This window comes from Micromys minutus (assembly GCF_963924665.1).
Source record: "Micromys minutus genome assembly, chromosome: X".
NCBI lineage: Eukaryota > Metazoa > Chordata > Mammalia > Rodentia > Muridae > Micromys > Micromys minutus.
The window spans coordinates 81,261,159-81,386,753 of record NC_137970.1 but is presented as its reverse complement, the minus strand read 5'-3'; the positions used below and the strand labels follow the sequence as shown (position 1 = coordinate 81,386,753).

Sequence of the window (125,595 nt, the reverse complement as noted above, 5' to 3'; positions counted from 1 at the left end):
AATATATTTTTTAGTCAGTACTTGATTTTTTTCAAGGTTTGATAGTATGCCTTGAAAACTTAATAGTTACAATGAGCTAAAGTACATGTAAAACAAAATGTAACATGGAAATAAAGTTTTCTTGTTTTGTAAATTTTTTTTTGTTTTGTTTTCTTTATTTCCTGGACTTCATACAGTCTTTGAGTTGTTTCTGGGGCAGTGCGAGCCTCTGGGGTTAGCATCCCACTATCAGTGACTGCATATTATGTCTGTTCTTTTGTGACTGGGTTATCTCACTCAGGATGATATTCTCTAGATGCAGCCATTTTCTTAAGAATTTGGTTAAGTCATTGCTTCTGATAGCTGAGTAGTACTCCATTGTGTATATGTACCACAATTTTTGTATCCATTCATCTTCTGAAGGACATCTGGGTTCCTTCCAGCTTCTGGCTATTATAAATAGAGCCGCTATGAACATCGTGGTGCATATATCTTTGTTGTGTATTAAAGTGTCTCTGGGGTATATGCCCAGAAGTGGAATAGCTGGGTCAGAAGAAGTAGATTCTAATGCCAGGGAAGGAATGGACTTGTTCGTGTGGCCAGATCAAGCAGGAAAACAGCAGAAGCTTCCTTCTTCCTTGTTTTTATATAGGCTTCTAATAAAAGGCATGGCTCTGGTTAGAGGTAAGTCTTATCACCTTAAAAGTTCTGGATTGATGGTGTCTTCCCACTTCAAATATCTGGACTAGAATTGTATCTTTCCACTTCAAAATCTTTCACAAATGTGTCCCTCTATTTGGGGGTTTTAATTAATTCCAGATGTATTCAAGTTGACAACTAAGAATAGCCATCACAATTACAGTAATTTTTGTAATGTTCAAGTATATTGCTGGCTGGATTTTATGTTTATGCTCAAGTAAGAATGGCAACAAAATGAAGTGATTGCATTGCTCCAAGAAGCTCTTTCCTGTCCTCCCCTAGCACATAAGTTCTAAAAGTGCCTATAATGACTTGTCTGGTTCTAGGTAGGTCTTGACAATTGTTAGTCTTTGTATAAATAGCGTGACATAATATATGTTCTTTGATACTTGTTTTTTAATGTTAATTCAAACTTTTTAATTGACTAATGGGGGTGCAGAGGTGGCTTAGTGGTTAAATGCCATTTGTATACATCACATAATACGTATATAAAACAAATATATCTATGTTTGACATAATTATCATTTGCCAAGAAATTATTTACTATCAATCTTTCATTTACAATCTTGAAATATACTATGGCTTATTAACTACTATCACTTAGGTATACATCAGATCTTGAAGCTTCTCTTATTTTTTCCCCACATTGGGCACTGTTGTGAGATTCATTCTTTTTGTAAATTGGTTGTTTCACATTAATGTGCAGTATTTATATGAATGTACAACAATGTATCTATCCCCTCCTCTCTCCTATCAACTGATCTTTGTATTGTTTTTAGTTTAGAGATGTTTTAAAAAATGGTGTGGATATACACATTTATGTTGTGAAGAGAGCTCATTTACTTTCTGTAAAGAGTTGGAACAGCTAGATTGTAGTGTCAAAATATGATTAGCTCTGTGAGATTCTGGCAGAAATCATTCAAATTGATACATTTACTAATACTCTTTGTTGATTTATTTTTCAAGGTCTGGTTTCTTTGTATAGCCCTGGCTGTCCTGGAACTTGCTCCATAGACCAGGCTAGTCTCAAACTAACAGAGATCCATCTGATTCTGCCTCTTGAATACTGGTATTAAAGGCGGGAGTCACTGCTACTCAGTTTGGTAATTTTTAAAAATTCTACTTACTCTATATTTTTTTCTGTGATTAGTATTGTCAATAAATTTTATTTTGAACTATTTTTGGAGGCTATGTGCTGGTATTTCACAATGGTAGGCAATGAATTATGATAATTATACTTATTGGCTATGTATTTGCTTTTTATAGTGAAAAGCCTACTTGCATATTTTACTAATTTTAAAAAAATCTGCATTTTACTTGGGCGATGGTGGCAAGCCTGGTGGCACAAGCCTCTAACATAGGCAAGAGGATCTCTGAGCTTGAGACCAGCCTGGTCTAGCGAGTGAGTTCCAGAGCAACTAGAGCTACACAGTGAGACCCTGTCTTGAACTGGTTTCTGCTAACTGAATGTAACTTAAGCACCATGAAATACTTAAAAAATATAACATGAACCATCACATGCCAGGCACCATGTATGAGTGAGTGTGTGTGTGTGTGTGTGTGTGTGTGAGAGAGAGAGAGAGAGAGAGAGAGAGAGAGAGAGAGAGAGAGAGAGAGAGAGAGAGAAGAGAGAGAGAGAGAATATGCATGCTATGGCCTATATGTGTGGTAAACTTAATTCCCAAATGCAAAAGAATTGGCAAAATGGTTTGTGTTTTCATATTTTACAGGGGCAGCAAAGGGTAGCAATTTGCCTATATCATTTTCAAATGTTACTGTAACTATGGTTCTCAGATGTTATCTAGCCTGATGGACCCTGACTTTTTTTTTTAATTACTATCCTCAATAGCCTTCCTAAACCAGAGACTTTTTTTTCTTTCTTTTTATGAAACAGGGTGTCACCATTGCCCTAGCTGCCTGGAACTTGCTGTGATGTAGCCCAAGCTTACCTGAGACTTTCCATCTTCCTGCTCCCATCCCCCACTTACTTCTGGAGCTATAGGCATGTGCCACCACACTGGCTTCACGCCAGCCTTTGCACTTTTCATTCTTCCTGACATGCTTTGCCCTCTGCCCCCTACTCATACATCTGGGGATGCCAATATATATCGTGAATATACCCTTGTGCTGCTGGGCAGTGACAGTGAGCTGTTGCTGGACCACAAGGGCAGACAAGTGATACTCTACAGTGGACTGCGACTTGCTAAAGTAAGAAGCATGATAAATGCATTTTTATTTGAAATCTTTTTTTCAACTTATAATGAATTTATTGGAATGTTTTGCATGTATGTAAAAATTGAAATTGCAACACACTTTGAAAGAAATATCTCTAGTCGTATTTCAAGGCTTTAGTCAAGGAATATCTCCTTGGGGTATTGAATAATAATAATAAATCTATTAATTAATATATTATTATTATTATCATTATTTATTACTATTATTTCGTTCTCTCTGAGACAGGGTTTCTCTGTGTAGCCTTTGGCTGTGCTGGAACTCCCTCTGTAGAACAGGCTCCAACACAGACATCCTTCTCCCTCTGCCTCCGGAGGGCTGGGATTAAAGGCACATGCCACCACCACCCGCAAAGTTGAAGATTTTCAGTGTGTTTTGTTTTGTTTTGCTTTTTGAGAGAAGGTTTCACTGTCTGGCCTGCAGTTTACTATAGAAATCCAGACTACTGTAGTACTTGTCCATTTTCATTCATATACTTATGTTTTCTAGCAGATTTAGTGTTTCGGGAATTATATTACATAATTTTGATATATGTAATGTGAAATCACTGACAATGAATAAACATCTTCCACAGAATAGGTAATCAAAACTAATTGTGTATGTACTAGGAATGTCTTTAGATTCATGGCTCTCAGTTTTCTTCTTGCATTGGTATGTTTTGATAAGCAGAAGGTTTTAATTTTGATGAAGTAGAATTTGTTACTTTTCCCTTTCAATATTTATTGTGTTCCACTTTAGAAAAGTATGACTGCCTTGGAGGTCCTTGAGGTATTCTTCTAAACTTAAGAAGTTTGTGCTCTCCATTACGTGGTGTGATTTGAAGTATGGATCATCCTGTGCCCAGGAAACAGCTAACCTTCTGCCTCAACCTCCTAAGTTCTGGGATTATAGATCTTTTGTAACAGACTTGGTAGAAATTTTTAAATTATTTCTAGTTGTTTGACAGTGACTATTAACACATACAAATGACTGTGTTTGCCTAATTCTATACAGCACTTTTTATGTTCACTTAAATATTTTAAATATCTGTAGATTCTTTGGAATGGATTATAGGAACAGTGTTGCAGTAAATATTAAAAATATAAACCTTTTATCCCATGCTAGGCCAACACCCGAGGGACCACATGGCACTGTGGGGTACCTCTATCTCAGTCGCTCTAGGCTGCCTCTAAGAACTCAGTCGTGGTCCATTCCACCCACCCTGCTGTTTCTGTCCTGGGTGGGTACGACCACCCAGGCATGTTGTTTTCAATCACTTTCCTCCACCACCCAGTTTAAACGTGACTCACAGCCATTAAGTTATCAAACAGTTTTATATATTAAATTCTCAATCTACAAACCCTCTACACAATAAGCTTACAACCAATGGATAAAGATATAAACCTCCCCTCTATATGAGATAAATAGACCCATATAAACCCTTAGAAATAGTCATAACAACCTTACTTATGAAGAGATGTACTGAGAGAAACATTCATATCTGCCTCCATCTTCGTTCTTCCGTGAATCTCCTCCTCCTCTTCCTTTTACCTAGTCTTTTCCCCACCTACTTCTCCACTGTCCAATCATTTATCATATCAACCCACAGAACAGTCATGTTATTATTTAGTTTTTGGTGGGCATCCAAGGGAAATAACAAAAGTGTGTGTTGTTTTATGAGCTTCCTGGACAACTTGTGGAGATGTTTCACACCTCTGGCACTTGAAATTTTGTTTAGTATTCCATAGCTTCTAAGAAACGCCTTTTCCAGTCATGAAGGGCACCTATTTTTCATTTCCCCCTTTTAAAATGCATTTACTTACTTACTTACTTATTTATTTAGTTAGTTAGTTAATTTTTCCAGACAGAATTTCTCTTTGTAGCCCTGGCTTTCCGGGAACTTGCTTTGTAGACCAGGTTTTCCTCAATCTCACAGAGATCTGTCTCCTGAGTGTTGGGAATATAGGCATAAGCCACTACTGCCTGGCTTAAATAAATTACATTAAAAAAAAACTTGACAACAATATACTAGAGTTCCCTATGGCTTTTGTATTCCTTTTGCTTTGATTAGCACTCTCAGTGCTCCCTTGTCTTCTCCCATCCCCAGCTCGCCCTCCCTAATTAAGCCTTTTAATCTCCAGTATTCACTCTCCCTATTTTCATATTTCCTACATGCTACCATGCCCTGCCCAGTCCTCTTAAACCAACTCTCTCCCAGTGACCTGTCTAGCTTTCTTGATTCTACAAGATTGATTTCTTGGTTTCTTGAGCTACTCAAATTTTAACACACAGTATTAACATCTCTAATATCATGGGAGGCTGGGGGTGTGTAACTGACTGCTTTCTTTGTGACTGAACAATTATTTTGTTAAGGCCACCCACCCATCTCCAAAATTTTAACCCAAAATTTCTCCTGTCTAAAGTAAATACAGGGACAAAGAGTGGAGAAGATACCAAAGGAAAGGCCATCCAGAGACTGCCCCACCTGGGGGACCCATCTCATACACAGCCTACCAAACACAGTTACTATTGCTGATGCCAAGAAGTAAATACTGATAGGAGCCTAGTATAGCTGTCTCCTGAGAGGCTCTGCCAGCATCTACCAATACAGATGTGAGTGCTCACAGCCAACTATAGGACTGAGCACTGGGACCCCAATGGTGGAGTTAGGGGAAGGAATAAAGGAGTTGAAGGGGTTTGCAACTCCATAGGAAGAATAACACTATCAACTAAACAGACCCCCCAGAGCTCCCAGGGACTAAACCACCAACCAAAGAGCACACACAGAAGGACCCATGGCTCCAGCTGCATATGTAGCAGAGGATAGCATTGTCTGGCATCAATCTGAGTAGAGGCCCTTGTTCCTGTGAAAACTAGATGCCCCAGTGTAGGGGAATGCCAGGGTGGGAGGTGGGAGTAGGTGGGTGGGTGAACACCCTCATAGAAGCAGGGAGAGGGGACACAGGTAGGGGGTATGGAGGGGAAACTGGGAAAGGGGGATAACATTTGAAATGTAAATAAAATATATTCAATAAAAAAGATAGATATCTTACATATCAGTTTATCTATTGACAGCGATTGAGCTGTTATGCTCCTTAAAACTTTTGCAAGTAAAGCTTCGGAGAATATATTCACATGTGTGTATTTTCCCATACATTGTGGTGCTGGATATCATCTCCTTTTACTGTGATGTATCTGATATTCATCAGGATCATAATTGTCTGAATAATTTGGGAAGTGTCTCCACCTCTTCAATATCGTGTGTGTGTATGAGAGAGAGAGAGAGAGAGAGAGAGAGAGAGAGAGAGAGAGAGAGAGAGAGAGAGAGAGAGAGGAGGGGGGAGGAAGGGAGGAAGGGAGGGAGGGAGAAAGAGAGGGAGATGGAGAGAGGGAGAGGTAGAGGGAGGGAGATACTTTTATGGATAAAATGGTATGTTTAGAATTAGCTAGCTGAACGCACTTGAGATGATCCCAGTATTGTTGGCAATATCTAGAGCATGATAACAGGAGCCATCCTAGCACAGACTTCTTCTCTCTATCAGGCCTCATCAGGGTATTGACTTTGGTCACATCAGTGTCACTGAGTTTCTTCCCAGTCAGTGTGATCTGGTGCTTGCTGGCCTTGACATCTACAATGAGTTGTCTTCTATCTTCTTCATAGCTGTCTCAGTGGACAGAGGGAGTTTGATGATGGCATAGTGCCCAGGCTTTTATCTGCTGGCTGTACTATTTTGAGGGTGTTTGTGCTGCTTCATGATATGCAAGGTCTTGGGCCACAGGAAGGTGGGTGACTTGTGGATCTTTGTGTGTGTGTGTGTGTGTGTGTGTGTGTGTGTGTGTGTGTGTGTGTGTGACTGTGGAGATCTTTCAGCACTGACTTCTTACCTTTCAAAGCCTTTGATTTGGCTTCAGCTTTGGGAGGGGCAGGAATATCCTTCTTCTTTGCTTTTGGCACCATCTTGGCAAAAAGACAAGAATTAATATGTTTTATCGAGGCATAATTTGTTATTTTATCATTGTTCATTGTATTCTTTAATATTTTTATTAAAATTGATTTATTTGTGGTGTTCTCTCTCTCTCTCTCTCTCTCTCTCTCACTCTCTCTCTCTCTCTCTCCCTCTCTCCCTCCCTCCCTCCCTCCCTCCCTCTCCCTCTCCCTCTCCCTCACCCTGTCCCTCACCCTGTCCCTCTCCCTCTCTCTCCCTCTCCCTCTCCCTCGCCCTCTCCCTCTCCCTCCCTCCCTCCCTCCCTCCCTCCCTCCCTCCCTCCCTCCCTCTCTCTCTCTCTCTCTCTCTCTCTCACACACACACACACACACACACACACACACACACACAAGCATACACTTGTGCCACAGAGCATGTGTGGAGGGCAGAGGACAACTTGCAGGAATTACTTAACTCCTTCTACCATGAGGATTCCATTACTTTCCTTTCACTTTATGTGTGTCTCAGATTGAACTCAGGTCCCCAGGCTCAGTATCAAGTGCCCTTTTATGCCGAGCTTTCTTGTATTCTTTATATCTCTAAGCTATGTCTTTACTTTATGTTTCATTTTAGTAATTCACCTATTCTTTGCTTTCCTTGTTAATATTGGTCAATGTTTGCCAGTTTGTTAACCATTTCACAAAATTAACTTTGCATCCGGTAATGTTCTGTTACCTTTATTCCCTATTGCTGTGCATGGTAATCTTCATGATTTCTTTCTGCTAGGTGGCTTTAGCCTCTTCCTCCCCCCCAATTCCTTCAGGTGTAAAGTTATTGATTTCAGATGCTTCCTCTTTCTTAAATGTAAACAGTTACTTAAGAAATTGCCCTTTGACCACTGATTTCATAATTTACCACATAGTTTGGTATGCTGAGTTATTAAAAAAAAAACAGAATCTTCCAAAATGTCTCTAATTTCCCTTGTGACTTGATCGATCTATCAACTAAGACCACAATGTTTAATTTCCACATATTTATGGATTTTTCGGTTTTTTTTTTCCTAGCAACTATGTCTGGGTCTATTCTGTGGTACTCAGAGGAAATCACTGCATGGGACATCTTTCTCAATGGATTAAGAGTATTTAGGGGACTTAACATAGGAGCTATTACAGGGAATGATCGGTGTGGGTTTGTGAAAAGTATCTCTACTGGAGGCTGTCAAGTGTTGAATTTGTATTGGGTTTGTTTGGCTTATGTTGTTGTACTGCTTTTGTTTTTTGCTTTTTCTTTCTGATCGTCAGTCAGTTTATGTGTTCTACATACCTTAAATGAGAGGAAAGACACCCTGGTGGTCTATTAATCCTTTCTTTCCATAGCATTGTTTGCCTTTTTGAAAAGACTTTGTTTTTGTTTTATTTTGCTTTCTTTTGTTTTCGGTGGGAGGAATAGGTGAAGCATTCAAAATGCTCTCTTTCATTGAACATAGATTTTTTTTTTTTAAATCACAGAATTATCATGACTATGATTTTCCATCCCTATGCTCTCCCCAGCTACTTCTCAACTCTCCTCCTGCATGTATCCATTGCCTTTCTGTCTCTGGTTAGCAAACAAACAGGCTTCCATGAGATAATAATAAAACACAGCTTAATATAATAAGACAAAACAAAAACTAATATATCAGAATTGGACAAAAGACACAAACAAGAAAGAAGAAGTCCATTTGTTCACTCACTCAGGAGTTCCATCAAAACACTAAACTGGAAGCCGTAGTATATATGTCAAGGACCTATAAGATAAAACAATAGGAAAATATACAAATTAAATAAAATAAAAATTCAAAAAGATAAAACTTAAAAGAGAAGAACCCTGTGGCAAGGAACTTCCAAAGATGCCATGGAGTTCATTTTCTGTTGGCCATCCACTGCTGGATATGCAGCCTACCCTTCAGAGTACTGTCCTCCATATTGGAGAAAATGCAATATTTATTTTCAAGTGGCTGTCAATTGAAGATTGCCTCTGAGTTAGGGGTGGGAGCATGTGCCCGCTTTTTTTCAGTTCTAGGGACCCGTCTGTCACAGAGCCATGCTGTGTTGGGCATGCTTCATCAGTCTCTGTGAATTCATATGTGAATTAATTAATTCATACTGATTTAAAGAACTGTGTTTTCTTTGTGTTCTCCATCCCTGCTGGCTCTTAGAATCTTTCTGCATCCTCTTCTGAGCAGTTCTCTGGTTACTGCAGAAATGGATTTCATGGGAACATCCTGTTTAGGAGGTCTCTTGCTCTCTGGCTGTAGTTCTCAGTATTTGTTCCCATCTGCTTGAGGAAGCATATCATCTCTGATGATGGCTGAGCAACAAGCATAGCAGGATGTTATTAGGAATCAATTTAGTGATACTTTTAAAAACAGCAGTATTTGGTTCTGTCCTTATGACTCTGGGATAGCTAGGCTTAGATTCTTGATCAGTTTCATTTTGTGGAGTGGGCTGTAAGTTAAATCAGACCTTGGTCAGTTACTCCCACAAAGTTTTTGTCACCATTGCATAAGCACATCTTTCAGGCAAGACACCATTGTATATCAAAAGGGCTGTGGCCAAGTTGGTGTTTATATTTCCCCTTTGGTAGCATGAATACCCTCCTGTGCCAAAGATACTAGCATATAGGATTGAAGGCTCTATGTAGGCACAAGCTCTACTTTGTCATATTAAATGACTTGTTTATGTATTGTGTCCAGCAATGGAGCCTTCTTGGCACTTTTTCTATAGCAATATATGGTCTTCTCCACATCATGGGATGCTTGCGAATTCCCATGAGGTCCCGTTGTCCAACAACTCAAATACAAAGTTCCATAAAGTGCTGAGGAAAAGGTATATTCTTCTGTGTTTTGGTGAAATGCTCAGTAAATATCTCTTAGGTCTGTTTGGCTTATGTCTTTTAGGTCCCTAAACAAACATGAGAAACTATGTTAAAGGGTTACAGCATTAGGAAGATTGAGAACCAATGTTCTAAGTGGTGATGTCTGGTCTTGTCTTTGTTGCCTGGGTGATTTGTTCCTTGGTTTCTGTTGCCTTATCTGATGCTTAGGAGAGTGTAGTGGCTGTGTAGAAAATTGTTCGGGAATTCTGATAGGTGTGGTCACTGGAGGTCCCTGATGAGACATGCTTCTAAGTTCTTGGAGCTGACACTTAGGAATGTGCATGGATTAGGGGGTAAGGGGGAGTCCTCACGACTGTGAAAAACAGAATGTTCCACTAGGATCAGTTTAATCCCCTTGGAATATGTGAGAGAGTGAAGAGGACACAACAGGTGGTCTGCTACAGAGCTGGGGGTGGGACTGCAACATTGCATATGAAGGAAAGGAGGTAGGGTGGAACTCTGAAGCTCACACACCTGCTCAGCTGGCCTACTCCCTTCTCTGTCAGGCTTGGCTGGTGGGTTCCCAGAGAAGATGTTCTGAAGTTGGGAGCTGGGACAACAAGATGAATTGGACTAAGGTTGGAGAGTAAATGTAACTCTCAAAATTAATCTGTAAGCCCCACCTGTCTAGGAACCAGATAATTTCCTGGAATGCTGGGAATTGTAGTTCTGGAAAATAACAAAGCCTTATGGAAAAGTACAGTAACAGATATGGTTGTCCTTACAAGCCCCTACAACAAGAGTCCTGAGGACATTCCAGCTGGGAAATTCTAGGAAAATGGTCCTGACCAAAGTCCATTTCTTGGTCAGTGTTTAATATTTAACAGATGTTTGCTTTAAGTTTGGCCCAAAATGATGAATTTTTTTTTCTGGAAAATCTTAGGGTTAACATGATCTGTTAAATCCCCTGGATGGGGCAGAAAGGATGGGAATGTGGCAGCAGGTAGTCTGCTACAGAGAAGGGGTTGAGAAAGGGGGTTACACTGGAGGATAGAAGGGCGTGGTGAAGATCTACAGTTAGGCTACCTGCTTCCCTGGTTGGAGTGGCCTGTGGGTACTCAGGGAGTACCTTCTAGAGTTGGGGGCTGGGATAAAGTAATGAGTATGGGGAGGAAAGTTTGGAGGGGAAGCTCTGTGTAATCCATGAGTGATGGGCCTGGGGAGGTGGGTGGACACGGCAGGTGGTCTGCTAGGAATGAAACCTAGGGAATTGGATTTGAAGGACCGAAAAGAGATGTGAAGACCTGCAGTTAGCTTCCCTGCTTCTTTGTCTGGAGTGGTTTTTGTTCCATTCTTTTCCCTAAACTGTTAAAGTGTCACTTTGTCCCCTATTTTCTTTAATTTTTTATCGAAGAAAAAAATTTTCTTATTATGTGTTTTTATTTTTCCTATTGTAACTACTTTTCGTCTTTACTTTGACTAACTTTTCAAAAGTTTATTTCTAGTATATTCTGTGTTCTACTGCTCAGTTTTTAAAGGGGGTTCCTTTTGTATGTCATTTGTCAGTCTTAGAAAAAAGTTGCTCAGCATTTCTTCACATATTATTTCTGACTACTGATAGTTACTCTGATTCTTATAGTCAGTCTATGGGGCCATTCTCATTGGAAACAACCACAAGTGTGAAACAGAATAATGGAAAATTTTCAGGTTTCCAAACTCTTCTCCAAGAACAAATCTGAAAAAAGAAACACACTTCTAAGAGGCTTAATGTGACTAGTCCTGTCTAATTCCAGTTGCAATAATGGTCAATGGGAATAAAAAGGAAGCTCGACTTTCAGAAGCACTGCCTCAAAGGAGTGATATGTGCTGGATTCGTTTGAAATGCAAAACTGGATTTTGCTGCATCAAACATAGACAGCTGAATTTGTACACCATGAAAACTGGGAGTGTGTTTTACATGGTTGTTTTGAAGTTAAAAATATTATAATACTTGCAAGATATACATGTTTGTAAAATAGTAGTCACTCAATGACAACTTCTATTATTGCTGCTATAATTACTATAATTATTTCCTGATACGCTACCTGACCCCTCTCTAGCCATTCTGTCATGACAGTGTCCTTTGTAGTTTCAGATATGTGAACACTTGGTCCCCACCCAGCTGGAACCTTAGTTCAGGATGGAGAGGAACCTTGTGGAGTTGGAGGCTTGCTGGAGGAAGTATGCCACCGAGGGCGAGCTGGGAGTGTTTATTGTCTTGCCATATTTTCTACTACGGCCAGTGTTGCTGTTGTGATTGGTGGTGTGATGTCTCAGCTTTCTGCTTCTGTCTTCATACCTTCATGTTCACTAATTGCTATTATGTCTCCCTGCCAATATCTTTCTGAAGCCATTAAACTAAAATAAACTCATTTTTTCTTAAATTGCCTTGGACGTGTTATTTATCACAGCAACAGAAATGAAACAAACAGAACAATAGCTCAAGGCAAAAAAAAATGGCTCACACATATCAATGAACCTCTTTGTTATCTTTTTGTTGCCAGTGTTTTTTTTTATTTGTTTATTTATTTTTTGCTTGTTTGGTTTTGCTCTGTTTAGAGAGAGGGTTTCTCTGTTTAGCCCTGGCTTGCCTCAAACACAGAGAACTGTCTGCATCTGCCTATCAAGTGCTGGGATTAAAGACATGTACCATGGCTGCCCCAGAGTAGTGCTATTTTACATAGCATTCACCTGCTCAACTTCCTACAGTACTTCCCAGTAGCTTAAGACAGGGGAGCTGGTAACATTCTCTAAAAGTTCTTAGGTTACTGGGCTATTTATTCCCTGTTGTAACTACTGAATCCTACCATCACATACAAATTGCAGCTATGGGCTGTATGTAATTACACAAGAATGTGTTCCAACAAACCTTTACCCAAAAGTCAGTGGGTAACATGCTCCACTGGATGGTCCCAAACTCATGCACATATGGGCAGCACTAATGGGACTGGGGTAAAGAACAAAGACTTGAAACTAGGATGGAGACTCATTGGGGGCGGGGCATGGCTGGTCCAGGAGCAATTGGAGGGGGATGTAAGATGAATTTGATTAAAAGACATTGTACACATATATGAAATTTTCAAAGAATAACTAAAAAATTCCTAGCCTTTTAGAATTATTATTTTATTAAGGGCATGTTGGCTATCATCATTAGACTCCTGGTCTACAGATTTCAGCCTTGTACTCAGGACCCTACTGCCTGTAACCTTGCTTCATACTGTTCCTAATACGCATCCCATACTTCAGTCAAACCAGATAATGTTCTTTTCTTTTTGTTTACACCAATTTTCCCATTTCCCACTTATAAGCTCTGTCTGCTAAAATCCTATTTCCTGTGGCAGGCATGGTGATCTATCTCTCATGTAACACTGGAAACTAATATTTCTAATTTCTTTTCTTGGCAGACAAGCTTATGGCAAAATATGGGCACATTCCTGAGTTCTGGGCAATGTAATTTGAATAGAAATGCTATGTTCTGTTTCTATAGATTCCCCCCCCCCCCCCCATCATTTAATCCTACCAGGTGGATATAGATGATTCTTAAGGCCTAAAATAGAGCGAGCATAGCCAAAGAATGGAACAAGGTAACTGTGGAACACAGTCTTCCAGATCATTCCTTTTTAATAAAGAAGTTCAGTCTTACATATTTAAGTCACTGGTTTATTACTTATGCAAACTAACATACTTGCTAGTCAAGGAACTAATTTGGAAGAGGATGGGTTAACTTCTACCAGGAAAAATTGACAAATGAGTCTCAGAAAACCGAGAAACCACAACATCTACTAGGTACCACTGGCACTGTGAACGAGCTTATTGTACATTATTTAGCTCAAGTTTCAAACTCCCAAGACAACCCACTTCATTTACATAGGATGTTACACACCCACTCTAGTAGAAAAAAGACAAAGCATGAAGACTGGCAGTCTCTAAATGTATTAGGAAATGGGAGGCGGACAAAGTTTCAAAATAATCATGGGAGGTAGAGGGATGGAGGGACCTAAGAGGAAGAGAGAAGGGGAAGGACAAAAGGGAGACAGGGTCAGTTGTGGGAGGAGACGGGGAGGGGAAGAATTGAATGGATGTGTGTGGCAGTGGGGAATGGGGAACTGGTAGTAGCCACTAGAATGTCCCAGATGCTAGTGAAGCAAGAGGATCCCAGGACCCAATAGAGATGAGATTAGTCGAAATGCTCAAGGAAGGGGAGATAGAAGCTGTAGAGTGGATAGGCACTGCCCCCGGTTGAGGGATGAGGCCACCCACCCTTCTCAACATTTTAATCCAGAATCGCTCCTGTCTAAAAAGAAATGCAGGGACAAAGAGTGGAGCAAAGACTTAAGGAAAGGCCATCCAGATCTGGGGAGCCATCCCATTGGCAGATACCAACCCCAGACACTATTGCAGAAGCCAAGAAGTGCTTGCTGACAGGAGCCTGATATAGCTGTCTCCTGAGAGGCTCTGCCAGAGCTTAAACAATATAGATGAGGATGCTTGCAGCCAACCATCGGAACCAAGTTCGTGGACCCCAATGGAGAAGTTAGGGGAAGGACTGAAGGAGCTGAAGGAGTTTGCGACCCCATAGGAAGAACAACAATATCAACCAACTATACCCCTCATAACTCCCAGGGACTAAACCACCAACCAAAGAGCACACATTGAGGGACCCATGGCTCCAGCAGCCTATGTAGCAAAGGATAGCATTTTCTGGTATCAATGGGAGGGGAGGCCCTTGGTCCCATGGAGATTTGATGCCCCAGTGTAGGGGAATGCTAGGGCGGTGAGACAGGAGTGGGGGGGGGAGGGGGAGGGAGGATGGGTGGGTGGGTGGGGTGTTCCTTCGTAGAAGCAGGGGGAGGGGTTAGAGGGTTTAACTGGGACGGGGAATAACATTTGAAATGTAATTAATAAATTAACCAATTAAAAAAAAAGCTTAAAAAGGGGCAGTATATGTCAGGGCCAATGAGATGATTCTGTGGATAAATGCATGTATCTTAAACCCTCATGACCAGTTTGATACATACATCTCACATTATGTAAACAGAGAACTGACTTTCACAAATTGTCCTCTGGCCTGGGCTAACATGCTGGGTCCTCCCTGTACACAAGCACATGCACACACGTGGACATATACACACATGCACATGGAAAACACAAAACAAATTTTAAAATAAAATTAAAACGCATTCCATTCCAGTCTTAGTTACATAGCAACTTTGAGGCCAATCTAGGCTATACTTGAAAACTTGTATTAAACAAGAACCCCAGAATTTTTACCAATGATGAAAAATTAATAATAAAATTTAAAGTCAAAGCTTTAAAACTGCTCAAAGTCTTTTCTAAATAAAAGATTTATTTTTAGTTTGTGTATATGAGTATTTGCCCAAATAGATGCCTGTATATCATACCTTGTGGAGTTGGAGTTACAGATGGTTGTAAGCTGCCACATGGATGTTGGAAACGGAAGGAAACCTACCCCTATGCAAGAGCATCCAGTGCTCTTTAATGGCTGAACTACCGCTCCAAGCCCCTAAGTTATTTTCTGAAAGCACATTTACCATTACATGTCAGTGTATGTGGGAGAAGACATGGGGCAGGGCCTCCAATTGCAAAAGTGCAGAGGGCTTTTTACCATAGACTTAAAAGTCTTTTGTTGGTAAGAAACAGTATTATTGGCGCTCCTGCCGCATACCAGAGTCATCATCTTCAATCCCCAAAAGCAAACTCAGGATTTAAGGGACTTACACATCTAGTTCCAGTTCGGAAAGTTAAGGGTGGAGATGGTATTTGAAGAGAGGTTCAGTTGTAATGAGAACATGCATGCCATAATATCATAGTTTAAAAATGAACTGCACTGGGCATAATGGTGCCTTTAATCCCAGCAACTAGGGAGTAGAATTAGGCGGGTCTGTGAGTTCCAAACCATCCTGGCATAAAATTTAAACTCAGTGTAGTGTCTCTAAACACAGATCTAGGGAGGCAGAGATGCAAGTATTGGGCCAGTCTGGTGTGTGGAGTGAGACCTTTTCTCAAAAACGTAAATGTACACACAGATGGGACATTTAATATAAACAAAACATTTAAATTATTTTGTACTGTTTTCCATGACAAAATGTTTTCAGCTTCCTTAGAGGAATTTTGTGGTCATGGTGATGCAATAGTGACATCGTGTGGTTCTCTGCAGTCACTACAGTGTTAGTTTTAATGTCAGTTGTCAAACTGACCACTAGAGGTCAGCACTGAGATCTAGTCTGGTCATGTATTTTGGACTAAATAAGATAGCATGAACAATGTTTCACCTATCCAACTGCAGAAAACAAACCCATTACTGATGTCATAGACAAATACATATGCGTACACAGAATAATATATGCATGAAAGTTACTTTCCATTTCCCCCGTGCAGTCTGAAGGAATATAGTGAACTTATTAAGTTCCAGATTCCCAAACCACACTCCCTGTATTCCACTTACGATCCCATCATTTACTAACCGTGTAATATTACTCAAGCTACATAACCTATATAGGATTACTCAGTTTCTACACATGTAAAGTAAGGTTAGGAATTGTCCCCGCGCCTTACAGTGACTAAAAACTAAATTAAATAATACATTTGCAGTGCCTCTTGTGAGGACATGCACAGTAACTGGCAATTATAATATTTCTCCTAACCCCAGAGTAACCTCTCTTTCCTTATCCTTTTCTTTTCTTTCTTTTTTTTTTCATTTATTTTGTTTCTCCATGTAGCTCTGGCTGTCCTGGAACTCACTTAGTAGACCAGGCTGGCCTTAAACTCAGAGATCCACCTACTTCTTCCTTTCAAGTGCCACCACACGTGGCTGAGACTATCTTTTTAAAAAGAGCTAATGTATATCCTGTTGAGCGCAATAAGTAGGAAAAATGTGATCAATGCGAAAAGACCTTTGCTATTAGTACTGAATGCACTTATGGAATGTCAGTGAGGGGGCTCAGCAGTTAAGAGCACTGGCTGCTCTTCCAGTGGACCTGGGCTTTCAATTCCCAGCAGCCACATGGCGGCTGATGAGCATCTGTAATCCCAGCTTCAGGGAATCTGACACCCTCTTTTAGTGTCAGTGGGTATTGCGAGCGTGTTGTGCACAGACATACATGTAGACAAAACTCCCATGCCCATAAAAATATCAAATGACTGTTCAACGCCATTTTTTAAGAAAGAAATTTTGGTGGTAATGGGTCACATGGACCGGGTTTTTAAAGGCTGAAAGTTGCCAATAAGTGCCCTCATGGGAAATGTGTGCTGTCTACCATCTTGTCTAGTAGCTTCCCTCTTCGTTCATACTGATTTTCCCCCAATATTTCCCCAGATTAGCACACCATTTCCTGACTTGCTGAAAGAATTTATCGGAGGCGTCATTCTTAATGATTAACCAGGGGCTTGCCAATATGGACCTATTTTTCTAGCCCATGCTCCAACCTGCATCCCAGTCATGAAAGGAATATGAGTGTTGTGGGCTAACGTTACATAAAGCTTTTGCTACTGATATATGTCTTTGAAGTCCTCTGTAGTGTTTTGTAGAAAAAAAATTATTAAAGGAGAAGAGACTGTATTTTCTTTTGTTTGCAGTCACAATTACAAAGGGAAATAGGGGCCAGCTAGATGTCACAGTAGGTAAAGGAACTTCCTAAGCAACCATAGAAGCCTAGAATTCAGTCACCTGAATTTATCTAAAGAGTGAAGGAAAGAATAGTCTCCTTCTGCAGGCACAACGGGGAATGAATATGCCCAGGACTTCTCTTTGTATATACCCAAGAGAAAAGAAAATACTACTTCCACTTAGTCTTTTTGTTGTTTTGTTTTCAGAGGCAGGGTTTCTCTGTGTAGCCCTGGGTGTCCTGAAACTCACTCTGTAGTCTAGGCTGGCCTCCAAGTCAGAGATCCACCTACCTCTACCTCTTAAGAACTCAGCTGAAAGGTGTGAGCCACCTCTCTGCCCACCTAAAATTACAGCTTCAGAGATGGCTCCATTTATAAAATGTTTGCTGTGCAAGCAGGGACACCTGAGTTTATCTCCTAACACACCCATAAAAAGTGGAGTACTCTGGCATGATTCTGAAAGCCCAGTGATGGTGAGACAGGGACAAGAAGATCCTCTGGGCTTGCTGGCTACCACTCTAGCCAAAGTCCGCTTTAGTGAGAAACCCTGTATTAACAAATAAGGTGGATAGTGATTGGGGAAGCCACCGAACGTCTGGTGTCTGAATATATGTACACACATCTCCACATTTACTTGCAAAGCACACACCTCCCCCACTCCAAATAATTTCACATACAATAAAACATTTCATAATGGCTGAAAAGTGGGAACAGCCAAAATGCCAATCATCTGGATGTAAATTTAGTATGTCCAACATAAGTAAAAGGTGGTATGTCCTGGAGGGTGTAAACCAAATGTGGTATGTTTAAGAGGGTGTAAACACACAAAGTGTGGTGCGTCCAAGATGGTGTGAAGAAACCAAATATGGTATGCCCAAGTGAGTGAAATATTATTTGATCATAAAAAGGAATGGAATACTCATGAATGATAGAACAAACGTAAATCTTGGAAATATAATGCTAAGTGAAACAAGGTGGTTTCAATAGTCCACACACTGCATGCTTCTATCAAAAGACAACATACTTCACACTTCTATTTCTATGTAATCTCCAGGATAGGTAATTCAGAGAGAGTGAAAGAAAACAGATCAGCAGTTACCTAGGCATGGGAAGAAAGGGGAATAAAGAGTTGTTTGTCCTTAAGTGTAGAATTGCCTTGTGGGGAAAGTGAAAATTGTCCTGAAATGAAAGAATGATAATAATTGTACAATCTTGTGGATATGTTATAAACCTTTAATATGTGTCAGGGAAGTAAATATGATTAGTGAATTATAATAAATATTAGACTATTGTAAAATACAAATGATTTTTATTCATTGGTATCTCAACTCTTAAACTCTGGATTCCACAATAGAGCCCCAAATAAATGGTGGTAGGCACCTGGGGAGAGGGAAAAAGCACAGATTTGAAGTCTAAGTGGAAAAGCACAGATCTGAAATCTAAGTGGGAGGGTGGGAGGTCTGCAGTGCAAGGAAATGAAGTGCTGGTCCTTCAGGGGGGAGCTAGAAGAGGGAGAGGATTTTCATCTCCTTTGAATTTCTCAGGACTCTGCCTGGATCATCACTCATATCTCAAACCAGAATCACAGCCGATAAATGCTCTGGCATTTAGAGCTCTCCTGGAGAAAGGGGGCATTGTAGTTATTAGACAGATGTGGGGGGGGGGGGAGGAAGGAGGAACACACAGGCAAAACACAAAGCTATGTGAGCCTAGCTAGAAAGGTGGAAGGCAGTAGTCTGTGGAGGATGCATATGTCTAGAGGATTAGAATTGTTAATCTCTGGGTCAATGCATTTAGGTCAGCTCTAACTCGGCTACAGGTGGGATCAATTTAAAGGATTACAAGTGTCACTCTGAATCCTAATCCAGTCTTGGTGAGGGGATACTGGGATACTGCTGTGATTTTCGAAAGGTTTACAATGCCTCACAATTATTTACTCTTTCAATGGAATTTGTCAACAGACTGGAGCCCTTGGCAGAATTATGACAGCCTAAAAGATGTACAGGAATGGGTGCACTGGAGTGGCTATGCCTGAGATCTGCGTGCTCAGGCTGTCCGATGGAGAAGTTTGAATGGTGATTTACATGGTAAGTAGCTGATAACTCTTGTTTATAGGAAAGCTTGTGATGGGTGTGGAAGAAAAACAGCCCACTTGTGAGCTCAGACATTACCTGAGATATGTTACATTTACTATGATCTGTGGTGGGAAGAAGAAAGGAAAGGAAATTTAGGGAGGGAGGAAGTGAGGAGGGGTGAAGGAATGAGGGAGGGAGGAAGAGAGAGGTGGGTGGTTAGTTCAAGACACATTTAAATCAAGATTCGGATTAAAAATCTCTCTCCTGTGCTTTCATTTACTTTCTCCCACGACTCTACTTTCTTCTTGTTGCTGTCCTAGCCAAGCTGTTAACTTGATTCAGGCTATGACTGTGAAGATCAATCTTCCAGGGAAGTCCCCAGCTTGACAAGCCAGGATAGGGAGTCATTTCCCTCAGTTCCATCCATCCTAGCTTTTCTTTGTGCAGGTTTAGCGAACAGTGTCTGCCCTGTGATGCCAGGATGCCCAGAAGGTTGGGAAAGCTACCTGAAGGGAAATGGTGTGTCCCTACGTGCTGAACATTGTCCGAGGAAGCAGGACCCTAGTGCGGATATTCATGCTCGAGTTACTTACACAATAACCACAGACCTTTGGGTCATTTGTGTTCTAGTTCCAAAATTTCATAACTCCAGATTTCATTTTGGTTGTGTCTGGGCTTCCCATTAAACCCAGGGAACCAGACAGGCTTGTTTTGTAAGCAAAGACTCTGCAACAGGCCTTTTATGTAAGAGCGTTATACTTTGTCTTTAAACATGTGAAGGCATCCTTTCTTACTTCCCCCTCCCCCTTCTTATCTCCACTTCCCCATCTCTATCCCTCCTTTCATTCCTCTATTCATTCCTTTTTTTAAGAATAAGTTTTCCTCCCATAAAATCTTGAATTAGGGAAACAAGGTGCAATAGTATAACACCATAGAAAGTTTTGCTTCTTCAGGGAGACCGAGCAGCATTAGCCAGCCGTGCTTAGCTCATGACATACAGAAAGAGTGTGAGGTTTTTTTTTTTTTTTTTTTTTTTTTTTTTTGCAGTTAATGAAGAAAAGGAGCTGTAGTGACTGGGAGGGATAGGCAAGGAACACTTTGTGACCCATGGCTAGAGGAAGGGCCAATGTTACAAATGCATGTAAACCTTAAAAAAATGCTTCAAGAAAACCAAACTTTAGAAATTGAGATGGGGCAGGCATTAGGAAGGCTCACCTGGATTATATCATTAGAGTGCCAAGCTTATACCAGAGAGGACAGCTGATGACTTTGATCTACAAGCTCAATTTCCCTGTTTAAAATGTGGACGCTCTTCATGTCCCAGAAATGGATTACACATTGACGTTGACAGTGTTGGCCGGACCGTGTCTTTACTACTATTTCAAACACTGTTCACTAGAGAAGACATAAAATGTTTTAATTCTTTCACATATCCATGCAGATTATTTAAAGACAGTTTTCTCTAGAGTTACTTTCTTTTTCTATTAATGGAAAGGCCAGAGAGAACTGAGAACAAATATGGGGGCAAATTGGAGGATCATTTTGCAAAGGTAAATACTGACCTAGTTCTAAAATAGGGCTGTTTCAAGAACACAGTAATGTAAAAACATCTCATTACTGCTGTTTAATCCTCTTTGCTAATTGCTCAGCAAGTATTTATTGAGCACTTACTATGTCCCAGGCACAGTGCTAGGTGCTCCGGTGTGTAAGTGGTGGCTTTAAGAGTCTAGGCTGTCAGCATGGTATAACTCACACTGAAAGGGAAAGTGGGCTTCACATATTAGAGTTTCTATGAAGGATTATAAATCAAAATTAAGAAACCAGATCTGCCAGTTGGCACTCAGTAGAAAACAGTTGGGTGTGAAACATGGGGAAGCAGCTTTTTAGAGGAGGAAAGCCTTTTGCAGGGGGATGTTGACTGGTCTTTAACAGTGGTGTGCTTTGGAATCACTGTCTGGAAGAAGCAGAGAGCCAGGATAAGTATATACCAGAGAAGAAAGATAATTAAAGATCCCAAAGTCCGGTTGTGGCGGCAGGGGGGGGGGTATTTGTTGACAGGTGCATGGTACTGAATCTCTAGCAGAGCTGGATCCAGAGACCTGGCCTCGTGATTGCCAGTGTGACCCACTTAGCAAGCTGCAGAGGAGAAGCCGGTAATGAAAACACAGTTGTGTGCTTAGCAAGGTAGCTTAGGTAGCCAGTCCTCTTCAGAGAATTCTATTGTACTTAGCCACAGCTTGCAGATGAAGAACCTGAACTGTGAGGGATGTGCTTCCAAGACATCCATTCTTGAACACCTATGCAGGCTTGCTATCTAGTGCACAGGTATTAGTGACCCCCACTTTCACCCTGGAAGCACTCTGCTTCAAGTCAGGTTGTTTCAGGGAGAGGATTAAACATAAACTGCGTATTTCTTCTATTTAGGTGGCAATCCCCCCCCCCCAATTTGCTTTGTTTCTTCACCTCTTGGTATAATTAATTCTTTCATGGGGGGGTGGTGGGAGTACTAAGGAAGTCTTAAACCACAAATGAGTCAATAAAACTCAATTTGAGTAGAAGAGAAGGAATAATGAGGTGGTTTCAATTATTTTATAGATTAGGGGATATCCATAAGCCTTCTTTCTCAGTGCTTAATCAACTGGGGTGTAAATCCTCAGTCTACCGTGGTGCACCCTCGGGCAAGTTGTTCTTTCTCAGTACTCTTTCTTCATCTATAATTGATTATGACAGCAGGTGCCTCTAAGAGCTCAAATGAAGTTTTTAAATGAAGTCATTATTAAAATAAGATAATACATGCAAAGGGTATAGCCAACTGTTTCTCATATACTCAGAACTCAGTAAATGTTAGCCTCCGTTATTCAGGGTGCTGATCTATAATTTAAATATACAGGTTATGGAAAAGAACTCATCAGATGGGTGTATTTGGGTTAAAAGAACCAATTGTTGGTCTTGGCAGTCCACTTTGTGTTGCTATGACAACATATTTGAGGTTGAGTACTTCGTAAAGAGAGATGTTTATCAAGCTCACAGCTTTGAAATCAGGAAATTCAAGATCTGGTAGCTGCATGCGCTATGGACTTCATGGTACACTGTAATATTTCAGGTGACATTGAATAATGACACAGATAAGAGACAGCATGGCGTAAAACACTATGGAGAGGTACCAGACCCACTTTATAAGAACACACTCATTTTCTCAAGAACTCATCCACCCCTACATGAAAACTAAATCCTTCTAGAACTCATCAATCCCTCCTAAAGACCCATTCACCTCTTAAAAGTTCCACCACAACACTAGTGGCACATTGGTGATGATGAATCACGTGAAGTTTGTAGTCCACAAGCTCCGAATGAATGACAGCAGCTTCTCTTGCCTTGTGGTTGTGAACGAGGGTTAGTTCACCTCAAGGAATTGCTTTCATTGTTTCTCATTCCTGATGATTGAAAGAGCTAATGTGTAAGCTTAGCTTAATGTGTAAGCTATGAGGTGTATAATCCAGTATCTTTGTCAAAAAAAAACAAAAGACAAACAAACAAACAAAGAAAGAAAAAACACGCTTTAAGCAGGAACCTCTCCTGTAAAATGGAAAACTTGGAATGGGAAGAAGGTGGGAAGAGAACCCTTTGGCTGTTTATCAGATCTCAGCCTGTAGCCCCACCTTTCACTTTAGGTTGTGTCTTACCTGCATGCTTGCACCATAACACACAGACCAGACGTGAGTTTTCTTTTTAATGAAAAAGAGATAAAACCATATTATCTTTCAGGGCCTAGCAATGAATGTGAGATCTTCAGACATATAGTTATCCCAGAAGCACCTTTTCTCTACCCATAAGCAGCTAGGAGCTTCTCTTTCTAACACTCACACCCCTATCTTCAGTGTGTTACTTTCGATCTTTGTAATTTCCCAAGATACTTCCACTGTCCTTTAATGCAACTTTCACTGGTGTATGAATGTTGGCCACACTGGTTTGGTAGCTCTTAAAGATGTATTAGGTATGCCCCAATTAGGGTTTCTTACAAAATTAGGTGTTGGAGCCAGGAAAATAATATCCAACAGGGCTACCCTAAGCAAAACAATTACTACTACTACTACTACTACTACTACTACTACTACTACTACTACTACTATTACTACTACTACTAAACAGTTTGGCCTGATCAGTGCACACCTATGCTGATTATCGACCCAGAGGAGAGCCAAGGCATTATTCTGACATTTGATTCAAGCTAAGTTTTTGCTAATGGTTTTCCTCATTATCATCTATCTTGAGCAATTAATGATTTTGAATGTATATAGTTTTTTAATTAATTTTTTGAGGGTCTTAGTCTGTACACTGGGCTATCCTTAAACTTCAGTCATTTTAACTTAGCTTCCTAAATGCTGTGATTACAGTAAGAAGAAATTAATTTGAGGTACTGAGGATATTCCTGGCATGGGATTAACTTGAATGTGTTTCTTCATTTCATGAGCATTCATCTGCTTTTCTTTGCTGGGCACTTGGCTTCAGGAAGTTCTAGTCAAGTAGGGCCTCTTCATACAGCTGCCCTTGTGGCTTATTTCCTTTGAAGTTAGTGCAGAAAAACAAGTCAGTTTAGTATCCTTATCCATCCAGAAATATAGAAATCTTAGAATGAGAGTAATAATGCCTTGTAGGCCTGTGAGCTGGAGGCCCTCTACAGAGATCTCTGGCCTGGCTAGGTGTGCAGGTTCAGGCAGAGGGGAGAGGACTCGGGTAGGGAGGGGGAACTGCTTTCACCTCTTCCACTGATATGGGGCCAGGGTTAACCCAGCAGGACTGACTAGTAGGAGAGGGGTGCAGGAGAGCCTCTGGCGGTGATTTCAGGAGAGCAGATCTCTTCCCTAAGCGGTGGTGTTACAGCTTTTATGACAGAAGCTTTCAGATGGAGTAATTCCTGAACATCTTTAATCCTTCTGGATAGAATTCTTATATACAGTTTTGGGATGGGTTAGGGTCTTACAGCAGGTTCTTACTATTGATTTGGCCTGAGAGCTTGGAAATATCTCGTCTACATATTTGGGAGCGTGGTCCTGCTGACTTGTGGTCACATCCTCACCTGTGGAGGAGGTGCTTGGGGCGTTGCCCTATGTGACTGATCTGTCACAAACCTCTCTACAGGGGACTGTGGGGGGGGGGGGCTGTAGCTATGTGAGAGGGGTTTGGTCTCCTGGGAGATTAGAAAGGTCCTACTGTCCCTTTGGGTCTCCTGAGCTTCAACTTATCTCGATCATAAATCAAGATATCTTTCACAGCCTGTCACCTTACAATACCTTCTGTCAAAGTTATGAACATGGGTGCAATGAATTTAACCTGGGAGGGTTACTTAAAGTAGCACACAGTGGGAAACACTTCACTTGGTTCTTGAAGTGAGAGCTCATCAGAAGAGCCTGGAAGGAGACTGTGGAAGAGAGAAGAGGGAATTCCACACAGAAGGCATGGGATTTCCTAAATCTTAGTTCTGTCAGGTTATGTGACATGTGTCAGAAGAACTACACAACTTTTCTCAGAGAATGAAGAAAGAAGAGCAGAAGACTGGGTGGTAGAGGCAAGGACTGAAGCTTTGGCATGTGTTATCTTGAATTCTCCATCCTTGCTGACTTTATGTCATTCATTCATTCATCCATTCATTCATTCATTCTTCTTTATTTATTTTCTCATTGTGGTCCTTAAATTTGCATCCTTAGTCTCTGAGCAGAAGTCTACCAGGCCCCTAACTATCTTTCACTTACTTGATTTTACCAAGGTGTGATACTGATACTCTGTGCCCTCAAAGTTTCATCATCCTTGGAGTATACAATAAGCTTTTATTTTTTTCTTAGGAGCTTGTAAGTCATTATGACTTATTTCCTTTCTGATTGCCTTATAAGTGTTGTGGAGCCTCAGAAAATTTCCTTGATACTTTTCATCCTGGAGAAATTCATCTTAATCCTTCGAAATCATCACTACTATGCTCTTGGTCTGTTAGGACTCTTTTATTCATTTTCTTTCTTTTTATAAAAGATTTATTTATTCTTCTGCACATTGGTATTTTTTCTTGCATGTGTGTCTGTGTGAGGGTGCCAGATTCCTTGGAACTAGAGTTACAGACAGTTAATGTGGGTGCTGGGAATTGAACCCAGGTCCTGTGGAAGAGCAACCAATGCTCTTAACCACTGAGCCATCTCTCCAGCTCCCTTGTTATTTCTTATATGGGTGTTTTCAAACTTGTGTTTTAGTCTTGCCAGCCTCCCAGACCATTCTCCTCACTGCTGATAGCAGGCATATCTGACCTATAAGACATGGCTATGCACAGCTGGGATGACTATGAGGTTGGCCCAAGTATAAAACAAGTCCTAAACATATTAAACCGTTGTAAGATTATTGTGTGATTTAAGGGGTGGGTAACAGGATCACACGTTTCTCAAGCACGAACTCTAGATGACAATGTTGGATACAATGTCAGAAACTAGAAAACTCACAATATATACATCTTAGTGATCTGGCATTTGCTTTCATTGAGACCACAGAAGGAACAGTTTGAAATTCTGGGATTTTGGAATCTAATGTTTATTATCTTTTTTTGGCTTTATTTTCAGACAATTTTTTAACAGCCCAGGCTGGCCTTGAACTCTCAGAGATCCTCCTGACTCTGCTTCTTTAGTGCTGGGATTAAAGGTATGCACGACCACATTCAGCTAAATTCACATACTTTCAACTCTGATTCACACACTGTAAGAAAATGAAACTCTCTGAAAGCCTTCTAGCCTTTTTCCTCTTTTGCCCTCTCACTTCTTGTGGTTGAAAGTAGGAAGTACTATGCAGAGTGCAGAGATCTCAAAGTGGGAGGTTTCGTTATCACACCCAGAAGTGCACTGCTATGATCTGTTTTCACCTCTGTTTCCAAGTAGGCAATATGGGGGTAAACGGACATCCTGTAAACCACCATGTCTGTAATAGTCCACCAAATGTAATCCTGATGATTATTCAAGCCATGTTATAAGCACTTCCCATATGATACCCACTGTAATCGTTACAAAATTGTGAGGTGGACAGTTCTTATTAGTGTGATTCCACTGGATTTGGTGACGGATTGAATGTGGAGGGGTAGCAAATGAGGAATCTCCATAATTCTACAGTTTTTGACAGCAAGTGAATGAACAGTGGATGGAGACGATGTCATCTACTATGAGGTAAGGAGGACCAGATGAGGAAACGTTTTGGTTGGGGTGGGGAACGGAAAGTTTCACCTTGGGAGACTGCATCATTTCAAAAGTGATTCCCCCCCCCTAGAAACTTCAGAAACAGTGTAACATATATTCCCCTTTGCTTGACAGGCGCTCGGAAACACCACTGTCCGTCTCCAGAGGGCAGAGTGATCCTCCAGTATCTCATCACTAGCTCGCTGGAAGTCAGCCAGGCTATGTTCTTCGGACCTTGGCCTTTTTCTCGCCTTCTGTCCTGGTTTGCCATTTCTAGCAGACTGTCAGGACAGCATGGCCTCACTTCCTCCAAGTTCCCGAAGTGCTTGTGCCTCCTGGCTCTGTTGCCTCTCATATGGTGGGGGCAAGCACTCCCCTACAAGATAGGGGTCATAGGCCCCTGGACATGTGACCCATTCTTCTCCAAGGCCCTGCCCGAGGTTGCTGCCGCTTTAGCAATTGAACGAATCAGCCGGGACGAGTCATTTGACAGGAGTTACTCCTTTGAATATGTGATTCTTAACGAGGACTGCCAGACTTCAAAGGCCCTCACCAGTTTCATTTCCCACCAGCAGATGGCCTCAGGCTTTGTTGGGCCTGCCAACCCTGGCTACTGTGAGGCAGCCTCACTCCTAGGAAACAGCTGGGACAAAGGGATTTTCTCTTGGGCTTGTGTGAATCATGAATTAGATAACAAACATAACTACCCGACCTTTTCTCGGACACTTCCTTCTCCTATCCGGGTGCTTGTAACCGTCATGAAGTATTTCCAGTGGGCTCATGCTGGGGTCATTTCCTCAGATGAAGACATTTGGGTGCATACAGCCAATCGAGTCTCAAGTGCTCTTCGGAGCCACGGCCTACCTGTAGGGGTCGTCCTGACCTCGGGACAGGACAGCCAAAGCATTCAGAAAGCTCTCCAGCAGATTCGCCAGGCAGACAGAATTCGCAGTGAGTGCTTGCTTGTTCCTGGCTAAGGTTTAAATGTGGTTTTGGTGAAAAGCATGACAGATCTCTAATAGGTTTTCTGCCTCCATCCCCTAAGCCAACACGTTATTCCTTTGTTCTTTATGCACACGCCTTTTTTTTCCACCCATAACCAGACCCCAAAATTGTCGCTTCAACAGAGCCAATCTTAGGGACTTAATAGAGATTTCAAGAACTCTATGTCAAATGTGCCAGCACTTGATTGCAGCACCTGGTATAGAAGAGTGACATCAGGAGTCCCGCTGGCGCATTGTGTATTTGCCCCGAGGACCACAGCAGTTTCCGACTAACCACAACAATGTCCTCTGATGGTTTTGTCTCGTTTTTTGTTTTGTTGTTTTACGATTTTTTTTTTTTTTTAAATCATGGAGTGGAGATGCACTTTTGACTCCCTTCTGAGTAGTTTCTTCATGGGTGCCCATCATGGGTGCCCAGTACCATTTTGTCATCACATTGGTCCTTCTCTCTTCCTAATGACGCAGGCACTTCTCCCGGCGGAATGCTGCTCATTGGTACGGAGGGCACTTCGGTGGCAAATGCAAGCATAGCAAAGCGTGCTTTGTGTAACACGCCTCTTATTTCAAGGGACTATTTATGCGTGGAAATTATTCTCGCAGAGGCAATAGGCAGGCAAAATGTACCACAGGGGACTTGACTCACGGAAGCTTCAATTATCAACAGGGTTTGAGTTAATTTAGAGAGCGAACCCTCCTAGTTCTCTAGAATCAGATTCCCCCCCCTTACAATTCTGACACATGGTTTTGATTTTTTTTCTTTTATATCCTCTCTATTTGATTTTTATAAAATAAATTTTCTTTTTACCTTCCTCTGTAAGTGGCAGTGACATATGGGAAAAATGCTCATGTCAAACTGCAACCACTTCATCACCATAGAACCTGTAGCTCAGTACCCACTTGTCAAACTGGTGGCTTCTAGGATTAGTCCTAGTCCCAGTCATTTCCTTAACATAACAATGATCTTGCTAGAAACTGGTCCATCTTAGACCTGGCCTATAACCAGAATCCATTTAACATTTTGAGTGTCTCCAGTATTGCACCTTAATTATGGTCACTGAGGGGAGGTGAAAGCCAGAGGTTCAAGTTCCAGGAGCTATAGTACTCCTCTAGTCTGCAAGCTCCAGTCTGTAAAACCTCCAGTCTTAGGCAATCAACATGGCTCTGATTATTTCAGAACAAAATTTAGCACCCGCTGAGCACAGAATTATTATTTTTTAAATATATATTAAAAAACATTTTCAGAGAGGAGCTATGCTAGAAACAAAACAACATACTTAGTGCCAGTATTTAATGCAGGAATTCATGAAGACCTGTGTTTCTTATAAGTTCAGATCCCACTCATTCTAAATACTATACTTTCAGCTGATATTTTGGTCCCTGTTATAGAATGTTAAATAAAATTCAGGCCCTGGGCCTCTTTTGTCATCAGAGGGAGAGGGATTAGGACTGAGTGTTCACCACCTCCCATTCCTTTAAGGAAGAACGGTAGCAATCAGGTGGTTATTTTCCTATTATTTGAAGCTTATCTTTGCATTTTATTCTTGCTTTAGCTGACCACTAGAATTACCTGGGCATCTTTTCAAAAACTGACTGAAGCTACCTGCAGAGACTTGAGTTGGCCTGTGGTGAGGCCCTAAGGGAGGGTTTTTTAATCAGCTTCCTAGGTACTTCTAAAGCACTGGGTTCAGAGCTGTTGTCTTTAAGTTTTTCAGAATGCAAATAAGTGTTCTTTATTTGAAGTGACTAGTCATCTTCATCTCAATAAGACGTTGTTCCTGTGCTTCAGAGTGTGTCTTTTGATGACCTTAGGCATCAGCCCACTAATGGGATGGGAATTTTGAGAATGAGGAGGGAACCCAACAGAGATAGTTTAAGAAGCAATGGAAGCCTCTGTATAAGGGTGGCAGAAACAGGGGGAGGAGGAAGACTCTGGAAGAGACAGTGTTGGTGGTGACAAATCTCTATGTCTCTCTTTCTGACAAACATAAGCCAACTCAAGTGAGTCCCAATATGATGAGGTATGAAAACAGAGAAATTGGGTTGTAGGTGGGGTTGTATACTGGGCTGTAGACTGCTTATGAGGTCATGTTATTTCTGTGTAGAGTGAGCAAAGGAGCATGGGCTTCCTGCAACTGGTACCATTAAGGGTTCAGATTTTAGTCTGTGCCAACCAGTGGGTCAGATATGGCAGTTGGAATTGGAAAAGAGAAGTGAGAGTTCAAGAAAATAGGTCTTTGGGTCAATGAAAAGAGGTCTTGGTTTCATGAAACCATGAGCTCCCAACACTGTAGCCTTAGGTTCTTCTTGGGATGATGAAGGAAGGAACTCAATGGTAAGGAATCTTTCATAGGAGGATACTTTGAAGCTGTGAATGCAGTGAGAAGGGACCCATTTCTTTGAAGAGATCTGGTGATAGTTGTAAGGTTGTGTCACAGTAACAGTGATGACATTCCTATATGACAGTGGTATCCGGTGGTGAGAACTGGGGGCAATAGGGACATAAGGGCGAGAAGATCTGGCCCGGCTCCATATGACACCTCTGTTTCTTATAAATTAATGTTTCCAGTTACGTCATATTATTGGCCCTTCATTGGAGTTAGAGGGAGTTTTTTTTTTTTTTTTTTTTTTTTTTGTTTTGTTTTGTTTTGTTTTGTTTTTTTTCTGAGAAACAAATCTGAATCATGTTTACACAGTACAAAGGCAATGATTGATTAAACAATAGCGTAATAATAATACAGCTAAATACTTCTGGAAGGGAAAAACGACAGAAGCTTCATTAGAGGTTGGGTCACAGAGACAATAAAAGCAACTATAATTTATTCTGCCTTACATTTAAGCAGCATTCTACAGTTTACAAGGTATGTACACACTGACCAACTCATTTGTCAGTATTTTCCTGGAGATAGTTGTTTTCATATTTGAAGTTTACAGTATCTGTGAAGCTCATAAGAAGAAGTAGATAAGTGTAGGCATATTAGTATCGAATAATAGGGGCAACCTCAGAGAAGGGGATTCAGCCTTCCTAAGGTTAGAGACACATTTCTTTGAAGTTTTGGAAGTGATTGCCAATTATCTTTATTTCCTACAAAGTCAAGTGGAGGTATTGATCAAAGACAAAGACCCCAATTTGCAGTCAGAAATCCAGTGTGGAATTAGGTAGGTTTTGCCCAGTGCCTGGGAACCTAACTGAAGGGCTGCAATTCCACCCACTCTCTGCTCCTCCACCCATGAACCCTGCTGGAGGCTTTTGTCCCTTGATACAAAGGAGCATTCACTCCCCAAGGCAAAGTACCTGAGGGTTTGCATCCACCCTGGAGGGGTTCCCTTTCCCATTCCTACAAAGGCCAGCAGGATGCCTTACCTCTTGCTCTTCAGAGGTCTTTTCAAAGGACCATTTCAATTCCTCCCATCTTCTTGTTTTGAAATCCTTTCAACTTGAGCTTACCTGGTTGTCCACCAATTGGAGTTTCCTTTAAATCCTCCTTCTAAATCGGAATTGCTTTATTGCACCAGTCAAAATGCCCTTCCCTTGTTCTCCCCAAATTAGATACAGTTTTCTTTCTTTATAGCCAGGGCCTGAATGTCTTCGATTACATTCCTCCACATGAAAGAATAATTGATAATACCTAATATTTATTGAGAGTTTATTATATTCCAGGCATTTGGAAAGGACCTTTCATTCAGTTCTTTCAAGGTCCCTATAAAATAAGGCCAATTACTGTTTCCCAGTTTTATGGGTTAGATTTCAGAGGCAGCAAGGTTAAATAACTTGCCGGACATCATACAGCTAGTGAATGGGAAAGCTAAGAGATATGCCTTCAGGTTTATCTGATTTAGTGGCTCTCAGATTTAAGTGAACATCAGAATTACCTGGAGGGCTTCTTCAAACATTTATTGAGTTTCTTCTCCAAAGTATCTGATTCAGAGAGGCTGAGGTGAGGTTCAGAATATGCCTTTCTAGTAAGTTCCTAAGTGATGCTCATCTGGCTTGCCCACGAACTATATACCTTGATAACTGACCTATGAAAGGACTTTTCTGCTTTATCTCTGCTTGAGATATGCTCCTAAAGCACACATCCCGGAGAGGCTGTGTTTTCTCGATCATGTATAATTCAGCCCTTCTGATTTTCTTTCTTAATTCAAAGGCCCACTGATGAAATTATTTAAAGTGTGCAATGTTTAAGCCCCATTTCCAACACTAATAAAAGTGATACTGGTAATACTATGGTGAATGGTGTTAGTCCTGGTAGGGATTTTGATATAAAATTTGCTATAGATAAATGTAAATGTACATAAATATAACAAGAAGATTGCCACATTTACGAGCATCATATCTATGTCTTCTATATCTTTTTTCCCCTACAGCCTTCCCTCCGTTTAGTCAGTCTTAACAAATAATTAACCTGAAATAAGCTAAAATGAATGTCAGTGGAAGAAAATGGCACAAAAAGAGTCAAAAATGCAGGTGGATGAAAAAGATAAGTTTTTTTTTGTTTTTTGTTTTTTTTTTTTTTTTTGTTTTTTTTAGACAATGAATTCCTGTGGCTGAGTTGAATTTGTTATAGTCCAGGCTGGCTGTGCACTGGAATACTCCATCATGGTCATCCTGCCCACTTCTTACTAGTGCTGGCATCACAAGAGTGCAGAATAGTGTCTGACAAGTTTTGTCCTTTGAAGAATATAAATTATCTGTCTCAAGGAAATAGTGGGCAGAAAATCTCAGTGTAGGAAGAAAGAAAGAAGAGTAGAGAACCCAGGCTTTCATTCATGATATTCTTTTCTAGTAATACTGAAGGTGAGACAGGTTCCTACAGAGCTTATCATGGGTAGCCCCACAGTCTGAAGACATAGTTGTCAGGCAACTCAAATGGAGTGTGCATATGCCAGAGAAAGTGCTTGATTCATCCTTGTAAGATATGATCTCCAGAGGATATATTTTCTGGTCCTTGTTTTGTCTATAAAATGTCTTGACTGTTAACAATCAAGATGGAAACTCACAAATTAATATTATTTGATGGCCACCTGTTGACCTAAACCTTGTCAAGGATCTAAGTTTTCTGTATACTAATCCTTTCCTGACAACAACTTTGAGGTCAAATCCCATTTTAATGAATGTAATTTTGAGATAATAAAAGCTATTTAGTAAAAACCATCTCGTAGAACAGATGCATCCATAAATCCCTGTGCATGAAGCACTCAATCTATTAAATTAAGATGCTGTTGTTTGAATTCAGTATTTATGCTTTCTACTTTAATTGTGTCCAATGGCAAGATCTTGCCTTGCAAAAATAGAGGCCAGAGATCATTCAATTTCAATGTTCTCCCCCCCCCCTTTTTTTTTAATCTAAAGATGAGAGGGAAAGCTTGGGCTGGATACTTTTAAGTTATCTTTCTAGTTTTGGAAATTTGGACCATTTTAAAAAAATGTCATTCATATGTGCCAACAAGAAAACAATAGAGGTTTAGATTGAGGGGTAAGATAATGGCACTCAGCATTACAGAGAAGCTTGCTAGTATCTACTCATGTGAGAATGTAGCTTCCAGTTGTTCTGCTTTCCCAATAGATCAGATGTGCCCACGTCACTTATACACCTTATGGAACATTTAAAAATGTATGAATGCTGATTCTTTCTTCCTAGGGATTTTCTAGCATGGAGACATCCATCTAAACAGTGTTTTGTGTGTGTGTGTGTGTGTGTGTGTGTGTGTATGTTTGTGTGTTTCTATTCATGTGTTTCAGGATAAAAGGTAAATAGGACACAGTCACTGACCATAAGAAGTCTACAAGATGCTGTCACACACAAATTAGAGCAAGAAATACAGTGGCTACCATGGTAGAAGCCAGTTTAGGGTATAGTTGTTACTTCAAACTGGTGCTAGATGTAACTGTGAGCGCAGAAACTTTATTGGCGATTGTTTTCAAGTATAACACTCATGAGCGAGAGAAAGCCAGAGAAGTAGGCAGAAAGAACAGAACAAAAAGGGCCTTGTCCAATCTGTAAGGGGTCCTCTGGAGCTGGGACAACCAGAATTGAGATAAAGATTCCTCAGCTTTCTACCACTGTGTGTAGACTTCTCATTGTGTGGGCTGACCAAAGAAAGGGTACAATGTGCTAATGATTGTTTTAGCAAGCCCCTTCCTGGGAGTGCGAAAGCCCTGATTTGTAGCTTGCTGATTTCCATAGAGTAAATCACCATCACCACGGCCAATTTCAAGCTAATGACATGTTGTTTACTGGCTTCCAGATGTCCTGAAAATGTAACCATAGATTCAGTGTAAGTCAGCTCCAGCCAGCTTCAGTTCACTGCTAAAGGCATGTGACCTTCTGAGCCGTGGCTCTCTTCGGCTGAGGTTAATCATTGGTGAGGCATTAGCTCTCACATGCTAACATTCTCAGCAGCTAGGGGGAACGCGTGTCAGTCCTAATGGGTGTGTCTGGGTGGCACCGCATAATAGCTCCCTTTGCAAACACTGAAATATTTGGATCTTAAGAAGCACAAAGTACTTTGTTCTATGTGAGGTTTTCCATGCAGCAATTTCAATATCCCTTAAGGGAATTAAATGGAACCGTGCTTGATCCAGTCAGTTTATCACTGCCTTTGCAGGAGAAATGCCAACTGACTTTCTTGCCAAGAATACTGATGACCTAGTCTACTGACTAAATAAAGCATATGGTTTAGTCCATATCCTCCCCACCCCGAGCCCCACCCAACAGACCTGTGGCTTGACTGATTGGGTCAAATGAATTCATGTTTGATGATATAGTCAAGCAGAAAGGGTGATGTTGGTTTTAAGTTTTCTTCCCAAGCCCAACTCTTGCATTGCCAAACATCTCTGGTACCACATTTTCCCATTTCTACAGCGTGTGGCTATCAACAACTGAAGCAGAATTCTTTGTGTTGTTCAAGACACAGCTCCAAAGATATATCTTTGAAGAATTCAAAGGAAGGTCTGAGCATCCAAATATATGTAGATCCTCTTAAGGTGTTTGTTTTGTAGGAAGTAATGGTCATTTAGGAACTCAAATTTGGCTCGGTTGTATGTCTATTGTATGTGTGTCTTTAAAATCTATAATATATGTTACCGGGTGCATTAAAAATCAAGAGGTGGTGGCTCTAGTTTCAAAGCAAAACTCTCCAGAGGTATTTAAAAGGTGTAAAGAAAGCTTTTGAAAACACATGAAGCAATGTGGTAATGCCAAAGATGAGTCATTGGATGTAGTTAAGCACACTTAGTTCCTGAGATTAAAGGTTCCATAGAAGCATGTATAATTAATATTTACCAGCAGTGATAGGACTTTTGCTTTTCTTCAAGGAGCTCAGAGTGCTTGCCAGGCATTATCTAATTAAACTACTCAATGTACCTGTGAAATGCACTGGAATCTGCATTTTAAAGATGTGGGCACTGAAGCACAAGTGGGCTTAAACTAAACTCATTTAGCATGCCAAGGACAAAATTGGATATAAGTCTTTCAGTCTCCTGATCGAGCTGCCATTCTTCAACCGTGGCCTACTCTAATCCAGTCTATTCTAGCATAGCCTTGCCAAACAACATAGTTTCATAAGTCTGGGAAGAATTAAATTTAGTGCAAAATAATTCCAATTATGGGGAAGTAAGATCGAAAATGTTGAACATATCATCATCCACAGTTTGGGTAGCATTTATAGATGAGTATGTATGTGTTAGGGCCATTCATTGTCTATAATGGTTTTGGAAAGAGTGGTGAACATTAGTCAATATATGCTGGAGTGCACATTTGTGATGAGTGTACAGCAAGAAAGAAATAGTGGCTATGGGCCTCTCTCCCAATCTATCCTTACACAAGAGTAGATACTATCCATCTAGTGCTACGAACTCATCTTATGAATTTTCTCCTTGAATTATCACTACCTCTCCATGAATTATTGACATCTGCAAGGCACAGTGAGGACAAGTCATTTACCCAGAAGTACACAGCTAAATACCTCATGCTATTAGGATATAAACTTAATAGCTCTTTCAACCTCAAGGCCTCTGTGTTTGCTGGCCCCAACTTATACTATTATCCCTGTTGAGGATTAGGCTCTGCCGCCTGTAGATGTGTCTTTTTTGCCTTCATACACAACTTAATATAACACAGACTTAACTTAAGGATCTCAGTATCTTGCCCACCCTGTGGGAATAGGAAAGAAATTAACTTCTAAATGATTGGTTAATGATTGGTTAGAGCACACTTCTTTCTCCTGTTTGGTTTCTGATTCTATGTTTTACTACCATAACCCCCCCTCCCCGCCCTGTTTCAGTAATCATCATGTGTATGCATTCAGCCTTGATTGGGGGAGAGACTCAAACACACTTCTTGGAATTGGCTCATGATCTGAAAATGACAGATGGGACTTACGTCTTTGTCCCCTATGATGTACTGCTCTACAGTTTACCTTATAAGCACAGCCCCTACCAGGTCCTGAGGAACAATCAAAAGCTCCGGGAAGCCTATGATGCTGTGTTGACTATTACAGTGGAGTCCCACGAAAAGACCTTCAGTGAAGCCTATGCAGAAGCAGCAGCCAGTGGAGAAATTCCTGAGAAGCTTGACTCACACCAAGTAAGTGCAGACACACAAGTTGTGTCATAAGCTGAGAACATAAAAAAGGAAAACAAATGGCTTTTTTTCCTTTCCCAAATATTCTGAGAATCAATTTCCTGTCAGCTGAATAGCTGCCATCATTTCTCCCAATTCTGCTGGCTTTCTCTTCTCTCTGGTAACTAGAAAGAAGGAAAGAAAAGCATATTTTAGCATATGCTGAGGCTGTTCAAGGGAAGCTAATAAAATAGAGGTCTCTCTTGTGACCCAAGTTTGGAACCAATTCACCAAGACAAGACTTTGGGCTATAACTGTGGGCAACTGAGGAAACTAGGGAGCAGGAGAGATGGTCTTCCCCAGTAAGCACACCAACCCATTACTCAGGGCCAAATATCCCTCCCTGTAAACATACATCCAAACATTATACAGACTAAGCAGGATATATTTAGATGTGTGTGTGTGTGTGTGTGTGTGTGTGTGTGTGTGTGTATGTAGAACTGGAAAAATAAAAAGAGGTGGAAGGGGAAGAAAGCAGAAAAATGGGTAAAGAGCAAAGACAGAAAAAGGCAAGGAGCTGCTTCCATTAGAGAAAGACACACGCAAGCTTCCTCCCTCCCTTCCTCACTCCTTTCTGCCACTTCTCCCTTCTTCCCCCTATTCCTCATTCCCTGTGTCTCTTCACTCCTTCCTACCCTCCTTCCCGCCTGCCTGCTTTCTTTTTTCCTTCCCTTCCCCTCCTCTCTGTCTCTCCTTTGCTTTCCCTCTCTTCCTCATTTTCTTTCTCTCTTCCTTCTTCCTTCCCCCTTTTCTCCTTTTTTCTTTCTTCTTTCCTTTCTTCCTACCTGCCCATCCACCTGCCTGCTTGCTTGCCTGCCTTTCTGTCTTCCTGCCTGCCTCTCCCCACCCTGTTTCTTTTTTTCTTGATGTACCCAATGCTGACCTGAAACTTGAAATCCTCTTGTCTCTACTTCCCAAGTGTCAGAACTCCAATTGTGTATACTCATTCCCAGCTCATATGGTAGTTTCTATAGATTAGTAGTTATATGTAGACAGTAAGCATTTTTTTAGAAGTAGCTAGAATGGCATGTGAATATATTTTAAATTACAAGAATTTAGTAATATTAGTTCTATATTTCTCTATAAATTACAGAGGGCCCCACATACATTGTACTAAATAATTATTATTTTTTTGCAAAATATAAAACATAGAGTTCTGGTGGTGGTCTCCCCAGCAAATCCATAATGTCATCCACAAATCAACCTGTTTTCACGGTTACACTTTTCAAGTCATGTCATGCTAGTTTTTTTTTTTTTTTCACTCATGAACTGGCTCTCCTTCTGGTCCCCAAATGACTGCCACATTTCCGGACATTGTACACAGTATGGATATTCAGAAATGCAAAACATGAATATTCTTTGTATCTGTTCAAGATTGGGAAAATATTCTCAGAAGTTACCCATGTAGAATTTCCCCCATACCTTTTTCACAACTGTGTCTCTTGCCAATGCCCAAATCAATAATCTGGAGAGAGGAATGAGCCCACTGTAATTTAGTCTATAGTTGCTGGCAGAGTATGAACTAAGCTGAAATTCAGCTAGCAAAGAAAAGGGGAGGTTGTGCCTAATCATCACATTCTCCAATGGCATGCTTCCATTCCAGCTTTTAGTTGTCTAGTTGGTTGTTTTTCTATGAATAAGTTATTCAGATCAAATTTAGTATTGCATATGATTTCCTACCTTGATAGCAAAGATTTCTCAAATTGTTTTTCTTTAAAAAAATGACTCACAAAAACACTATTAGTACTGGATTTGTTTTGCATCACTGCTGATATGTCTATTAGAAATCTCTTTTAGCGGATACACACACACACACACACACACACACACACAAACACACACACACACACACACACCTAAAAACAACTGTTCACTATAGTCAGGAATTACAAGTCTCTCAGATTAATAAAAATTGTTGGTCAGACAAGACATTCACAAATAGTCAGGTTGTTAATTTTTATGCTATTTAAGTCAAGGATACAGCATTATATAAATATAGTCTGAAAAATAATTTTTCCTATGATTATTGGATTGAGGGAAGAAGTGTGTGCGCGCGTGCATATGCTATACATATGTCTGAACACACATATTGATATTAAAAACTCAGACCTTGCACTCTAGATATTTGATTCAATCCCTTTGAGCTTGTACAAAACATAAGATAATTAAGGCAAAAAATGAGACACCATTAGCTTGGTTGCTAGGCAGCCTGCATTCTGCTTTAGACAAGGAAATAGAAAGCTCCAACAAAGAATACAGAGCTTATTTTTTAAAAAGGCTTCTTGGATGCATTTCTACTCCCACTTTTCAGGCACCTAGGCTAAACTGTGTAACTAAAGAATGTTAAGAACGATAGGAGGTTAGATAATTAGCCTCATGTCTCTTATAAGCATAACTCCCATTTAACAAATAACTCTTTTGAAAAGGTATTTTTGAAGGTAGCTGGTATAGCAGGAATAGAATATAATGAGAAGCTAAGCAAACTTGGGTCTAAATCCCAGCTTTCTGAGGAAGGTGGATCAATGATGACGTAGTTACAGCTAGATAGAAATATGAAATTACATTAATAGGATGACTACAGATAAGATATTGTAAAAGGTAGAAAAAAGATTTAAAAATATTTTTGTCATTGAATAATATCTTATTTGTGTTAGTTATCTGATAAATGCTACAATGATTAAGATATTATAGAGGTAACCGTGTATTAAAACATCACATGGTGTCCCATGTGCATGTATACTTTTGTGTTTTAATGTGTTAGTTAAAGCAAGCAAAAATAGAAATATGGAAGCCAGATCTCATCCTGACTATCTTGGGAGAGTTGCTTGAAATGGATGGCTCTCAGTTTTCCCATCTGTAAAATGGGGATGCCTATCTTCTGGGATTCTTGTGATGATTAAACAGAGTAGCATGTATAGATTGGGTAGCTGAATGCTTGACTCACTCTTACCTTTCCTATTTTTTCCCTTTGAGGCCAGCATGACATTGTTGATTGATGGTGACCTAGTACCAGGCTGACTTCAGCTACCAATATTTTCTTTGTTTTAAATCTGAAAAGCTTTTACTTTTTAAAAATTTAATGTAAAAGTTTTGTCTGATCAGGTTGCATAAGGTTCTTTACAGGCAAGGATATAATTGCTTTGAGAAATCCTCTATTTTGGTCTTTCTTACTCCCCCCTTTCATTGTTTTTACACCCCCCCAGATAGTTTCACTTCTTCTTTCTTGAGATCTGTAAATAACACGGTTTTATGTATCAGGTGTCCATCAACAGGTGAATGCATAAAGAAACTGTGGCATAGTTACACAATGAAACCTTTTTAGTCACAAAGAACAATGAATTTATGCAGCTTCTCATTCTGATCACTGGCAAAAGGTCTTTCTAGCCTTTGACATCATTTGGTTTTGGGGATTTTAAGTGAGTTTTTTCAGACTAAATAATTGCATTCAATATTGGTCTATCTCTGTACTTACGTTTTTAAAATTATTTTATTTATTTACATTCCAGTCATTGCCCACCCCTTGGTCCTCCCTCCCACAGTTCCTCATCCCATTCTTCCTTCCTCTTGCCTCCGAGAGGGTGCTCCCCCTCCACCACTCCTCCCCCTTCCCTGGGGCCTCAAATCTCTCCAGGATTAAGCATATCATCTCCTCCTGAGGCTAGACCAGGCAGTCCTCTGCTACATGTTTGCCTGAGGCCTCATACTGGCCCGGTATGCTTCTGGTTGGTAGCTCAGTCTCTGGGAGCTCCCCAGGGTCTGGTTTAGTTGGGAATGTTGGTCTTCCTATGAAGTACTTAATTAAACTATAGGCGTCCCTGACTTCAGTCCAATGGTTGGGAATCCACTTCTGTCTCAGTCAGCCACTGGTAGGGCCTCTCAGAGGACAGCTATGGCAGGCTCTCATATGTAAGCATCATAGCATCAGTAATAGTTTCAAGCCTTGGTGTCCCCCCATGAGATGGTTCTCACCTGTTCGAGATTCTTCTGTTGTGAATTCTCTATTTAGCTCTGAATCCTATTTTAAAAATCGGGTTATTTGTTTTTGTTTTGTTTTTTGAGCTATTTATATATTCCAGATATTAGTCCTCTGTCAGATGTAGGGTGAGTGAAAAAATTTCCCCAATCTGTAGGTTGACAATTTTTCCTATTGACTGTGTCCTTTGCCTTACAGAAACTTTGCAATTTTATGAGGTCTCACTTACCAATTGTTGATCTAAGAGCCTAAGACATTGGAGTTCTGCTTAGGAAATCTGCCCTTCCCCTTCCACCCCCAGCACCAATGAGTTTGAGGCTCTTTCCCATTTTCTCTTCTTTTAGATTCAGTGTACCTGGTTTCATGTGGAGGTCCTTGATCCACTTGGACTCCAGCTTTGTGCAAGGTGATAAGAATCGATTTATTTCCATGTTTTCTACCTGCCTACTGACAGACCATCACCATTTATGGAAAATGCTTTTTTTGTTCCACTGTATGTTTTTGGTGTCTTTGTCAAAGATCAGGTGTCATTTCTGGGTTTTCAATTCTATTCCATTGATCTACCTGTCTATCTCTGCACCAATACCATTTTTATCACTATTGGTCTCTAATATAGCTTGAGGTCAGGAATGGTGATTCCCCCAGAAGTTATTTTATTGTTAAGAATTGTTTTGTCTATCCTGGCCATGGGCTTTTTTGTTTGGGAGGTTTTTGATGACTATTTCCTTATCCTTAGGTGTTATGGGACTGTTTAGATAGTTTAATTAACCTTGATTTAACTGTGGTACATTGTATCTGTCTAGAAAATCATCCACTTCATCTAGATTTTCCAGTTTTGCAGAGTATAGGCTTTTGTAATAGTTTCTGATCATTTTTTTTAGTGTCCTCAGGATCTGTGGTTATGTTTCCCCTTTCATTTCTGATTTTGTTAATTTGAATGGTATCCCTGTGCTCTTTAGTTAGTTTGGCTAAGGCTTTCTTTATCTTGTTGATTTTCTCAGAGAACCAGGTCTTTTTTTTTTGTTTGTTTTTATTCTTTGTATTGTTTCTTTGGGTGGCTATCAGCCAGGCTCTGTGTTGTTTTTTTTTTTTTTTTCCTTTTCAATCAATAGGTAAGCTGCTGTTTATTGACTTACCATGTGCTAAACACTGTGATTAAATGCAGAGAGGAAACAGGTAACAAGACAGGGAAAGTTTCTCTCAGTGGTACGGCTGAACCAGTTACCAAAGCCAAGTTGCTGCATCTGCTAGGAATCCAGTGTTTAGTGATATCATTTTAGTAGCTTGAAATTAGGTAAGGAAAGAACATTCACAGAACTTGAAACACTGCAGATGAAGCTTTTGTTGTGTCTGTAGAATCATTGTTGAACACCTACTAGCCTATTGTTATTCCTGCCTGAATGAGGCTTACATTCTAGGAGTAGAGAGAGAAAATACATGAGTCAACAAGTGAGTTCTGGGTTGGTTAATGTCTTAGAGATAGTGTTAGATCCTCAAAGCGAAGACCCCCACACTCCGTCCTAGGAAAGGCGACACCCCAAATCACTCACAAGAAGCAGTGTTGATGCAAACTGCAAGAGGATGTTTATTTCAAGCTCGTTGGGGTCCACAGTCGTACACCACGCAGGGTGCAGGATTGGGACAGCTTTTATAGGGTTCAGAAGGCCCGTGAATTCCAAACCAATCATTTTAAATTATCTAAGCCTGCGCTTTCTAGGCCAATCATTGTAAACCATCTAAGCCCGAGCTCCGGGGACCAATCATGTTAAACTATTTAAGCTGGCGCTCCATGGACCAATCAGTTCCCTATAGTCTCAGAGGTCTGTATTTGTGCGGTCTCCTGGGTTGGGGTGACAATGGCAGTCAGGATAAGTCACTAGTGCGGGGGGGGGGGGGCGGGAGTTCTATGGTGCAAGCAGTTTGCAGAAGACAGATAAGCAGTCAAGTCAGCTTGTCTCCTGTTAACTTACTAGGCCCGGCTCACATATCCAAGGGCCTGTCCTACGCCTTTTCACCCAGTTTCATATAGAAAGCAGTCTCCGAAACAGTAAGGAGTGTGGCCTTAGATCTACCTACTAGCAGAGAGCAGGGACTGAAATTTGAGTTATTTAGGGGTTCTTAGTCGCAGGGGTTAAGGCTCCTTTAGCTTGGGGTCCTTGGAGGGGTCAGGCTATATTTTTTATCCATTCAATAGCTCATACTTAAAATAATGTGATTGATTAAAAAGTAGGGATATAGAGTCTGGAGTGAAGGTTCAGTAGATAAGAGTGTTTGCTATGCTTGCAGAGAACATGGATTCCTTTCTCATGGGAGCTCACAACTATCTATAACTCTGGTTCCATGGAATATGACCCCTTTCAGCCTTTGTGGCTCCTGCACATATGTGACACCTGTTTACTCATGAAGGCTTACTCACATACATCTACGTCAGATAAATATACCCTTACATTTCTTTTGCTAATAAATTTTAATGGAAATGAAATTTCTCTACATAGGCTTCATTACCTACACCAAAGATTTCAAATACACTTACTTAAAAGGTAAAATATAAGAATAAAACTGAGCAAATAAACTATCAAAGTGATGAGTGCACATAAATTTCAAAGTTAGGAAATGCTGAAATATTTACACCAACAACAAAAGCTGTTCTTAAATTTTCATCTGCCCCTTCAGAAGTATTCGCTATCATGTGGCTTAGGTCTTGATTCCTGTATTCCTCTCCTCCCTCTCCCTCTTCCGCTGTGTGTGTGTGTGTGTGTGTGTGTGTGTGTGTCTGTGTGTTTGTGAGTATGAACTTGTAAATACAGAGCAGAGGAATTGGGCCCTCTGAGCTGGAGTTACTGAGTACCTGACATGTGTGTTTGAAACCAAGCTCAGGTGCTCATAAACAGCAGTATGATCTCTTGACTGTGGGGCTGTCTCCCATGCCTGCTTTATTCTCCCATACTGGTATTGGTCTATCTTGATTTCTCAGTGTGGGCCACTCTTTGCATTCCTATCACAGTGGAGGAGGACTGGTAGCCACTTTTACATTTTTCTTTCTTCCGATCCTTAATATGATGCCACATTTTTTTTTTAGTTAAATACAAGTACGTTCTACTCTTTGCCTCTCTCTTTTTTGTAGACAAAATCTCATGAGTCCCAGGCATACCTTAAATTTATCATGTGTTTAAGGAGAATGGCTGTGGACTCCTGATTTTCTTAGTTCTATTTGTGGCCACTACACCCATGAGTGTTCTTTTTTTCTATTACTTTTTATTCTTTTTTCATATATTACATCTAGACAGCAGTTTCCTCCCCACCCCTGGTCTTTCCCCCTTCATCTCCCCTATCCCATAGCTCTAACATTCTCCTACTCCCTTCAGAAAAGAGTAGATCTCCTAGGGACATCAACGCAGCAATAATGCATGTGCAGAGTACCTACGTTAGATCCCTACAGGTTCTCTGATCTCTGCTCAGCACCTGTGAGTTCTGGTCAATTCATTCTGTGGGCCATGTTCTCGTGGTGTCCCTGACCCCTTGTCTCCTCCACAATCCCTTTTCTTCTTCCTCTACAGGACTCCCTGTGCTCCTCCTAACGTTTGCATGTGGGACTCTGCATCTGCTCCCATCAGTTGCAGGGTGAAGTCTCTCTGCTATCTTTGATGATGATTCTGCTAGGCACTGGTCCTAGCATGCAGTGCAGGTAGTATTTTTAATATGGTATCCATTTCAGTATCATTCAATGATGATTATAAAAATCAAAAGTTTATGTGGGGCATATGTTATGATGCCAGCAAAGTTTACCTTGCACACAAAATAAACTTAGTTTAATTTGCATTTCTCAGTCATTCCATGCTGTCTGATAAGACTATAAAATCCTCACAGTTTTATACATGGTAAAGCCCATAAAATCCCTTCTCAACTTTGTTTTTTTTTTTTTTTTTTTTTGAGGCCCTTTGCCTTGCTAGTCTGATCTAAGCCTATGCTTTTTTTTAAAAAAGAGTATCACACGACTATTTGTCTGAACTCCCCATTTTTACATTTAAAAAAATGTCCATTTTCAATCCTCTGTTCTGGATGTACTACATTTCATAACTCTCATTTTTCTTGATTTGATTTCTCATTTATTTTTGTTGAGCATATCTCCCAGGAGCCTCTGAAAAAGCATGATGAGTAAACACTTAAAGTTTTGTGTGTCCAGAAAGTCTTTAGAACATCTTTTGCTATATCAACCTTGGCGAAAACTAATTTCCTTCAGTCCTGTGAAGTGCGCTTTTTCTTTTGGGAGGGGGAGATGGGGGGTGACAGGGGGTGGAATTTAGGTCCTCATACTTGCTTCCTCTGAACTAAATTTTCAGCCTTATTTATGTTTGTTTTTGATGCTATGAACTACGATGGTGTGAATCTTTTTTGTTTTGTTTTTTATTTTTTTATTAGATACTTTCTGTATTTACATTTGAAATGTTATCCCCCTCTCCCACCCCTCTCTCACCCCTCTCCCACCCCTCTCCCACCCCTCTCCCACCCCTCTCCCACCCCTCTCCCACCCCTCTCCCACCCCTCTCCCATATCCCCCCTTTCACTTGTCTTTAGGAAGGTGCCCTGGCTCCTAATCACCCTCTTTACCCCACTGCCTTGGCTTCTCCTACATTGGGAAAACACACCCTCCCTGGTCCAAAGGCCTCTTCTAACATTCAGACACTGCTATCTTCAGCTACATATGAAACTGGAGCCGTGGGTCTCTCAATGTGTCCTCATTGCATACATGAGACCCTGCCTAAAACAAACAAACAAACAAACAAACAAACACAACGATCGATGATCAAATAAACAAATAAGATAAATGGATAGCTTTTAGTTCTATTTTTACTATAATTCTTAATGCATATTTTGAAAATTAATGGAATTCAAATTAGTATTTCCATATGCACATCCATGGTGTGCTCACAGGGTCTATCCAGAGTTCTACCCTCTCTCTCCTGAACACAGTTCCCAGGTCCTAAAAGTCCCTCTTAATTTATATCAGTTCTTTCTCCATTTTATCCTTCCCTTTCTCTGGAGACCCCTGTCCTGTTATGTATGCTTACAAGTTGATTTATTATTTTTCTTAAATGAATAAGAACATATGGTATTTGTATTTCCAGGTTGTCCCACCCAAAGTAAGTTTCTCCATATCGCCACAAATGAGAACATTTTATCTGTAACCAATGAGTGTCTATATACTTCCTTTTCTTTATCTGTTCATCTGCTGAGATGATGCATCTGGGTTGCTTTCTTATTCTGCCTATTTTGAATAATGCTGCAATAGACATGGAGGTGCAGGTATTGGCTTTCACTATATGCTGGGCTGATCTTTTAATTATTTTATTGTTCTCTTATATGTCTCATGTATTTTATTTAGTTTAATTTATTCAAGTGCTCAACTTTGTGTCCTTAGCCTTTTACCAATTAAAAAAATATGTAGTTTCAACATTTTTATTTCTAAAAGCCCATTCTATTTTAGTGATGTCTTGTTTCATCAAGGACAAACTACAATTGTCCTTCAGTATTTATGAAATATTGGTTTCAGAATCTCCTCCAGATATCAAAGTTTATGCTTTCTCAAGTTCTTTATTTCATAATTATCATTATTTAATTAATATCATAGTGATGTTATATTATTCATTTACTCACATGTCATGCACTGACCACAGATAACAACTATAAGTTTTTCACTAAGACATGAACTTAGGAAATAGTAGTTAGAAGACCGGATTCAAGAGAGTTATTCTTCTGGGTTCAAATGCAGAAATACCATTGATTAGTAATATAATATGGAGTCCCATATTTAAGTTTTCCAATTGTTGATTTTTTTGTTTACAAAATAGCAAAACAATAGACTTTCATAGGGCAATTAAATGAGGAAAAATTGAGCAAGTATACACACACACACACACACACACACACACACACACAAAGATAGATTCTGGTCTGACATACTGGAGTACTCAATAAACATTACAGAGCATTGTTAATCCATTATTATTGTACATGTCTAAAGACAATAGAGTACATTCAGTCTTAATTTTGTTACACATCATGAATGCCATGTCTCTTTCATTAATCTGAAAACTTCTTAAGGATCAGCACTCATTTTTTTTTATATTGAATCAATTCCTGTTTTCTTAATATAAAAATATGCTCTCAAAGAACAAGAAAGAATTTGAAATCACATTGTAGGAATTTTCCAATATGACTTAACATGAAATCTAAATATCTATAGAAATTAACAAAAAAGTTTGTTGCTACAATATGTGAAAAGTCCCTTGCATCCCATCCATTCTGTCATAAGGTTATCTGTTATTTTTTATTTTTAATTGGATATTGTATTTTATTATTTGTTTGCAATTGCATATCTTTTTAAATTAATTTATTTTATAAAATATTATTATAGCTAACAAAATTTGTTACATAATAATATATGATGAATACATGTTTTTGTTTTTGTTTTCTTTTTCTAAGAAGGCCTGAGACTTGCAGATTTTAGCCTTCCTTCTTTTTGAGCTTCATATGGTCTGTGAGTTGTTTCTGGGGTATTCAGAGCTTTCTGGGGCTAGTATCCAATTATCTGTGACTGGGTTATCTCACTCAGGATGATATTCTCTAGATGTATCCATTTTCTTAGGAATTTCATAAAGTCATTGTTTCTGATAGCTGAGTAGTATTCCATTGTGTAAATATACCACGATTTTTGTATCCATTCATCTACTGAAGGACATCTGGGTTCTTTCCAGCTTCTAGCTATTATAAATAGGGCTGCTATGAACATTTTGGTGCACGTCTTTGTTGTATGTTGGAGTGTCTCTGGGGTATATGCCCAGAAGTGGAATAGCTGGGTCTTCAGGTAGCACTATGTCCAATTTTCTGAGGAATTGCCAGACTGATTTCCAGAGTGATTGTACCAGTTTACAACTCCACCAACAGTGGAGAAGTGTTCCTCTTTCTCCACATCCTCGCCAGTATCTGCTGTCATCTGAATGTTTGATCTTAGCCATTTTGACTGGTGTGAGGTGGAATTTCAGGGTTGTTTTGGTTTGCATTTCTCTGATGACTAGAGATGTTGAACATTTCTTTAGGTGCTTTTTGGCCATTCAATATTCCTCAATTGAGAATTCTTTGTTTAACTCTGTACCCCATTTTTAAATAGGGTTGTTTGATTCTCTGGTGTCCAACTACTTGAGTTCTTCGTATATATTGGATATTAGACCTCTATCAACTCTATCAGATGTGGGATTGTTAAAGATCCTTTCCCAGTTTGTTGACTGTCGTTTTGTTTACTTGACAGTGTCCTTAGCCTAACAGAAACTTTGCAATTTCATGAGGTCCCTTTTATAGATTCTTGATCTTAAAGTGTAGGCCATTGGTGTTCTGTTCAGGAAAATTTCCCCTGTGCCTATGTGTTCTAAGCTTTTCCCCACTTTCTCTTCTAATAGTTTTAGTGTACCTGGTTTTTATGTGAAGGTCTTTGATCCACTTGCACTTGAGCTTTGTACAAGAGGATACGAAAAGATCTATTTTCATTCTTCTGTATGCTGACTGCCAGTTGAATGAATACCATTTATTGAAGAGGCTGTCCTTTTCCATTGAATGTTTTGAGCTCCTATGTCAAAGATGAAGTGACCATAGGTGCGAGGGTTCATTTCTGGGTCTTCAATTATGTTCCATTGATCTACCTGTCTATCTCTGTACCGATACCATGCGGTTTTTATCATGATTGATCTGTAATATAGCTTGAGGTTAGGGATGGTGATTCCCCGAAGTTATTTTATTGTTGAGTATAGTTTTATGCTATCCTAGGTTTTTTGTTATTCCAAATGAAATTGCAAATTAATCTTTCTAGCTCCATGAAGAACTGAGTTGGAAATTTGATGGCAATTGCATTGCATCTGCAGAATGCTTTTGGCAAGTGCCATTTTTACAATGTTGATCCTTCCAATCCATGTAGGGGTGTTGAATATTACAAATGCTTTCTCAGCATCTAGTGAGATGATCATGTTTGTTTTTTCTTTGAGTTTGTTTATATTGTGGATCATGTTGATAGATTTTCATACACTGAACCATCCCTGCATCCCAGGAATGCAGTCTACTTGATCATGGTGAATGATGGTTTTGATGTGTTCTTGGATTTGGTTTGCAAGAATGTTATTGAGTATTTTTGCATCAATGTTCATGAGAGAGATTGGTCTGAAGTTCTCTTTCTTTGTAGGGTCTTCATGTGGTTTAGGAATGAGAGTAATTGTGGCTTCACAGAATGAGTTGGGTAGTGTTCCCTCTGTCTCTATTTTGGAAATAGTTTGGAGAGTATTGGTATTAGGTCTTCTATGGAAGTCTGATAGAATTCTGCAATGAACCCATCTGGTCCTGAGCTTTTTTTTTTTTTTTTTTTTTTTTTTTTTTGAAAGAATTTGAATACTGCTTTTATTTATTTAGGTGTTTTTTTGAATGTTTAGATGGTTTATCTGATCCTGATTTAACTTTGGTATCCAGTATCTGTCTAGAAATTTGTCCATTTTGTCTATATTTTCCAGTTTTGTTGAGTATAGGCTTTTGTAGTAGGATGTGTTGATTTCTTGAATTTTCTCGGTTTCTGTTGTTATGTCTCCCCTTTCATTTCTGATTTTGTTAATTTGGATACTCTCTCTGTGCCCTCTAGTTAGTATGGCTAAGGGTTTATTGATCTTGTTGACATTTTCAAATAACCAGCTCTTGGTGTTGTTGATTCTTTGTATGGTTCTTTTTGTTTCTACTTGGTTGATTTCTGCTCTGAGTTTGATTATTTCCTGCTGTCTTTTCTTCTTGTGTGTATCTGCTTCTTTTTGTTCTAGAGCTTTCAGGTATTCTGTCAAGATGATAGTGTATGCTCTCTCCAGTTTCTTTTTGGAGACACTCAGAGTTATGTATTTTCCTCTTAGTACTGCTTTTGTTGCATTCCATAGGTTGGGTTATGTTGTGCTTTCATTTTTATTAAATTCTTAAAAATCATTAATTTCCTTTTTTATTTCTTTCTTTACAAATTTATTGTTCAGTAGCACATTGTTCAGCTTCCATGTGTATGTGAGCTTTTTATTGTTTTTGTTGTTAATAAAGACCAATCTTAGTCCATGGTAATATGATAGGATGCATGGGAGTATTTCAACCTTCTTATATCTATTGAGGCTTGTTTTGTGACCGATTATATGGTCAATTTTGGAGAAGGTGCTATGAAGTACTGAGAAGAAGGTATGTTATTCTGTTTTCAGATGAAATGTTCTGTAGATGTCTGTTAATTCCAATTGGTTCACAACGTCTGCTAGTTTCGCTGTGTCTCTGTTGAATTTCTACTTCCGTGATGTGTCCACTGATGAGAGTGGGGGTTTTGAATTCTCCCACTATTTTTCTATGTGGTGCAATATATTCTTTGAGCTTTAGTAGGGTTTCTTTTATGAATGTATTTGGAGCATAGATATTCAGGATTTAGAATTTATCTTGATATATTTTTTCTATAATGAGTAAAATATTTTTAGATACCTTTTGGTTGAAAATATATTTTATTTGATACTGGAATGGCTATTTTAGTTTGTTTCTTGGGATCATTTGCTTGGAAGGTTTATCCCATCCTTTTACTCTGAGGTAGTGTCTGTCTTTGTCTCTGAGATGGGTTTCCTGTATGCAGCAATATGCTGGATCCTGTTTATGTATCCAGTCTGCTAGTCTATGTCTCTTTATTGGGAATTGAGTCCATTGATGTTAACAGATTAAGGAATAGTGATTGTTGTTTCTTGTTATTTTTGTTGTTAGAGGTAGAATTATGTGTGTCTTTCTTCTTTTGGTTCTTGAATAGTTATTTTCTTGCTTTTGCTAGGGTGTAGTTTTCCTCCTTGTGTTGACTTTTCAATCTATTATCCTTTGTAGAGCTGGATTTGTGGACAGATACTATGTATATCTGGTTTAGTTCTAGAATATCTTGGCCTCTCCATCTATGGTGATTGAGAGTTTTGCTGGGTATAGCAGCCTCGGCTGGCATTTATGTTCTCTTAAAGTCTGTATGATGTCTATCCAAGATCTTCTAGCTTTCATAGTCTCTGTCGAGAAATCGGGTGTAATTCTGATTGGTCTGCCTTTATATGTTACATGACCTTTTCCCCTTACTTCTTTTAGTATTCTTTCTTTGTTTTGAACATTTGGGTTTTTTTTTTCTACTATTATGTGTAGGGAAGGATTTCTTTTCTGGTCCAATCTATTTGGAGTTCTGTAGGCTTCTTATATGTGAATAGTCATCTCGTTCTTAAGGGTAGGAATTTTTTCTTCTATGTTTTTGTTGAAGATATTTACTGTATTTAGTTGATATCCTTCACCCTCCTCTACACATATTATTCTTAGTTTTGGTCTTTTCATTGTTTCCTGGATATCCTGGACATTTTTTTGTTAGGAGCTGTTTGATTTTTGCATCTTCTCTGACTGTTTTGTCTATGTTTTCTATGTTGTCTTTGGCCCTTGAGATCCTCTGGTGATGCTTGTATCTATGACTACTGATTTCTTTCTTAGGTTTTCTATCTCCAGGGCTGTCTCATTTTGTGATTTCTTTATTGTATGTAATTCTATTTTTAATTCCTTCACCTGTTTTTTTTTTTTTTTTTTTTTTTTTTTTTTTTTTTTTTTTTTTTTTTTTGTAGTTCTTTGAGTGATTTCTCCTGATTCTCCTATAATTGTTTAAGGGACTTATTCATGTGCTTCTTGAATATCTCTGTCATCAGCATGAAGTATGATTTTAAGTCTAAATCTTGTTTTTCTGGAGTGTTGGGAAATCTACCACTTGCTATTGTGGGAGAACTGGGTTCTGATGTTGCCAGGTTGTCTTGATTTCTGTTGCTTGGGTCTTTGCACTTTCCTCTTGCCATCTTGTTGTCAGTGATTGTAGGTGATATTTTTGTTTCTGACTTGTGCTTATCTCTCCTGTGGGTCTGAAGGACTGTGAGCTCAGGAGGAAGATTGCTCCTGGGAGTTCTGCTCTTTGTGGGCAGGCAGTGAGTTCTGATGGCAGTGACTCAGTTCTGTTTTTCTGGGCTCAGGTGTGAGAGCTCTTTCGAGGCAGTTCTGGGAGCTCAGCCCTCTGCCCACAGGTCCTGAGTCCTAATAGAGGAGAACTGGCTCTTTCTTTTTGCCAAAAAGGACTCTTTTTCCAGAGAGCACCACATTTCTTGCTCTCTGAGAACTCCCAGCGTTCCCTTGCAGGACAGTTGGTGGACTTGTGAATCAGGCTCACCCTTTGTCCAGGTGGAAAAACATCTGTGTAGCTGATCTGGGAGCTCAGCCTCCTGCAGGCAGATCCTGAGTCCTGGTGGTGTAGACCCGGCCCTCTTTGTGTTCTGGAAAGGACCTTTTTTCCAGAGAGCACCAAGCTCCCTGTGCTCTGAGAACTCCTGGCGTGATCCTCCTGGTCTCTGTGCCTCAGGCTCTCCCTTGGTCAAGGTGGAAAGTCCCTGTGCTACTGTTCTAGGATCTCAGCCTTCCTCGGGCAGATCTTGATCAAGTCCTGATGACAGAGACCTGGCTCTCTCTGTGGCTCAGGTTCTTTACATAAAATGGCATAACATTTGTATATATCCTATGCTGATTGATCCTTGCTCATGCTTTGAATCACATTTAGATAATCTATGATGTCTAATGCCATATCTTATACTACATTATATGGGAAATAACAAAGAAAAGCTTCAAATATATGCACATTCTTTTCTAGTGTATATACCTGCAGATATGTGCTTACAATTGTATATGCATGCAAGCATGTGTGTATATTTTCCAATATATATTGTGTGTGCATGCAAGTATGTGTGTATGTATTTTTAGTATATATACATGCAAATATATGCTTACAATTGTGTATGCATGCAAGTATGTGTGTATGTGTTTTATTTTTTTATAGTTGGCATTTGGTTGAAGTCGTAGCTATGGAACTTAAGGACACGAAGAACTTTTATTTCCTTAAAAATACCATAGCTTCTTTGAAACTCACTTCTATTTTTTACCCTTAGTTCTTCATTTTTCATTTTTCTTTGTTCTGATCAGTCTATTTACTGTTAGAAACTTTGCTTAGATATCTAGCAATGGGAATGTCTGCCTGTCGTTAAGAATGAAGTTCTAAACAGAATATCTAAAAGGAGATATGCTGCCTAGTGGGCTTCTGGCCGAGAGAGGTTGGCTTACTACACATTGTTCAACTTTATTTTGTTGTTGGTATATCTGCTAAAATTTGACCCTTTGGTCTAAGAAAGTCTTCAGAGACTTAGAAATCTTCACTGCCAGAATCTAGGCACAAATTTTGGTGAGAGAAACTGAGAGTCCCTCTATCAGTCTGGTACTTCTTCACGATTTTATTTTATTTTTGTCCTCCATCTCAACTCCAAGTTTCTTTGTTTCTGCCATTTTGATTCTGAAGCTTCAGTGAAACAATAGAATGGATTTCTGGGTTTTGTTGTTATTGTTTGTTGTTTTTTTTGTTTGTTTTGTTTTTGCAGGGGTTTGTCTGTTTTCAGTTCATGTCAGGAGAGGGAGATGTCTAAGTATTCCTTTCTCAGGTATTTAAAGACCTTTCTCTTATTAATGCCCAGCCTCAGCCCTACTAGCATAGTGTAGAAGAACTCTAATACTCCTTTCTAGTATTCTAAGAACACACGGCTGCTTGCTGCTTACCAATGCTTCCCTCTGAAGATCCTTAAGTTTGATTGGCCTCCATGCTGAAAGATCAGTTATTGCTCCTACAGCAGCCTTCTCTCGTATGTGTTCTCTGGCTCAGGTTTGCAGTGGTCTTTGATATTACGAATTATGAAACACTGATGTTTCTGTTTCTTCTTCTCCCTGTATTAGGAAGCCTATGGGCAAATAATGTAGGCCAAAAGAAGTTACAAAAGGGTGCATGTGATATTCTTTTTTTTTGTTGTTTGCCACAGCTTTGTAATGTACTCAACATGCATTTATTAAGCTTAAACATAGCACATTGGTTCAATGCTTCAAAGAGATTACCTCAAGTATGCTTAAACTCTGTATCTTCTCTTTATTTTAAATTGCATATAATTTTGGTACCCTCTCACAGAACTTGAAGAACAAAATGAGGGAATATATTAATGAATATGCATGATACCTAGTAACCCCTTCATAAATGTTAGTCATGATTATTAATAAAGTAGCCATTGTTAATATTACCATGACTCAGGGACTCTGCACGGGATGTAATGAGAAGTAAAATATAAATAGGTTTTTGTCCCAATAAGAAAGAATGATTTTACCATTTGGGGACCCTGAGACTATAACTGGTCACAGATTTAAGACTGGAACAAGGGGCAAAAACACCATATTTCTAGGATGATGTTGCTAGAAACAGGAGCTACTCCTCATAAATTCAAACAATAGCAGGTATTGCATAATCATTGTTTTCTCTGTACTAAGTAGTTTTCATAATTATCCCATTGAATCCTCAAGCCAACCCTCAAATTACGTACTAACATTTATATTTTATGAGGAAGGAAATTAAAGCTCAAAGCATTTTCGTCAAGATCAAGGCAAGTGATAGACTTGGCATTGCACCCAAGACTGCTACCAGAACCTGATCATGGGACCCATACCACACTTATGTGCATTATTATACATATTGAGTATCCGATGCTAATTCTTTACTAAAGGATAGTAACAGAATTGAAAGTGTTTATTGGATTCTTTTCCTTGGATATAGGAGGTAGTAAGTCTTTGCAAGGAGCTATGAAAAGAGACAAGTACATCAAAATAGAGAGATGTAGGGATGGAAAACCACTGACAAACTGCCTAATTTGGTCTCAGGAAGATTGAGCAAGAATTATCACTATGTACCTTTATGCTTTGGCACAAAATAGACTTCTGAAATTAGATGTTGATGCCTAAATTCTTCCTTTAAAAAATTGTACTCTGATATTTGTTTTAAATAAAATTCTGCTGGCTACAAGCACACTTTGCTAGAACACACATTTTGGATATTTTCCTCAAGTGTGGTCTTAAAAGGTTAAGCAAAGAGAATCATCCAGGTTTCTTAGGATGCCAATTGTGGAGAGCTTATGTTCCTTATAATTACTGTCTTTCATTACCCTAAATAAGGATGCTTGGCAGGGGGCTGCTAAACTGAAGGGAAGACAGCAGTTTGAACATTTCAAAAAAAAAAAAATCTAGAAGACTTTTAAAAAGTGTGTAAAGAAAGATTCTCCAACGTTCACAACAACCACAGTTGTTTATCCACCTTACTTTATATTAGAATGTTGTGTTCATGACCATCATATCAAACATTGTTTTCACTTGGTCCAGCTTCTCACTAAGTCAAAGGATTCTGATCATAAATTATTGTATTAGTTTAACAACAGCCATTCAATTAACTTAAAGTTCTTAAGTCTCTGCATATGCCTAGTTCTTGTTTGAAAGTGATGCTGCATTTTTTAAATTAGACAACTTTATTTTTAAAAACAGAGATAAATGTACAGATTTTAAAAGCATTTTGGCATAAACTATATGAATATATTTTTGTCAGTACTTGATTTTTTTTAAAGGTTTGATAGTATGCACTGAAATCTTACTAGTTACAATAAGCATAAAGTACATGTAAAACAAAACGTAACATGGAAATAGTTTTCTTGATGTGTATAGATTAAACATAATGATTTTTAAATATCAAGAATTGCTACAAGGCTACATTTTAGCTCCTGAATTATTAATGATTTAAGGTCTAGGTGTACGACTGAGGCCTCCACTTTCTGGCCTTTCTTCTTTTTGAGCTTCACATGGTCTGTGAGTTGTTTCTGGGGGTGTTCAGAGCTTTCTGGGTGCTAGTATCCAATTATCAGTGACTGCATATTATGTCTGTTCTTTTGGGACTAGGTTACCTTACTCAGGATGATATTCTCTAGATCCATTCATTTGTCTAGGAATTTTGTAAAGTCATTGTTTCTAATAGCTGAGTAGTATTCCACTGTGTGAATTTACCACACTTTCTGTATCCATTCCTTTGTTGAAGGACATCTGGATTCTTTCCAGCTTCTGGCTATTATAAATAAGGCTGCTATGAATGTGGTGGAGCATGTGTCCTTATTATATGTTGGAGCATCTTTGGGGTACATGCCCAGGAGTGGAATAGCCCCTCCATGTCCTCTTTCCTACCCAGGTCTCTCCCTCCCTCTGCTTCCTGTGATTGCTGTCTTTTACCTCCCAAGTGGGATTGAGGCATCCTCATTTGGGTCCTTTAGCTTGTTAACCTTATTGAGTTCTATGGATTATATCCTGGGTATTCTGTACATTTTTTTGGCTAATATCCACTTATCAGTGAGTATATACCATGTGTGTTCTCTTGTGACTGGATTACCTCACTCACAATGATATTTTCTAGCTCCATCCTTTTGCCTGGAAAACTTATGATGTCCTTGTTCTTAATAGTTGAATAGTACTCCATTATGTAAATGTACCACATTTTCTGTATTTTTTTTGTTGTGGGACATCTAGGTTCTTTCCAGCTTCTGGATATCACAAATAAGGCTGCTATGGTCAGGGAAACACGATGCTGCAATTTTGTATCCAGATAATGATTGTCTGAAGAAGTAGGTTTTAGTGCACACTTCTGAGGACCAAGTGATGACAACTTTATTCCAGCATAAACTGCTGAAAACTTTCAGATAACACTACTTATTCTGACCTTACTCGAATTTTTAAAGATTCTTAAAAGCTTAGAACAAAGTTATCTAAAGTCATAAAGCAAAAACCAGTGATATGTTTCAATTACCATTTATATTTAATTCAGTTATTCAGATTCAGATTTACACAGTAGGCAAAACCAATAGCATGAATCATTAATGATTCTCCCTTCTGAACTGTGAGGTCCACAAAGTCATCTGTCTGTCAGGTGTTCCTGCCCACTCTGTCTTGCTTCTTGTCTTAGTCAGTTTTCTGTCCCTGTGACAAAACCCTATGAGCAAGGAAGCTTATAGGAGAAAATGTTTAGTGGAGCTTACAGTTTAAGATGGTGAGTTATGACTACCATGGCAGGGATAATGGCACCAGGCAAATGGGCATGGAGCTAGAAGAGTAGCATACATCTGATCCCCAAGGTGGAAAGATAGATGGATGAATAGGTTGGGTCACACCTACTCCACAAGGCCATACCACTTCATTCTTCCCAAACAGTTACACCAACTCAGGACCAAATATTTAAACACTTGAGCCTATGGGAGACATTCTCATTCAAACAACTACACTTTTTAAAAACTCTTTTAGTGAGAAACCAGGACAGAGCCACAGAGCATGTCCAGTTATCCCTTGTTTTATCCTCTACTTCTAATTTTCATTATTTGCTACACATACAACCAGAGAACGTCTGTGATTGATACTAACAGAGCATGCTTTGGGACTTTGAAGTTATGTGAAGGGGAAATTTCCCTTGCTAAGGAGCTGAATGGGTGAAACAGATCCAAACTTCCCTATGGAGAGTAGGCCTGGGTGACAGCTCCTTGTTTGCAATTGAATATGCTAATAAGCTTTTCTCTTAACTTCAGGCCCCTTCTCTATAATACCTTTGTGACTATGAGGGCACTTACAGCAGCCTCCTCTCTCTCTCTCTCTCTCTCTTTCTCTCTCTCTCTCTCTCTGTGTGTGTGTGTGTGTGTGTGTGTGTGTCTGTCTGTCTGTCAAATATAAAAGAGGTAAGAAAATCTCAAACTTCACCTTTCAGTAATCATAGGGAGTTTCTGTCAGCCAATTCTAACAGGGAGTTACATAAGATCACAGAGGGCAGCATAGACCAGCCATCAGAAAACACAGTGCAGTGTGTCATCTCAGAAGTGTTTTTTAAGAGTTTCATTTTTTTTTTTTTTGGCCATAGATAAATAGGTAGATATGGTCCTTTCTCCAGAAGGCCCTATGCCTTTCAAAACAGAATACCAGTGTTCTTTTCTGCTTTCAGGGGGTTGCTTCCCTGTGGGTGTTTAAAAACTAGTTTTTATTTTATATTATTGATTTTGTACTCAGCCTTCTTTCCTTCACCTTTTTTCATAACCTACCAATATCTCAGAAAGTAGTTGGGCTCTTGCAGGAATTCTAAAGGCAAGCACCATACCCGAATGTCAGGACAGGGAATTATTGAAAACTTAAGTGACCCCTGTGTATGGTCATTTACTAAAGGTAGATACCCTGTTTTGATGTATTACTAATCTGTTTCTAAAGAGTGCATGTTGGGGTTGGGTAGTGGAGAGAGTTTGTTGAAACAGAATTCAGGAGGCTGAGACTCAGTAGTCTAAAAAATTAGAAGAATATAATAGCTATTTAGAGAAAGGAGGGACACTTATATATGGAATGAAGGATGGGGTGGAAATCAATTCAAGATATGTTAAAATATAACATTCAAGTAATGTTATTGACATAAGCAATTGACTATTTGAGTCTAGAATAAAGGAGAGAGGTCTGAATTGCAATCGTAAAGTCTGAGTGTTATAGGGTAGATATGTTAATTTAGTTCATAAAATTAGAAGTGGTTATGAAAGGAGAGAGTATAGACAGGTAGCTAAAGATCTGAGTTTGGGGCACTCTAATATGAAGAGAAGAGAAAGCTAACAAGAACCCATACATAGGTGAAAAATGTTTGCTTGCTAATTTTAGTCTCTTGACTTGGCTAAAAGTCAAGAGGAGAGTAGTCACAGGATATCAGAACCTGAAGGGACTGTAGCCAGTATTTGTTCCAATCAAGAAGACTAATCCAAGATACAGGAGCCCTGTATTCTAGTCAACTTGTCAGATCACCTAGCTTCTCTGGATCCCCCTTTTCTACCTATAAAGATGCATAATCAAATGATATAAAAAGTTATGATAACCATAATTCTGTATTATCATTTATGTAAGGTAATGTGAGACTGACCCAAACATTTCTTTCCTTAGTAACTGTCTATTATTTTTACAACTTTTAGATATATTAGAATCTCTCCAAGGCATTTTCATAATCCCCAAATTAGCCTCTCAATTTGTTACTAGGAGTTTAGTGTTGATATATCTTGGTGATGCTAATATGTAGTATTGGTTGACCTAGCATATTCTATGTAAACAAAGCATGGTGCTATTTTGTTAGCCACTGCACCTTTCTGCACATTGGGTTGCATTTCTAATACAAACAATTCAGTTAATTGTGTTTTGTTTTTCCTCACACATGAAGCTTGTCAAAGGAGGTTAGCTCTGTAGACCTTAGGATATAAAACCTGTGAGTAATCAGCTTTCCTCAAAGCTGGATAAAAGAGACATGATCATAAACTTCTTGACTGCCATACTTGATTTGAAATGCTATGGGGAACGACGAGGCCATGGCTGTAGGGGGCTGTAGAGTAGGGGAGCTGTTTGATCTTCCTCTTCATGTTTTATTATAAAAAATCCAAGAGTTATTCCAAAAATAACTTACAAGGTCAATGAACAGTACATCTGGCATGGTATACAATTGTGGAGCAGGTATAGTCATGCAATTTTCTGTAGCCTACCTACTGATTTATGGTGGTTCCTCCAAAAAGCTTTGCCACTTTGCTAGACAATTGGATGTAGGATTTACTCATTTAAACTCAAGTTGTCTCATGCGTGAATATGCATTTAAAACTATCCTAGTGGTCACTTTCTCTGAGGAGTAGATGTCTTATAGACTCGGCATTTTGGACAAAGACAGAGAGACACAGGCATGAATTGTGGTGACCAATTATTTACAATCTTGTCATATATACCTACCACTCTAGTAGTGCAGGGAAGTGATTTTTATCATATACAGTGCACCAATAATTTTCCTGGTAAATTTCTCCGGAACTCCCCTTGTCTAGTTTCATGCTTGGTTTTTAGTGTTCTTTTGAAATCCTAAATCACATTTTTTAGTTGAGTAGCATAAACATATGCTGTGTATGACTTGGTTTGCTCGTAAAAATTGTCATATTTGATATATTTGAAGATGTTAAAGCCTTGGGGGAAAACTGAAAAATCCAGGAGAGAAACCAAGCAAGTCCTCAGAAATATTTCCCCCTCTGGGTCTTCAGAGTTCTGCTCTATTCAGACGTGTGGCACATAATAATGAAGAGGGTTGGAATATACACTAAAATCACTCCAGGGTGAGTCGGGCTCAACATAATTGTAATTTTTAAAAATAGGTTTCACCGTTGTTTGGAACCATCTACAATTCAATTTACTTTATTGCACAAGCCATGAATAATGCTGTGAAAGAAAATGGACGGGCTAGTGCTGCCAACCTGGTTCAGCATTCCGGAAACATGCAGTTCTATGGATTCAACCAGTTGATAAGGACAGATTCAAATGGAAATGGAATTTCTGAATATGTAATCCTAGACACCAATGGGAAAGATTGGGAACTCCGTGGCACCTACACTGTGGACATGGAAACTGAACTGCTAAGGTTCAGAGGGACCCCCATTCATTTCCCTGGTGGCAGGTCTCCTAGCGCAGATGCAAAATGCTGGTTTGCACAAGGGAAGATCTGCCAAGGAGGTAAGGATTGGGAAATCACTGGCCATCCATTTAGTTCAGTGTGGGCTGTAGGGATGCTTCTTTAAGACAAGGTATATTTTAATATTGAATCACTCAGAAAAGGCAGATATTTGTATTTCAGGTCGCACAAACATCTTGGCACTTCTTAACATAAAAAATAATCAGAACATCAAAAGGTGGCACTTTCCAGTCTTAAAGAATCATTCACAGTTTAAAAGCTAACGATCACTGGTTCTGAAAGAGGTTTCGATCTTTCCAAAGACATTACTTTAATAAAAGGAAAACATTTTCTTCCCTTGACTTTCGTTGCCTGTGGCCTGTGGTTGCTATCTGCTACCAGAAAGGTCACCTGCATATCCCACTCCCATCAATCAGATCCTACCAGAAGAAGACCTTATTTACCCCATATCCTCACCAAACTACCATTTCACTAAAATTCCCTACCTTCCATCTCAGCACAAAATCACCGATTAGTTGCTGCTCGTGTAATGGTTGCATCTTCTCACTCTCCAAATATACTGTTCCTTGAGGGTAGGAATCCTAGTTTGTAATTTTGATGTTCTTACCAGTCCAGCAGTTTGATTAGCTAGTAGGCCTCTCCTAGTTTTGGGAGAAGGAAACGTCATCAAATCATTGAGAGCCAAAGCATACCTTTGGAAGTACCCACATTATTCTGACTTAAGTACTTGCCTATACCTTTCCAAAAACAGGTACACCTATTTGAACTAACGTTTGACTCTGATTTTACTTTAACATGACACATCCAACTGCCTCTTCACTCACATTATCAAGTATTTTCCCTTGAAATATTTGTCATCTATTTAAACATTTAGATTTCATAGAGGCCAACTTCTATGCTTATGAAAACACTGTCACAAATTGTCTCTACCTCACTCTCAAAGGCCAAGTATTATGTAATTCATGAGGTCTTTGGACTTAGGTGGATTAAAAAGGACTTTTATTTTAGACAACATCACATTTACCCTTCACAGGTAAGCTACCACACCTATTCTCAAGAATGTTATTGCTATCCTACATGAATAAATACACTCAGGGCTTTCTATTTGTAGACCTTTTCCTCCAATGAAAACACCCTGGTAAGCCTTAATTCAAGTGATTTGTTATTGTCAGAGTGGTGAGTGGGTTTGCTTCAGAACAGTGAAATTGCTTTCTTGTCCATAAAGTCAACAAGACAGACTATGCTGTAGAAAAAATGGAATTAGGTTGGGTACATCTGGCTTGATTTTAGAGTCACCAGAAAGCGTGAGGAATCACTCTGTGATGTGCTTTATTTACTGCCTTTTCTGTTTTAATGCTGTTCTTTTTCTTCTCTCTCCTTCTGAGCAGGTATTGACCCTGCCTTGGCCATGATGGTCTGCTTTGCTTTGCTTCTAGCCTTGCTGCCTATCAGTGGATTTGCTTACTTTATAAGGTACATATTTTTTTGTTCTTTTTGTATAGAAGTCCACAACAGCCTTGTTAATATTGATTTCCAGGAAGTCATGTTTCAGTACAATTGCCTCATTACATGACCCACTGATTTTTTCCCCAGTGTTTTACCATTCCTACTGGCCCCATTTAAGACTAAAATGTTTTCCTGATGCTGAGAAAAACTGTCATAGTTGTTTTACCAGTGGTGATGTCGCCTATGAGTAGATAAGTATGCTGGCGAGATAAGAAAACTAGGATTTTAAGCCTTTCTATTATTGCTTAAACATGCCCTACATTCTCCATGAAATGGTACGGTAGCAGATGGAGTTGGAATGTTGTAGGTAGGCTTTGGCTAGACTCTGATCTCTTTGTATAGTGGTGCTAAGTCATATGTCTGGAATAGCAGGTCCTGCTTGATCATTCAGTGTGTAAGGGAAATTGTTGCTAAGTCTGAAGATTGGAGTTTGAGTCCTATGACCCACAATGGTGAATCAAGAGAATTGACCTCCACAAATTGTCCTCTGACCAACCAATGCATGCTGCGGCACATGTGAGCTCATCTCCCCTTCCCACCATGCATACATGTAGGATCCATACAAATCCTTTAGAAGGTGTACAATAGCTTAGTGGATAAGATTGAGTACTGAGTACTCAGCACCCATGTCAGATAGCTCACTACTGCCTGTAATTCCAGTTCCAGGGAATGTGATACCTTCTTATGGTTTCTGCAGGCACTGCACTCTTGCAGGTACACACACACACACACACACACACACACACACACACTCACAAATAATGAAAAATTAAAAAGTAAAAGTGAATAAAGCACTTACCTCCACATGTGATATAGTAGGCACTCAATAAATGAAGAAACGTAAGCCCTTTGTAGACTTCTCCTGGTAATTGTTGAGAACCCAGGATCTTCATTTGGACAGCTATGCTTTTTTGTCCAGTGTATTGCAATCTGGATTTTTACTGCTCTTCTTCCTTGGATAAAACCACCCTCTTCATTCATCAACATCATAGTTATCATTAAGACTGTCTTCCTCCTTCAAACCCCTTAACAGTTGGTCCACTGATTTGGTGACCTGTTTTCAAGACTGGTTTGAATGTACCATGCTGCCAAATAACTTAATATTCATTCAACATCCTTAGATAGTTAGCAAAAATAAATGGCAGACAATATCCTGCCCCTGGGAGATTTTAGGAGTCACAGGCTCTTTCTACCCACTATTTAACCATTTCCCGTCAAGGTAAAAATGGACTCACAGTCAGCAGCTTATATTCCTAATCAAATGACAATTCTTGCTTGTTCTTTAAACAGAATGAATTGGTACTCTGGGTTTTGAGTGAGTTCAACCCATGAATCATTGGGAAGAGAAGGGGGGAAAAAGTAGGTCCACAAAGGTGGGGGGATTGTTTTGGAGCTCAGGAACTGAAGGGCAAAGAAGACTGAAGAGGGACATGATTGGAGAGGGACATGATTGGAGAGGAAAATGATTGGAGAGGAAAACGAGTTTGAAACAATTGGTACTTCAAGTGGTCACAGAAAATTCAGAGATGAGAGAGTGGCACATCGTTTCCCAGAGTCACTTGGTCCTTGGTTTCTCACCTAACAAAGCATAAAAGATGTGCCCTCTTCTCGGCCTTCCTCCCTCTCTTTCCCCACCATGGCTGCAATCAGAAGAGCCAAGCAGCTGATGAGTTTCTGTAATAGATGATTACTTTAAGGAGAGTGACTCTCTCTTCCTTCCTTTTCTATGTGTTTTGATTGTTTAAGTTTTTTTTTTCCAGAAAGAATGGTGTGCAAAGAACCTACCTATCCCAAAACAAAGGATTCTTTGAACTTCTCTTTTTTTCCTTACTCCTCTGAACCAGATTGCATGGCTTTTCTGTAAAGCTCTCTCTCCTGAGCTTTCTGATACTAATGATGATAATGATGATAATGAGCCCTGGTACTTTCCTAGTGCTTCCTGCTTTTCAGAGCACTTTCACATACATTATCTCATTTGATTTTCAAAACAAATTTCTACTGCCGGGAATGGAAGAAGTGCTATTCAGCTAGACAGGAGACACCTAGGCAGGAAGGGGTTAAATGATTTATCCAAGGTCACCTGCACCTGGCTAATTAATTACAGAAGCAGTACTGCACCCCTCCCTCCCAAATTGGGAGTCCAATTTTCTTTCTGCTAGATTGTATTTCGAAGTACAATAATTTTCACAGGTGTGCCTGTTTTAATGTGTAGACAATTTTCTACACATATGAAACTGATAAGTTAGGGAATGATGTTTTACTTTGCCAAAAGATTTGTGTGCTCTATGGAATAAGTCACTACAGGGCTCTTTTAATTTTCTCTGCTGGGTAGCAGCTCCCACCATGATAAGGGACATATTTGTTTGCAGACAATTAGAACCCATTGTTTCCAAACTAGAGAAGTCACTGAGAACAATTGGCTGAGGTGATGGTACTTAAAGCTACGCTGATGTTATGGAAGTCTCCTTAGACCAGTTTGGCAAAGCATTTTGATTTACTGGTTGTTTCTCTCACCCTGGCTCTTGAAGTGAACACATTGCAGTATTGAATAATGGAAAAAAGAAAGTCATTTGAAATGTAAATACAGAGAGTACCTAATTAAAAAAATTCATGTCACCTTGAAAAAAGATAGGATGGGAAAAAAAAAAAAGGAAAGTCAGTACATAGCCTTTGAGCAGACCAAGAGAGGGGAGAGGGGAAGAGGGGAAAAGCAGGGAGAGAACAAGTGAGGAGAATAAAAGACACAGAGAGAAAAAGAGACAGAGGGAAGGAGAAAGAGAAAGAGGTGAAAGGAGAGAGGGGGGAGGGAGAGAGCAACAGACAGACACACAGACAGACACACAGACGCAGAGGTACCTTCCTGATCTTAAGTTGCCTAAGTTGCCTGGCAGGCCTACCTAACTATGTGAGGTGAACACCATACACTCCTATATCTCTATTGATTTGTATAAAATAATTACATTGCCTGCAAATGAATGGACATGTTTAGAGAGCCGTGTTTAAACTGTGTCTGTGTAATGCTTGGGCAACAAACTAATTCAGTAAAAGGGAAAGAACCCAGTCAGCCCACTTGTTTGGAATCATGTAGAGAAAGCAAACAACTGACTGATTTTTTTTCGACTTTTCAACCTGTTGCTTTGGCAACGAATGGCATGCATGAAACTCAGTGAGACAAGTGGTCTTCTGGGCAGAAATCTGGGCCTTCAGCCAGGGACCAAGGATTTCAGTTCCAGGTCTGCCTAAGGCTAGGGACTCTCGCACAATTTTCATTATTTTCCTTAAAATTATTTTCCTTAATGTGTTTTTGTTTCTAAACTGGGGATCAGTGACTTTTGTCCCTAAGATTATTAGGGTGAGTAGTGTGAATAAGAAGTATACAGAGCTCCTTTAAACACTTTGGAGAAATTTAGAATGTGCCCCCGATGTGAGATCACCGTTTTCTTAGTCTGAGATACTGTCCCTATACATTACCCTCGCCTCTTTTTTGGATACCGCTTTAATAATATTTTCTTGTTTGTGGTTTTTTTGTCTTTGTAAGTTGTGATGACCAAGTTTGGTGTTACTTCCATTTGCTATAGATATTATTGTAAAGATCCATGTAATGTAATGTATATATTTCATTCATAATCTATGCCTATAGATATACATCTAATAGAGCCAAGCATCAGCATCCCTTTCCCACCACCTTTTTTTATATTTGTTTCAGGCGACATATAAATAAAATCCAGTTGATTAAAGGACCCAACAGAATCCTGCTAACTTTGGAAGATGTGACATTTATTAACCCCCATTTTGGCAGTAAGGTAAGCAGCTCCCTTTCTGGCGGTATTGCCTCATATCATAGGCAGAAGCTACACTATAGCTCAAGTGAATGCATGCCATTTATTAGTTTCAATTATGATGTGTTGTAAGAGTAAAATATATGATCTGGTGAGATTAAAGGCTAAACATACAACAAAAATATAAGAGTAAAATACATGCTGTACTTAGAAGACTTACCAGATACAGGAAGATAATCTTACATGATCCTGCTCATATGTAGAATTAAGAGAATGGACTAATGGTCACCAGAAGGTAGAAAGGGTAGAAGATAGGGAAATAGTCAAATATTAGAGAAATGGTACCAAAATAGTTAGACAGGAGGAATAAATTTCAGCATTCTATACAACACTTGACCATATAACTTCTTGCATAATTGACAAAAAAAGAAAGAAGATGAAAAAAAGGTAAAATTTATTTACATAAAAAAAGAAATTATACAGAGCACTAGAGCTATGGCTGAGCAGTCAAAAGCTGTATTGCTTTTGCAGAGGATCTGAATTTATTTGCCCAGCATGCAAGTCCAGTAGTTTACCTATAATTCTAGGTTCAGTGGATACAACACCCTTTCTGAGCCTCCTCAGGGAACTACATGCATGTAGTATGTACATATACACATATACACAAACTCACAAAATAAAAATATATTGTAATAGAAGATCCAGAAATGAGCCCTCACATATATGGTCACCTGATTTTTGACAAAGGAGCTATAAACATTCAATGGAAAAAGGACAGCCTATTCAACAAATGGTGTTGGTCCAACTGGTACTCAGCATGCAGAAGAATGAAAATAGACCCTTTCTTATCTCCTTGTAAAAAGCTCAAGTGCAAGTGAATCAAAGATCTCCACATTAAACCAGGTACACTGAAACTATTAGATGAGAAAGTAGGAAAAACCTTATAACACATAGGCACAGGAGAAAATTTCCTGACCAGAACACCAATGACTCGTGCTCTAAGGTCAAAGATTGACAAATGGGACTTAATGAGACTACAAAGTTTCTGTAAGGTTAAGGACACTGTCAAGAAAACAAAAGGCAGCCAACAGAGTGGGAGAAGATCTTTACCAACCCCACATCAGATAGAGGCCTAATATCCAAGGTATACAAAGAACTCAAAAAGCTAGACACCAGAGAATCAAACAACCCTATTAAAAATGGGGTACAGAGCTAAACAAAAAGTTCTCAATTGAGGAATATTGAATGGCTGAGAAGCATCTAAGGAAGTGCTCGACATCATTAGCCATCAGGGAAATGCAAATCAAAAATAACCCTGAGATTCCACCTCACACCAGTCAGACTGGCCAAGATCAAAAATTCAGATGACAGCAGATGCTGGTGAGGATGTGGAGAAAGAGGAACACTCCTCCACTGTTGGTGGGGTTGTAAACTGGTACAACCAGTCTGGAAGTCAGTCTGGCAATTCCTCAGAAAATTGGACATAGTACTACCTGAAGATCCAGTTATTCCACTTCTGGGCATTTATCCTAGAGAAGCTCCAACATACAACAAAGACACATGCACCACAATGTTCATTGCAGCTCTATTTATAATAGCCAGAAGCTGGAAAGAACCCAGATGTCCTTCAGTAGATGAATGGATACAAAAATTGTGGTACATTTACACAATGGAGTACTACTCAGCTATCAGAAACAGTGACTTAACCAAATTCTTAAGAAAATGGATGCATCTAGAGAATATCATCCTGAGTGAGATAACCCAGTCACAAAAGAACAGATATAATATGCAGTCACTGATAATTGGATACTAACCCCAGAAAGCTCTGAACACCCTAGAAACAACCCACAGACTTTGTGGAGTTCAAGAAAAAAAAAAGAAAGGAAAATTAAAAACCATTATGTTTACTCCTTACACACCAAGAAAACTTTGACTAATTCCAGGTTACATCCTGTTTTACATGTACTTTATGCTCATTGTAACTAGTAAGATCTTAATGCACACTATCAAACCTTAAAAAAGCCAAACAATGACAAAAATATATTTGTATACTTTTATGTAAAAATGCTTAAAATCTGTACATTTATCTTTGTTTTTTTAATAAAAAAACTAAATTGAAAAATGTATTTTAAAAAGGAAATGTTTATATATGTAATTTAAGAATATAAAAATGTTAATTATACTTATTTGTTCAGCATGCATTATGTAATATATCAATTATTCAATTTTATACCCTGATATATGTATGATTATTAATTGTTAATTAAAATTACATATATAGTTTATGGTATATGTCAGTTAGATTATGATGACTTAGAACTGTGTTTTGAATGTGAATACAGTCCATGATGGGCAATAGTTTTGCTTTAACCTCATATAACCCCTTTTAGGTAAATTTTATATTAGCTTCTAACACCCAACATGGTCCTTTCACTATAAAATTTACTAATAAAAGTTTGGAGAAAGATGTTTCACCTTATAAAAGAGGGTTGAGTTGCATGAGAGTCCAGGTTGTATTGTGTAATAGTAGGCGATCTTTGTAAGAATCAGCTACTGTCTCTGGGATGCAATTTGTGAAATTATGTATATCCCTTATGTCCTAGGGCATTACAGTCAAGTTGAAGACAATGAAATCTTGCAAGGAAACCAATACGTGCCAAACTGTACCAGAAATAGAATAGGGCTTTAGAAAAGTCAGATCAATAGAAGGAGCCTTTCAGAGACCCAGATCCAAAGCTGAATCTTGAAAGAATGGACAGTAGAATTTGTCTATGTCACAGATTATAGACTACTTATCAGTCACTTTTCTTTGACCCTTCCCAAGATTAATTAGTAGTAAGCTTTGAAATTGCTAATAAAAAAACTGTACTTATGAGCTTCTGAAAAAGTTGGCTTGTAAGTGTTTCTATTTATTACAGAAGGGTGATTGCAAGCTAATACTATTGTGTCATATACTACAAAATATTTAGAATAGAGGGTTTTGAATATTCTCATCACAATGAATGATAAATGTCTCAGATGACAAGCAACTTAATTACACTGATTTGGACAATGTGCACTGTATGTACTGTAGCATCATACGGTATCCCACAAACCTATTTAAGTATTATCTATCAATATATTTTTAAAAGTTGGAATTGGCAAAAATGTGGTTATCGGTTATTTGTAAATGATAATGATTATTATTTTTATAAACGACACGCTTTCTATGGTTTGATACAGTTTCCATCCTGTTTTCGTATTGTCTTCCCAGCCTTCAGAGATATCCTAGGCGGAGGGAACAGCCTAAACAGAAGCTTAGAAAAGAAAGCATGGGAGCGGGGCAATTTTGTTAAGGGAGCTGGTGTATTTCCTTATGCTAGCCTATTTGGTTGCAATAATGACATCGACCTTTTTATATTTTGTAGAAGAATAATACAAAAGGCATCAGGTTTCAATTTACTGTTGTCACTTTACTACACCATATTTGAGAATTTAGCTATCATGGTGGCAAACTGGTCACTTACTTAAAAATGACATGGAAACTTACATGGAATTAGTTGGCTATGTGAGGAATGGGATTGCCTGGTAATGTCCTGTGTGGTCAGTCAAATGAATTAGTGAGATATTTCCTTCGTTTCCTACTCATAATCATCTGGGTTAAATTCTCAGATGGTTTTGTAAGGTGAATATCACTTTCCTAGAAATATACTGATGAAAGACAAAACTATCACTGTGACTATACTCTACCACCACATCCCAGAAACACACTAAATTGCTTTCTGTTTCTGAAACCACCAGAGGAGACTAGCAGTCACGGTGGGTGAGTCTCTCTGGGTTTTCCACTTGGTATTCTTTGTATGAAACTCCCCAACTGAAGCAGACACTGAAGGCCAAGCTCTGAGACCACCCTAATCTATAACTTGATACCAAGACAAAAGAATTCAGTCCAGTTGTCAGAAATATTTTATCTAGAAATATGATCACTGAAAAAGTCTTGTGAAAATGGAGATAAATGCACTAAAGTCTTGGTCAAAAGATACAAACCTGTTTTCAAACCTCCTATTAATTTAGTATTATCTATATCAACCTGACAGTTCTTGAAAGCTGCCCGGATACTAGGCTCTAAAGTAGCAAACCCAGTAATTCTACTCAATTTTGGACTAAATTGGTCTTTTCAAGGCATAGACCTTGTTTTAGCTTAGTGAGATCTACTAATATATAAACTCACCAGTGTTGCAAAACTGTGACAGCACTTGCAAGATGCCACAAAGGGTACACCAGAGCTACTATCAGACAGACAGATTTCCTAGGGTCTAAGATGGTGCTCATGATGATCGATCGTTTCATTTATGGGTTACCTTTTGACCTGAAAAAAAGGTCATTACAACTTTTTAATGTAAAAGTGAATAGACATCAAATATCAATAGCCCTTTAGGGGATGTTGATGCTTGTTTGCCTGTTTAAGTGTTTTGGTCTAAGTGGAAAAGAATAGCATTGCCTAAGCAGAAGAGCATAGATCTCTGTCCATATTTATCACTTGGCTTCTCTCAGAGATTCTGAGTGGGACAGATAGGGGAAGCATATATTTTGCTTAATTGCTCTGCAGTCACAAACTTGCAGCTGTCTATGTTTAATCAGTCAAGAAAGCAAGCCAAGAATTCCATCCAAAAGGAATGTTTGAAAGTGTAAACTCTTTGAGAATACAGAATTAATTCAGTCTAGAAAAATTGGCAGGTCAGGAGAAGGCAAGTCAGAAAAGGAAGATTTTAGAAGGAAGTGAAGCTGAAATCCAAGTGTATGTGGATTTTGGCAAAATTTATCACTTTCTCCTTTGCCCTTTATACAGGGTGGGCTGTGTCTTAATATACATCTAAGTGCTCCTGCTGAGATGTGAAAATAAAGAAGAGAAGAGAAGTAGATGGCTTCCTGGCCTTGCTCTCTTTGAGGTAGTGCAGTTGATGGAAGGGTTATGTGAAGAGTCAGGTCTTACAAGTTGCCTAAGTCTTGAGCTGTTAAAATTTCACAACATTTTCTTCACACTTGGTGTCGAAAAGAACTTAGCTGAAGACAAAAGCAACCAGTTGTTCAAAGACCATTGTAATCACAGCAACAGAAATTATTTAAGATGAATTCTTATTGTCTTATTGGCAAGCAAGTCTGATCAAAAGCATGATGTGGTAAGAAAGAGCACAGAACAGGGATCTGTAACCTTGGTCCTGTGAAGGCAGAGTTAGGAGGATTGTGTTCTTAAGGTCAAGCTGTTATACGTGATAGAGTCTTTGTGAGACTTTGTCCACAAACAGTGAAAACACTACCATGACTACTAGTAACAAAAGTAATTAATAATGAATGAGTGGAGGATGATATTGGTGTTAGAAGAGGGGCCTCGCTTAGATAATAGCAAGGCTATCTACTTATATTAATTATACTTCTCTTAAAAGACATTTAAAGAAATATAGAGAAGAATATTGAGGTACCTGTTGATTTATTCCATCTTCACATAAAATACACCTACTGGCTTACTTGAGGGTCCAGAGGCTTGTCTTTAAAGGTTAACACAAACTGCAGGGAACTCTCTTAATTTTTTCTTTCAACTAGGAAGCTTGCAGCTACTATGTGTCCAAGTAAAATCAAGGAGTAAAGGATATGGCCTACTTCAGTCTTGAACTTATCATGGGCCTATAACCTATTTACTAGGTTTCTTCTTAATTGCTCCGTAGAAGGTCTTCTGTCAGAAAGAACATTGTTATTTGTCAAAGTAGAATAAAAAGGAGTCAGTATTGGGAGTCAGGGTCTAAAATTATTCCCTACTTCTTTTTTTTTAAAGTTTAGATTTCTCTATACCCACAATTCTCTTAATTAATAATTGAGTAGATAATATTTAGAAATTAATTTCACCTTTTGGGTCTAAATGTCAAGTCTAGAAAACGAGAATTCTATGTCAAATAAATAACAGTAATATTCTTCCTTGTGTAACATGTACATAATTCAAATTTTCTCTGGGAACCAGGAGTGGTATTTTGCACACCTGTACCCCCAGTACTCGAGAAGCTGAGGCATGAAGATGATGAGTTTTAAACCAGCAAGGACCACACAGTGAGACCCTGTCTCAAAACAAACAAAAAAGTGAGCAAACAAAAGAACAAAAACAACTAGCCAACCAACCAATCAAGAAGTAACATTTTACGGACTGGGAGAGTTGTATTTATGTATTGAGGAATATATAGCCACACACACACACACACACACACACACACACACACACACACACACACACACACACACACAATATCTATCTATCTATCTATCTATCTTTCTTTCTTTCTTTCTTTCTTTCTTTCTTTCTTTCTTTCTTTCTTTCTATCTTTCTATCTATCTATCTATAATAGCAACTAAAGCAATAGGGGCCATGAATTTGAAAAGATCAATTGGGGATGCAAGGGAAGAGCTGGAGAAGAAAAAGGAAGGAAAGAAATGATGGAATTTTATTTATTTTCAAAAGATAAAAAGGAGCAAGTTATCTGGGAGTTAAAAATATGTGGGAATGTTAACCTTTCCTTGATGGTCTACAGGATTTAAGTAAGCTTCCATCTGCAGCCTTCAAAGAGTTCTGAATGATAAGAATGAATTAGTTTCAAATAATGACAATTCTGTTCAACCCTTTGCCCCTAATCCTTTCACAGAGAGGAAGCCGTGCCAGTGTAAGCTTCCAGATCATCTCAGAAGTTCAAAGTGGGAGGTCCCCAAGGCTGTCCTTTTCATCAGGTAGTTTAACTCCAGCTACTTATGAGAACTCCAACATAGCAATCTACGAGGTAAGACATCTGGAGTGTTCATTAATCTGCAGCCTTCTCAAAATGAGGCTGCCATTGAAGAGTCTTCTGGTAAAAATGAGGCTTTTCCCCCCACGTTTTTCTGTCTGTGTCCATTTACAAGCTTGTGTGGTGTTTTTGGCAGTGGTTTTCCCCCAAAACTCACCTTCTTACTTGAAACTTCATTAATACTTCAACTTGATACATTTAATAGGTTTGTGGATAAAAGACTTGAGCTGCAAATAGCTAAAATGTGCCAATCCTCTCTCAGCACTATGTACCATAGAAAACACGACTCTCTGAGTTATTTTTTGGTTTGAGATGTCAAGAGACACAGATACATGGGATAGTGTTTGGAGGTAATAGTCAAAGTCGGCTTGCTTTCCCTACACTTTTGTCTGCTGACACTGAACTGTTAAAAATCCTTTCTTTTTAGTCACCTGTACTATCTTTGGGAGTAACAGGTTACTTTCTGCTTTACAAAACAGAAATCCCCTTTGAAGTTTCTGGCTTTCAAGACTGAGGAGGTCACCTCCTCCCTATTGTTCTTAGATATTGGAATTTGGCAACCAGAACAAATCTTGCATCTCTTGTAAAGATGAGCTGTTTTTTTTTTTTTTTTTTTTTTTTTTTTTTTTTTTTTTTTTTTTTTTTTTCCTCAGCAGGCAAGAGTTAAGCAGGCAGTAAAGAGGAAACTACCATTCTTTTGCCCCTCTTAACTGAATCTTTCCCAGTGTGGTTTCCTTGCTGTATTTGAACACACTCCTGAGAAGCCGCAGATAATTTCAATTTGAATAGTAAATGGAAAGAAAAATCTAAAACTGGGAAGACTTTAGTGTTGACTGAAATGAATTTTTCCAAGGGAATATTCTCTTCTATCAGATAAATAATTCACAGGGGGTTTGCTAGGGATTGAACATATTACCCTCCAAACTTTAGGTGTTAAATTTTAATGACCAGCATGATGACATTTAGAAGAGCTTGAGATTTTGAGTGAAAAAGTGAGACCCAGACAAATATGTGTTTTTCTCTCCATTATGTACCCTAGGTTTTTATAAATATATACACCATGTATAGAGGTATTTGACATGAATGCAGAAAAAAGACTTGGAAGGGAGGAGATTATTGGGAGGGATGAGGAGAAGTAGGGTGTGGGGACATGAATGTGGTATGGGTTATTCTCAAAAGAACTTGTTTTTATGAAACCTCCGCTGTGTACAATAGGTATGTGTCAATAAAGTGAGATGAGTTTTTTTAAGGGGTAAATCAGTGTGAGTAAAGCTCTTACAAATAAAACTTCATACAGTGCCTCACTTGCTTTTCTGCCTTCCACGACAACACAAGGTTTCTCCATTTCAAAGGATGTGACAACACTATCTTGGACATAGACAACAGCTCTCATTCAACAACTAAATCTACTGTCCCTTGATTTTGAACTTTTCACTCTCTAGAACTGTGATAAATAAATTCTTGTTTTTTTTTTTTTTTTAAATTGCCCAATTTCACAAGTGGATTACTCAGGCCTACATACCAAATTAGCATAGCATATGGTCTTTCAGTAGACCTGAGGGTTTTATCTTACTTTGAAGCAGAAAAACCTCTGGATTTTACCATGATTTAATGCAAATGCAAAAGGGGATTAGTTTACAAAGTGAGCTTGAAGTTCTAATGAATCTTCTTTTTGAAAATGTAAAGGTAAAAATGATTGGATAGCTTTGGAATGTCAATTGGAATGAATTTTTGAAACAAATATCAAAAATGTTTGTTTTTCATTTACCAAATTAGAAGTTGAAGTGAGTTCTTAATTCTGAGGGCTCATTACAGAAAAAAAAAGAATTATGTTCAGCTTTTCATTCTTACCAATTGATTCTTGTTGATATTCAGCTTGTAGGGACCTGCAACCAGGTATTGATATATTTTTTAAGTTCATTGATGTGTTTTTGATATGTGTAGCCAGGTGTGATGATTGCTAAACAGAGATGCCTCTAACGCCATATCTGGCATTGCTTTGCTATGATTCTCTGACTCAGTGGACAAATTTATGTGTTGAATCATTGTGTGTTTTATTTGGGTGGATTGCAAGGTTACAGTGTAGAATTGAGAAAGGTTTTAAAAAACCTTGTTACTGGCTTTGAAGATCTTGTCAGATACTTCTGTGTTTTGTAAGCTGAAAGGGGAGCTGGTTATATCGCGTTTTATGATTGGCTGCTGGTCAGTCAATTCATGAGTTGGGATCTGTTAAAGTATTTTATTTATTTATTTATTTATTTATTTATTTATTTATTTACTGTAAAGTGTGTTGGGGGGTTTTACCTGTATGTATATCTTTACCACCAGTGTGCATGGCCTAAGAGTATAGATGTGAATGTTGGATTCCCTGGTACTGGAATAGCAAATAGTTGTGAGCTGCCATGTAGGTGCTAGGATTTGAACCTTGGACCTCTGGAAGAGTAGCTTGTGCTTTTAACCTCTGAGTTATCTCTTTAGAGCTAACAATAACACCACACAATGAATTCAATAGTAGCCTAAGAGTAAGGTGTAAAGGAAGAATGACAAGTCTACAAAACTGCCTGGCTAGGGTTCAAGAGATTTTTAAGATTGAGTATAAGTCAATTGAATAATGATAGTGATGGTGATGATGATGATGATGATGATGATAACACCCACTAGCTTCTCAAATGGTCCTCTATTAGAAGTTGTTTGAAGTGTCACCATCAGTAAGTCAGTTTCCCATAAGACTTGTTACTATAGCCAAGCATGATGATACATACTTGTAATCCCAACATTTATGAGACTAAGGAGGATTGTTACAAGGACATGCTGAGCTACGAAATCATTAATAAACAAGATGGAGCTGCAGAATGATATCCTCTTCTGGGGAGATGACTCAGTTAGTCAGTGGCTTCCCACAAATGACTCAGTTAGTCAATTGCTTCCCACAAAAGCACCAAGACCTTTGTTTAATCCTCTAGAACCATTAAAAAAAAACCTAAGTACAACAGTGTGTTTATAATCCCTGCACTAAGGAGGCAGAGACAAGAAGAAATCCCTGGGGCTTCTGGTCAGTGAGTTTAGTCCGAAAACTCTAGATTCAGTGAGAGACCATTTCACACAAAAATAAAGCAGAGAACAATTGTCAAAGACATACAACTTCAACTTCTGGCCTCTACATGCTCAGGAAATTCCCTTACATGAAAACAGACACAGGCACCCACTTAAAGCCAAACAAATAAAAGAAACAATCCCAACCAACCAATCAAATGAGAGAAAGAATTGTTCCCGGGAGTCCTGGAACTTCCAGATAATACACTTATAGATGTTAAATAGCTGAAGATGGGCTTTTCTGGGTAGTTCCATACATTGTGCTACATTGACACATATTTATACTCTACTTCATGTACAGATATGTAGCCTTCCACAGATACTCTTTGAATAGAGACAGGAAGGCCAGATGAGCTGACCAGTGGGGAGACAGCAATAACAGCAGATGATCTGCTCTAATAACCATAGTCTGTAGGACTGGAGAGATGAGGTAGGAAGCAATGTCATCCTGACTCAATCAGGGAGAAGTTCCTGAACTCAATTCATCTTCTGCTTCATTTTTGATACCTTTCAACTCTCAGATTCATGCTATGTGCGCCTGCCTGATTTTCCTTTTTCTATGTACTCGTTTATCGTTCTCCAAGCTCTTCTTTTTCCTCCTTCCTATAAAACTTAACCTCTTTCCTCCCACCAGCCACTGTCTCTGATCACAGAGGTATGTAATCAGTAAAGCTAAAGAGCCTTGATAAATTATCTGGTAAATTTTATTAGAAAGGCAGCGAAGCTGAAGACAAGGCTGGTTAAGTGGATATGTTAAGGCTACTGTTGAGCTTGAAGCAGAGTCATGCTTAAGACCTTGCTCTCTTGTTTAAGTTAATTCACAATGGCCTTACTGAAAAAAACAGATAGGCTTTAAATTACTTCAGAAAACTTCCCCAAATAGAATGTGATGTTTCTTTCTCTTAATTAAAAAGTACGTGATAAGTGAAATATTTTATCATTCTGTTTTAAAAGACTAAAACAAAAGCTATTTAACCTGTGTGTAGTGAAGATAAAACCTGCCCATTTCCTCCTTTCCCCTCATTTTTCAGGAACGAGGACGCACATGGACTCAGTAAAAATTTCCTTACAGAGTGTGTGTGTGTGTGAGAACTAAAAATGAAACAACCAAATCCTCCAAACAACAGGAAGCCTGACAACGAAAAGAGGACTAGGCTGGGCCCAGAAAGACAGTGGTGTTGTTTTAGCTCCCGGGATCTTTATGGACACGTGAGCCTGCATTAGGTGTCCATGAGAGCCTTTCCAGCTCTCAAAGTTAGTAATTTGACAGGAAAAGCTATTGGTAGATACTATGGCGTGAGTTGACCAAATGGAAGGCCAACCTATGTCTCTGATTAAACTCCATTAAAAATGTATCATGTATAATCTATAAGGCAGGCAGAGCTACTAGTAACTGATGTCCCACATGAGGACGTGAGTCACATCTATAGGGGCTCTATTCACATTGACGATATGTTCTAACTTAGATTTGAGTTGTACAGAAGGGGTTGCAGGCAGTCTGGCTTCCCAGACTAGATCTGGGTAGGTAGCCTCACATCTATGACTATACCATCTCTACCACAATTACCGACTTATGCACACTACTCAGTTATTATTTTGACTATACTTCAGAAATTCCTTAAGGTTGTGTTTTTCTTGTATTTAGTATTCATGGAACGCAGAGTGCAGTTTCTTTCTTCCACCCTGATAGGATCACTCTACCCCTCCTAAAAGAGGCTTCCCTTGGCAGGGAGAGCTTGGTGACATGCAGAATGCACATACTACCATTGGGATGTGCTCCCTTGTGACCAGGGTGTTGGGCGAGTGAATGTGAGCACGGAACATACGTGTTTGTAAAAAGCGCATGCATGCATTTATGTTGCTGCCCAAAAACAGAGTGCATAATTATATCCTCCAAAAATTACAAAGGTCTTTTTTCACCCGAGGAAAAACATTATTATCTAATTAGCACTAAGGTGCCATAGCAGCTGGTAGTTACTAAGGGCCAGGTGACAGTTGCCAATAAGTGGAGAAAGCTCTGTTTTCTTTCACCCATCAGTGTATATTTTACATTGTCTCATTTTGAAGAATTCCACTTAGACTTTTGTTCTATCTGCTTAAGGCTTAACCTTTGATGGCGGAAAAGGATAAAAATTCTTTGAAAAAAACAAACCTGTTAAGCTCATGGCAGGTCCTCTTGACTTCTGTGAATGAGTTTTAGATCTCTGCTTGAGAACAGAATTTGATAAGAGAAGCTTAGTGTGAGGTAAATGGAGAGGCCGTGAGTGAAGGGAAACATAGCAGAGATGAGGTAATAGAAAAGGCTGAGCACGAGTTTGCAAGCTTGAACATGGATTAGAAATACAAAGATGACTCTGTAACATTCACACTGCTGGGCCCATCCCTTCACCTTCCAATTACTTAGGTTTTCTTCAGAACTCAATTGATTATTGGTGCCTCTAAACAGTTCCCAGCTGATCCTGATGCAGCTGGTCCAGGGTCACTCTTAGACCATGCTGGTGAGGCCAACCACTAATGCCATGGTGCCTTGTTGAGTTTCATCAGCAAGGAGCTTGTCTGTTATAGACTTGTCCAGCTCTGCAAGGTATCCTAGAGTCATTTCCTAGCTGAGGGGCTTTGAACTCTTTGCCTAGGAGAGGCTTGTAAGAGTGCGGTGGAGTTACCGAGATGCCTGCAGCTGCCGTTAGCCTTTGTCTCTGGCAGCTTTCCTGATGTTCTGGGTACATTCCTTAATAAGAGGGTGGTTACACATTCCCATTTTCACAGTTTGATTGCATGGAGCTCTTCTGCTTTATTATCTTCTACTTCGTGACAAGTAGGTGCAGCTTGAAATGAAATCTCCAGGCTATAGGTAATAGACGTGTGGGCACTTTGAAATCCAGGGAGCACAGTGTAAGACATTATCATTATCACAGAGAAAAATGAATCTATATTTATATTGCTTTTAATTTTTTTGGTTGAACAGAACTAAGTAGGGCTGGATGACTGATGACTCCTCGAGGCTATGCATGCAGAAGAAAATTATCAGGCATCCGCAGTGAAGCAAAGAAAGACAATAAAATAATTGAGTTTGAATTGACAGCGACCATAGAAATTGTAGCTTTGTTGTTTCAAAACTTAAGAATCAATGCTAATTACTTAGATTTGATCTTTACACCTGTATAAAATCATCACACTCTACCCTACGAACATGTAAACTTAGAAAGATAAAATGATTACAAATGGGAAGGTTGGATGTACGAAAGGGTCTAGATGGCCTCTGACTATGGTGGTACATGTATGAATCAAAATAAAAAAATGTTTCATCTACATGTAAATCAATCAGTTCAAGATTAACATGGGCCCCACCTCCATGGCCTGTCACAGGAAAGCAAAATGAATCAAGGTAAGTGATGCAAACATCCGTGCCACTCCATCGCTTGCTTTGCATCTCCCACTACAGGTGCCTCCAGGCAGTGGGAATAGCAATCCCAGACCATTGCCATTAATCTAAGCAAGCCCCGTGCTACATCACTTAGCTCTGAATAACTGAAATGACCTGACACTTTCTGCAGTTAGCTAAGGCAGCCAGTTCATCCATGCATTTCCTGGGCTCTGCATCCCTGTGGGTTGTTTCCCTGGCTGCAGTACTTTGACACTTTTAACTTTAACTTCTTTGTGTGAGTTCATTTCAACACAGAATGCAGCGTTTCCGTGGGGGAGAGGGTGGGGCAGGAGAAAAAAAAAAAAAACATCTGCTCTTATTGGCATTTTGACTCTTAGCCTTTTATGTGGGAGGGACATTGCTCTGGCTGCTGACAACTGGATCTCAACAGCTTTCTTTCCCTTTTCTTTCCAGGGTGACTGGGTGTGGCTGAAAAAGTTCCCTCCTGGAGATTTTGGGGACATTAAGTCTATCGAATCGAGTGCAAGTGATGTGTTTGAAATGGTATGAGAAACCCTCATTTATATACATTCCTATTCAAATAAATTCTTTCTTCCAAGCCCTGCTGTCAGGTAGGAGGCAGTCTTAGAAACCCAGGGCAAGTACAGAGTTGTTATTATGAGACTGGTGAAATCCTGTGACATAGTGGCAAAGTCGTGAAAATGAAAGACACTGCATCTGAATCAAAGAAGGAGCTTCATTAACTTGAGCTCTGAGCCTTCATGTCCCTGTTTGCAAAATGTCTGTTTACTACCTTTCCTTATATGTTGGAAAGACAATTAAGAGACAATGCATACAATACCTCTTGCATATTCCTGGCCCATACCTTCTTTATAAAATGATACCTATTAAGACAATTATCAACTTACCATACCGTAATCATTCATATGCCCATTTTTCAGACCTTGGAGACTCACCTGCCAATTACTGTTTGGAATGTGGTTATTTTACTAACCACACTAGTTCTGTTCAGAGTGTCCTTGGATGGTTTACTTAAGAAAGCGGCTTATAAATAAGTCAGGCATTATCTCTTTTAAGCCATTTAAATTCTTGTCTCCTCCTTGAACTTGGATTGGAGTCCATAAAAGATATGCGGATAGTGTCTTTGGTTCCTTCAAACACTAGCAATAGTAAAATTTTCCACATTTGCTAAGCAGACAAATCATTCCAACAAATCTGAAGGAGGACCAGCTGCATGCACCAGAGTGCAAGTGAGAAAAGAAAGGAAACGATGGGTATGACCTGTGGGGAACAAGGTGTGCCCTAAGGGCTCAGATGAAATATCATGTTATGGTATTTATTTCCCTTACATAGGATTTTGGTGCCTGGAGCTGAAGGGAAATAATTGGAGATAAAAACGGGAGGACTAAAGTCAGCTGAAGCAGCCCATTTCTCAGTGATTTTATAACCTGAGATGCTAACCCCCCCAAACTATATTCAAAATAAAAAGACAAAATGACTCAAACTGGGGGAAGCTGACAAAATATAAGTGTATGAATAAATAGATGAGCCAAAATATGGGTTGTGCATTACATCTTTCTCCCAGTGTATGTGTGTGTGCATGTTTGTATGTTCGTGTGTGTTGACTTTTAATTTTGGCATTAATTCAGTTTTATGGAAAATCCCTCAAAAATCTTTCAGGGGACTTTTTTATACTCTGCTTAGATTTGTCACTTGCTTACAGTTTGCTCAGGTGTTTAGAATACAATTATAATGCAATTTTCTGATGTCACTTTATGCTATATGTTCTCATATTGTAGTCTCTATGTTTCTTTGGGTTCTGTTAATATGATGGCTTCTCAGAGTTCTCTATTTTTTACCTTAGTATTTTTTAAAGAATTCTGGTCAGTTACTGGTAGATCAACCATTCACCTGGGTTTGCCTAATATTTTCATGGTTTGCTTTATGCATGCTAGTCAGATAATTTCAGGAGTAGTAGTCTTTTTTTGTGCACTTTATTGAAAAGGCATCCTATTGCTGGTGATATTAACTTTGAGAACTTTGCCAATGAGTTACTTTTCCTCACAGTAACTAATTCATATTTTTACACAGTTTGAATCTGTAGAAATAGTTTGCTCTGTTTTATGAGATAGGGTCTCACTCTGTAACAAAGTTTGGCCTGTAACTCACTTTGTAGTACAGGCTGGCCTTCAAATCATAGCAATAATCCTACCTTAGCCTTCTAAGAGCTAAGTTTAATGGTGTGAGACACTATGCTCGTGTCTTTTTGATTTTTTATAGCCAAGTCTTATTCACTATTTTACATACCAGTTGATAAGTTATAATTTTATAATACTAAAATTTTCTGTATTATTGGTTGACATTTATTACAAGAAAGAGCCTTCCCTTCTTCTCTATTATTTACATTATCTTATTCTCCAGTCACTAGGCATCCATATAGGCTTCCAATTAGTTAGGGAGGGTCCACATCTTTGCCATATTTCCGGTTCTAAAAGAAAAGGATTTAATGCAGTCCATGTTATCTGTAAGTCTCTCTCTCTCTCTCTCTCTCTCTCTCTCTCTCTCTCTCTCTCTCTCTCTCTCTCTCTCTCTCTCTCTCTCTCTCTCTCCCTCTCTCGCTCTTTTTCTCTCTCTCTCTCACACACATACACACGTGTATATGTGTGTTTGTGTATGAATTTTTATCATGTATGTTTCTTAAAACCATTTCTTCTATCTATTGAAATGGCTGTTGTTTATGCCTTTATTCTGTTAATAAGTATTGGATAAACTTTAATATTGGTGGGATAAATTCCACTTGTTCATTGAACACTATCAAGTACTTCTGGATTCTTTAGAGAATTTTTTTGCAACTTTGTTTATCAGAGAAATTTATTGATAGGATCATTTTTTTATCTTATTTGTCCTTATTGTATTCTTGTCAATATGTTTATATTTACTATTAAAATTTCCCTATAGTTTAATTCTGTGATTTTTTCTTTATATTCCTTGATGTTCCAATGTTAATGTTATACAACTTAGTGAGTTAGTAAATACTTTGCAGTAGTGTCTATGTGAAAAAATAACCAATTTTGAATATTTTCTGATTATGGTTTTGTAAATATTTTCATTATGAGTGTTTTTTCCTTTTTACCTACCTATGTAATATCACCAAAACAGAGTTGAAAGAATTTTGTAATATTTGCTTCCTCAGCTCCAGAACACAGTTACACATGCACGTTTATGACAGCAAGGTCTTACCTTTTATTATTATGAAACGTTCACTTTTAGATTTGGGAACGTGTATGTTCCTAACGTATTCTATTTAAGAATAATACAGCCACTTCAGCTTTCAGATTTGATTTTGTGTAGTCTATTTTCCTGTCATGTTACTTTAACATTTTTTTGTGTTTTAGTGTTCATTTCTTTCAGGGAACATGTATTTGTTTTCTTTTCCCCCTTCTCCACACTATTCTGCAGAAAGAATAGCTTCTAGTCTACTGGGGAACCAACTGAAATCGTCCGAAGTTTGATCTATCTACCCCCTATCTTGTCTATTTCTCTGATTTATTTGGTGTATTCTTATTGCATTTGGACTAAAATAATATGGAGGGACTTCAGTTTGCTTCTTATATTTGCATCTTAGTTATACTCCATTAGACTTTTAAATTAATTCTTCTAGAAATTCTTGAATGCATTTTTAATTTGTTACAATATACTTCCAGTTAATACTATACCACTTTTTCTAAAATGTGGAACTTTGTGAACTTGTTGCTATTTTTACATTGACTACATTATTTGCTTTAATGTTTGAATGTATATTACCTTCATGTATATCATGAATCATATAATACAGTGTCAGTTTTTACTTTAAATGCTCATATATATATTATAGAAATTAAGTCAGTTAAATAAAACATATTCTTTTATATTTATCAACACATTTACTATTTGTAATAATATTTTATATTTCTAACAATGTTAGGAAGATGTAGGGACAAAATGTGGTATAAAAAATTTTAAAGTTAGGGGTGAGGAGATGACTTGCCAGTTCAGAGTAATGGCTTTTCTTCAAGAGGACCCTAATTTAGTTCCTAGCCCCTATACTAGGTGACTCATAATCCTCTGTAACTTCAGTTAAAGGGAATCTGCCACTTTATTCTGGCTTTTATGAGAACACACATATGTGTCATACATTCTTATATATATATATGCATAAACATAAATAAAAGTATATACCTTCTACAAAGTTCAGAAAGTCTTATGGCTCTTGAAGTATTTGGATTGGCAATACTACATCATAAAGTTTCTAGTATAGGGGCTGGGGAGATGATTAAGAGGTAAAGAGTACATTGTGCTTTTCCAGAGAATCCAAGTTTGATTCCCACAGCCACATGAAACTAAAACACCTTTGGACCTAATGTGTGTGAGGCGACCTGCATTCACAAATACATGTGAATACATGCATGCATACGTGAGTACAAGCATGCAAATACATTCAGGATTACAAGATAAAATAAAGGAGAAAATAATCCTGAAAAATTCCATTTCCAGTCCGTAAATAATATATTCTGTATGACTATTCACTTCTGTGTCATAGGCAATAGAGAGTGTAGTGGTATGAACAACACTTTATACAATTACCAAAACAAAAAAATGTGCTTGAAACAGACAGACTTGTGTAGCCAATTAAGCAATTGAGGTAGAAAATTCTTGCTGCTGCAATATGCATCAATGGATAATTTAATAATACCTAGTATGGGAAAAGATGAGTGGGATTAACTCCAATGTTTCTATATTTCAGTAATCTTTTTAATTTGCCAAACAAGTATTTAAGGTTATGTAGGGTAGCATTTGACTCAGTAGCAGGTATTTCTGGTACCTGAATGCTTAAGGTGAATATCAAATACCTGATATAAGGCACATTCAACCCTTGAAATTTTGATGTTAAACAGCTAAGTGAGCATTGTGGTAGAGGTGAAATATATGTCTATCTAGTAAATGTTCATCTTGTGAACCTGTCTCAGACTTTCCATCATATTCATAATCTCTGCAAGACATGCCTGCATGTAGGTATTTATATCATTTCAAAATAGGACCTTCTCTCATGTTTGCAGCTGAGGATGGGTGGTTGTAAAGACCAGGCAGAAATGTAGGTCTGAAATATGCCAGTATTCTCCCAAATATTTAATACCATTTGGTTCTGGAGATTGAACCCAGAAAACATGTATGTGGTCATTCATTCAGCTATGCTTCCAGTCTTGACACATTTTGGTTTTGGGACAGGATTTTATTATGTAGCCTCAGCTGGCCTGAAAATTACTATGTAGCCTTGAACTCACAGAGATCTGCCTGCCTTACCTACTGAGTGCTGAGATTCAAAGCATATGCTACCACACTGGGACCATTTACTGTTTTACATGCTGCAAAATTTAATTTTCAAACAATAACAAAAGATGGTTATTGTTGATTGGCAGGTGATCCTCCTTCAATATGGGGATTTAAGAACCCAGGCTATAATCATCTTATGGCTCTGATATGTCTTATAATCTTATAAACATGTATATTTAACCATGGAATTGGAAAATAATATGCAACTGAGAATATTTGCTTCTTGAAAGCATTAACCTAGAAATGGGACAGATACCTTCTCTTCTATTTCATTGATTAGACTTCAATCATATTGTTATGCTTAGCTTCAGTAGAGGCAAGAGAATGTGAGTTAAGTTATTTTCCTAATCAATTTTTATTATTTCTGGAACACAGTTCCAAAGACTAGTAGTTTTGGTAGTTTGGTTCATAAGAGAATGAAATCTTAGAAGAAGGTGCTTAATTTGTTATATGTAAGCTGAAATTTCATGTCTTCCTTAATTGGTTTAGGTTGAACTGGACTAATAATTGTGATGGGTGTCAGGTTTTTATGCTTAGCAGGCAAAAGTGATAGTCAATAGTTCTCACTCCTATAAGAATTAACATAGCTTTAGCTCAGACTAACTTGTTGAAGGTCATACAGTATTATCCATACCAGTAAATAGATCGCCAACTTCTCCATACTCCATATCTTTGAATTCTCTCTTTTACTTCCTACATCATGACATGAGATTTGTAGCTCCAATATACATCTAAGATCTAATCTGTTTCTAGTCCTTCAGTGCTACTACTATTCTAAGCCTCTGTGTACTTGAGTGTGTGAAGACTCACATATACATAACAATATATGGCCAGAATGTTGTATTTGTTATATTTAGGGGATTGGTTTCAGAAACCCTTCAGATACCAAAATCCACAAATACCCCATTTACAACCTTATAGGAAGAACAACAATATCAACCAACCAGAAGCACCCAGAGCTCCCAGGGACTAAACCCAACCAAAGAGTACACATGGGAGGGGATCTATAGCTTCAGCTGCATATGTAGCAGAGGATAACATTCTCTGGTATCAATAGGAGGAGAAGCCCTTGGTCCTATAAAGGCTAGATTTCCCCAGTGTTGGGGAATGCCAGGGTGTTGAGGTGGGAGTGGGTGGGTGAGAGGGGGAGCATCTTCATAGAAGTATGGGAATTGGGGATGGGAGAGGGGGGAACTAGGAGAGGGGATAACATTTGAAATGTAAATACATAGAGTATTCAATAAAAAATAGAAAAATACTTTGTATCCAACCTGTGCACATCCTACCATATACTTTACATTATGTCTCTTGCTTATTTGGAATGGACATTGCTATTTAAATTTTGTATGCATAAATGTATTGTGTTGGGAGTGACAAGGAAAAACTCTATTAATATTCAGTGTATGTGGTGGATTTAATATGCTTGTTCCAGGGAGTGGCTGTATTAAGAGGTGGAGCCTTGTTGGAGGAAGTGTATCACCACGGGAGTGGGCTTTGGGAGTCTTCTCCTGGCTGCCTTTGGATCAAGATATAGAACTCTAAGAATCTCCAACACTGTGCCTGCCTAGAAACTGCCATGCTTCCTACCTTGATGATAATAGACTGAACCGTTGAACCTATAAGCCACCTATAAGGTGTCTTTTTACAACAGTGAAAACTCTTACTTAAGGCAATTTATATAATTAAAATATTAATAGAGTGTAGTTATGTAAGTTTCATATGAGGGCTCTCTATGAAAATATATAACTCATATGATAATGAAATTGTAATATTCACTCCATGGCTTTTTGGCTCCTGTCTATTTCTATAGCTTGATGTTTCATATTCTTATTGCACTATAGTCTGGGAAGACTAAACCTGTTGTAGTTTCTTCAACTCAGAACTATTCTTCCATCAGGTCTATTGGCCAACCCTTTTATATTTTTCAGTGTTGTAATTATCAGTTCTTTGGAAAGCTTGCTTTGATATCTGCCTCCCTCGCTGCCTGTCTAGATGAGATATTTAACCCCTGAGCTCACTCAGCATATCATGGTCTCATTAAAACCCATTTACATGATAAATATAATTTTCAGATCACTTATCTACTATTTTCTACTGAGTATAAGATCTGGGACAAGTACCTGAGTAGTATTTATTCTTTTCCCATATATTTTACTTAATTTTTTTACAGTTTGTATAAAAACAGTAGTCTTAATCATGGCATTTTGCATATCCTTTCTGTACCTTTTGTGTAGTGCAGTCAACAGGGAGCAGGAACTGCAACAAGACAGCTGTGAGATTGGTCTCTGTCTCCTTTGCAGATGAAGGACCTGCGACATGAAAATGTTAACCCTTTATTGGGCTTCTTTTATGATTCGGGGATGTTTGCCATCGTGTCAGAATTTTGTTCTCGACGGAGCCTAGAAGATATACTCAGAAATGATGATGTGAAACTTGATTGGATGTTCAAATCATCACTGCTGCTTGACCTCATAAAGGTTAATGACAAACCTAAGGGAGTCTTGGCTTTTCCCTATAGATTGGAAATGTACAAAGATTTTTGGCTGTTGTTTATATTGTATTCTTTTTAAGTTAGGAGTTTAAAATACCAAGGAGTTTTCTCTCCTGCGGGTTGTTGGGATCAGTCACCTCCTCTCCTCGTCTCCCAAGTCCCGAGTCCCCACCCTTTCATCACCCTTTTTGTCATGTGCATTTTAGATTATTGATACAGAAAACATCTGCCTGTGTTCACCCTCAACTTGTGGGCCAGATTTCCCTCTCTTCTTATGTGTAATACCAATCTCTCTTCTACTTTTAACCACCTCCTAGTTCTCTGCTTTGTGGATATGGAGAAATAATCATTCCTAGAATCTTCTGTACTGGGCAAAAGCTTGCTTTCATTTTCTAAAAGGCGTCACAGTCTAGAAGTAGATGATGAAACTTTCCATATCTGTTTGGATGTGGAACTCTGCCCCTGGAAAAGGCAAATGTCCACTGATCATATAAGGTGGCACCTCCATTGTATGTGTCATGGACTACTACAATGGAAATTTATGGAAAGGTCCATGGATGAGCTTCTGTAGAGCCGATGAACTCTGTAAGATGACATAAAGCTCTGTGTATGTGTATTTTAATGGAATTGGTGTGAATTATTGATTACTTGTTGAGCTATGTACACAGTAATCACAGCCTTGAGTTTTGAATAGTGACTTAAATATTTTCAAGGAGGTACAGAACAGAAAGATATTATGTAATCCTCACTTTGTAAGATGACCACAACTAAACCCCCAACACACAGAGAGGCCCATAGAGGCTGGCTACCTGAGGCAGTCTTTATTTTGCAACATCTAGCATAGGCCTGTGATGAGTAATAGGCAAGCAACTAGCTGACCTGGAGAAAATCCTGCCCATCCTAGACTGGGCTTGCAAGTAATAGAAACTATAGAGATTCTGAGAGCACAAAATGGAAATCATGGGACTACAAAGGGGTTTCAGGTTTCAAAGCAGAAATAGCTCACTAAAAGGACACTTCATATCAACAATTGTGAGATGACTTTACTAAAATACAGATGTGCAGAAGGATTAAACCCATTTGATGGAGAGTTCTTTTACATCACATTTAAATTCATGTAAAGGCTCACAAGCAACCCTAGAGAGCAGAAATATCTAGCTTTCTTCTTCATCTAGCTATTCTTTTATTTAAAAGTAGCACATTAAATGAACATTTAAAATCAAGTGCTGGGGATGGTTAAGAGCACTGACTGCTCTTCCAGAGGTCCTGATTTCAATTCTCAGCAACCACATGGTAGCTCACAACCATCTGTAATGGCATCTGATGCCCTCTTCTACTGTGTCTGAAGACAGCTACAGTGTACCCACATACATGAAATAAATAAGTAAATCTTTAAAAAAATAAATAAAATAAAAATAAAATAAAGTGCTATAAAAATATGTGGGAAAAATATTGATATTTATCCAACACTTAGTTTTCATCAACCTCTACACTAAGTTAAGCTACTGCTAACAATTTGGAAACTAGACTTGAAATTTATTCCATGCTTATTTACATTATATTATAACAATTTTATCTGTTAAATGTCATCACATAACTTGTCATCACATAACTTGGAAACTCACCATTTGGTACTTACTATTTGGTCTGTAATTGTATCAGTGTCAGTACACCTGGATTGACCTATTCTTTGTAAGTATTGCAGAATATTCTATCTACTCTTTACTGATATTTTGCTTATTTCCAATTATACACCATATAAAAATCAAGCCCTCTCTTTGTATTCTTCTTGCTCTGTTTATATACATTTATATATATGCAGGCATGCATCCTTTTTTTCTGATGAATTAGAAGCCCTATAGTATACATATCTAAAAAAGTTTTGCAGCTCCTATTGAATTGCCAACCTGCAAAGTCCCACCAAGTTTCAACTTCTGCTTATAATGGATGAAAGATACATTAGATCTGTTCTGGGAAATCAGAATCTCCCAGTTCCTGGCAAGTACATGTGAATGGATCCATCTTGTGCTTGAAATGTCAATAGATTTCCTAGTAGCACATACTTTTTAATAAATACAAGCTATGATTCTTAATGAAAGCCAAACATTTTAGAGCTAGAATGCACCTAAACCTCTGTGAAAGGTTTACTTTGCCAACAAATAAGAGAAAAAGCTTGAATTCTGGGTCATAGCTGCCAATGACATTAACAACCTCGAAAAATGGCTCTAAAAGCATCTAATAGTTAAATGAGCGTCTAAATAAGTTTTGTTGTGTCATCTGCAGGGAATGAAATACTTACACCACAGAGAATTTATTCATGGGAGGCTAAAGTCTCGGAACTGTGTGGTAGATGGGCGTTTTGTACTAAAAGTGACAGATTATGGCTTTAACGACATTTTAGAAATGCTAAGACTCTCTGAAGAGGAACTTTCTGAAGAAGGTAAGCAATGGATTTTACCCTCCGATGTACACAAGGTAACTTCAAGGTTCAAATGAAACTATGCACAGAATTAATGCCTTAGAGTGATTTCAACTCCTCACTTTTGTTGAAAATCCAGCCTCATTTCCAAGCCAAGGCACTTGAATGAAGTCTGCATGCTGTAACTTCAGCCTTTCCTTCCAAACAAAGCCATTGCAATAATGTTCAGTCCCTGCTGAGGCAGGATTAGGCTGTATTGTTTAGACACCCCAGCAGTCCCTGGAGAATCTTGCTGAGTGCTAGGCACACAGTAGGCACTCAATAAATACTTGTCAGATTGAATGGAGAGTAATTTAGAAGCTGGACCCCCATGAAGTATATTCTCGAATGGGATGTCACTAGAGCATATCAGTACCATGTCTTTCAGAGAGAAAGAAGCAAAGAGGCAGCCCCCTGCAAATGGGTTATGTGTATGGCTTCAGAGAGAGTGACAGACTTGTAAGTAAGCAGGCATGCTTGTAACATCCATTTTGGGTTTTTGTCTTCTGTCTAGTGTACCAGTAGCAGCACTAAAGAATGCCTGGCAGACTCATAACTCATCAAAGCTAAAAGAAAAATAATCTGAGGTGTGGTAGAACAGACAATCTCCCAAAGAGAGAGGGAAGAAAATGGTCACCTTACATGTGTAAAAACTGCCGACTTCCCTACTTGGGAGGCAAGAACAATAAACGACAGAGAACCATATGCCCAGATAGAGAGCCAGTCTTCGAGGGCATCATATCTGCACTTCCCTAACCTAATGCCTGCAACATTAAACTGTAAGAGTTCATTTAGTCTAACTCTCCCACTTACAGATTAGAGAGCAGAGGCCCCTGAGTTACTCAAAACATACAGCTCCTTCACTGCAATTACATTCGGGTCTTCATCCACTCAATAACCCCTCGTTTTCTCTTTCTCTGTCCATTCATGTTCTGGAGGAGTCGAAAGTCTTGGAAATCACAGTGACAACTGTGATATTTCTCCTTTCCCACTCCCTCTCCCCTGCTCCTGGTCTGACATAGCTGTGTGGTAATTACTTGTCTAATTCTAGTTTGAATGCCTAGTTTGCCATTTGCCTTGGGTGTTGGGATAATAGCTGCAGAGATGGCAAGTACTTAGTGTTCTATAAAAATGAGACATCTAGAAACGGTAAAGCCACAATACTTTACCAGAGTTCCATTTCACAGTTATTTCACAGACTGGCAAAACTTTTAACCTTAGGGACATTTGGTTGTAATGTGGGAAAAGGATTTATTCAGCTGGGTGTGGCTGTGCCTATGTCTGTGTATATGCCTCATGTATATGTGTGTGGGGGTGTGTGCACTGTTTACTGTCTCTGTCTGTATCTTGGTTTCTCACTCTTACTTTGCTTCATTCTCCAAACTGCAGCCTATTCTTCACATACTCTACCCAGGGGGAACTTTCTAGACTGCAAATCTGATTTTGTTATAGGTATTCCTCACTGAATGGCTTTTTATTGCCCTTAGGGTAAAGTTCAGATTCCTCTACATGACATATGAGTCTAATTTGGTATGGGCTTAATACCAATATTTTCTATCACTAATCCAGCCCTGCTGAACTCCTTCAGGTTGTTTATATATACCAAGCTCACCCTTCCTTCCAGCCCTTTTACATTTCCTGTGCTTTCTGCCTGGGATACTCTGCCTTTCTCATCATCATAAGCATTTATTTGAACATACGTAAGTTCTCCTCCTTTAGGACTCAGCTTAAGTATTACCACATAGAGCGGTTTCCTCTGATTCCTTATGCTCAGCTAAGTTGTTCTCTTCAAGATCTTTAAGGTCAACAGCATTCATTGTGGATTTGTATTTTGTTAGTAATAGTCTCTTCAGTTGCTTTTTCCCTACACCCAAATTATAATCTCGATGGAAGTAAGGAGCAGGTTTGAGTTCACAGTTTCTAGTAGAATAAATACTCATTAGATTAGCAACTGAATGAGATGAAATAAAATGCTGGAACTGATCTTCTACCTTAAATGGTGCGACTTATAATACCTTATAATTGGACACTCTTTGAAGTTCATCTGGCTCAACTTTTGCTTTGGGAAAATTGAGGAAAGAAAACTGATTTGTGGTCAAGCTGGGATTTAGAAACTGAGGTCTCCTCACTTCCAGTTCTGTAATTTTTAAAATGCTATATTATCATGGTTCTTCAAAGCTGACTTTGCTAATACAATAAGTTCAGAGTCAGTAGTGGCTGCAGCTGATACAAAAGAAATCAAAATAATTTCTTATAGTTGTTCTGACACTGCATGTCTAATGGTAGCTAGTGGCTGTTATTTGCTTCTGGAGTGGACATGAGGAAGGGGGGATGGGTTGGAAGATGAGGATGAGTGTTCGTTATTGTCCAGTTTCAACTGTATGACTGTATTCCAGATACAAGCTCATTTTAGCCATTAACAACACAGACGATAATGTTCTCTGAAAGTACTATTTGGTAATGATGGTGGTTAATCACCTAGCTTTTTACCAGACAGTTTGTTTCCCGCCCCCCTTGATGCTTTTAAATGTGCAGGGAGAACATGTCAGGAGCAAAGACCATGTTTTTTTTTTTTTTTTTTTTTGCTTTTAAATATCTCCTCAGGCTCTCCTTTCTCAGCCTCTTCTTGAAATCTCACCTTCAGAGAAGGCATTCCTTTGACTAAAGGATTGTTGGGTCATTTCAGTATTTTTAAGAATTTCAGTCCTTCTAGGGAGGGAGGCAGAAGAGCAAAACTGCCAAGAGTATCCCAGAAACATTGATAGAAGTAGGTGTTAGGTAGGATGTCAGAAGTGCTTGTTACTTGAAAGCCAACGTGAGAAAAGACAGATACATAAAGAAGACTGAGTCTAGAAGTTCTTGTTCCAGCCTTTTCAACACAGTTGTCCAAAATTAGGGCTTCTTTTCTCTTCCCGAGATTTTTACTAGCAAGACAAATAATCTCATGTTTTTCCATTCACCTGCTTGCTTCATAGGAACTTGTCTTCTAGGCTCCCATCTTCATACCTCCACATTAAGCATGATGAAAAGTTAGCTGTCCTCAGCCTTAGTACTGGCCCTAGCTTCTGTACTCCTTAGCAGGCATTCTCCAGCCTTCCCAGATTAATTTTGCTAGCTCATAGGTTTGTTAGTTTAAATCTATTCAACTCATGGAAATGGTGATTTTTTTTCCCCCTACAGCTCAACAACAACAATCTTTTAACTTTCCTCTTTATATTACCAAGGCATTTACTCCATCCTTGCCAAAGCTGCAGGGAGGAGGTACCTGACTTTGTCACTTTCATTTCTATTATAACCCCAACTCAAGGATATCTGGTTTTGTGCCACAATATACCCTGACTCAGGTCCCTTTCACTTCTGTGCAAGCTCTTACTGTACTTCCTAGCTGATCGCCCTGACTCCAGCCCTTCCCCTTGCATCCAGCTTGTGCAGGTTGCCAGATTAATCTTCCCAAACAGGGTTTTCATCAAATCCCTCTTCAGCTCCAGCACCCCTACTGCCTTCTGTATTCACTCCAAATGCCTTCATTTGGCTCTCAGGGCCTCTCACCCTCTGCCCCCATTCTTTTAGCCACCGTCCCTACCCCCACTTCATCAAGCCTTTCTCCCTTCTCATTATTCTTTACCAGGGCCCTTCTCTTCAGCCCTTCACTAATCTGCTTACCACCTTCCCACCACCCGCAATTTTGCTCCTTTCTGCCTCTTGTTCTTGTTCTGCACATACTGTTCTTGCTTCCTACAAAGCTCTCACCTCTCAGCTCCAGAAGGTGCACCCTTGACCTTCTTAATGAGCACATTTGAGATTTAACTTTTCCAGGAAGCCTTCCTAGATTAATTTAGCTAGTTCAGATGGTTGTTAGTTTAAATCTGATGAAATTACCCATATTTAAGCATTCTTCAACTCACAGAAATGGTGAGTTTTATATGTAATTCAACAACAACAAACCCAATTCTCTTTTGATTTCCCCCCCTTATATTATAAACGTTGGTTTCTTTATATATTAAGGTGCCTGCTATAAAGTGTTCCAATGTTCTCACTGCTAAAATCAATGAAAGAGAAGATAATTTTAAAAACATGTATTGGTTCTGAAGTCAGCAGAACATAGCCATTATTCAAATTTTGTTTTTAAGCAATGCATTTTTTTGTACTATACAGTAGTTCTCATCACTATCTCTCTATTATTGATTGTAATAAGGGATGTATGTGGCTTTCTTGTTTTCTGGTATGTAAACTCTTCTTTTACAAAGTAAATGTTTAATTCATACTTGGAACTATTTTTCCACATAGCACAGTGCATGGCACATATTAGACACTCAATAAATATTTGCAGAACCAGGTAAGTAGCAACTGTACCATTTTGCTCTGCAAGGAACACAGGAGGCCCGAGGGTGTTCTTTTTTTTTTTTTTTTTTTTTTCAGAGAAGACCTGGAGAAAGCAAATTGTAAATCCCTGAGCTCTGGCACAATCAAATCACCAGACACATATAGATCTTAGCAAGCAGCAAATCCATGGCAACCAGTCTGGCAGTGCCCTTGCCGTTTCATGGAAACCAGCCAACTGCTACTTGCTAGCTCAAGAGAGAGAGAAAGCAAACACTAAATAGTGTTTCTAGTTCTGGTGTCCTGACCTTCCCTACACCTTTATATTGTGTCTTACTGTGTGGTTGTGGAGGGTAGAGAGAGTAGTATGTTTTCTCTCTTTGTGTGTAATCCCTTAGATTAATAGATTTAGACCCTAAGGGACGCTAGCATGCTAGTCTATCTAATAAAAATATAAAGCAGTTAATAAAACAGCACCCTTAGCGCCCTTTAGGGCATTGCAGATATCAGTTAATCCTCCTTCCATTTATTAGACAATTCTTCCTTTGCAGAGCTGCTGTGGACGGCCCCTGAGCTGTTAAGAGCCCCTGGGGGCATCAGGTTAGGTTCATTTTCAGGAGATGTCTATAGCTTTGCTATCATCATGCAAGAAGTGATGGTCCGGGGTGCTCCTTTCTGCATGATGGATTTGTCTGCTAAAGGTAAGCAGGAAGTGAGAAAAGGGCACAAGGGGCCCACTGTGTTCCATATCAGCAGGCCAACCTAGACTGTCATGATTTGCTAGAAGACTGTTAATAGCCTGCTAGTCTGAAAAAAGCTAGTCTGTTTTGTGAACACAGGGCTTGGAGCCAGACAGCTTTAGTCGTGTGGAAGAAATTCTCTCACCTAGAAAGCTGATCATTTTGCAAACATGGATATATATCAGGAGCTTTAGGACCCATATCACTTTTTTTAGTCTGAACTATTCCCACCACACAGTACCTCTGCTCCCCTAAGTTGCTTCTTATCAATTACTTTGTTACTGATCGTGATACTGTATAATGTCACTCTTTTCCTATAACACACCATAGACTTTTAATGCCTGTCTCCCATTGAAATCTACGAATATTAGATAAGATCCATCAATGGGTAACAGGATAGCTGCAAATTCTCAAAGCTTACAAGATGCTTAGTAAATACAAATGGAAAAATAGTAAGTTTGTAAGGCAAAGTTCCTGGGGACATCACCTTAACCAAATGATCACGGTTATCATCACCTATAACAAGACATATCTACATCATATACCCCTGATATGATGCACTAAGATAAGTACCCTACTTTTCTGCTTTTTTGTACTAAGATAGGTATATCATTTTTGTGGTGTGCTGTCCTTGGCAAAAGCAATAACAACAAAAACAAGCAAAATACAAGCTTAGTCTAATCACTAGAGGATTTTAGACAAATCCCTGTTGAAGAATTCTACCAAATAATCAACCAGTACCCAGGCATGGTGGCACAGTCCTGTAATCCTAGTACTCAGGAGAGGGTGAGGCAGAGCCGTGGCAAGTTCCATGCCAGTGTATACAAATAAATGAATAACTGGGCAGTTCTTCTCAAGTGTATCTAAATCATGAAAGACAGACAGGAAAAGAGGACAGTTTGAAAGAGACTAAGACACAATTGTATGCAGAAAAAGATCTGGAATTGGTTTGTGGAATAGGAAACCATCCATTAGAGAAAGCACTGATGAAATCCAAGGAAGGGCTACGGTAATAATGCCAGTGTCTTTAATGTTATTTGTGTTAACACTACAGTAAGCACAGTGACACGTATGCAGGCAATCACTTAGGTACTATGGCAACTTTCCTGGAAGCCTAAATTTATTTCAAAGTAAAAGCATCTTAAAATGCAGGAAATGCTACTAAGTTATATAACTGTCTTTTGCCCCAGTCAGCATTCCATGCACACCTTTGTTTGAAGCCCTCCAACTTTTCTTCATCTCTCTCTAGATGAAGCTCCTCATGTGCCATGATGACCCTTTATATTCCATAGACTTCCTGCTTCTCTGAGTTTATCTCTTGTCACTTCCAGTAGTTAGTGCCTTGAGAGTCCATGGTCCCCCACAACTGTGCTTTTTCAGAAGCCATTGGTAGATAGCTAGATTTCCCCCATTTCCTCTCCAACTGGCCTCATCCAGCTCCTGCCACCAACTCTGGAAATTGTCCTTTGCCTTGTTCAGTATGCATTAGGTATCTGAATCTGTCATTATCTCTATTTGTTCCAGCAAAAGCATCTGTGCTTATCTCCTTGGAAATGTGCCATGCTAAGCCTTAGCAGAGAACTGACCCAGTCAACTGCATGTATCATGACAAAAAGTAGGCTTTCTGGAACAGTCTGATTTTTAAGAGTATATGCTATGTAGTCTATGGCACTGAAATCCTCTTTATGGGCTGCTATGAGTTAAAGGAGGGAAAGAGGGGCTGAAGAAGGAGCTGATAAATCAGACAAGAGCAGAACTCTTTCCATCATGGTTTGCATATGCAACAGCACAATTGAAGAGGTACAGCCAGTGCAGAGGTAGACTGAGCAGTCAAAGTTTGGTTGCCAGTGCAGAAGTTAAAAGTTGGGGGCATTGGTGATGGGGAGACTCGGGATGAGCAGTAATTCTGAAGAAATAGAGGCCACAATAAAGAAATAATATATATTCTAATATATATATATTAGAATGATTTGGAGAAGTCCAGTCTGGAAACAGACAAATTAGTTTGAGGCCCAGTATGAGTTGATGAGGACATTGGGAACTAATGATTTTCTTCTACTTATATAGAATTTTCTGCTTTTGACCAAACAATTCAGTTTGTATAAATAAGCATTTGGCCAATAAAGACTTAGTCTATACCAGGTTCTATGATCTTGCAGTTAAGGCTTGAGGCATTTGAAATCAGAGCAGTGGGATCAGTGGAGATAGATTGCTTGAGTTCTGACCCGAACTCTGTCATTACCCATGTGACCTTCGGCAACTTCTATACTCTGTGTGTTCCAGTTTTAACATCTACAGAAAAAAATCTGAGTGTTTACCTCATCCATTTGTGCTGAGTTTCCAAGAAAACAACACATGCCAAGTGACCATTCCATAGCATGGCATATGATAAGCAACATTCATTGATCAACAATTCCCTTTGTTTAATGATTATGCTGGACCCAATGCATAGAACTTAGGTGGATATAGCCTTACAGAGAAGGCTCAGTGTCTTTTTTCTGGTAATTGTGAGCCTTAGGTGACTTGGGGACATTGAAGCTGCAGTATTTGAATTGGCCTTAGATAAGCCACATTTATAACTTAGTAGAAGCAGGATAACATGGTAACTCAATTATACTAAGATTCCTCACTCCTTTCTAAAAAGTGTGACACAGCCCTTTGGGCGAGGTAGTCAACATTAAAGCTACCTAAGGAGAAATCAAAGGGAAACTCTCTTCATGTTTTCTCCTTACAAAACCCTTTCTTGGCTGAAAGTTATGATTCACAAACTTTTCTCTTCTTTGTGCCTTGTCAGAAATCATAGACAGACTTAAAATGCCTCCTCCTGTGTATAGACCAGTGGTTTCTCCTGAGTATGCCCCTCCAGAGTGTCTCCAGCTGATGAAGCAGTGTTGGGCTGAGGCTGCAGAACATAGACCAACCTTTGATGAAATATTCAACCAGGTAAATCTATTAGCATAATCCCTGCTCAGTAGTTAGCCTCTCTGAGACTAAGCTCATTGGGACCTTATATTATAGAAGGGGCTTCCTTTCACAAGGAAAAAGGTCATTCCACTTTCAAAGCAGCTCAGGACTGGCTTTGAGGTCCTTAAGCCTGGAACATCACCAGCACATCATCTATAAGCCTAAATTGTAGTTCTGGTGCTTTTATGCCTGACTGACTTTTTGGAGCCATCCAAAATCTGCTGTGATTGGCGCGTCAGTGATGGAATCAAAGCCTCGGTCATTTGGAAGAATTATCATTGGAACTGTTGCCATGAGTATCATGGGCACACATGGTATTTACATAGCTATGTCTTTATAAAAGTTTCTAGGGAATTCTGATGGAGAAACTATTTAACATCTAAATTTTAGATGATGACAGGTTATTTTTTAGGTTCAGAAAAAAAAAAAAAGTAGAAGATTTCTTAGGTTCCCCAAGACCTACTGAAAAGAATGGGTGCATGAAAAGCAATAACCCCTCTCCTTAAGATATTGCAATTCTAAAGAGTCTGAGCTAGGAATAGGGTAGAAGACAGAGTTCCTCTATTAGTGCATGCAGTTTAAACTGTGTTCACTTGCCCGATACAGAAATTGCAGGTGTTCCCCATGAGTGCTATGTCAGCTCTGGAACAGAGGCATTTGAGCTTGGCTAGAGTCCAGCCCTGAGCTGCTTTATGACTGGCAGGTATTTGAGGCGGAAAAGAGAAAGACTTTGACTGAAAGCCAGAAAGAGTCCTGCTTTTGAAGTCATCCGTGTCCTTCAGCTAACAATACTTCCATTAGTCTAGCTGGAGTTCTCGAGGACCCTCTAACAGGTATTCAATGGTATGGAAAAAGCAAAGGACCATAAAGGTCACATTTCTAAAAACTCATCATGAGTCAGGAGGAAAAACTATTTGTCCTTGTGTTGATGCTGAAGATGTTATTTCAGAAGGCAGCAGAGAAGGCCCTGATGAACAGGAGGAGAGCCCATCATGCGACTTTCAAAGATAACATTACTGAAGCTCCCTTTACTAAAATGCTTTACTGGAAGTTTATTTTGTCTGATGATGAGAGCAACTTCCTCTCTTAGTGCATCCAATACACCTTAAATGCACTGAGATGAATGAACTTTTCTAAGTGAGGCTGTAGGGACTGCTCAATGTATTCAAACTGGTTGATAGATCTTGATGGACTTACAGATGTGCACAGAATTCAAAAAGTGCCTTCTGTTGTCCACTTTGGGACAAGGAATTCTATGCAGAGCATTTGTGCCCATGTGGTATGAAGTTTATTGGGTAGACCCGTTAACATCTACTCAATAAAGTCACTACCAGCCTTTTCTGGTTATGACCATGGTGACTAACCCACTATGGAGGAACCTACATACACATGAGTCAAATGATTATGTTAATAAGCTCTTTGTAAATGAACAAGGTCCCAAGAGGGTATACTGAACATTCACACCAAGCAGCTACCTCTTAGGAACCAGAAAACAGCACAGGCCAAAGGTAACTGAATGTCTACAGGACCCTGACTGATATAAAAGGAAGGCGCTAGATGGAACCATTTAGTGTTAGATACCATGACAAGTAGAGGAACATCTTTCTATGTTATATTTTGAACACTCTAAGTAGTCAAGAACCTCTTTGACGACACTGTATCATTTGAGGATAAGGGTGATTTCATAGGTTGAAAACTTGAATGATAAAACATCAGTTCCTTTTCTTTCTCACTCTTCCATTACCCACAATTGCCTTGGGCTCTAAACCAGATCTTGTTCTTTTGAAAGTAGCCAAAATTGTGATAGCATTTCAGAACTGAAGGACTACTCAGAACCCTTGTGCTCAGACTTGAACGAACCAGAAAAATTGGGGGATCTCTTCTGGGGCTAGGGGTGGAAAGTACTCTGTAAATGTACCAGCGTGATAACGACATTGGATGTTGACCTTTCCTATTTATATCTGGGCTCATTTCTCCGGGTGCGACACTTAGAGGAAAACGATGGTAGCTCCATCATTACTGAGTTTGGAACCCAAGCAGTCATAGACTCTTCTTTCTCTTTTACTTTCAGTTTAAAACTGTTAACAAAGGGAAAAAGACTAATATTATTGATTCTATGCTTCGGATGTTGGAGCAGTATTCTAGCAACTTGGAAGATTTGATCCGGGAACGGACTGAAGAACTGGAAATTGAAAAACAGAAAACGGAAAAGCTTCTAACACAGATGCTACCACCGTATGTGTGAATGCCCGAGGAGTATGAATGCTTGTCACAGTGTGCTTCATTTTAAAAAAGAAGGAAAAGTTACTCACCAACTAACTGTTCCCTCCCAGTCCTTCGACATCTCTCTTCCCAGTGGCTTTGAGTCACACCTTCAAATCAAAGTAGAATTGGAAAGCAAGGAAGCAGAGCATGCATCCTAATTCCCTTCTTTCTATGGATCAGAATGGTCATTTCAGCTTTGACATTGGACGTGATTTTTCTATATGTCACTGTGTGACAGAGCCAAGAAGGTGGCCAATTTAAAACAAAACTGGCAGCCTTTTGAGTTCCTATAGGAAAGAAACATGCCTGTTACTTCCAGGGGACTTTCTTTCTTATCTGTGGCTAGAATTTATATTTTCTCACCAAGTAGCATGCTCTTTAATGAGATCATTGTTGAACTAGCTCATAGAAAACTTATCACCTTGAACAGTTCCCAAAGAAAGAGGGTAAAGTAGCCCCAGGAGTTGAAGAAATTCCTTGGGGACAGAGATCAGATCTTTCGTTTCTAGTACCCATCTCAGCACCTTACATGTTGTTTGTACACAATATATACTTATTGAGTAAGTGAGCTCTTTAATGCTCTAGATGAAACTCTCATTACCCAGCAGAAAGTGATTTTTAGAGAACTTGTCTTTAGTGTGTGTCACATAAGGATGCCAATATCTTCTTAGAAATAGCTCTTTCTCCTTTTCAGATCAGTTGCTGAATCCCTCAAAAAGGGCTGTACAGTTGAACCTGAGGGATTTGACTTGGTCACCTTGTACTTCAGTGACATTGTGGGCTTTACTACTATCTCAGCCATGAGTGAACCCATTGAAGTGGTGGACCTTCTGAATGACCTGTACACTCTCTTTGATGCCATCATTGGCAGTCATGATGTCTATAAGGTATGTAAATTAGCTGACTGGTGCTTTCTAGCATGAAACCTTTTACACTGGGAGACTTAATGCAGTTTATTGGATGAATCTGAACAATGTAGCAAATATTGTGTGGGTTAATGAAAAGGATGTAGAAATATTGGCAATTTTATCATAGTTGATGGCTGCTACAGAGTACATCTTGGTAAAGTTTGTGTTTATATGACATATGTTGTGAAAAAATTTATCTTCTCCTTAGGCATTGTTTTTAGAAAAGAAGGAACATAGTATTATACCGGGGTACTCTTAAAAATGCAACACTTGGGGATTAATATAGGGTAACCCAAAGTACATTTATTGATCTGAAGTTTGTGGAAGTATCCATTCACCATATCCCTTCACTCCAGCCTAGTTATAGTCTACTTTTAAAAATAATAAAATGTTGCAGAATATGAGATAATATATGACTTCTTTCATTCTTTTTGGTACTATGATTCTTTACTATTGTTCTTTGTAAAAGGTGTGTTTATTGTCTCTAGGTACAAAATAAAAATGTCACAGTAGAGAAATTTCCATGTTGTTAAAAACATGAATACTTGTCATGTTGGAAGAAAAAAATGCCTCAGGTATCTCAAAGTTTAGATAACTCTTATGTCCCAGGAACCATGGAAATGCTGGATTTATTGGGTCCTTCATAATAGTCTCAAATGGTTCAGCTCTCAAATCACATTGGGCAGTGTATTTATCTCGATTAGACAGGTAGAAACCCTTAAGGCTAAACTATGCAATCTAAATATGGCTCAGAAATAGGCATCATAACTTTCAATCAGCAGGAGCTGCAAAGTAATCAAGAGATGACCATGGAAACCACTGTGGAGGAAAAATCTATGGAATCAGGCTACCTGTCTTAACTTGTTGAACTCAAGAAGCCTGAAGAGAAAAACAAATCACTGAAAGCTAATTCAGTTGAAACTAAAATCAAAGATGATTCAGCATGGGCAGTAACACAGCCACTAGTTTAATCAATCCAGCTGATTCTGCTCAGGCAATCATTGGGGGTCCTGGGGATGAGGCCATTAGCTATTTTGGTACTTCTTGACTGCAATACAGAGTTAGCCTTTAAGATGGAACAGGGCTGTCTGAATCCAAAAATGGAATCTAAATTTTCAGGCTTTTTATTAAAAATAACACAGGGCAAAGTAAATAAAAATTGAACCATCAGTGAGTCACCAAACCTGCGTGTATTTTCATTTTCCTTCCCTGTAAAATTGGAATCACCGTCCCTAGAACTTGATAATCTAAAATGGATGTGAGAAACCTACTGCAGAAGTCTGTGATTTGTTTGCACATTCATTCTTTCAACTGCCCCATCACAACCAGATCCTTTTCTATGCCTTTGCTTCCCTTGAACCATAGATGTGTCCCATAATTCCTCATGGTCATCTGCAAACTGATGCTCATTTTGGCCAGATTTTGTGTTCTTTTAATATTTTCAAATCAATAGGGTCTCTGGGGTGACAGCTTATCAAAACTAAATGGTCAACTACCACTCTCTGATAACAGCCAGCCACTAGCATACTGTACCCACATGGCATTTACATTGTAACTGTTCCTTCTTTTGTTCACACTGTCCTGTTTTCTTGACAGTAGGAATCTTCCCTCCAAATCATACCAGTGCTGGTAGACTTAAAGGAAGCACACTGTTCTATGGGCAAATATCCCAAGTTATTAGTTATTTAAAAAGTCATTATGTGAGCTCTGTTGCTGAATCCTAAACTTCATTTTCTGGAACTGATTAATAACCATAGTCCTAAGACAGGCACTTCAAGACATAGTTTTTGTTGGTGATGGAGATGATGATGATAGTAGTGGTGGTCATGGTGATAATGATGGTATTAGTGGTGATTAACTGCACTTAATATTATGTTATCTCCACCTGACCAATTTTAAGTGCTTTCATGTACATTATTTCGTCCTAAACATCCTATGAGGTAAGCATTGACATTATTCTATTTATTTTTATTAGATACTCTCTGTATTTACATTTGAAAAGTTATTCCCTTCCCCCACCTGGCTCCTTTCTCCTCTCCCCTTCCACTTGTCTTCAGGAAGGTGCACTTGCTCCTAATCACCCTCTCTACCCCATTACCTTGGCATTCCCCTACATTGAAAAATGTGCCCTCCCTGGACCAAAGACCTCTTCTCACATTTGTGCCAGACACTGCTATTCTCCGCTGCATATGCAACTGGAGCCATGGGTCTTTCCATGTGTGCTCAATGGTTGGTGTCCAAGGGAGTTTTGGAGTATTTGGCTGGTTGATAATATTGTTCTTCCCATGAGGTTGGAACCACTTTCAGCTCCTTCAGTCCTTTCTTAGGCACCTTTATTGGGGTCCCCATGTCGAATACAATGATTACCTGCAAGCATGTTCAGATGTATCTATATGACTCTGGCAGAGCCCCTTAGGAGGCATCTTTTTCTGGTTCCTGCCAGTAAGTACTTCTTGGCATCAGCCATAGTGCTTGGATTTGGTGGATGCCTATGTGGTGGATCCCCGGGCGAGACAGCCTCTGAATAATTTTTTTTTCAATCCTTTTGTCCTTGTATTTCCTCCTGTGAGTATTTTGTTCTCCCTTCTAAGAAGGACTGAGGCATCCAAATTTTGGCCTTCCTTCTTTTTGAGCTTCATAATGTCTGTGAATTGTTTCTTCGGCATTCAGAGCTTTCTGGGGCTAGTATCCACTTATCAGTGAGTGCATATACTGTGTGTTCTTTTGTGACTGGGTTACCTCAGGAAGATAGCCTCTAGTTCTATCCATTTGTGTAGGAATTTCATGAAGTCATTGTTTCTAATAGCTGAGTAGTACTCCATTGTGTAAATGTACCATAATTTCTGTATTCATTCCTCTGTTGAAGGACATCTGGGTTCTTTCCAGCTTCTGGCTGTTATAAATAAGGCTGCTGTAAACATGGTGGAGCATGTATGTGTCTTTGTTATATGTTGGAGCATCTTTGGAGTATATGCCCAGTAGTGGTATAGTTGGGTCCTCAGGTAGTACTATGACTAATTTTCTGAGGAACCACTAGACTGATTTCCTGAGTGGCTATACCAGCTTACAACCCCAGCAAAGGTGGTGGAGTGTTCCTCTTTGTACACATTCTCTCTAGTATCAGCTCTCATCTGAGTTTTTGATCTTAGCCATTCTGATTGGTATGAGGTGGAATCTCAGGGTTGTTTTGATTTGCATTTCCCTGATGACTAGGGATGTCGAGCATTTCTTTAGGTGCTTCTTGGTCATTCAGTATTCCTCAGTTGAAAATTCTTTGTTTAGCACTGTACCCCATTTTTATATAGAATTTATTGATTCTTTGAAGTCTAAATCCTTGAATTCTTTGTATATATTGGATATTAGCCCTCTATCAGATGTAGGATTGGTAACAATCTTTTCCCATTCTGTTGGCTGCTATTTTGTCTGCTTGACAGTGTCCTTGGCCTTACAGAAACCTTGCAATTTCATAAGGTCTGATTTGTCAATTCTTGGTCTTAGAGCATAAGCCATTGGTGTTCTGTTCAGGAAAATTTCCCCTGTACCTATGTGTTCTAAGCTTTCCCCCACTTTCTCTTATATTAGTTTCAGTGTACCTGGTTTAATGTGGAGATCTTTGATCCACTTGTACTTGAGCTTTGTTCAAGGAGATAAGAAAGGATTAATCAATTTGCGTTCTTTTGCATGCTGACTGCCAGTTGAACCAACACCATTTGTTGAAGCTGCTGTCCTTTTTCCATTGAATGATTTAGCTTCTTTGTCAAAGATCAAGTGACCATAGAAATAAGTGACTTTCCCCATGATTATAAGTGGTAAATTTGAGATTTTACCTAGGGCGGTATGTCTCCAGAATTTTATTGGTTTTTAGCTATAATCAAACTCATAGTAAGCCAGTCTGATTGGCATACTTCACTGAAGTCCTTCCAGTTTGATTTGAATTTACTTGAAGAGCTTCTACATATGAGCTATCTAGAAGAGTAGGCACACTCTATGGGGAAGATGAAGAAGAGGGACCTGTTTCCTGCAGAATAGTCAAAGGCCAGAAGTATTGCCTATCTTAGGGTTTCATTGCTGTGAAGAGATACCATGACATGACAACTTTTATAAAGGAAAACATTTCATTTGGACTGGCTTAGAGTTTCAGAGTTTTAGTCTATTATCATCATGGTGGGGAACATGGCAGCCTGCAGGCAGACACAGTGCTGGAGATGGAACTGAGAGTTCTACATCTTCATCCAAAGGAAGCCAGGAGCAGACTGTCTTCTGCAGGCAGCCAAGAGGAGGGTCTCTTCCTCATGGGACAGAGCTTAAGCAATAGGAAACCTCAAAGCCCACCTCCAGTGACACAGTTCCTCCAACAAGGTCGCACCTATTTCAACAAAGCCACACCTCCTAATAGTGCCACTTCCCATGGGCCAATCACATTCAAGCCTCTACATTGTCCCTCAGTGATATAGCAATTGGGGATGAGGAGGTAAGGAGGTACTTGATGAGGAAAAACCAGGTTCTCCTAACTCAAAAAACTTGTGAAATTGAGTGTCACATTAGTACTGCCAATTAGAGGGCCCAGACTTTTCTTGTTCCTTTTCCTTTCCTGTACTTCCCTCAAGGATGCTCATTTACCTCAAATTAGCTCATTTACCTCAAATCATGGGTACATTTTCCCTGAATAATTTTCCAGGACCATCTTAGGGGCAGTGCCACTTTCCCTTCATACAGAAATTTGCTGAACTTGTTATTTTCCTAGAGTCACTCAATAGCCTTTGAAGTAGCTATATTTATTCCAGGATCCCTGGTTGTGTGGCTTATGCATTCAACATTTTAGTAGAGTTCCTTAAATGATTCTGATGTACAACTAGGCCAATGAATAATTGACACACCCACCCTGCCTCCTTCATTTTACATGTGTGGCTTCTATAACACTCCTGAGACCCCATGGAGGAAAATGTAATATGAAGAGGTGGTTACCTGCTTGATAATCCTACTTTTTATAATTTCCAGGTAGAGACCATTGGAGATGCCTATATGGTGGCCTCAGGCCTGCCAAAGAGGAATGGCAGCAGACATGCAGCTGAGATTGCAAACATGTCCCTGGATATCCTGAGCTCTGTCGGTACCTTTAAGATGCGACACATGCCAGAGGTGCCAGTCCGAATTCGAATAGGTCTGCACACAGGTAACAGAGCAAGAGAAACCATTTCTATATGCCTCAAGAAAGACTTAGAAGAGGAGGAATAAATGTGTGGATGTCCTCTGATAGTGGACAGCTGAATTATCCTGTTGTCCAGAAATACTTCACTTTTTTCTGCCTAGCCAGATGTCCTTCTTTCCTCTCCCTGCACCATTTCATTGGGCCCCACAGATGCTGGAGCCTAACATTTTTTTTTTTAATTCTGTATCACCATTTCTTTGTTTATCTATGCTACAAGATCACCAGGTATTTTTGATGTTTAAGATAATGTAGTTAATTAATCAAAAGCATTTTCCTCCTGTACTCATCCGCTCTTGAATAAATATCTTCAAGCCCCCCCCCATCTTTTTTTAAATTTAACTACTATATACATGCTGGTGACTATAGACAATTTGTTTCCTTATTTATAAACGTATTTTTAGAACTTAAAATATAATTCCACAACCTCTTTTTAACCCTATGCTTTTGGGACAATTTTTCCTTAAGTTTTACCTATGTGTGTCAGCTTTACTGATGAGATTTCCACAGGAATGTCTCATTTGGTCCTCAGACTCAACAAGTCTAAAACAGAATTATTTCCTTTTCATATCAATGTCCTCTCTTGTGTTTTGTGTTTCATTTAGTGTTACTGGCAGTGAGCTGTTTACCATCTCAGAAGTTGTTTTTGACTCCATCCCCCCTCTAACTTCAATATTGAACCAACTACTACTTATTTTATTTTCTTGTATGTTTGCTTGTGCCACAGAGCTTGTGTCAAGGTTAAAGGACTATTTACAGCACATGGTTCTGTCCTTCTATCATGTCAGTTCTGAAACTCAGACTCAGGTCATCAGCCTTGGTGGCAAGCACCTCTACCTTCTAAACCACCTTGCCAGTCCCAGCTCCCACTTTTTAAAACTTTTTGTCCTTTTCAACATTTCTTGAGACTGTTTTGTGTTACGTTATTAAAGACTCCTCACGTCTAGGCCACCAGCATCTCCTTCCTAGATTGATAATCCTACCAGCATCATTTTGCTTCCACACTTGTCTCTATGTATCCTTTCCACAGCAATTGGCAGAATCCATGTTGCCTGGTTTGTACTTCCATTAAACGTTAAGCTCTTTGCCACCAGAACCAAATCTTATTCATATACTAGCATTGAAAGTTTAGCATATAGCAGCTGATTATTCTTCTTCCAAAACAAAAACAAAACCAAAAACATCAGCAGAGCAGCAGCAGCAGCAACAGCAAGAACAACAATCCTTCCTTTGGTATCTTAATTATTTCAAATATAACATTTAAATTGATGAACTCTCTTTTCCAACAAATAAACACAAACTTAGAGCCCCATGCCAACTTAGTCATGGTAATCAATCAGACTGCCAACAAGTCTTTTGGGTCTCTTTCATAATGTCAGTGTTTTAAGTCCCCACTTTGGCTGTCTACTTTACCCCATCACCTCCTTTCTAAAGTTTTGTGTTTGTTTTAATGACAGTAGATGCCTAAAAGCTTTTCTATAAGGTTATACACCCCTTTCAGTGCATATGCAATACACTGACTCAAGAGGAAAAGAAAGTCAAAGGTATTATTTATATAACCATTGCTTGAAATTTCTTAGTGGGCCAAGAACTTTGTTTTGTAAAACCCATTTAATTCAATCTGGTCTGTAGTCTTTCCCCAGATGCCTGAACTGATAGTTTGTTTTCTCTAGAGACCCCCAAATGTCCATGTATGCTGAAACTCCAATCACAAACCTTGGATGTATGTCTCTTTCCCCTGTAACTGAATCCTACTTACCTTACAAGAGTCTGGGCAGGCCTTGCTTATAGGAAACTTCTCCACTGAGTCAGGTCCTAATAGCCAACTCCCCATCTTCAGTTCATACTCCAGTTCTCTTGCCTTTAAAATTTGCTTGGCCTCAGCCACATTGTCTTGCACTGTTGCTTGCTTGCCTATTGTTTGGCAGTCTCCTCTTTTCATTCAGATGTGAATATCTGATGTAATTTAGATCATAGTCCATACATTATTTATTTTTGAGTCCCAATACTGCCTACATGAATTAAAATGAATATGAATTATATATATATATATATATATATATATATATATATATATATATATATATATATATATATATATATAGTTTTACTTCATTTTGTTCTTATTTGTAGTAGAAAAAATTTGGAAGTAAAACATTGACTTTAATTCAGAAAACAGCATAGATATAAGGATGAAAAATTTAAACAGAAAAAGCAAAACTCAGAAATGTAAAGATGGGGGACTTTCTATCGACTGTTGAGCTCATTTTTCTGCCTACCTGCAAAAGTTTGTCTTTTTTTTTTTTTTTTTTTTTTTTGTTTTCTTCAGCTATCTTGAACATGTAACACAGCTGCAATAGTGTGAGAACAAAAATTCCTGCAAGGACAAATGAGAAATAATTTTAGCTTATCTCTGCACACTGTCCTTACACACCCCTAGCACAGATAATGGAAAGTCAGCTCTGCTTGTTTACACATTTTCTGATCATCTGAGCAATAATTCTCTTCATTGACACAGTTGGGAGATAGATGGATTGTCTTCTAACCCGGGTGCCCAAGAAACAGTCCCATTTTTCCCCTTGTGACAAACCTATTTGGATCCCGAGTCTTTGTTTAGGCTTTTCTGGTTTGATTTTGATGTTTCTTTGTCCTTGTTGACAGATATTAGCATTTTGAACATAACTCTTACTAGACTAGAGGTGTAAATGAGAAATGGTTGGAACATAGTAAATTCAATTTCTTGTAGAGCAGTGTTCATTATTCAGTCATCAGTCTTCCTTTAGATTTCTGGAGCAATGGCTTGATGGAAGCTTTGGTTCTTCTACTAAGCTACCCACCTGCTTGCATGGCCCTTCTACTAGCACTGTATGTACACCAGTTGACTCCAGACTCACTCTTCTACTGTTCTTCAACAGGGCCTGTTGTTGCTGGAGTGGTGGGCCTCACCATGCCCAGATATTGCTTGTTTGGGGACACTGTGAACACAGCTTCTCGAATGGAATCAACAGGGCTACGTGAGTATTTGTAGATAACGAAGGTGAAGCCACCTCTCAATTGGGATGGTGATTCTTCAAGGGAGGAGAAAGAAAATTGGGAACGCCATGCTTTAATGTTTTTAAGAAAAAAGGAAAGCTAATTCAAGACAATTAAGGTCTATCACACATTTCCATGGCCTCTAATAGCAAACCAGTAGGGGGTGATGTTGGACTGAACATGTCCCTATCTTGGTCTAGAAATAAAGCTGTAGCTAAGTGCCACTGAAACAACCAGTCGATTTGATCAAAACAACTTCCAAAAGTCTTGTGGGCAAAAAGAAAGAATTGGCTAGCCCGGTAGGTGTGAGGGAGTCATGTAGAGAAGAGAACTAGGTAACACACTGACATTTTCAGTTTTCAACTAGTTTGTGAAAGCACACAAGCCAGCTGCCTCCCAGCTGTTTGCTGCTGTTTGCTGCTCGAATCCAATGTTTGAACTAGTTAGGTCTCCAATAGTTCCTGGTTTTATCAAATAAGTCCCTGGAACTTAGCTAGTGATAATCCTACAATCCAAGGAGCTTGGGACTCCAAAATAATTAATTCCAACCTTCGTGTATGTAAAATCCTTAGCTTCTACCAAAAATGGTCATAGTAGCAAGGATTCGACTTCTTCTTCCTCCTATATTTGCAAATCAAACTGTACAAATTATTCTGCCACTTGTTTGTTATGGGCAAGATGCTTTCTCAAATATTTCCTGACTCACTGTCTCTACTGAATACAGTCAGCGTCATAATGTGCCTTTTTATTTATGGTTCAACAAAGTAAATTCTCTACACTATTATAAGAAAAACACAGAGAATAGAATTAAACCATATGTACAGCTTTCATGGAGTTTTTTTTAAGTGAATGAAAGAGATCATTTAAACCAACAGCAGCCTTTGCAATGACTAGGCAAGACAAGCTCCTCCTTTAGCTCCACCTTCAGCAACATACTGACACTAGTCCCTGATGGTATGGTAGCCTGTAGCACAGCTGGTGGTGCCCTGTATCACCCCACTCTGGATCACTCATGTACAGAGACAGGCTTATACAATGGCTCTAGTCTTAGCCGATCTAGCTAGCCAGTGCAGCCATGACTATGAGGCAGCACGGAACTTAGTAAATGTTTTCAGAATAAATTTTCAGGCATCTGGGAAAGTCTTTAAACCCCAGCCCCAGAAATGGCAGAGACCATGGAAGCGGTCATCCAGAGACACTGTGTGCATATGACTGTGCACACGACTTTATCTTGAAATGCAAACAAATGTAGAGTGAAAATGGTCATGGATCTGCAATGCAGATTTGGCTTAGTGCTTAGGACTGATGTAAGCTTTGTAGAAGGCTGAAATCATATTTTGATCTGCACCCGGGAGACTCTACACATTGCACTTTGAAAATGGAGAGCTGAGAGCAGAAATTGAATTCTGAGATTCAGGTAGCATCTTGTCTAGTGGTCAGGCAGGAAGAGGAAAATGAATGCACTGGATCATCCGCAGTGTTTACTAAGCCCAGGCTTTGCGATGACCGCATTGTGTGAGATACAAAGAAGCATGCTCTCGTGATCTCTGTGTGTCAGAACCCGGTTTGTGTGCTTTGAGCTGAATATGGCAGTAAGCTCCACGACTAGTAAAGGTCTGGTAAGAGGTGGCCTCTAACCTGTTGAATATGACACTAGGGCATGCAGCATGCTTCTTAATTTAAAAGAATCTATTTCATCATTTTCTGCTTTGTATTCAGATTTCTGAATGGAAGTAATTTGGGACTTACAAGTGATCAATTGATCCTCCTTATCATGCTGTTAGACAGTGTTTTGTTTTGTTTTGTTTTTGTTTTTTTTTGTTTTTACCTATGTGCCCCACTGAATAGGTGGAATTAGCCTACTTCAAGACTTCCTGAAGAACTGAGGCTAATGGAATGACACATAGCAGAATAGATAAACTTCTTAGGGATGTGGTTTTAAGGAACAGGACAACTGTTTCTGAGCAGAGGCTTTGGATGAATGTGCATCAATAAAAAAGAGAAACAAACAGGATTAAGCTGTTGAGTAAAGGAAAATCCTTGTGAATATATGTGATAAAGGTGTCCTGTTCTTTATAGCCATGTCTTCTTACTCAGACTGTCTCCAGCTTCTGGATGGACAGCTTCTGCAAGTGCATATGAGAAAAGATCTTGAACATTTACTTAAGACTCAATTACAGCAAGTTGTCAGATCACACAGTGACAGTTGTCAGGAGGCTCAAGGACCATATCTGAAAGAGCAAATGTTTAGTTTTCAGTAAAGAATTACTGTTCAATCATAAATGAATTTTGAAAGATTTAGTTACCCAAATTTAAGTCTCCTGTCTCATGTTGGAATACATGTCTGGAATAAAAATACTCATGCATATATACATCTGGAAGCACTCACTGCTCATTAAAAAAGTTAGCATTGTTTGATGCTCACAAATACTAATTAATAGAATATTATAGAAATAGATATTTCTCACTAATGTTTACAATGTGATAATACTAAGAGGTGGCTGTCAGTATACCTATTTTGGAAAACACACCCTTTTATAATAAGTAGGGTTATATAGGTCTGGAGAATTTAGCTTTAATAACAACCCATGTAACAAGCTGATGAAGCCAAACTTCCCTCAGAAGAAGATACATGGTATCTGAGAACACAGTGGAGGTTGTTGCGTTCTCCTTCTCAGGCTTTGGGTTAAATTAGCACCTTACCATTACATGACCTTTCATCTGAGATGGCATCTAGGAGGCTCATGGATGCTACTGTTAATGTCTTCTTTGGGGCTGATGAGGTCATTGTTCCTCTTTCTCCTTTCATTCAACTAGGACTACAGCTCTTGCTAACCCCCCCCCCAGTCCCTCCTCTAAACTTTTCCGAGACCTTCCTATACTCTGAAGTGAGGACATTCATCACATGGCTCACTTCTTGTTGATTTTTTACCAATGCAGCGCTTCTCCTTCTTTTACAGCATACCGAATTCACGTCAGTCTCAGCACAGTAACTATTCTTCGGACTCTGAGTGAAGGCTATGAAGTAGAGCTTCGTGGAAGAACAGAGCTCAAGGTAGGAACACCATTTGTCTGAGGAACCTCTTGGACACACCTGTGTCTTGAGAGGTCATGGTCAGTTGAAAAAGCTCAAAAGGAGGCTGAGACTTGGAGCTACATATTGGACAGATTCTTGAATTCCATTTGACTTTTTTTTTGTTATTCTTTTTCTTTTTTAAGTATTTACCTCAAATGGGATATGGCAGACTTGAAAATCTTTCCGCTTTATTTTTTTAAAAGAATGTATGTTATATTGTTCTACCCATTAAAAACTGTCCAGAATTTGATTTAGTAATGAGTTATACTATTATTTTGATTGTCTAATTTCCATTTTATTTACCATTTGGCACTGCTGAACACAGTCACAGTATTGGTAAATTTAGAGTTTTCACTTAGCCCACTTAGTAGCCACCTTTGCTGACTTTTTTTAGTCACACCATTGGCCTACTATTATACAGGTCTTTCTCCTAGGCCAGGGGCTCTCAAAGAGGGGAGAATTGGGCGACAGTCTGTTTCTATGAAAGGCAAATGTTTAATAAGATCTTTTCTCCCTGCTGAGGCTATTATTATTTGACCTGGAGGTTGGCACTATGATAATCCAACCTCCTTTTTGGAATTTCCACTGGATTTCCTTCTAGCTTTGTGGTCCTAGGTTTGAGATTCCAGGGATCTGATAATCCAACTTGCTCGATTTAAAGAAAAGGAGTCAATACTCAAAACGGCAACAAGCCTTTTCTCAGGACACAGCTGTCATTTGTTAGCAGAATCAGGCCAGATCTCAAAAAGCCTGACCTGTTTCCATGACACCGTGGTATATGAAGCTGATTTTCGTGTGATTATTCATGGGGAAAAGCAATGGTGGGCAGTAATGGGGTGCAGCCTGTTCCTGTCCTTGGCGTGCTTTCCCCTAATGGTGGTGATTGACATGTAAGTAGATTTTAGGAGTTATAGACAAGAGGGCTTACCTCGAGTCGATCACCTCTTTTTCTACCTCATTTTAGTTCAGCTCTTCCAGTAGATCGTTAATAGCTTCTGGCAGGTAGGATGGTGCACTTACAGAGGGACAGGGGCTTTTCATCACCTCTGTAGAGAAGTCACAACAACATGATGGGGTAGGGTTATTACACGGGCAGCAAATCAGATCGCTCAGGGCTTTTGTGATTCTACTGTACAGTCTGTCATTTTTCAGCCGTGAGGCAAGTGCAGCTTGGTTTTCTGAAGCACTTTCCTCTGCATTGCTGGGTACAGAAATCTCACCTAAAAGCCCAAGAACTGAAGAGTTCTCACTTTAAACTGAAAAAAAAAAAAAAAAAGAAAAGAAAAACCCTTGATAGTCCCCCCCCCCTTTTTTTGGCCTACAGATTCTAGACAGGAGCAATCGCAGCAATTAGGAATTTCAGGTAAACAAATGAGAAATGAGGCTCAGCTTCAGAAGAGCCCTTTGCAACCTGAAAATTCCCCTATCTCGGGGAATTTTGGAAGATGGTTATAGTAAGTGTGAGGGGGAACTGCTTTTTAAATTCCATACTGGTACCTGGTTTTTAGGGTGGCAGGAGCCTCATGAGGAAGACATAGTAAGAGTGAGATGTTGGGAGTAAACAGGAAAAAAGACAGCAGAGGAAAGGAAGGCATTGTGAAAGCAAAGAAGACTCAAACGAAGAGCATAGGAAAGCCACTCCCCCACACTTTTGGTTTCTGTTCATCCCACATTCCTCCTGCCTGCGTCAGAAATTACACATTGTACAGCAGCAGTTGGGCAAAGGAGAACTCCAGTGTACCTGACACAGATACCATATGCCCAATCTGACTGTATCATACAGCTAATCCATTTCAGACCATTTTTATTCCACATTTCCACTCTTCACCCACTCGGTTGTTGCTTTCCACATTCAAGCTGCGATTTCAAAGCTGATGGTTACAAACATGTTTCCCTTCCAGCTTGGAACCCCTCCAGCATAGCCTCCTTTCTTGGACTTCACCTTTGGATTCAGTAGCAATGTTCTTTCCTTATTACATTTCCTTCACTGAAGTGATGGAATTTTCCTATATTGTTTTCCTTAGTGCAATCTAGACAGTGTTGTAGATTTGGCAAGAGAATATAATATAATAATTACATGGGATACTGTCTTAGTCAGGGTTTCTATTCCTGCACAAAATGTCATGACCAAGAAGCAAGTTGGGGAGAAAAGGGTTTATTCAGTTTATACTTCCATATCACTGTTCATCACTAGAGGAAGTCAGGACTGGAACTCAAGCAGGTCAGGAAGCAGGAGCTGATGCAGAGGCCATGGAGGGAGGTCACTTACTGGCTTGCTTTCCATGGCTTGCTCAGCCTGCTTTCTTATAGAACCAGGTCTACTAGCCCAGGGTTGGTACCACCCACAATAGGCTGGGCCCTCCTCCCTTGATCACTAGTTGAGAAAATGCCTTACAGCTGGATCTCATGGAGGCATTTCCTCAACTGAGGCTCCTTTCTCTGTGATAACTCCAGCTTGTGTCAAGTTGACACCAAACCAGCCAGTACAGATACTCATAGTGATTTGGTGACTATAAAAAGAAAGAAATCACCATGAGGAAACTAAGATCACCCAGGAAAGGAGTCATTTAGAGATTAGAAGCTTGGCCTATTTGGAGAGCTGTCCCAATGCCCATGTAAACTCCTGCCACATTATATTGGTACCATGTTTCCCTAATGCCAACATAGCCAGTTCTGAGTTTTCAGTAGTCTCTCTGATGGCTTTGTAAAATTTTAGGACATTTTTTATTAACCCTTCCCTCAGCTGAGCTTACTTAAGTCACTGTTCTCTTGAGAAGTTTGGAGCTTGTTGCAGAGATTTTGTACATATTGTAGCATATCAGTTCCATTTCCCAGAGATTTTTATATAAACTTGCACTCTAAAAAGATTTCCCTAAACCATTGTTCTCAGCAAATGTAGGTTCTCGTTGCTGCAGGTTGACGCGTTTAGACTTTTTCTCTGATTTGTGGCACTATGTAGTATTTGGGTCTCTGGTCCATAAATACTAGTATTGTTTTGTTATTTTTTTCCAATCTCTTTTACTTATTCTCTTAACCAATATAACACACACACATGTACAAACACACACATGATCTAAGAAATGAAGAAATAATATTGTTAGATTTATGAAGACCAAATGGTCTGTTCTCTAATCTTTGAGTGACATCACAAAGCAACTGCATCCTCTCCATGTTTCTATTTATCTACACAGGGGTGTGTTCTTACCTAAGATTACCAGAAGGCTCATTAGTAATCTCACAACCTCACAACCTTTAAGATCCTAAGAACTGTCCTTTGCCTTCAAGACATGTGTGTCCTGTGACAGCAGTACATTGGAGAAAATGTGTACCATGTAATGTGGAGGGAAAGGGCATTGATAATTTTCTGTCTGATAGCCTTGGGGTCACTTCTCTTAAACTTGATTATTTTTTTAAATTGAACAACTTTATTTAAAAAAACAAAGATAAATGTACAGATTTTAAGCATTTTTGCATAAAAGTATATGAATACATTTTTGTCAGTACTTGATTTTTTTAAAGGTTTGATAGTATGCATTAAAATCATACTAGTTACAATGAGCATAAAGTACATGTAAAACAAGATGTAACCTGGAAATAGTCAAAGTTTTCTTGGTGTGTAAAGATTAAGCATAATGGTTTTTCTTTTTTTTTTTCTTTCTTTTTTTTTTTTTTGGACTTTACTTTTCTTGAACTTCATATAGTCTGTTAGTTGTTTCTGGGGCGTTCAGAGCTTTCTGGGGTTAGTATCCAATTATCAGTGACTGCATATTATGTCTGTTCTTTTGTGACTGGGTTATCTCACTCAGGATGATATTCTCTAGATGCATCCATTTTCTTAAGAATTTCATAAAGTCATTGTTTCTTATACCTGAGTAATACTCCATTGTGTAAATATACAACAATTTTTGTATCCATTCTTCTACTGAAGGACATCTGGGTTCTTTCCAGCTTCTGGCTATTATAAATAGAGCTGCAATGAACATTGTGGTGCATATATCTTTGTTGTGTATTAAAGTGTCTCTGGGGTATATGCCCAGAAGTGGAATAACTGGGTCTTCAGGTAGTACTATGTCCAATTTTCTGATGAATCACCAGACTGATTTCCAGAGTGGTTGTACCAGTTTACAACCCCACCAGCAATGGAGAAGTGTTCCTCTTTCCCCACATCCTCGCCAGCATCTGCTGTCATCTGAATTTTTGATCTTGGCCAGTCTGACTGGTGTGAGGTGGAATCTCAGGGTTGTTTTGATTTGCATTTCCCTGGTGGCTAATGATGTCGAGCACTTCCTTAGATGCTTCTCAGCGATTCAATATTCCTCAATTGAAAAGCTTTTGGTATCTCTGTACCCCATTTTTAATAGGGTTGTTAATCTTGATTATTAACAAGCCATTTAATGCCATGAACATCAGTGTCCCAAACTGTAGAATAAGACTGATACCTTCAAGGATTTCTATAAAGAATAAATAAGACAGAAGATGCCAAGTATCTTAAAGGAGTTATGTCAAAGCATGGTACTATTTTTTGGGTGGAGAGGGAATCCTCTGGGGCTTCCTATGGGCCGAGGGTTTGCTTCTGGCCTTGGTCATTGCTCTACTTGTTTTGCTTTTCTCCCTCTCTTCATATTAGTGGCAGTGGGTGTTTAAGCAGGGAGCCAGGATTCTAAAATAATATTCTTGGATGAGCTCCAAAATCTCAGGGTATCCCTGGAGCTCCTCTGCATACTCTTTGATTTAGAAGCTTGCTGGAGCCTATACACTTCCATCTCCTTTTACAAGCATTGCTTTGGGCATTGCAGAGAGACTCTGGATCCACTCAAACCTCCTCATAGTCCTGGTATCCACAAAGTTTCTCTGGAAGTTAATGTGCTGTCCTAGTGGTTTGTAGAGCTCAAGAGAGGCAGTTAAATGGCTAAGGGTTGGGTTCTCAAGTTTGAGTTCTAACTGTATGAACCTTAAGATTGGATCCTATCTCCAGAAAGCTCTGAACACCCCAGAAACAACTCACAGGTCATATGAAGCTCATGAAAAACAATGGCCAAAAAATGAAAGCCACAGTCCTTCTTATGAAAAAAATAAATGTTTAGCACCCTCTCAGAGTGTGGTACACCTGGACCTTAAATCATTAATCATTCAAGAGCTAAGAATATAGCCTTGTGGCAATTTTTGGTATCCATAGATCATTATGCTTAATCTATACTCACCATGAAAACTGACTGTTTCCATGTTACATTCTGTCCTAAATGTACTTCATGCTTATGGTAACTAGTGGGATTTCAATGCATGCTATCAAACCTCTAAAAGAATTAAGTACTGACAAAAATATTCATATAATGTTATGCCAAAATGCCTCTAAAAATCTGTATATGTATCCCTCTTTAAAAAAAATAAAGTTGTAAGAGAGAAAAAAAGAATTATAAGTGCTCAAAGGTTAGGAATTTCTGTTAATGAAACTGTCTGATCATTTACTGTGCAACTAGTCTACAAGACATTCCACAGTGTGAAAAAGGAAAGCAGACAATTAGTGCCAGATGTTTTAAAAAAGGTGACCTGGCAGTTGTTCTTTGTTAACTATTCCATGATGTGTTTAAGGAGAAAACCATCTTTTAATTCAAAACTGTGGTATAGAAAGGATATAGTAAATAAAAGAATGGGTGTTGGAGTATATTCTTGTCTTCTTATTCCGCTTTAGAAATCAGAGGATGACCAAACAGCCTTAATATGTGAAAGTTAGGGTTAGTTGCTTGTCTGTTAATACAACTTGGGCTTTAAAGTAGATTTTTCCTACTTGCCTCATGAACGGTTCATTTGAATCATATATTTGTGATCTGCTTAGAGAATCTTAGTTATATATGCTTATTTTATATAGCATTTGTCATTCTTATTAAGGAAGGAATGTATATGACACATCGTCTAAATAATTTTTTTCTAAATGAATGAGAGGAAATGAGAAGACAGGCAAAAAATCAATTGAAAGGAAGAAAAAAAAAACAGAGTAAGAAAAGAGTGGGGAGAAAAATAGAGGGAGATGATACAGAGTCATCAAGGAGATGGTCCTATGGTGATTAGCACCGAGTTATGATCATTGTCTTCTAAGATCTGTGATTCTTGACAATCTACCAACTTGTCTATACATGGAGGCATCCTTGGGATGTTACTCTACTTAGAAAAACCCCTTGTCATAAAAAAATTATGCTCCATAAATATATTCTTCTCACAGCAACCGAGATGCCCCAGGCTGAAAATGAAAGTTGTAAATCACATGTGTATTCTCCTCTGGGGTTTTATAATACTAGCTTTTGGATTATAGAGCATAGGGAGAAGACTCTGAATGCTCATACTCTAGGAGGAAGAGACAGTGGCTTGCTTAATGCCAAAAGATCAGGCTTAAAATAATAAACAGCACCCTCAGATGAGCATGCAGATGTTTGCATGCTTTGAAGTAAAAAATCCACATTGCCAAAAATGGAGCTGTCTAGTGGTGAGTGCACAGAATGCCTGAATGAAGAACAGCTCAATTTGGTGTTCACTTTAAATCTGGGGCTTGTCTTGCCTCGGGTTAGAAAGCCATATAGTAAAGTGGGTTAAAAATGGTGACAATGTGAGAACTGAGACTATTTCACAGCTGAATTGAATGCTTATATCCTACTGACCAAAGGATGCTTTTAGAAAAAGTGGCTATTACATGGTTAAGAATTTTTATATTTTCAATAAGGGCAAAGGCACAGAGGAGACCTTCTGGCTTGTTGGAAAAAAGGGTTTCACCAAACCTCTTCCTGTACCCCCACCAGTGGGCAAAGATGGGTAAGTGGAATTCATACTTAATCACCGGATCCCTTTTCCTATGCCCCACTTTGGCATACACTCCTTATACCTATTTTGGTGTCTCCTGCCCCTGCAGGCAAATGGGCCATGGCTTGCAACCAGCAGAGATTGCAGCATTCCAAAGAAGAAAAGCAGAAAGGCAGTCAGTGAGAAACAAGCCATAAGGTAATGGCCAGTAGGGAAACAGATTTCCCAAGCCGGGACTCCCTTTGGCACGTGTGCCAGTCTTAGACTTTACTTTTTTGGCAGAAGGTAGTGTAGCTGGATAAATTCCAAGCTTCTCTGAGTTGGGTAAAAACCTTATTGTAGAGGTGCTTATTGCAGAGTGAATTATACTTTAGGAATATTGGCTGCCATGACCTGAGAGAGCCCTTTGTCTTCTACATTGATAACATGTTTGAATACTGACAACTATAACTTTTAAAATCCAGATATCAGGCAGGTGCACCTTTCTCTCATTCTTGAGCACATAGGCCATGTGGTTAGTCAGTGAAGGTCTCTAGAGATTTACAGCTATCTAAGCAACACAGCAGTAGCCTCTGTTTCATGGAGCCATGTATTGGCATGGCTATATTGACTGAGATACATAGATCATTTCCTCTGGAGGCACTGCTTGATCTTTTCCATGGGTAGAATTGCTAAGCAAAAATAAGACTATCTGTTCAATGGCTTGAATTTAGGATAAGTCTCATTCCTGTTAGGATGAGATGAGTATGTAGGGGCAATAGCAAAATAATTTATCACCACATAAGTATATCCGAGGGCTCTACTACTTTCTTATATTTCCTTCACTATCTTTTCTTTTTCCTGTTTTTGGGTATGTGTTTATGCACACACCTGTATATAGGTACACCGGCACACATATGCATGGGGAGGCCAGCAATTGCTGGGTGATGTTGGCTGTCTTTTTCAGTTGCTCTTCTCTTTCTATTTTGTGACAGGGTCTCTCACTGAACTTGGAGCTTGCTGATTTAGCTAGACTGGGTGGCTAGCAAGCACCAGAAAAATTTCCTGTCTCTATTTTTCCAGCATTGTGTTTAGAGGTGCAAACTACTGCACTCAGCTTCTTACATGAATAATGGAGATCTGAGCTCACATTCTCCTGCTTGAATGGCAAGCACTTTACTGGTGAAGCTATCTCCCTCATTCTCTTTTCTGTATATTGGTATCTTATTCTCTCTCTTTCTCTCTTATAGAAATAAACTTCGCCCCTAAAGTCCACTGCCCTCTCCACATGTCCTTAGGAAGTCACAAAAGCTTAAAGATATCAAGAAATTCTAAGGAAAACATCAGAGTATCACTTTGTTCCTGATCTCTAATCACAATTATAGTAAAATCTACAAAAGCCACCCACATAACGCCTATTCTCATGTTAGCATATAGAATGTATCAACTCTCTGTGTTTCTGACAAAGGAAAACCACAGTATATCTTCTTTTTTTTTGCAACAATCACAAGTACTAGGTACTAGTCAAAAAGGTTCTGTTTCATAAGCATCTGATCTTGGCCTTTCTGTACCACCTCCTGATTCTCAACCACCTGGGGTCTGGCTTTGTTCTTTCCTGCTGACCAACATAAGCAGATAAGCAGCTGGGACACACAGTCATCCAACTTCTGCAACATTCTTTCCTATGGGCTGGGAAACAAGGATACCACTAGTCACAGATTCAGTCTCTCCCTTCTCCCTTCCTCTTTTCTACCCCTTCACCTCCCCCTTTCCCTCTCCCCAGCCTAATACTGTAGGAAAGAGTTTGAAAACTCTTGACTTCCCCCCTGAAATAGTGCTGCAGATATTGAAGGCATTATAGAAGAACCTGTCTATTCCTACAAATGTGTTAGATGTTATAGCAGAACATAGTACACCTGACTTACCACCATTAGCATTGTGCTTGGTGGTGCTCTTCTAGCCTTAGATAGATGTAGCTTAGGCAATATATAAAACTTCCTCATCTGGACCCTTGGCAACTATCCAGGTCTGTGGCTATGATATGTTGAAACCACAGACCCAGGAGGGGATCCAACCACTTACCCAAGCTTCATTTGTATTTGTTCTTTAACTATAATGTTAATTGAGCATTCTGACCTCGGTTGCCTGTGAAATTCAGAAAAAAAAAATCTCTAGAAAGGGCAGTACCCTTGACAAATTATAGAAGGCTTCAAGAGTTCCCAGGTACCACATTTATTTCTCATTAAATGCTTTATATTAACGCCACCCAATGAGACCATTTACTCTAGGATGTTTGCACATTTTTATGAATTTATAGGCTGATTTTTATCAGCAGAGACCCAATGTACAAAAGACCAATAATACCTATGAGTTTTCTGACATGCTGCCAACATCACCTGTACTATGGAGAGAAAACAGAATTTTATTAAGCCTTGTGTGATCAGTCAGTCACTGAAGAAGGAAAGAAGTTATGAAAGAGATCACAGCTTCATTAGACTAGTTCCAGGGGCTGCCTGACAGGCAGGGCCATATTGTTGATTCAGGAGCTTTAATCTTGTCTCCCTAAATATTCATAACTTCCCAAACCAGCTTCTTCATCTCACCTCCTTACAATTAGTTTTGCCAACTGTAGTGAATTTGAGACTAACAGGCCATTTCTTTTATTCCTGGATATGCCTTCTGGAGAATAAAAAGAAATTAGTTGCCCATATCTATCATAATAGAGGTGAATTGAACTCCACATTTAGGAGGACCTGGCAGCTTCATGTTGACTGGGACAGTGAAATTGAGGAAGTTGACAATTTTGAAGAGCAGAGTCACAGTGGCAGGTTTGGGATAACAGGGGAAACATGAATCTTTGGGAAATAGGTGAAATGAGTATAGGGCGGGAAAATCATTTTAGATTCCACCTTTTAAACCCTTTCCTTTGATTTCCTTTCCTTTGGGAGAAAGTCTTCTTATCCTTTGTTTTCAGCAAAGATTGGAACTTCATGTGTGTTAAATGAACCATTTCAGACTGGCTAGAAAGCTAAGCACTGTGTGTGTGTGTGTGTGTATCGCACTGTCTATAGAGGAAACCATTCAAATTATTCATTAGCAAATTAAAAAATACCTGTATATTTGTCTTCTTCCTTTGTCTAATATTTGTGAAAAGTAAATCCTGTATTTATGCAAATCTGACAAATATGATAATGTTTATTCATTGAAGGATTCAAGTTCAAGAAAGTTTAGCAATTGACTACTTGTTCATAGGATAAAGGGTTTGTGTTGAATAGAATTGGTCATATTAATACCCCATGGAAAGGGCTAGATAGAGAAAGCATGCTTACTGTTTTCTCTTTCTCCTATCTAGATGGAAAGAACTCCAGCATTTGAATCTCTTCTTGACAAAGCAATATGGAAGCTCACTACAGATCAAGCTATTCTTCTTCAGCAAGATCCTAGTGAACTGCTAGAGCAAGATGATTCCTCTGAAGTTGCCTAATCTCCATGGATAAGTCAAGCCCAATTCCAGTGTATGGAGTCTCCTGAGAAGGAACTTTGCCCATAGGTTTTGTTTATTACCAGGCTATCAACCAACCCAAACAAAAGCATAGTGAAAACTCCCAAACTACTGGAATGTAAACTGGAATGAATGTGAACACCCCGGAAGGGTATACACCCATATCCAAGTTTAGTCATTCCAAAGTAGCATGGTCAACTTGGATGAAGAAAAGATCTCTATTTTCATAGAAAATAGGCACTACTTTGTTTTCCTTTTAATTTTATTTGAAATTCTAGAAAGTTTTTAGTGAGTACAATAACTCAGATACAATGTGATTAGATCCAGGGAAAGGGATAGTCTATGTCTGTAATGCTATGACATTAGGTGATTAGAATTCAGAGAATGGAGGAGAGGAAAAGAGCCTAGCTAACTGTGTTATCTGGATAACTGAAGGCTAAGAAGAAAATTCTCTTCTTACTCCTTATGGTTCAAAATATTTTCAAAATTGTTATTGTCTTTTTTTTTCTTATCTAAGTCCAGAGAATCTAGACAATATAATTGAATTGTTCTTGCTGGGTGAGAATCTTCCTGGGCCTCGGGGACATACACTGAACATGACAGAATAAATGTAAGGGACACTGTCAGTGTAAAAGATACAGAAGTCACAGAAGCAAGGGAGCAATTTCTTTGAAGTCTTATGTTTTCCCTCCCTTCTGACTGCTCTACCTTCAGCTCCTGATCCATGTTCCTAAGAGGGATCTCTTACAATATGTGTTGTGATTTTATAATTTTAGTTTTCAAGATTGATTTTTCAAGAGGCTATTGGCAGTGATTTGCCATAGTCACATGGACTAAAGCAGTAAGGCTTAAGACATAGGCATGTTCAAAATGGTTAAGCAAGCTTTTCTTCCCTTTTATTATAAAAATAATCTCTTTATTAAATCCTAACCCAAACATGTAAGCCAGTAAAGAAGTTAATTCTTTTAGAACAACCCCTTTAAAAGGAAGAAATGCCTAAGGTATAATTTGATACCTTTGTCACTGTTTAATTTTTCCATAACCAACTTACCCCAAATCTGTGTTTGGAGTCAAAAGCTAACCCCAGCACTTTATTTTCCTCTCATGCTGAATCAAAGTGCCCCACATTACTAGCTGTTACAGCCTCAGGCAGCTGACTTACTATGCAGGAGGATGCAGAAAGACTAATATGGACTTCACCTTCTTCTGATGAGTTTCTTATTCTTTGTCTGGATGTTCTAGAGAAGGAAACACAAACTTGTCACCATATCTTTGTGTCAGCCAAGAGCTGAGCTTTTAAGACTTTACTTCTAGAGCAAGAAATGCTTCCAAGCAGTGTTTCTCTTTCAGAAGAGGTAACACAACTCTTTACTATGAAAGTGGGTGGAGCTTTCGAGACAGAGGATGGGAACTGGTGCTAAGTAATCCATAGAATGCTAGATACAGAGTTCCATGGATCAGGATCATCCCAGACATATTCCTGTCTAGTCTTCCCTATGTGTAGTACTTCAAAATAATTACAGTCTAAGCCAGTGGTTCTCAACCTGTTGATCACAACCTCTTTGACACATCCAATGAAACCTTCAGAGGTGTTACCTAAGAAAATTGGAAAACAGATATTTACATTATGATTGATAACAGTAGCAACATTACAGTTATGAAGTAGCAACAAAATGAACTTTATGGTTGGAGTCACTACAACAGGAGAAATTATATTAAAGGGTTTTAGTATTAAGAAGGTTGGACACCACTGATCTGGCCAAAATCTTTCATCAGACAAGACTTAATGAGAGTGCTCTCTTGATGTCCACCTGATCCTACTCCCTACTTCCTTTCTTTCCCTTTAGCTGGTTCAGTATGTCGACCAAATTTACCTTTCTAACCTGTTTTTTTCTCATCACATCTTACTTTCCTTGATTTAATCACATGAGTTCCTAGGCAAAGCTGTCCCATTCATCTTGGTTTCTTTTGCATAAATGCCTTTACCAATAACCCAAACTATTCTTTCTTCTATTTGCCTTGGTATTTATTAATTACATAAGAAGAAAGGACACATTCTCAATTCCCATTTGATTGACTTACTGAGGCATAGTCTGATTCCTATATACAGTTGAATACAAGCCTACTGCTTGCTAGCACAGTGGGTGGAGCTGGTAGGGACCTGAATGACTTTTTTCAATGCACTGTTTTTGTTTGTTTGTTTTGTTTCTTGGTGGTAGGTTTTATTTTCTTTTAGATATTTTTTTTTTATTCTTCTCTCATTATAATATACCCTGACTGCGGTTTCCACTTCCTTCTCTTCACCCAGTCTCTCCCCCCCCCCCCCCCCCGCCACTCCCTGCCACATTTCCTCTTTCCCCTGGACCTATGATTCCCACTTTCATTGTCTCTCCACAGACAAGTACAGTTTTTCCAGGGACATCAACCAAATACAACAGAACAAGCCACAATAAGACCAGGTATATCTTTCCACAACAAAGTTGGATGAGGCAGCCCAGTAGCAGGGAAAGGGTCCCAAAGGCAGGCAAAAGAGCCAGAGACAGTCCCCAACACCACTATTAGGAATCTCACAAAACACTGAACTACACAACCATAACATATGCAGAGGATGTAGGTCAGACCCGTAGAGGCTCCTTCATCTCTGTGAGCCCACTTGAATCCTAGTCACACTCTTTTTCAAATGGCTTGCATTTCCTGTATGAAACAAAATATTCAGAAAACTAAGGGTTTTCTAATAGAGATTTAAGTTAGTTTTATTCTAACCATTTTATCTTGTTTTCTTGTGGTTTGTTTCTATTGAAAATGGATTACTGCAAAAAGAAATCAAACTGCTAATGAAGTACAAGTTAACTTTTGTTTATTTGAAGTATCACTGTACATTGTAAACATGACTTACTGCAATGATCATCCATTCGGGATTATATAGTTTTTTTTTTTCCTTTTTAGATCACAATGACAGTACATGTTCCTTGTATGAAATGTAGAAAACACAGAAAGCCACAAGTGAAGTTAAAATTGTTCAACATCAGTTTCGACTACTTATTCTACTTTGTGATTCCCATTTGGGTTAGTGTGATAGGTTATGACATGTTATAATATCATCTATTCAGCCTAAACCAGCTGATTCTCAAACTAAACTGTTTTGCTTTTATTTTCTTGTCAGCAATGTTTCGAATATTTTGATGGTACAAGTTGATTCTTGTATTATTGTCGGCAGATTTCAGTGATCCATTTGTTCTTTATCTCACTTGGGACAACAGAGGAGAAGGAGCTAACTGAGGAATACCTCTTCCAAGCTCTATAACTAGACTACATGAAGTTACTCTATCAAGATGTATTAGTCTAAGGACTCCCATGACTTCTTTGTCTTACACCTACTATTATTATACAAACAACTTGATTAGCTCAAGTCTCATTTAATCATATCGATTGGATTGTCTGCAATCCAAATGAAATCAGCTTGCAAGGGGAAGGAAGTGGCAAACAGGCAAGTAGCAATACTAAGCGCTCACATTTATATGATAATTAGGCAATAGAATATAATGTAAACACTCAGTTGAATCAATTCAGCATTCATTAGTTGAAAGAGCACAATGGTTCAACCATTTATGTTAACTTCTTCTTGAGGCAACTTTGGGTGGTCTAATCTAGAATATTTCCCACCTTGTTGATTGTTAAATCATTAAAATAATGGATTCTGAAATGGGATGTAGCTCAGTTGGTAGAGTGCTTACCTAGAATACACATGGCCTTAGCTCAGTCCAACCCCCAGTACTCTAGTCAGGTGTGGTGGTACATGACTCTAATCCTAGCCCAAAGGAGATGGAGGTAAGAATCAGAAGTTCAAGGTCATCATCAACTACTTAGTGAGTTTGAGAACAGCCTGTGATAGTTGAGAGCTTTATAAAACACATCAAAAATGAAGTAATAGAGTTTGCACAATAAAATGTGTTGTCTTCCTGCCATATGTCTTTTTTGCCAGGTCAAGATACTTGTTAGGTATAGCACAAACTTAGACATAAATTTACTTTTATAAAACATTTATGTCAGTTAATTGTACTTTGTTAGTCTTATTCTGGAGTGGTTTATAGAAAGCCTGACATCTTATTTTTCAGTTTGGATTTGTGATAAGCTAACCAATAATGAATTGCGTTCAAAAGAAAGACACTGAGCAGAAGTAATCGCTAACTTGTATACTCACTTTGCCTTCCTATAGACTGGCTAGAATTAGACTGGCTAG

The 125,595-nt window shown here is 39.0% G+C and overlaps 1 protein-coding gene across 1 annotated transcript; it reads left to right on the top strand.

Annotated features, from left to right (window-relative positions):
* Positions 1–26,831: 26,831 nt before the first annotated feature.
* On the top strand, positions 26,832–118,071 carry GUCY2F (guanylate cyclase 2F, retinal; the record flags this gene model as incomplete). The annotated part of the gene is made up of 18 exons (XM_080909734.1): positions 26,832–27,561; positions 35,898–36,199; positions 59,375–59,729; positions 61,077–61,161; positions 64,901–64,997; positions 71,639–71,770; positions 78,708–78,797; positions 85,925–86,101; positions 88,399–88,555; positions 93,445–93,594; positions 96,428–96,576; positions 98,669–98,832; positions 99,557–99,749; positions 104,769–104,943; positions 107,892–107,990; positions 110,970–111,064; positions 117,798–117,886; positions 117,984–118,071. 18 exons carry the CDS (start codon positions 26,832–26,834, stop codon positions 118,069–118,071), a joined length of 3,327 nt encoding a protein of 1,108 aa, XP_080765860.1.
* Positions 118,072–125,595: the final 7,524 nt, after the last annotated feature.